The sequence below is a fragment of the Uloborus diversus genome, chromosome 1 (genome assembly GCF_026930045.1).
Source record: "Uloborus diversus isolate 005 chromosome 1, Udiv.v.3.1, whole genome shotgun sequence".
Taxonomy (NCBI): domain Eukaryota; kingdom Metazoa; phylum Arthropoda; class Arachnida; order Araneae; family Uloboridae; genus Uloborus; species Uloborus diversus.
In genome coordinates this window covers 181232193-181369116 of record NC_072731.1, presented here as the reverse complement: position 1 = coordinate 181369116, position 136924 = coordinate 181232193, and the positions used below count along the sequence as shown (strand labels likewise).

The 136924-nt window shown below is 33.1% G+C and overlaps 2 protein-coding genes across 5 annotated transcripts; one reads left to right on the top strand and one right to left on the bottom strand.

Moving 5' to 3' along the window:
- Positions 1-41915: 41915 nt before the first annotated feature.
- Positions 41916-85015, bottom strand: LOC129217474 (uncharacterized). The gene is made up of 6 exons (XM_054851783.1): positions 84838-85015; positions 78078-78574; positions 74135-74338; positions 66119-66219; positions 59161-59328; positions 41916-42185 (listed from the first exon to the last, which is right to left on the bottom strand). Exons 2-6 carry the CDS (start codon positions 78556-78558, stop codon positions 41916-41918), a joined length of 1224 nt encoding a protein of 407 aa, XP_054707758.1. The 5' UTR covers positions 78559-78574; positions 84838-85015.
- Positions 85016-85458: 443 nt separating this feature from the next.
- On the top strand, positions 85459-110369 carry LOC129223428 (ragulator complex protein LAMTOR1-like). Of its 4 annotated transcripts, none has more exons than XM_054858063.1 (6): positions 85459-85705; positions 88856-88924; positions 95046-95119; positions 96558-96638; positions 102803-102998; positions 107976-110369. In XM_054858063.1, the coding sequence occupies exons 2-6, from the start codon at positions 88856-88858 to the stop codon at positions 108066-108068; spliced, it is 513 nt and encodes a 170-aa protein (XP_054714038.1). In that variant the 5' UTR covers positions 85459-85705; the 3' UTR covers positions 108069-110369. The 4 variants fall into 4 exon arrangements, with proteins under 4 accessions (XP_054714038.1, XP_054714012.1, XP_054714022.1 ...); XM_054858037.1 differs by having other exon boundaries at positions 85478-85705; positions 95043-95119; XM_054858047.1 differs by having other exon boundaries at positions 85482-85544; positions 95043-95119.
- The last annotated feature ends 26555 nt before the right edge of the window (positions 110370-136924 follow it).

Sequence of the window (136924 nt, the reverse complement as noted above, 5' to 3'; positions counted from 1 at the left end):
TCTAAAGTTCTTTTATTGTACCACAAAAGAAAAACAGGTCCCAGTGAAATGTCATTTTCAAAACTAAGACCCAATATCATACTTTGTGTCCTAGCAAGGTAGCTAGATAGCATAGCTGTATCAGTAGAAATATCTTCAGGAATACTTTGTAAAGAAATAAAATTATTTGTTAATGCAATCTGAAACATACTAAATAAACCAGTTGCTTCCACCTTCGAAGAATTTATGACAAAACCATACTTTTTTTCACAACTAGGCACCACTTTTATGTCCAAATAAGGTGGACTCTCATATTCTGCTTCAGAAGAAAGAGCAATTAATGTTAATGAAATTATGAGAAAACCAACAAAAGCGAAATAATAGTTTCTAAGTCGCCAAGTCAACTTCCTTTTTTTCGTAAACAATCCTGTTAGATGGCATTTGTAAAGTGATAATGACTTTGATGCCTTGATGATACCATTTTTCTTAGGGAAAAAATCTATAAAAAAAAGAGAAAATATTTAAAGATTAACATTAATATGGATTTTGCATTAAAAAATTCTTAAAATAAAAGCTCATAAAATGAAATGGTATAAAACAGCTAAAGCCTCAGTGTGAGAAAAATTAATAACATACAAATGCAATATAAAAGTGATTCCTTTTTTGCAGAGAGTTTAATATATATATATATATATATATATATATATATATATATATATATATATATATATATATATATATATATATATATATATATATATATATTCTGTTTTATTATTATTATTTTTTTTAATTTAAATAAGGTTTTTGCTACTTAAATTGAATTGTGCATCTTCCTTTAAAAAGTCTTTAGAAATTTAAGCTATTAATAAGTTATATTTACCAAAAAAAAAAAAAAAAAACTTGAAATTTGTGCTTTTAAAAATTAGAAACTCAATATATTTCATGTATTGTTTCAACAAAAAAAAAATTAATAACCGTTGAAGTAAAACGGTTTAAATACAAAAGTATATCACCCAAATCAAATTTGATACAAATGGCATAGAGGTATGCTATAAATACAGAAAAATACCAGAAAATAATTGAATTGGGTAGCATTAAAAGAGATAAAAATTAAATGAGTTAAAAGAAGGGAAAACCAATTTTACTTTATGTTATTTTCTCCGATTAAATTTTTTTTTAATAAAAAAATACATATCAGATTTTTAAACAAATAGGTTTTTCTACTTTTTATGAATAAAGATGGTACCTTAAAATCAGATAGCTACCCATTCTTATTTGCCTTCTTTTAAGCATAAGTATATGGGCAATTCCATGTCAGATCAATCACCTTCTTGACCTCACCATTTTCGATTTTAACAAAATTTGGTGTGAGGGACACATATGAGAAGATAAATAATACTGTCAAATTTTAGAACTCTACTTGAAAAATTTTATGAAACACAGGGCTGTTAAAAAACTGGAAAAGTACGAAAAAAAAACGAAAAGTTGGGACATACAAATGATAATAACTTCTCTCCTAATAATAGTAGAATAAAAATTAAAAAAGCATTGTGAAGCTAAAGAATAGAGCTTTCTATTGATATAAAACATGATTCATTTAAGGCAGATTTAAGTTTCAAAGTCATTCACCTTGACTTTTGACCTTGATTATCTCTAAACATGCCCCCTTAGAATTTCTTCAAAAAAAAAAAAAAAAAAAAAAAATATATATATATATATATATATATATATATATATATATATATATATATATATATATATATATATATATATATATATATATATATTATAGCTCTGGCATTATTCATTCACTACGCCAAAACTTAAGAGTTGGATCTCAATGGCAAGGTACTGAAAAAAAATCAGGAAAGTTCACATGTTTTACATTTTGGAATTCCATATGTCAGGTTTGTGACCTCCTCACCATTTCCGATTTTAATGAAATTTCTTATGAAAGACACACATGACAATAATACTGCCAATTTTTATAATTCTACTTCAAAAACTTTACAAAAGACAGGGCTGTTAAAAACTTAAAGAGTGCGAAATAAATGGAAAGTTGTGACACGCAAATGACTGTAACTTCTATCCTAATGATAGTATAACAAAAATTTAAAAACCATTGTAAAGAAAAAGAATAGATATTAATACAAAATATTTTTTTTGATCAATCAATGTTTTATATCAATAGAAAGCTCTATTTTTTAGCTTTGCAATGGTTTTTGAATTTTTATCCTACTATCATTAGGATAGAAGTTAGTCATTTACATGTCACAACTTTCCGTTTATTTCTCATTTTTTAAGTTGTTAACAGCCCTGTATTTCGTGAAATTTTTGGAGTAGAATTCTGAAAATGGGCAGGATTACATATCCTGTTAAATGCGTCCTTCACACAAAATTTCATAAAAATCAGATATGGTGAGGAAGTCACTGACCTGATATATAGAATTCCAAAATGTAAAACATGTGAACATTCCTGATTTTTTTTCAATACCTTGCCATTGCGATCCCACTCTAAGTTTTGATGTAGTGAAAGAATAATGTCAAAGCTGTAAAATATATTTTTTTTTTTTTTTTTTGAAGAAATTCTAAGGGGGCATGTTTTGAGATATTCAAGGTCAAAAGTCACAGTGAATGACCTTGAAACTTAAATCTGTCTTAAATAAGTCATGTTTTATATAGTAGAAAGCTCTATTCTTTAGCTTTACAATGGTTTTTGAATTTTTATTCTACTAGAATTGGGAGAGATATTAGGGTCATTTGTATGTCACAACTTTTCGTTTTTTTCGTACTTTTTCAGTTTTAAAACAGCCCTGTATTTTGTAAAAAGTTTCAAGTAGAATTCTAAAAATTGGCAGGATTACTTACCTAGTCATATGTGCCTCTCACACCAATTTTCGTTAAAATCGAAAATTGTGAAGTCAAAAACTTTTTTTTTTTTTTTTGATTGATTTGAAGTGGAATTGCCCACACATAAAAATAACATGTAAACTATATTTACATGTCATTTTTATCATTAAAACAAATCTCGCAAATTAACTAAGCACAACATCTTGATTTTTAGAGTGTCCTTGATGGAGACCGTTGTATTCCAAGACTACAGAAAGAAGTAGTGTTTGGACGATTTTTTTTCCATCCTTGCTGATTAGAATTGTAGAGATGTTATGGCAAGTCTTTCCAAATAGCAGCAGTTAGGACCAGCTCTGTAGCAAGAGCATGCTCCCATACATCCTTTCTTGCACTAACATGAGAGATCTGAAAAGGACTGATGAGGCTGGCTCGTTTAATGTTGTGATTTGTGACAAACCAATCACAAAATGTATGTTGGTGTTCGACCAACTTCACTCTGAGACATTCTTCTCCAATGCCAACCATTTGTTTCCTTGGTGGTACCTGCAATACAAATTGAAGGAAGCAATTCTTTTGTTTGGAGGCTAACAAACACCATTCACATTTGCATTCCATGTTGATTTGACAAACAAGTGGAGTAGAAGACAGTTGCAACATATTAGTGGATGACTCCTTTCCATACAGAGCAACCAGTTCAATCTCTCCAGCTTCAACTAGGGCTTCGTGACTCATCTCTGAAAGGAAAGCTATGGCAGCCAAGTCAACCCAACACCGGTTGGTATAAGAAACACAGTACAGCTTTGTTTTTTGTAGCTAGACATAAGAAGATGTGGTATCACACTCAATAACTGCATAAAGAAAGGGTTTGAATTCAAGGGCTATTCCATTTTCTTTTTTTTCTTTTTTATGAATTAAGTAGCAGAAAACTGAATACAAATTAATCGGACTTTGCGCTTTTCTGGAAAATAATATTTTGAATGTTTGAGTCCAAAGCAGCAGAAAAGAAAAAGTAGGTCCACATTCTCTCTATCAAGAATCAGGAACGTTGAAATGTTCTTTTTGCGATGGTGGTTCGTATAATGTTTCAATTTCAATGTGCTTGTTTTTTTTTTTTTTTTTCCAATACTCTTCAGTCCAAAGGCAGAGCACAGCTCCTGAGTGAGGTGTTTATTACACGCTTAGAATAACCTTTTCTTCTGGGGCACTCTGATGTTAAGGAGTCTAATACGACCATATTGCTCTAATGCACAGTCGTTCTGGTGTACCCACTGACAACACAAATGTCCCAGAATCATTCCAGTTCTTCAATAAAGCTTAACATGAAAACAATATGTTAAGCCCACTGAGAAAGCACACTGCTCAATATGCTACAACCATGGATTAGTTCTTCCACGCTCTCCATTAGTTTTATTAGAACCTGCTCATTGCACAAGTATGTTCACAATCTAGGTGAAACTTTAAAACAAAAAAAAAAAAAATTTGGTAAAAAACAAACATATTAATATTTTTGTGACTTTTTTTCCGATCAACTAACAAATAATTAATTTAGTATTCCTTCATAACTGATAACAATGTTTGAATAAATAGCAAAAAACAAATAAAATTTATTTAGAAGTAATTTATACTTTTTTTGATACAACAGGGGTTTCAAATACATTACACAAGAGCTACATTTGGGAAGTCAGAAAGCTGTCTAGGCATACCAAGTTCTTTTTTTAACATACCTTTAAATGCAGCATTAAGACTTTCAGGTTCACCAGACATCAAGTTCTTCCTTTTTAAGTAAGTAATAAACCTCTCACTGGAATGCAGAAAGAAAAAAGAAATACAAAAGTGAACATTTTATGAAGAAGCAAGAAAAACAGTTATACTAAAAATGAAGACCAACACATACTTTGTAAAAATGGTTTCGCTCATAAAGCCAGAAATTGTGCATGACTCTATGCCTAACTCAAATTTGCTGTCATTTAAATCCTTTAATAAAGAAGAAGCACAGAGATCAAAATCATTACAATTCAAGAAAATAGAAGCATTTCGTTCGGTTTCCGATTGCAAAATTGCACCCTTGAAATATTTTTTAATTATTTCTATAGAATCTAATATATTGCAAGTTTTTCCCTTTGTAATATTAAGAATACATCCAGTACCTGCAAAATGAAAACCATTTTTTTAAGACTACAAATACATTGCACAAGATATAACTTTTAAGTTGAATACATTAACTGAATCAATAAATTTTACTAAAATAATTAACATGTGCATTGCAGAGTAAAAATCAAACACTTTCTCAGGAGCTGCTCCTGCCTGAACTCAGGTCAGGCATTATAAAACAACTTGCATTTGCATTGTCCGAACTGAGTTTGGGTGTCACAAACAAAAGGTAATCAACAAGGTAATTTTTGCAGGAGGGGTGATAGTGGACTCAAGTAAAATTTTCTGAAGACAGTGAAATTTTCCAAAACTATGAGGAAGATCGAGAAAATCCAAGACCATCAAGCTGGTTGAATTGACTGGTGTTTGAATCCCTGGTTGAATTGACATGAATTTCGTAGTACACATTTTTTACAACAGATGGTAGCATTGCCTACAGAAACTCTGAACCTATGGTAAGTATCGACACACATAATCTAAAAGAACTCATTGCGACATAAAACTTAAACAAAATCAACTACTTTTACTGCACGAAACGTTTTACTTTTAAAACAGTTTTATTCTTTGACTTTTCTAAAGATCTTTGCATTTTCTTCTTCACATAAGACATTTTACTTTGAATATCAGTCATTTTCTTTCCTACACTGGATTTTTTTTTTTTGAAAACAGAAGTAACCAAGAGAATTTTTATTAGTTAGTGACCTTACGCTTCTTTTTGCATTGTGGATTTTCAGAGCTAAATCTCCCATGTTTGCAATGTCAACATTCTTCATGACATCTATGGATATCAACACTTTTTAGAGGTTGGTATCCTTACTAACCCATTTGCCAAAATTAGGATTTTGTAACCATAAATGGTTGTATATGAATTTCCCCAAAAGTGCAATCAATTATTACCTATTACCATAAAACTTGGTATTTAATTCAAGAATGTAAACCAACACTGCATCCAAAATGTTAAACTTTTTTGGCCTAGCAGTTAAAGAGTTAGATTACCAACAAAAAGATCACAAGATTAAAAATTGCTGTGATCTTCTTCTTTCCCACTATCGCACACAAGGGCCATTCCATGGAAAACAGTAATTTTGTCCCGCATGTGATGCTTCATACATTTCATAAAAATAATAATTTAAAAGGACGATGAACAAAATTGAATGAAATCACAAACGCATGTGTGACTTCTTAAGCAAAAACTTTCTTCAAAAATTATTTCTTCATAATGACATATAGGAACCATCCCATGCGAGACAGAATGACCACTTTCAATGGAATGGACATATACATATTTTTTTTTCAATGTTTTAAATAATTATTTCTAAACTAATGAGATATGGTTTCCTTTACGTTGGAACAATAGTCTTCAAAATCTATAATTTGTTTCGTCATTGCTGTATTAATAGAGCAAAAATATTAGCTTATTCATAAGAAAGTTACCAGAGGTTAACTTTGGATGTCCCGCACATGATGCATGTAAATAAGTTTTATATTAAATAACAAAATTGTTTAATAAAAAGATAATTGCGTCAGGAGTATCTTTGTATCAAATATAAAGATTTAAAAAATTGCTTACCCCTGTTTCATTAAAATATTAGAAGATATGACGAAATGTTAATGAATTTTAAGTGTATTTTTGTCCTGCACATGACGGTAGAATGGCCCACATAACCATTTACAATGTGTACCACAAATTCTTAACGATCTTAATTCATAACAAAATACAAATATAAAAAATCTAGAGTCCTTTTGACCAGTTTTAACCACTGGCCAGGTCAAAGTTTTTTTTTTTTTTTTTTTTAAGTGGAAACCCTGGAATTTACTAAACTAAAGTAAATAGTAGTGGCTGGTGCTTCAGTAGTGGCCACTTCAAGGTTTATATTTGAAAAAATAGGATTCTAGGTTTCCCAATGGATTTGAAAGTGCATCCAACATGCAAGAGGTATTACTTTCTGCTGGTGTGCCTACCTTACCCAAAAATCAGTTACATCATCATGAAGCAGAAAAAACAATTTTTTTTTTTTAAAGTTAAGTAATAGCCAAAATGCATGAAAAATAAAGCTTTACTATACCAAGAGTTTCTTTAAGAAAACGAATTGATCCATAACACTCTAACTTTCCTCTTGAAAGGATTGCTACTGCATCACCCAATTCTTCAATTTCTTCAAGATTACAGGAGGTCATGAGTATCGCTCGATCTTTTTTCAGGGAATGCAATAATTTCCACATCATACGTTTGTCTTGCGGACTCAAATTTTCTGTAGGACGATCTAAACATAAAATCTATAAAAGAAACACAAGTCATTAAATAAAAGGAAAAGTTAATGCAATATACACTTGCTTTAATGGTACATTTTTCTTACAAAATAATATCAAGAAAAGTATCAAAATTTTAGTACAAAAATAAATATTTAATTGTCTTTTAACACAAAAACTATGTGGATGTTCACAATAGAAATGAATGCCCCCCTCCACACACACCTTTTTGTACAGAATATATATTCACATTTTTGTCCCTGTCAATAGCAACAACAACAGTTGACACTAACAAGACACAAGCTATTATACAGCTTGAGGATTTTGTATTTTCCAGGGAGGAGGTTTTATTTCATTTGAAAAAGATTAAAGCAACTAAAGCTCCGGGACCAGATAATATTTATCCAAAAATTTTAGTTGAATGTGCAGAGGAATTAGTGGATGTTATTTTGAATATTTTCAATGCTTCTTATAACTCGGGGACGGTGCCAGAGGACTGGAAGCTGGCTAACATAATGCCACTCTTCAAGAAGGGGTCTAAAGGTATTGCTGGGAATTATAGACCTGTAAGTTTGACTTCGGTGATTTGTAAGATTTTCGAAACTTTGATCAAAATTAAGATCATGATGTTCTTAGAGACTAATAGTCTGTTGACTAGTTTGCAGTATGGTTTCAGGAAAGGTAAATCCTGTACTACTAATTTATTGCATTTCTACGACAAGGTTACCTCAGCTTTAGATAACAAAAAATGTGTGGATGTTGTTTATATTGATTTTCAAAAAGCTTTTGACAAGGTACCGCATGTTGCTCTTCTCAGCAAGTTAGCTGACATTGGAATAGGAGGAAAAACTTTACTTTGGGTTAGAAATTGGCTTACTGGTAGGAAGCAAAGAGTAGTTGTGAGAGGAAATCATTCTAATTGGAGTGATGTTTTAAGTGGGGTTCCTCAGGGATCAGTTTTAGGGCCTCTTTTGTTTATTATATTTATGAATGAAATCAATGAAAATATTTCTGGAAGCATGAATTGTTTTGCTGACGATGTAAAAGTTATGGGGATTGTCGAAAATGAAGAACAAGTAAAACAGCTGCAAGAGGATTTAGATCATATTACTAAGTGGGCAGATAAATGGGGTATGGCAGTTAATGTAGGGAAATGTCAAATGCTACACTTAGGTCATGGAAATAAGCGTATGAGATATCGTTTACAGGGTTCAGTCATAAATCAGGCAGAAAATGTTATGGATCTGGGTGTCTTTATAAATCAGGACTTCAAGTTTAGTCAACAGTGCAGTATTGCTAGTAACAAAGCCAACAAAATGCTTGGGTTCATCAATAGATCTATTTCAAACAAATCTAAGAAAGTTCTTCTGCCTTTATATAGGAGTTTAGTAAGACCTCATTTGGAGTATGCTGTTCAGTTTTGGTCGCCTTATCTGAAGAAAGATATTTTTGTATTGGAAAGGGTTCAAAGAAGGGTAACTAAATTAGTAAGGGGACTCTCAGATTTAGATTATGATACCAGACTTAATAGGCTTAACATGTATAGCCTGGAGCAAAGGAGAGTCAGAGGGGACATGATTCAGTTATTTAAATTTATCAAAATGAAAGATGTAAATGGATTAAATTTTTGCGGGGAAAGCAGGACAAGGGGTCATTGTTTTAAGCTATTTAAATCTCAGGCTAACTTGGAAATCAGGAAAAACTACTACTTTAGCAGGGTCGTGGGCACTTGGAATAGCTTACCGGAAGAGGTGGTAATGAGCAAGGGAGTGGATAGCTTTAAGAGGGCCATTGATCTTCATTGGGGACTAATAAATTGACTAGGACCAGCCTAGCTGGGCCCAGTGCCTGTTGCTGGTCGTCACATTTGTATTTGTATTTGTATAATAAACTGAAGTTCTGTTTTTCAAGATCTCATAACTACTTGTATCGCTCTGATATTTACAAAACTAATATCGGCAATATTTTCAACAAAATGAGTTCTTGAAACTTTGCACGAAATAACGTAAAAATTGCATGCAGATACAATAATTGAATTCAGTATTGTTCAGCATTATTAGAATTCAAGCCCCACATTTAACTTTAATGCATGTAAAACCAGGTAGAATCAAATAAAATAAAAAAGGGGGAGTAAGCATACCTAAAAGTGCCTTAGTACTTCCATGCCAAATGATAAAAATCTGCTCTAAAAATATAAATTGGTGGAAAGAACGTACACATACATCAAGGTTTGTACACAATTTCAGAAATAAAGTGAAGGAGTTTTGAAGGAGTAAAATGAGATTTTGAAGGAATACTTTTGTGCTCTCCTTAAATGTTCTCACACTTCGTTTTCGACAGATTTGACCCCCTTCCAGCTTCGTCATACTTTACCTTACTCCTTCCCTTGTCACATGTCATTTCTTTTTTCATAAACATATTGTTATAATAACTGTGTGATGTCACTTTTTGGCAATCTCTCTTCCCCTTATCACAATTTCATGAGACCGTCTCCTCTTTAAGGCATGACATCACTTGTGGATGACTCTTTTTACAATGTCAAAACTGCAATTTACTAAACAATTGCTTTTTTAATACAATCACTTAATATAGCATATCTACTTATGTATTTTTAAACATTTAAATATTAATTTGACAAAATTTTTGCTACTGTGAGTGTGGTGGAGAAAAGAAAAACAATTATAAAACTTGAAAAAATAGCCAAGCACCACTTAAGCATGATTTACTACACTTATGAAATGTCTTTGTCATTTAATAATATTTTCACATTCAATTTTTATGACTTCCTATAACCAATTTGTAAATCATATCTTTTTGGGGAAATATATCAAATTATTACATTAAAACCACTCTTATACCTTCGCCCTTGTGACGAAGTCAAGTTATTAATTAAAATATTTTAAATTACTGTCATAGAAGACGATTATGGAGTCTAGATCTAAAAAAGGAGGAGTTTTGAAGGAGTTCAAGCCAAAATGAAGGAGTTTGAAGGGTCCTTCAAAAAAGTGTCCTAAATGAAGGAGTATAGGAGGAGTTTCGAAAGAGCGTACGAACCCTGATACATTCATTCATTCAGGGCGAGGTGAAAATACTAGCTTTGTTAAACTTGATTTTTCAGTTTGGTGATTTTTATTCCCAGTACAACCCTAGTGGGTCCTCTCATAATAGCGAAGATTTGGAAATGAAAAGCAGCTCTTCTGAAGAAATTTTCACAGATAAAATACAAGACAGTTATGATGACCTAGAAGGAATTGACAGTTCAGCTACAAAAAAAGCAAACACTGGAAACTATGTATTTGTGAAATTTGCATCAAAAAACGAATAAATAACATAAAATAAAAAGAAAACAAAGTATTATGCAGTTTAAACTTTGGGAATAGGTGATGCAAATGAAAAAACTACTGCTAAATTTGCAAGAAAGGATAGAAATAGTTACTTTTTATTGGTCTAATGCAGATAATGTTGGAATTATTACTGAGGAAGAAGTGATAATGATTCTCCCTCAGCCAAATTTTAACAGATGTTATTATTTAGTGCTTTCAATTTCTTTTTCAACTTATAATGTTTGCTTATTTACCAAAATTGATCTGAAGCAATTGTCATTCATTCATGCCATAAAAATTTTAATTATACTAGCAGCGTCGCACGGCTTTGCATGGTCCACCTCGAAAATAAAAGTTATGTCAATCGACGTGTGTTTAACCATCAGGCTTGAACATAATAATAATAATAATTAGTAAAATTTTGCGGAAGATTGTGGAAAAATAACCAAAAAGGAAACATTTAAATCCTCTAATTACAGGAAAAGCCTCAAACAAAATAGATTGATAGGTGCATACGCTCAGTTTTTAGTTATGTAAGATATCCTTGCCTCAGAAGAGTAGGATCTCTTACTGTTATTTCTAGGCTCAGATATCTTGCTGCTGCTCTGAGTCGATGGTATACATAAGAAAAAAGAACTTCTGCAGATGTCAAGCAAATGAGTCTAAGGATGCTCACTTTTTAGACAATCTTGAAGAAACAATAGTTTTTTCAACTCTTCATATCACCTTCAATTACTTTTAGAGATAATTTGTGATGAGAAGAAGAAATCTTCTCTCTACCAATAAAAATGCCTTGTATTGAAAGTCAAGTTTGTCATTGGGTGTTAAACAAACCAGATATAGTCTTTACTAATAATAAAGCTGAAAGTCTCTCTGTTCGGAGGATGTCTGGATGTCTGTGACGCGCATAGCGCCTAGACCGTTCGGCCGATTTTCATGATATTTGGCACAAAGTTAGTATGTAGCATGGGGGTGTGCACCTCGAAGCAATTTTTCGAAAATTCGTAGTGGTTCTTTTTCTATTCCAATTTTCAGAAAAAAAAATATCATAAGATGGACGAGTAAATTACGAAATTATCATAATGTGGAACCGTAACATGGGCAGAAACCAATTGGCGAGATACGAAATTATCATAACGTGGAACCGTAAGATGGGTGCAAGCCAACTGGCGAGAAAATTCACCATACATTATTTGTAAATATACAGGCGAACCAAAAGACCTTTTGATTTTTCTATTACAGGCAAAGCCGTGCGGGTATCACTAGTTAGGAATAAAGCTGAAAGTCTGGATCTCTGTGACGTGTATAGCGCCTAAACCGTTCGGGCGATTTTCATGAAATTTGGCACAAAGTTAGTTTGTAGCATAGGGTTGTGCACCTCGAAGCGATTGTTCGAAAATTCGATTTTGTTCTTTTTCTGTTCCAATTTTAAGAACATTTTCTTGAGTAAAACTATCATAAGATGACGAGTAAATTACCAAGTTATCACAACGTGGAAGCGTAACATAGGCAAGCCAATTGGCGAGAAATTCACCATACATTATTTGTAAATATACAGGCGAACCAAAAGACCTTTTAGTTTTCTACTACGGGCAAAGCCGCACGGGTACTACTAGTTACAAATACAAATACAAAAAATACCTTTGGATTGTTTAAAAGTGCAATAGAAACACTCAGTTTTCGCTTAGATGCAGCAGAAAGATCTTTAACAATGATATTTTTTTCTTCTTTTATTAATAAAAGTTTCGCTATTTTTTCAGCTTCCTTATCCAAACTTTGCCGAGGTATTCCTTTAACCTGCATGAATTTTCAAAAATGAATAAAATTAGCTCATACTGAACAATAAATAATTTACTGTTGCAATGAAAGATAAATTTCTGGAGCTCTTAAAATAAAGTTTTCAATTGGTTTTTGATTTTGAATTTAATTTTATATTTTGTATTTTTTCATTTTTTGTTAAAAGAAAGGATTTAACCAAAACAATACAGCAGAAACTTTAATTTTCAAATTAGCCGAGATTGAAATCTGTAGGATGTACATCACAGGTTTTTTCACTCAGCTGTTAGATCACTTATCACAAAGAGAATAAAAAATTGCTCCATTATAATATTATTTTCAGTAATTATAGAATACTAATAACTAATCAAATTAAAAATACTGGAAATCTGGCTCACAGTTTGCTCTTTGCAAAAACTAGATCATCAAGGAAACAAAGGCAAAAGAACATGAAAACTATCTATCATCAAACGCATGCAGAGAGTTTAAAAAAAAAGAAAAAAAAAGAGGTTAAAAAAAACACGGCTTTCCCCTTTTCTTACTGTACTTATAAGAGTGACAGTTGACTGAAGACAGTCAGAACTAACAGACAGTCTCCCATTTGTGGAATTAAAGCTTTACATTTCTCAGTTGATTTGCCTGTGAGATATTGGATAGCAAAAAAAAAAAAAAAAAAAAACATTGTGATGCAAAAGTCAACTGAAACATTGAATAATTTAATGCAAATAAGAATTGACAGAGTACAATCTGGAAACTTTGATCCTTCAACAATGCTTGAACATTGGTTGTTTTCAAAAAAAAAAAAAAAAAAAATACTGTATGTGAGTAGGAAGTGCACAAAGAATACATGAAAAGTGTGTTAAATGATATTTTTAAGATAAAAGTATATTGACTACATCCTTTATAGTGGGTATTTTAACTGTCTTCTCATTAATTTACATAAAAGTTTAATTAACGATTAATGTATTATGTTATAAAAGTGGATTATTTATCAATACATCAGTAGTGGATTTGTGTATGTTAATATGCTTTGATTAATAAACAATTTTATAATGTTTGAACATGTAAAATTGCATTTTATAGCAACCTAACTCACACAAACTTTAAGAATAAAGTTATACAATAACATACACCACCAAATATTTTTAAATTCTCATAAACAGTTAGCTGTTCATACAGTACTTCATTTTCACAACAAAAACCAAGATCTTTTCTACAATTATCAACACTTGAAACAATATTCCATCCATTAACATAAATTTCCCCTTCAAAGGGCTCATATAGTCCTAAAAGGAGAAGAAAAGGAGAAAGTCAAGACAGGAAGTAATAGCAAGTTTTTGAAAAAAAATGTTCAGTGCAGAGCAGACTAAAACATCTTACATTTTTCGAATTCTCAAAAATCCAGCTATTTTGCTTACCCGCATTTGAAAGTTTTTTACGTGTGCTTCAAAAAAGCATACTTCTTCACAGTAGTTATGTACTATTTTCTCATGAGAGGCATCAGAGATCTTGGATTTGTTATGTACTTAACTAACATTTTCATTGATTCAATGCAACATTTTCCCCCCACTCGTTTACTGTATTTGGTTGTCTTAAAAATATGAGCAGACATCAAACATTACTCTCTGTCATCAAAGTAATCCTTTGGTCATTAACCAATTTACTGCTTGATAAAGGGAATGAAAATTTAAATTGATAACACTGTACAAGATAATTGGAGACATTTGGTGTAATTACCTCAAACAATTTGTAAACTTTTTTTTTTTGCATTGCAGTACAAAAGTTTTTTTTTTTAATGTCAAAAAAATTCTATTTGACTTTTTCAAAGTAATTTCTGCTAACTTTATTCTTTTTTACTGTCTTTAATATTTCCCGACTAGTTATAACCACTCTGCTATGGCTTTGTCTTATAAAGCTCAAAAAAAGTGAAAATAATAATACAGTGAAACCTCCCTTAACGGACACTCCCGAATAACGGACACCTCTAATTAACGGACATTTTTGCAAGTCCCAGTCCCTCAATATAGGCCATTCCATGTAATTCACTCTGAATAACGGACACTCCGAATAACGGACAGTTATTTCGCAAAAAATTTCCCTTGCGATCGTAGCACTTCTGTTTTTTTTTCTTCTTTTCACAGAATATCTTAGTAATTGCTTGCCTTACAAAACTTTTCATCCTCCACAACTGATATTCCCCCCCCCCATTTCCTTATCACTGTTTCTTGGAATTAAAAGGGTGGTAATTGGCAGAGGCAGCAATTGGGGCTTAAAAGTTGGGGGCAGAAAAAAAACGAACTAAAAGGCATGGTACTTTTTGCGGGCAGCAAAAAAAGAAAAAGAAAAAAAAAATCATAATTTTGTAACGGCTAGTTTTGAGAGTATTGAAGCAGATAAGTGAAAACTGATGTCAGTCTAACAATTAACGTTCGTTTTTCTTAAGATTTTAATGAATATTATACACAATAACTATTCAAAAGTTAAGATAAAAAAAAGGAAACTGGGCGGTTTTTCTAACTAGGGCTCTCGGGAGATGCAATTGAGCCGACCGGCGCCGGTAGTAGTCGGTTTTATGGCGCCGTGGTTTCGTTGGGTTGTTTAATTTTTAGACATGAAAAAGATTTGCCCATATTCAAGGTCATATTGTCAACTGTCAATCATGCAATAGTGATACTTGAGATAAAATAAATAAATTAACCATAAAAAGTGTGGAGGGAGAGGGGGATTGCTCCGCCGAATCGCCGCCGTTGGTAATGCAAAAAAGAGATGTAAAACTGTTTTAACTGATTACTTTAATTGATTAAATGCTTTTTAAGACAAGTGTGTGCTGTCAGTATACCTTTATTAAGAAAAAACAGATTAATTACACTTCACGTAAAATGTAGTAAACCTTTCGCAATTGTTTCGATTGTGTTCTACAAAGGGAACAACAGCCCATTTTGAAAAAGGTAAATTAAGTAGTTCCTCCTAATAGCAGACACCTCCCAATAACTGACAAAACTTCTAACCCCTTGACTGTCCGCTATTCGGAGGTTTCACTGTAATAGCTAATTATCTGCACTTCAAATTTAATTTTTAGCATTCAAAAACTCATTGGTAAACAATATCAGAAGCTTGTGTTTATAGTTAAGCTAACTTTCCAATGGAACAAAAAAAATGCAAAAAACAGCAGCAACCGAATCACAATCCCCCCTCCCTTCATTTTTTTAAATCTATGCAATGACAGATTTACCATGTTGCAACTATCAGAATTGAAAGGAGCTCCCACGACCATAGAGGCCCTGGAGGGGATTCAAAAGTGCCAATGATAAATGTTCTACATAATTCTGTGATAGACAAATGGGCCCCCAAAAATGCAATGTGACGGACCCTCAAACTTCATAATCCGGAACTATTCTTTGCATAGGATACAATTTTGTCAGTCATTCCCCTCTTTTCCCATCTATATTTTACATTCCTAACTGAGGGAGGAGCTAAATATTCATTGATAAACTGCTTTCACACCAAAAAATTGTTTGGAAAAATAAATACAGTAAGTGCAGCTACTTTTCATGTGAAAAAAAAAAAAAAATTAAACAGGGCTCCCAACACATTTTAGCCATAGAAAAGGGTAAAAGAGGACCACTTTGAATCAAAAAGGGGAACAAAGAGGACCAGATAGGATTAAAAAGAGGACCTTGGGAGGACCATTCATAATTAAACAGGGAAGCACCAAAAGGCAAATTAGCTGCCTGGCACTAAATACGTGAAGATAATTCGTTAATTAACCATAATAATGATTTTTAATGATAAATCCTTATCACCTTTTGTACAACTGAACTTTTCATCCATTGAATTACATTAATTACACAAACATTTGGATGGGGGGAGGGGTGACAAGCAAGCATGTAACTGACCATCTTACAGAGTAACTTTAATTGTAAAATAAATTTTCTACTAATTAACAGGTAAAAACTGGCTAATCAAAAATAATCACCTAAGTGACCGAAGAATCAGTGCATACCTGATAAAGACCTTTTAGATACAGTTATTACAGTAAACACCTTAGCACATAGTAGTTTACAAAATTTTTCACATAACCAGTTTAAATAACAGTTTTTTTTAATTAATTTTTTTAAATGTCCGATTTTTCAAACAAGGTGTGGCCTTTATGACGTCACAAATGATGTACTTTGGCTCATCTTTCTACCGCGTTTCCACGTTATGATAATCAAGCAGCGAATTAAAACTGCGCTCTACGTTTGCTATCAACCATATCGATGCCAATGAACATGAGTAAAGATGCGAATTAAATGTAAACAATGAAAGCGCACCGATTTAAGTAATTTTTTAAAAATATTAAACATAAAAAAATTATTTAAAAATGGTCAGATCCTATGTTTTTAAGCATGCTCTTTCAGAAAAAAAAAATACTTTTAAAATTTTGGAAACGACCCCATTCATTTTGATATAAGGTACAGCAAGACAAGAAGATATAGTTTAGAGCTTAGGAGGTCCCCCTCCACAGCCCTTGGTTTTTACACATATTTCCAGCCTAAATATGGTAAGTTTATATACGTATGAGAGTTTATGACCAAACACCAACGCAGGAGGTAATTTCTGGCTACGCTACTGACTGACTAAGTTCAAAAATATTAGACAGACATGTGACCCAAACAGGATGAAAAATACTGAAATTGCTTGGATGTGTTAACTAACACAACACTGTTAGTATATTTTACTACAAATGAAAGCTCTCCCATATATTTTTGTACCTATATACATAGCAGACCATTTTAATTGGAAGAATGAAATTACACATGCTGAATTTAAAATCCAATGCTCCCTTTTTTTTTTTTCTGCATAGATCATTTTGCTTTCTCAAAAAATACTGAATTCAGTAAAAATACTGAAAAATCACATGTCTGATTAGAGGTTTGCCAAATCATTTATTAGTATGCTAAGTATCCAAATCATTTCTTCATATGTATGTATTAGTTGTTCGTGCACCAAAAAATGTTGTATCTGTCTTCAAGTATGTATAAAAATTAGTGAAAAAGAAAATAATTTATTAAAGTCACCACACCCAAAAATATACAAATGCTGCTTAAGCGATAAATATACTAAATCTAAATTTGAGCTTGCTTTTACTAGATAACTTAATGTAATAAATAAATGTATAAGTTCAGATTCATAGAGTAATATTTTTAAATTGAAAATACTCATTATGAGTATTTAAAAAAAAATAAGAATACAAAGTTTTAGTTTTTAAAAATAAAATAAAATATTATAATTTGAGGTAGCACATGTCAAAACAGCTCCCAATTTTCAAAAATATTAAAATAATTACAAGATGCAAAAGGATTGAAATCTTGACCACGAGAATCAAATTTTCACAAAGTATGTTCACTGTCGGCATAATTTCAAAAAAAAAACAAAACAAATATTCTCTAAAACTAAACATGACTAAAATTGAACATAAAATATGTTAGTCTAGGATAGCATATGTGAAAATAACATTCGATTGGGCAAAATATCAAAATATGTACAAGATGCAAAAAGATTGAAATCTCAAACACAAGAAGCGATTCTTCGCAAAGTTTGAGTTCGTGCAATGCTGCTATGGTTTCAAAAATAAGAAAGTTTATTAGTTATTAAAATTAAACAAAAAATAAGCTAATCTATGGTGGCGTATGTCAAAATAATTTCCGATTGCCAAAAATATCAAAATATTAACAAGACACAAGAAGACTGAACTCTCAAACACGACAAGCAATTTTCCGCGAAGTGCGAGTAAGTTCAACGTTGCCATGGTTTAGAAAAAAAACGTAGTTCATTACCTATTAAAATCAAACAAAAAATAAGCTAATCTATGGTGGAGTGTGTCAAAATAACTTCTGATTGCCAAAAATATCAAAATATGTATAAGATGCAGAAAGATTTAAATCTCAAACACAAGGAGCGATACTTCGCGATGTTCGAGTTCGTACAATGCTCATATGGTTCCAAAAACAAGAAAGTTTATTATCTATTAAAATTAAACAAAAAATAAACTAATCTATGGTGGCGTATGTCAAAATAACTTCCGATTGCCAAAAATATCAAAATATTAACAAGACGCAAAAAGATTGAAATTTCAAACACGACAAGCAATTTTCCGCGAAATGCGAATAAGTTCAATGTTAAATAAAATATGACAATGTATATGAAGTACAAATTGAGACTGGAAAAAGGTTAAAAAACCAGCAAACAGCTGTTTCAGCACTCTAAAATACAAGTGCCATCATCAGTGCATTAAAAACGAAGACAGGTTCACCCGACTAAAACACAGTCGAGGCAAACAATGGAATGAGAGACTAGTTGTAAAAGATATGAGAGCAGTACCGGAAACAATGACGTCAAGGTTACGTCAGAACTCCAGAGGACATTTGCACTCAAGGGGAAAAACGTCATGGACAAAAAATAAATCAAATCACAGACTTCCAAACATTAGGAAAAGGGGGAGTGCTAGACAAATCATTGACGATTAAATTAGCATTTTTCCATATGTAATATGACTCCCAAAAATCTAAATCATGAATGGACGAACACTCGTGAATAACTTTGGGGGAAGAAAAAATAAATTCTGGATAAAAGAACACGAAAATTACGTCAAAAAACAGGATCTCAAACGCTCCTCTATTGCTCAACATTGTTGTTCCTGCGGTCATAATTTTATTATATCCATGCTATGGTTCCAAAAATAAAAAAGTTAATTGTCTATTAAAATTAACCAAAAAATAAGCTAATCTAAGGAGGTGTTTTGTCAAAATTACTTCCGATTGCCAAAAATATAAAAATATTTTCAAGATGCAAAGAGATTGAAATCTCAAAACCCAGCAAGCAATTTTTGGTGAAGTCCAAAAAAGTTTGATGTTACCATGGTTCCTAAAAAAAAGTAGTTTATTATCTATTGTAATTAAACATAAAATAAGCTAATCTAAGTTAATGAATGTTAAAATAACTTCTGATTGTCAATAATATCAAAATATTAACAAGATGCAAAGAGATTGAACTCGCATACACAGGAAGTAATTTTTCGCGATGCTACATATCGAACACAAGTTCAGAAAATTGCACTGAAGCATTCTTGATTTTTTTCAAGGTTTTTCAAGGGCGTATTAACCTGTGAGAAATATCGGTAGCAAAATGCTTTGATTTGACGTCATAACTCCTCCCCCAAATCTCTCCATTTGCTAGATTTCCATGTTACAGCGGTTGAAGGAGTAGTAATGACGTCAATCTGAGGCGAAATAATACCAGAAAGTCAGGTTCAATAGAAAACCGGCGCCGCGGTCGCATGTTCGGGCGTAACAAACGTCAGCACACAGTATCTTTTAATGTAATGAAAATTTTTAAAATCTTATTTTTGAGTAAAAAACAATATAAAAGCGGACTAAACGGACCAAAATGTTAAAAAGCGGTCTAAAGCGGACTTTACCCTAAAAAACGGACTTTGGCGGGAAAAGCGGACCATTTGGGAGCCCTGATTAAATCGAAAATTTATGCATTTTGGAGCAAAAACCACATTTGGAGCAGAATTTTCAAAAATTTGCAGTTTTGTTGTAGGATGCTGCAGATTTTTTTTTTTTGAGCAATCACGATTACTTATTGTTCTCACTTGACTGTTTTGATGTCCTATGATTTTATATTCCCCCCCCCCCTCCCACCTCCTTCTGCAGCACCACCTTCAACCGGCCGCCTCATGATGCTGCTCCTCTAGCGAAAACAGTCTCCAGGTAGCGTCTCTATCCTACATGCACACGCATACATACACATAACTACACACACATACACGCACACTAACAAACACACACACCTGTGCCTACACACATAAACATACTGCCCCCCTCCCCACAAACACACAACTACCCACACACACACATGCCTACACACAAACAAACATACCCCCCCCCCACACACACAAACACGCACCCCTACATACACACACACTCTTGATTGCGAAAAACATAATTTGAATTCAAGATGTCAAAGTTCAAATGATAATTTTTTTTTTTTTTTTGGCAATTTGGAGCAACAGGCCCAGCCATGAAAGCACTAGATTTTTCTTGGCTGAGGCTCACATTAAATACGCCATAAGTTTCTTCAAATTTTTATTTAAAAAAAAACATATTTTGTTTAACCAACTACATAAACCAACTTCAGTATAAATGACATCCTCATTTATCACTTAGAATCGTAATAATTCTAACTTTATCATCTCTGACTGAAAAAAAAAATTTTTTTTAAATCAAGCAATAGATAAATTATCAGCAACTGAGGACATTACAAACATATAAATAGACTGAAATTATTACCATTTAGAAGATTCATCAGCGATTTTTTTCCAACAAGGTCATAGTCAACTAAAACTGTGATTTTATCAAAATAAACATTTAGAGATATGCTTTCCAGTAAAACATCTTGAGTCCAAAGATCATCATCATGCTGAAAACACAAAATATTCAAAATAAAATAAGTTTAAATCTGTACATTAGAATGGTCTTGAAAAGGCATGAATTTTAATTTTTGGGGTTTTTTTCCCTTTCTCCCCCCTCCCCCTCCCAAGTCTGAGCTTCTGAAATAGCTACTTTTATGTAGAAAAAAAAATAAGAGAAGTTACAGCAAAATATATTAAAATTTAAAAGTAGCTCAATCAGCTTGATATTGCAGTATAACTAGCATAAAAACAAAACAAATTTTACCTTAAGTTGTCATTAAAGATATAGCATATAAATAAAGGAAAAAGGTTAAATTAATATGTAAATGGTTTAAATGCAATCAAATTTAAGAAAATTATTGTTACATCATAAATAAACCTGAGCTTCACAATGTCTATTTGGGACAATATGCATACTCTCGTCCGTGCCACTCAACTGCCTGCATTAGGCATTGAGACTCATCTTTTGTTCCTGAAAAACTCTGAAGTCTCTGGACTTTTGAGTAAGTGCAATACCACCTTGAGCATAATCATTATTTGTGACTTCCATAGATTCTCCTCGCTGTAAATCTGTCTAAAATCTATCTTTCTAAGTAAGTGGATTGACTTCAAGGACCTATGCGGAATTTATATTTGCTTAAACAATGCTTTTGAGATCTTTTTGTCTCAAATTCCTAAAACTTTTCCTTTTTCCACTAAAAGATTTGTTCAAGGGACATAGCAGCATGTTTAGAAGGATTATTTAAACTTATCACATCTTTCATAGTTTTTAGGACTAATCCTCTGCTCACAGAAAGAAGCACGTTGCTGTAAAATAAAGCTCATACTGCCAAATGTATCAGATGCTCCCGAGCAAATGTTCATTTGCAGCAGGCAGCAAGATAGTAAGGTGGAGGAAGATGGAGGAGGGGAAGGCTTTCCGCCTAGACGCTTGTACATATTTTCCAGTCAAGGAATTTTGTGCAAAGGTCGCTTTTGTGATGTAATTTTTAGTGAATGGGGGTGCTAAGTGGAATCAATTTGAGGTTGGATCGATCTGACACATAAACCTTTTCTAAAACACGTGGGAATGCTGTTAAAAATAATTTGATAGTGATTTTAAAATATTCTAGAAGTCGACTCAGCTCTTGTACCCTCTAAGGTCTACCTGTTGATTAATTTTTGTTGGATTCTGTGCATTACTTCTTGAGATGTAGCAGCCACGAATAATGAGAAAAAACGTTCGATTGCTTTCAACTCCATTTTGAGCTACTGCCACCAAAATTAAATCAGCATCTGTCCCATTATGGTCAACATATGGACCGAATTCTTTTTGATTCTGCTGGTTACTTCCTGAGATATAGCGGGCACGCTGAATGGAGCAAATGTTCAATTGCTCTGCCTCCCTCCCCTCCTTGGAGGAATTGGCACCAAAAACTAAAGTGCACTAATTCACATGGAGACAAATATGTGTTTCAAATTTTGTTCAGTTTCATGCAAAAGTTTTTCTTCAGAGAGACCAAAAAAACTGGTCACATACACAGACACACAGACATTTTCTAAATATGATCAAAATAGACTCAGCACTCCTCAAAACCTGTCCTTTTTTATATACATATTGCATAAAGTAAAAACAAAAATTTACTGTCAGAATAACGGTAACAGTTCTTAAAAACTCCCCTTAAAATTTGTACTTTATTCCCTAAAAATTTCCATGCAAATGAGAAAATTTCATTCATTTCATTTCATATTCATCTCTCTTAAAAATCAAAATACAATAAACTCCTGATTATCTGCGAGTCAATCAATAATCAAGAACATGCATTTTGGCAGCAAAAAGCAAATACCAATGTTTTTTTTTTTTCTTTTGAAAAATTGTAAATTTAAACTCAGTTGTTTTTGTTTTATTTATTTACTTGCTTACACATTTATTAATTTATTTAGTTATTTATTGTGCTTTCTTCATCGTAGATACACTTGTTTTGATGTCAAGTTCTGAAAAAACTGTACTATTTTCAGTTTACAAAAAGTATTATGCATCAATAAAGCCAAATTTTTGAAGCAGGACAAGTTTTACCTCATTTATCCTGCATTTAAGCCATTTTGCGGTTTATCTGCAATTTTTATTATCCCCGGTACTTGTGCCACCCAGTTCTACGGAAAATCAGGAGTTTACTGAACCTAAATGAATAAGGCAGGGCTATTACTGATTCAAAAAGGCATGCTTTATGACAGCCCAACAGTTAATTTAAATTATGACAAACTGACATTAAATTTTAATTTATTGCTGAAAATGAAAGTAACAATAAAATATTCCTTATTATTATACAATACTACCTCCAGTAAATTGCTTATTGATATTCCTGGACAAGTACCAATTGATGCTTTTTCAAAGTATTGATCATTTATTACAGCTTCTTCAAAACACTGCTTTGGCCGTGAAGGGGGAAACCAGTATTGAACCTAAAAAGTAAAACAATTTCACCAATATACAGACCTAGATAAAACTCATGCAAAAAGAAAAAAAAAATTGTTAAACAAACATGCATCAACTAACATGAACAGCTAGCTACCTATACCAAGCTTGTGTTATTTGTGTTAGACATCAAATAGTTACAAAAATACTAGGCACATATTTTTATTAATATAAAAAATATTTCAGCTGGGAATTGCAACCTTCATACTGATTTTAAGAAATAATGTTCAATAACTAACTACTGCTCAATCAGTCTATCACATACTGGCCTAAGAGTTAACCACCTTGTTTCAACATGTCGTAAAAAGACATGATCAACCAAAGTTTTTTCAAACAATTCAACTTGCAAGGAATGAAAATCTTCCCTCCTGGTTGGTGATAATTTAAACCATTGATGAATGTGTAAATGAAAAATTATCTATGTTGAGCAAAAGTTTTTCAACTCCCTAGTGCATAGCATTATGCACAATTTGCAAACAATAAGTTTCTATGATAACCAGATTAGGGAGCAACATCTCAGTTAACATGGTTTACATATTTTTCAATTATTTTTAAAGGGGAGAAATATGGTGCAAAGTCTATTTTTAATTTCTTCATTATTTTAATTTAATATCTTTTTTTGCAGAAGAGGAATGATAACAAGAATTATAAAGTATAGATAAAATGAATAGCTTTATATTGAGTATTTGTTGTGATTAAATGCATCCCCCCCCCTCTTCTACAGAAAAAAGGCAGCAGCAGCATAGGTTTTTCTTTCTTTCATTTTTTAGAGAAAATTTCTTAGGGTCTAGCAATTTCATTTTATCCTACAATATAGGCATATCATCATGAAAAGTTTAATTTTTGGTTGAATTTTTTTTTTCTGCGCAAATATGGAATAAAATAATGAAAATTTTAAGAATTTTAGGAATATTAAGAAAACTCCTACTCCTGTATATATCATAGAAAGCTATAATTATAAGGAAACTGATTTACAAGATTTTATTCTTGGTTATTTATATTTACGTTTTAACTTTCACGGTAAATTATTTCTTTGATCATTCATTTGTGCCAAGGTCTATTTACTAAATTTATGGAACTTTTTTTTAGAAAAAGATTTTAAAACAATATTTTTCCTATAGAAAGTGCTACTTATGAGGAAACGAATTTATGAAATTTTACTTTTAATTATGTAATTAATCGTCAAGTAATTAAGTACAAAGGCAAATATTAAGCATTCATTAACAATTAAATCATTAAATATTCATGAATTTCTAAAAATAAAATTGATCCTGGTACAAATAGCGACTAAAACCAAATGAACCTGGTTTAAACAAAAAAAAAAAAAAAAAACAATTTTTTTTTTTTTGGTGTAAAAAAAAGTTTTTTTCCCAACCCTTTCTGGATTTAACTGCATTGAATGTTATGCGCCTTGATTTAACGATATCCTTTATTTAATGATAACTTTTCCCAGTTGATTGACAATGGTTAAATAGGAGTTATACTCAAGGCCGGATTTAGACATAACGGGCCTTTAAGCTGTTTCAGGTATGGGGCCCCCCTTTTGCAGTTTGAACAATGTTTCTCTCGGCGGTGTAAGAGGCAATTTTTTATTGTTTTTCTCCTTTACTATGTTTGTCTATTTCTTCTGATACATACAGCAATACTTTTATTTTTTTTATTATTTTTTCCTTGATGTCCTTTTTTGATTGGCCTTAAGAGGGGAAATGGTATCAAGAGAGTGCCCCAGGACTCTCATTTAAGTGGAGTACAGAATATCCTCAGTTGCAGTTGGTCCGGGGGTTTCTCCCCCGGAGGAAAGTTTGAAAAATATACATAAAACTCTGCATTTTGAAGCCTTATGAGATGGAACTAAAAAAATATCATTACAGAAAAAGGCAAACAAAACTTTTTTGAAGTTATATACTCTTTCGCAAATTAAGATAATGCACAGTAAAAATTGTTTCTGATTTGACAAATCATTGACAGCAGTTGACAAAGAGAAAGAGTGCGAGACGAGAAAAGACTGCATTGTTACTTGCTCCTATTGGCTTTTGGTACAATTAGTTTTTAATCACCCCTCCATTCAACCCACAAATACAACAATGAATTAAATATAAAATGATCAATTGTAAAAAATACTTTAAAAGAAATAGTGTACACATTTGGAAAATAGGTAACGAGAGAGTAACATATTGCTCATTTGAACAATTCATAATTTATACACCTTAATCCAGGGGTCTGGCCAGAGGATATTTGGGTCCGTTAACGGACCCTTCACAAAAATCCGATCAACCAAAACGGACCTTTCACAAAATCCCGATCAAACAAAACGGACCTTTCACAAAATCCCGATCAAACAAAACGGACCCTTCACAAAATTCTGATAAACAAGATCGGATCTGTCAAATTTTTTATTGAAAGAGCAAATCTGAAAGCAAAATAACGCATATTTCTGTATATAAACCGATAATTTTTGGAACCTTTTTTAAAGTCAAATTAGAGGGATCAGCTAATACAAAATCGGCTAATTTTGAAAAAAAAAACAAATCGGCACTCTTGGGATGCTCCTGCAAGCGATAAATAATTGCTACTGCCAAATAAATATAATGGTTGTTTGTTTTATCACAGCTAATTAACAGCAGTGTTTTTGTAAACTTTTCTGAAAAGACATTGGTAAGCACTTTCTCCGCTCATGATTTATAAAACAATAATAATATATATCTGCGAAATGAACTTAGAACTACAAAGGGATAGTAAGGGTGAGGAAAAAATATGATCGCTTCAGATAGTGCTACCAACTTCAAAATTATCACCACTTAGCGTCTGGCGTTGAACCTTTATAATGACTTGATTAGAAAATATTCTCATCATTTTGCCAGCTTGTCAATATTTGCTTTTTTACGGTGCGGTGCGGTGCGATGTTTAATTGTTATTTTGGGAGAAAATTATATGGGTTTTGATTTTTCGATGCTGACAAGGATGATTAACTTTAAATAAACTCTTTTAATTACAGTTTTTTTTTTCTTCAAATAAATGAAAAGTCTCTTTATTTCTGTTAGAACTCTCATTTCAAGTTTTCAAAGCAAAATTCCATTTTCTGTTATGAGTCAAAAATTAAAATGCTAAATAGATGGTTTATTTTATTTTATTTTTTGGGTCAACTGTGTCCACAGATATTAATGATATGTTTATCATAGGACTCTAAAATGCAATTTTAAAATAATTTTATCAAAAATATTTCTTTTACAAGCCGTTTTTATACCTTTGATGCCTTCACTTTGAGAATTGCGATCTCTTTGCATCCGCTATGGGAATCCGATTTTTCGAATTTTTAATGATTATTACGCTTTGTTAAGAGGTAAACAATTGAAATATCTTTTTATTTTTGTTAAAATCACGGAATTTATAAGTTTTAAACGAAATTCTGTGCTTTTTAAGAGTATCTTGGGTCAAAAAGTTGAATGCTGAACCCTATTCTGAATTTTATTTTATTTATTTATATTTTTGTTACAATTATTTTAAGTACTGTACAGAAATATATCTAGTATAATTTAACATAATGTAGAATGGTAGATAAATATTGATACTTGAAAGAGCGATGCCCCCCCCCCCCCGCCAAATATCAGAAAAAAATCCAGAATGATTTTCTCGACGTAGAAGAGGAAAACACTCAACTTTAAGTTTAATTGATGCAGTTTGTGCCATCTCTAAATTCTAAAATTCGTTTTAACAAAAAAAAAAAAAATTTTTTTTTTTTTGCAAAATTTTTTGATTTTTCACAAAATTAATTCATTTTTCACAAAATTATTTGATTTTTCACAAAAAACGGACCCTGTGAAAAATCCTGGACAGACCCCTGTAATCAGAAATAAAATTGGAGCCCGACTTTGCTTCAGATTTTCAAAGACTTATCAAATTATTTTCAAGAACTCTAGAACAAATAAAATTATTTAACTCACTTCCTTTGTACTTTCGAGCCTCTGATATTTAAGTACTTGATTGTAAATTTTTACACTACACCTATTCTAACTTAGTAAAAAACAGTGATTTTAAATTTGAAAGAAAAAAAATTATAGATTTTTCATGACAACAACTTTGCTTCATTTGCAAGTGGGACAGAAAACAAAAAGAAATAGAAGTAGTGTATTTTTTTCCATGCTAAACAGATTGACAGTATGCAGAAGTAAGATAAAAGCAAGCAAAAAAGGAATTTTCAAAATAGTGCATTCGGAATTATGATAGCAAGATATGAAACACGTGGGTCACAAAAATTTGTAATATGTTTCAGAAACTTAAGAACCATGGTTTTTACATTTTAGATGCAGGATAAAGCAAGGAGCTGAATTTGACATATATATTTGCACTCTTTCTCCCTACCCCCTCCCATTTGCGGTTTGTAGCCACTTTTCCAAATTTTCAAGGTTTTCACGCACTAGAAAATGAAATTTATTATTTCAAGTACTTTTCTTTCTTTTTTGGGGGGAGTTGGGGGGGAACAAATCATACTAATTTCGGGGAGTTGGGGGCCCCTTAGCAAAGCGGGGGCCCTAAGCTATAGCTTGCTTAACTTGTTCGTAAATCCAGGCCTTGTTATACTGTATGTAAAAACCAGCCTTTTATTCTCATATTTTCCTTATTTTTAAATCTGTCTCTTTTATACTAAGCATACAACGTGCAAGCACATTTAAAATTTTACTTTTGGATTAAAAAGGCACATTATATGTCAGAATATTCAATACTTAATTTATAAGGTCAGGAACTTTTTTATTAAGTTTGCTAATGCTGATCTAAATTTTTTCCAAACAGTAGCAAACACTGTTAGCATTTATTAATCATACAACTAATACTACAAAGTAAGCTTACCATAAAAGGAAAAACATATGGTTTTGCTCTTCCATGTTGAAAAGGCCATACAGCATCGAAATACCAAACAGCTAAAACTAGATTTGAAAATGCAGTTAAATTTGCAAGAAAAAGAAGTATTAAATTTTTATCAAAGCCGAAGTCATCCCAAATGGTCGCCCAACAACCAAGTGGTTTTGCTGGAAAAGGGAAATAAACAGTCACTTTTTACACTTGCAAAATTTTTAGAATAGTTAGAAAACTAAACTTTGTGTACAAACTTAGGGTTGATACCAATGCATGTTAAATATCTTATTTAAAAAAAAATCAATTATCATATTGGATGCAAGGAGATTGCAGTTTTCAAAATGAAAATACAAAAATCAAGGCATCAAAAGTACAAAAATAGCAAATAAAAGAATTTTAAACTGAATTAAATTTTGGAAGGCATTTTAATAGGTCTGCATGATGAATATCTGTGACAATTATTAGTATAATCACCAAAAATTTCAGATAAGAAAAAAAAATTGGAAGTGAGTAGACATAAAAGCATAATGAATAAGGATATATATAATAATATATATAATATATATTTATATAATAATATATATAATATAATAAAAGCATAATAATAAGGGTGTTCCGGGATCTACACAAAAAAACCCCCAAGAAATACAATGTATAACATGAACACAATAAATCCTGCAATAATCTGAGTTAATTAATGAAAATCCTGGACATGAATCCTATGTTATAATAATGCACCCTTCCATCTTCTATTAATTTTACATTTTCACAATGCCTTCAATTAAGAATGTTTAAATACATTATTTTTTGACTGTTTGCATATTGCAACAGACAAGTGTTGTTGACAATTTAGTTTAGCATCAAAAGTTAAAAACTAAAATTATTCCCCCAAACTAATGTCAAAATATTCATCATATAAGCAACAATATTACCAAGCTGAGAGAAAGTTTAGAATATTTTCCAATTAAGTTGCTAAATGGCAATAAAAGCTGGAAACCCTATCTCAAGCAAAGAATTTTTCTAGCTACCCATTTGCAGTTTGAAGTTGAAATCCCTGATTTGTGCTTGTATTAGTTAATTTTTTTTTGTTCAAATCATGAGTGTCAAATTCTTATGCAGCATTTTCAAGGTGCCGGTGATTACATTTTCAGAGAAATCTGAATCAAAATAGCTGAGCCATTTCATTTCCCATTTGTTTGGAATAAAACAAACAAGCAAAATTATAAACAGAACGATGAGTTTGATTTAATGTTAATTTCTTTTCAAAGAAACAAACTACATAAGTAAGCAGTGCTTTATTTGGCAGCATTTAGTGACTTATTGTTTGCGCAAGCATCATAGAAGCGCCAACATTTTTTTGTTGCAGAATTGGTAGATCAGATCCGCGCATAAGGTGATCCCCCTAATTTAACTTTAGAAGTTATTAGGCTATACATGGAAAAATTAATTATTTTAACTTTAGATTTTCCCTTTCAAGAAATAATTTGCGAAATGAACGTTTTGATTGATTATATTTTTGGGAAGATTTCGTTAATAGACACAAATTTCCTCTGGCCAGACCAATGACAAGCCATGATGAACTCGATAAAAATTCTGAAAGCTTTTATTCAGATGGATTCTTTCTGTGAAAACGAATTTAGATATTTGCTTCAAATAGAGAAGTTAGCTGATAAATGTCAGCATGATAGATAAATAAAATGTCAATTTTAATTTCTGCCAAAAGTGTAATTCATACATTTTAAAATTAAAGTTTACTTTTTGCTGCATATTTTCTGCTTCATTTTATATTTAAGGCAAGTCTTGATTGCATTTAAATATGGTTCATTATAAGTTGCACAGTATAACACATTTTTTGTGGATTTGAACTATTTATGAGAACCTTTTTGAATTAGCAAGCGTCCACTGTAATTTATTTTTTTGGCTATATTGGCCTCTTAGGATAACAGGAGTGCTGATATGAGAAAGAATGCTTCTTGTCTGCAGCTACTCCTGTTGATAGCTGGATTTCAAATTTGAAAAAAAAAAACTGCATAGCAGGATATTCAGATGTTTGGAGAACCTTTTTTTTTTCGATAAACATGGGAAAGACCCCACATTTCGACAGCAAATGTAGAAAAATTAAAAAAATTTGGAATCAAGAGGTTTTTGAGGTAAGCAGGTTGAAGATAAATGTCAGAATGCACTCTTTTTGATTTAATTTTTCAATGTTACCTGAATGTTAAAATAAAAAAAGAATGAAATCAACAAAAAATTTCAACACATCTAGATATTAATGAGTGTTTTTGCTTAAATGCCTAACTTTTTTGTAGCTGTTCCTTGAATGTAAAACAATTACAGTAATGAGTAAAATGCAAGTACAGTGGCCGCCGCTTATATGAATCACGCTACTTCTGAACAATTTTGATTCCATTAAGCGGCTGATTCAATAAAGCGGCTATTTCAGTAAAGCTGGATTTTGTTCTGTGTTTGACAATTTGATTCATTAAAGTGGTTGATTCAATTGACCAGCATCCATTGTAATAGAAAAAATACTTAAATACATAAAAATACTTGATGCTCACCGGTTGGTAATGAGAACAAAGTATCAAATTCATAAAATATAGATGTTGTTGGCAGTAGACACATAAGAAATTTTGAAGTAAAGCCATAGGATGGAATAGCAATTTGTTCCTTAAAACAGCAGAGGTACCCCATAAAACCAAAAGTTAAAACATAGAACAGGAATAATCCAACTATGGCAGGAAAAGCTGAAACAAAAAGAAAATATTATTTCCAAAACACCAACATTCCAAAGAAAATTAGAAACATGTTTATTTTAGTGCATTTGAATATTTCTTTATGATAACAAAAAAATGATACAAAATAAAATATAGACAAAGATTTAAAACAGTATAATTACAGTGCATTGACGTACATTGACGGTAAGAGCAAGCATGGATCCAGGGGAGTGAGTTAGGTGGAACATAATCCTACTAAAGCACCCAATTATAAATTAACACTGTTTTGGGGATTTCTAGATCAAGAAATTATTGGAGGAGCCCAGACCTCCATTTGTGTCTGAATATTACAAACATTTATGATCCCCCCCCCCCTTCTAAATTATGTGATCATATTTTGACACAGCCCCTTCGAACCCAGAAGCTAGATTCTAACTTGGTAAGAGAATATAATGTTGAGAGACAGAGGAAAATAAACAGTCCTCATTTGAGAAGTTTCTAAAGTGTCCCTAAAAAACATTTTGAGATTGATATGAAATTCATAAAGCATTGAAATTAGTATTTATTATCCAGGAACTAATTAATTTCAAATTAAATTTCAAAAGAATAATTAAGTTACAATATACTTTCAAAAGTTTTGCTCTCCGGATGAATCCTAATAGGATCTCTTGTTTAACTAAACTTTGCAAAGTTGAAAAATGTGTGAGTTCAAAAGGTTTTCTGAAGTAAAAAAAAAAAAGTTTTGATAACTTTTGATGAAATTTATTTTGTCTCTCCAAATGTGTGAAAATTTGACCCACTGTTTTGAGGGGTGTAGCATATTTGAAGCGGGTTTCCTCTTATTATTTCCTAAATAAGTTTCTAACAAAGAGTAAGTATAATTTTTTTCAGATTTTTTAAAGTTTCTTCTTTTTAAAAAAATGACAATTCAAAAATGTCAGATCTTTGGAGAATACCCTTCTACAGTAGAACTAAAACTATACAAAAGCTTATTTTAACATGTTTTAGTCACCCAATAAATCATGCTCAAAAGGTTCAGCTAGTTGATTTAACATCTTCTTCATGCATATATATATATATATATATATATATATATATATATATATATATATATATATATATATATACATATATATCATCAAAAACAACCCTGTTGTAAAAATTTCCCCGCCAAGAAAACTTTAACTTTTCCACACAAAAAGAAGGCCTTCACACATCTTAAAACCAAAAACCTTCAGCCTTAAAAAGTTATAATATCCTGTTTGGGGGGAAGCTTTTTGCTCACCAAGCAACCACTTCACTTTGAAAAGCTTCCCTCCAGCAGGAATAACATTCATATATGCGTCTAGTTCCATAATATGTTACGCAAAATATTCCGAAAGTTTAACACCAGTTTTGAGACGACACATTTAAAATATCTTCCCTCTTAAATGTATCAAAACTGAAAAACAGGGGGACGGAAATTTTGTATCGGCAAAACTTGGGAGGGGGGGGGGCAGCATTCTAATTTCATTCATTAAATTGTTTCTCTGCTTAAATATAAACAAACAACCAGGGGCGGATACAGAAAAATCTGTTGGAGGGAACAGAAAATTGAATAGCCCCGCCTTTGATATTTCATAACAAAGCTTTAATGACTTTATTTTTAAATGTGCGTGTTTTTAAATTTTTTTCTTTTTTAGGATTCTTTCAGGTCAATGAATCTACTTCTAAGTACATGAATATTATGCACTAACCCATTCCATGACCAGCCCGAAAACCCTTAATGTGCATGCCGCAGATAACGAACGGAGTTGCTTTTTGCTACGTTGTAATAGCACTTTTCTCCCCATTTTGCTATCGGGATTTTAATGTTGTTTTTGCTGTTCAGCTTGCATTTGAAAATCGCTTTGCTTTATTAGTTTTTAGGCACTGAATTAAATAGAGCAATAAAATACAAGGTTGCTAATATGTGCTGAAATATTCATACATTTACACAGTACATAACAGAAAAATAATAAACAATTGAGGATAGGACGAAAAGCAATTATTTTCATAACACTAATTATTTTATTGATTTATATTTCCTTCTGCTTTTATCTCAGTATATCATTTTTTTTTTCTTTTACTGTTAAATGTAAGATGATCTATCTTTCAAAAAGCCTCAACAAAACATTTTTCAAACAATTGACTGATCGATCCAATCTGTGAGCAAGGGAATTGAATGGACAAAAATGCTTGGGAAATTATGTGGGAATGATTTTCTAAGAGGATAAAAAGTATTCTTCAGTGCCTTTTGATATATTGTGACACTTCAAAATGACCAATAAACACAGAGACATCCCATTGTTGGTCGCTTCTTTTATTGTAACACGGATGACTTTTAAATCCCTTCTGAGTGCCCAGATATCAGTTGCTCAAGCATGGGAAGTATTTTAAAGATAAATGATTACAAAAGATCAAAACTTGTGGCTAATCCCCTATTTCCCTAAAGGATACTTTTGTGCATGCAACTAAACGACCCCAACTGAGAGAGGAATAACAGAGCGGGCCTGGGAGCATTGTGAGAGAGGTCGATTCCCTAAGGAGGTGTCCCCCTTGGTGTCTTGTGTTCAACCCTTCCAGGTTATTTTCTTACAGCAAAACAGTTTAGATCAGAAAGGAATTTCAAAGCAAGCTTTTATGCTTATATGAAGGGACATGTCTTAAGAAGCAAAAAAAAAGGAAATCTTGCTTGAAATCGAGTTGGATTTTTTTATCTTTTTTTAAAACATAATTGAATAAATTTTAGTTAGTTTCATAGAATTATTTACTGATTATGGCAATTCGATTATTGAAAAGAAACCAAATATTTAGTTTCTATTTTTAAAATCTCATAAAAGAAGGTGCAATTAAAACATTGGAGCTTTTTTAAGACAATAAATAAAATCTGAAAAAGAATGGGAGAAAAGGAATGTTTCATTTCGTATGAGTAAAGCGTACAACAAAAGAACTCAAGATATTATCATTTCATTTGTACTGTCGTATCTATTTCATGTTTTGCATGGTCAACTTTTACTTATAGTCAATGCGGTCGTCATAATTTTTAATTGTGAAATTAAAAATATTCAAAATCGTATCACTAAAAATCCATCAAAGGGTGCCGCAAATATAAAAAGTTATAATTTACGTTTGAAAATATCCTGATTTAAAAATAAATTAATAATAATAGTATACAAATAAATAAAAAGCGTAGTAAACACATTATAATAAATAAAAAAAAAAAAAATACTAGTACAAAATTAAGATATGTATTATAAAATTTGAGGATTATGAACAATTTAGTGAAGGATGCTTGTGTAAGAAGGGGGATTTTTGATAACATATATATATATATATATATATATATATATATATATATATATATATATATATACCCAACCACCAAAGACCTGACAGACGTTGTTCTGTTCAAACTTTGTAAATTGAAAAGTTGAAAAATTTCAATAAACTATCAACAGAGTTCCCACTCTTCCAACAGATTAAAAAATAGGGCCTTTATATGGCCTTTTTACAGCACAATTTTAAAATAATTAGGGCAAATACAAGCCAATGTCGCACACCAATTTTCTTTGAGGTCTTCAATTTATTTTTATGTTTTTTTTTTAATCTATAATTCATAATTGATGAATAATTTTGAAATTCATTTCAAAGCACTTTTTTTTTACTCGACAGCAGAGCTTTAAAACGTTGTAACTAAAGTTCTATGGGAGCACTAGAGTTGTATGAAAGCTCATTTTAAGGAAAACTACATGTGCATTAATTTATTATGTTTATGTACCTTGAATAATTTGAGAATTTTTTTATTTTTTATAAAATGTAAAGTTGAAAATTTTTAAAGATAATCTTTGAAAATTGTTGGAAAAAACACATGATTTTTATTGTAGTTTAATGAATACAGAGAATTTCAGAGTGGGACCAAGAAAGGACAGCAAATAATGTAGGACACATTACTCTAATTTTTGCTAAAACATTTTAGTAACTGCTGAACCCTTTCATGGCTCCGCTGAAAATTTTTGGACATTTTTATAAATATGCATTAAAAAATCAAATAGTATTTTTTAAAAAAATAAAGGACACCATCATAAAAAATTTTGAATTTTTACATTTTTAAATTTTGTAGCAAACATTTTTTCTCAAAAATTATTCAAGTTACAAACTAAAGTGAATGTAATTATCTTTAAAATGAGCGATTATAAAACTCTGTCGCTTTCATAAAACATGAGTTTTAACATTTAACAGTGAAATTTTGAAAAAATTGCAAAAATATTTCTCACACTATTTGCTATTACTACTGAGGCACTCATAGTCCCACTCTGAAACATGTTGGATGTATTCATTAAAATATATTTAAGATTTTTTTCAAAAATTTTAAAGGACATTTTAAATTCATAATTTTGTGAAAAAGTTTTTCTTGAAAATAAACCATTCACTAAACCAGGGCAAAATTAAGGCATGGGCACATGGAGCACAGGCCAGGGCATTAACATTTTTGGGGGGGGGGCACCAAATTTGTAGCTAAAGTTTTTTTTTAATGAAACAAATTCAAATTGCACCACAGCAAAAGCAAACATTAAGTCTAGGGAAAAAATAAAATCTATTTAAAATTACAAGCTTTTTCAGAAATTTCAAAGTCATTCCAAGCTTAATATTAAATTTTATTGCATTTTAAATGCTACATAAGAGATATCTTTGAAATTTATGTCCTATTGCTGCCAATCAAAAGTTTACCAACATGACATATTATAATGTTTTCACAATTTAATGCAATATTAGACATTATCTCATTCAGCGTGGATACAGTAAATACTTAATAATCAAAATATTTTACAACTATAGTAAAAGCTAGGGAAGAGGGGGTAGGGGCAAATGAAGTTCGTACCCAGTATCCTCATAAAGTCTTAGTTGGGCCCTGCACTAAACTCCCGATTATCCACAGGGTGGATTACCCACCGCCTTTCACACATTCAACAAAACATTTTTTTGCCAATGGTTAACTGAATGTATAGATAAATGTACACATTTCAATTTAGTAAAAAACTGTTTCTAGTCATCCCTATTTTTTTCTTCCCTTTTCAATAGCATCAAACCTTTCATGGTCCCTGAAACCTAACTGCTTGAATCCTGATTTATAGATTTACACTACTTACTGGTTACTGCTTTAAATCTGCACTATATTTATTGACTTTTAGATCGATACGACTTACGAGCATAATTGATCTTGTTCAAAAAAAACTTCCTTCCTTTCCCCCTATGCATAAATATCTTGGTGTAACCTAGCTTGTTATGTTTCAAATTAATCTGTTTGCACCATTTGCTCGCATATGTGTAAAATCCATTTGCTAGAAGAAGCGATCCTTTTCTAGCTTCTACATGTTTTTTATAAAATGTTATCATTTTATTTAAATTTCTATTACATTATTGATCTATCTAAAGCTATTGCATAGACGAATATTGTCTTCTACTTACTTTGTGGATTATCCGCGATTTCGGTTATCCGCGGTTACCGTATATAAAATTAAAGTGCAAGTAAGTAACTTCAAAATGAGTTAGTATACAACTCTGTTGCTCTCATAGAACCTTTGAATTAAACACTTCAAAACACTGCTGGCAAGTTAAAAAAAAAGCTGTTAAACAAATTGCAAAAATTAATTGCACATAACTTATGAATAGGCTTGCCAGACGTCCCGGTTTTCAGACAAAATCCCGGTGTCCCGGTCGGTTTACTTCATGTCCCGGAAAAAGATAACTGATTACAAATGACCAAAAAGGCCTTAAAGGATTATTTAGGACAATTATTACTGTTACTTATATCAACATTTTCTTGTAAAATTAATACCGGATTAGCTTGAAAGAATTTTTACAGCAAAATTAAAACCAAAAAAGACTAAAATATTCCCGTAAAATGAAAAGTGTGTCTAAATATTGTTCATTTTTTTATTCATCATTCAATGTGTTTCTAACTAAAATAAATTGTAAAATAATTTGTCGAAATGTTCAAATTTTACCTGCTTACGTCATATTTTCGGTTCATAATTAGTAACCTTATATTCAGAGCATTTAAAATAAACTGCCCAACAAAAAAATCCAAAAATCTTGATCTACAACTTGATTTATCTAGTGCCCACTGATCAGTTGTTTTATCAACTATTTTTTTCTCGCATACTTGAAAGATCTTCATAGATTGTATGGTTTGTTCCTTCAGACATACTCAAAGGATAAAAAAAATCCTCAGATATTAAGCATAAAAAACTAACTACCCATCTAGAAAAAATGGAAATCCCGTTGCAACGTCCCCCCGTATGAAAAAGAATAAAACAATCTAATGGATATCGTTAAAAAAATGATAAATGTAAAAACAGTTCCCTGAATAAGCGAAAATCACCCCTCCCCCCTTAAGATGTAAAATAAACACGTTCTTCAACTAAAATGACGAAACACTCTTTAAAAACCGAAAAACAATTCTTTTCAATTTAAAATATTTCACCAAATGAACAAAAAGTACAATAAATTACATTAACAGTAGTAAAAAAATAATCACGCAACTGTATTGTTATGGTTCAATGTCGCCAAGCCACCACATTCCTGTAATCTAGCCGATCAGTGAGCGAAGCGAACTCTGACCAATGAGCGGTCCCATCTTTTGAACGAAAACTTCATATATTTGCCTAATTTTATTCTTTCCACCAAAGATAAAAATCTTCCACTGCACTGGTCTTGTGTGTACAGAATTTCCCTCTTGTAATTTACCTGGACGAAAATAAAATTTGTTTCGTCTTCAAATTCGATCATCTTTTCCTTTAATAATGTACTGATTAGTTTAATAATCCTTAAAGTATTCTTGACATTGGTGCCAAAACTCAGATAGATTTGAACCGAGAAACAAATGTTGTTATGTACGGTACTTTCCCGTACTATTGTAAGATTTCGAATCATTTGGTTAGGAAAACCTAAAGCACCGATCCGGTCACAAGGTTTAATTACGACGAAAAACATGCTTTTTGTGTGAACGTAGTGAAAGAAACCCGATTTCTTCCAGTACTTTACTTTGAAATATATCACTGGACCTAAAATCGTTGCTTTCAAGAAATGAAGGCTTCACTCTCTCTCATTATCACAGTAGGAAATTTCATTACAAAAAACAGAGCTGGCTTTCTTATTGTCCTTTGGCAATGGGTTAAATATTTATTTCAGTTCTCGCTCAACGTGTTAAATATTTATTTCAGTTCTCGCTCAACAATAGGTTAAAATAAATATTAATCATTTGGGAGATATAACCATCCAATGTTTAAATTAATTAATTAATTAACAAAAACGTTTCCGATTCGATCCATTGCGATCGAAAATATGCTCACCGCAACTTAATTACACAAAAAAAATTTGATCAAAATCGGTCCAGCCATTTAAACGCCTTATAGTGACAAACATCCGCACAGAAGATTTCTATATATATATATATATATATATATATATATATATATATATATATATTTCTGTTTATTTGCTTTATTCAGGCATAGAAATATTGGTAAATGTGGAAGGAAATATTTTCACAATTGTTCATCAGGATTTCAAATGCCAGAACGCTAAAAAACAAAGCTTCCACGAAAAGATAAAAAAATAATGCCTGATTATTTGAAGCATTATACGTGTCCCATCCAAGAGTACTTGAAAGGTTAATATCTCAGTAAAATAAAATAAATTACAACAAGTTTCGTGAAATACTATAAGTTACATCCCCTTTGTCTAAAGAAAAGAGCTTGATTACCACTCCCCTAAAAGCACCAAAACCCAATAGAGAAGCACAATAAGAGGGTTCTGCTCCTGGAAGGATCGCCGACACATATTCGGTAGAAGCAAAAACTACTAGAAACGCTGTGATGACACAGGATTGTCGAAGGCAGTTAGGAACCAATTTCTTGCGACGAGCCTGAATCGGTCGGGGCAGTTTTAACACAAACTGTGCAGCCGATCCTGTATCGGCCCATTCCTTGCCCCGATCCTGCATCGGCCGGGGCAAGGAATGGGCTAATATAATTTGAATGATGACGGAAAACATCTTTTTAACATTTCAAGCCAACCCAATATAATGTCACCGAGATGCTAGACAATGAGCGGCTTTACTCAGGAACATTGTCATAATGATTATAACACGAGGGCAAGATTATTACATAAACCCATACCTCACTTGAGTTTTTTTTTTTTTAAATACATAATTTATGAAGAAAATCATAGCTTCATAACATATAAGTTAACCATTTCTGTGTGAATTTCAAAACAGTTGCTGATTTGTTCTTAAAGTCATGATACAGTTGAGATAACATATTGATACTACATGCCGTTTCCATTGAAAATCATGGTTTTCCCAAGAAACTACCATATTTCTTTCATTTTGCATTCTTTATAAGCTGAAAAACGAATCTATTATTTCGCTACTATGTTCCTGGATCAAAATGACTCTTTTAGGTGGGCCATCACATTTTTTTAAAAAAATATTAATTATTGATTTCATCAAAGAAGAATTAGTGAACGAATCGTGATAATACAGTCCCTTGAATTCGAAACCAGTGAGTTGAATGTTTTCTGCAACTCTGGGCCTCTGACTCCAGTAATACTTCTTTAGCAAACAAAAATGCTTTTATTCAAAATGTGCTGTGTGTTTTGTGCTCTTTTTAACAAGTGACGTGAAAAAAAAAATGAAAAGAAAGGTCAATTAAAAAGTAATAAATTAAATAGCAAAATTAATTCATTCTTATGGAGGGGGGGGGGCAAGGGCCCGCTTTTTCTCCCCCTAAAATCTGTTACTACAAACAACATGGAATCTTAAAACAGAAAGCTCAATGAGCAAGGCCGCGTGCATGCGTAGTTGCTGCGGCAAATTTGTGATATTCGCGATTTAGTCAAGTTGCAACTGTTTTAGTCTTGATTGAATTTCATTTCCTATGACACCTTTAAATAACTGTTAGATCTGCTCTAATCTTGCAATTTCAGTCAGAGATTAACAAAACCTATGAGCTGAGAGTAAGTACATAAGAATTAAGGGGAAATTAGTGATTTTCAAACTTTAATTGCTCCGGTCCAGGATGTTTCTGGGTGTTGAATTTTTGTGTATGTACTCAATGGCCCCAAAGAATATGCATACAAAAAATTATTACCAAAGCCCCCTGGGGGGCTGTGATAGAACCCAGGGAAGGTGCACTTTGGGGGATAAAAAGAAGGGGAGGGGGTCAAATGGCACATGAGTAGTTCACAAGGAATGTGTGTGCGAAATTTCAGCTTGATTCCTCTGCGCTGTAAGCCTGTTAGAGAAAGCAAAAACTTTTTTGAACAGCAATTTTCTTACTTAAATTCCTCCATCCCCTGATGGTCCAGGGGATTGTATTTTGGTTTACGTCGTTACGGGCCACTAGAGATTGAGTATACCAAAAATCAGCTCCGGGGGTCTTTATAAGACAGATAAAGAGGGGTGAAAAACCCAGAAAACCATAACTTGTTCTGTCGTGTAAACTGTACTTAGTCGCGTTTATTTTCTTTCGTTTTTCTTGGCAATGGATTTGCTTTTGTTGGCTGCTGACGTTTGGTTTCCTTGGCAGTAGGCATTTGGTTTTCTTGGCGGTCGGGATGCTCCCGGGTCCCGTGATACATATAGTAACAAATAAATTTTTGAAATAATTGATTCAGATATTTTTGAATCTGTAAAATTTATACCTTGAAGCTGTGCATATTTGTACTGTAATGGTTCTTAGTATTTATATTTTAATTTTTTTCAAGTTATTTCACTAATAAATTGCATTTGCTTATTTCTATTATTTATGTACACTGAAGTGACAAAAGTCATGGGATACGTCTTAATATCGTGTAGGTCCTCCTTTCGCCCGGCGAAGTGCAGCAACTCGACGTGGCATGGACTCGACAAGTTGTTGGAAGTCTTCTGCAGGAATATTGAGCCATGCTGTCTCTATAGACGTCCATAATTGAGAAAGTGTTGATGGTGCAGGATTTTGGGCACGAACAGACCTCTCGATGATGTCCCATAAATGCTCGATGGGATTCATGTCGGGCGATCTAGGTGGCCAGATCATTCGCTGGAATTGTCCAGAATGTTCTTCAAACCAATCGCGAACAGTTGTGGACCGGTGACATGGTGCATTGTCATCCATAAAAATCCCATCGTTGTTGGGGTACATGAAGTCCATGAATGGCTGCAAGTGATCTCGAAGTAGCTGAACATAAGCATTTCCAGTCACTGTTTGGTTCAGTCCCACCAGAGGACCAAGTGCATGCCATGTAAAAACAGCCCACACCATTATGCTGCCACCACCAGTTTGAACAGTGCCTTGTTGACAATTTGGGTTCATGGCTTTGTGGGGTCTGCGCCACACTCGAACCCTACCATCAGCTCTTAGCAACTAAAATCGTGACTCATAGGACCAGGCCACGGTTTTCCATTCATCTAGGGACCAATCGATATGCTCATGTGACCACGAGAGTCGCTGAAAGCGATGTCGTGCTGTCAGTAAAGGCACTCGAGTCGGTCTTCTGCTGGCATAGCCCAAGGAAGACAAATTTCGCCGCACAGTCCTACCGGACACGTCCCTCGTATGTCCCACATTGATTTCTGCGGTTATTTGACGCAGTGTTGCTTGTCTGTTAGCATTCACAACTCTACGCAGACGTCGCCGGTCTCGGTCGTTAAGTGCACGCGGTTGACCACTGCGCTGTCCATGGTGGGATGTTATGCCTGAAATTCGATGCTCTCGGCACACTCTTGACACAGTGGACCTGGGAATGTTGAATTCCCTAACGATATCCAAAATGGCATGACCCATGCGTCTAGCTCCAATTAACATTCCGCGTTCAAAATCTGTTAATTCCCGTCGTGCGGTCATAATCACGTCAAAATATCTTCACATGAACAACTTGAACACAAATGAAAGCTCTGCGAAAGCACTGCGCATTTATACCTGTTCTACGCGATGCTATTGCCATCTGTATATTTGCATATTGCTATCCCATGAATTTTGTCACTTCAGTGTATATAATAAAATATTTAATATTTATAATTTCAAGAATTTTTATTGTACTTAGATAAATATATGAACATAGCAAGACTTACTATTTCTGAAAAATATTGAGAACACCATGCAAAACAAGAGCAATTTTATAAAGAAACATATGAGAAGATAATAAATGATGCCCAAGTTAGCATTTTCAAACAAAGGTACATCTATTGGAACCAAAAACTTATAACAGCAACTTAAAAGAAATACAATCAAAGCGCCATTTAATAAGTTCCTGATAAAGAAGCTCAGCCAGTATGGGGTTCTTTTCATTCTCATTATTACCAGCATTGTCTAAAAGAAATAAAAATGAAATGCAAATAAGCAGGGAAAATATCTATTTAATTTGCTACATGAAGTTCACTCTAATATTAAGATTAATTCTCTTATTTACTGAAAACTTTCATTTATTACACAGAGTCACACGTACAGTGCCGGACAAAAAAAAAATGCATCACTCGCAAAAATTTTCATTTCCAAGAACCTCTGGAGAAAGAAGAAAACAATTGTTCTGTAACTTTTGTCACATACAGGGATAAAAGCAGCCCAAAGTCAAAAAAGAGGAAAAATTGCGCAACTTAAAACTTGGATTTTTTTTCCTCAATATTATGTGAAACTATACATATATATTGATATTATGCTGTCTTTTAAATATTAATAGAAAAAAATTGTTTTATTCTTTTTTTACTTGTAAAAATGGCTAGCATATGTAAAAAAAAAGGTTGCATTTATTTAAGATTTTAACAGATATTTCAATTCTTTTTATCATTTTTAATTTAACATAGCCCATAAACTAGACAGATTTAAAACTTTATAATGTGACATCAAATGCTATAAAACTTCCATATAATTAAACACTCAATACAAGCTGAATCATTAGACACCATAATTACAAAATGACATTATCAGTAGTACCAACCTTGGAGAAACAATTTGAGGAGCACCTGTGGTAATTTTGAGAAGCATTTTGAAGTTTTGTAGAGCAACTGGGTATATTGTATAAAAATCAATTAAAAAAAAAAAAAAAAAAAACTAAAACCAATCTAAAACTGTTTCTGAGCTTTGATGGTCATTTTAAACATTAGCATAAAAATAATTACTATCAACACTATATTATGCTTGGGGAGAGTATACGCATCTTTAATTTCCTATATTTACATGCATATCATAATAAAATAACATAATATAATTAAAATAAATTAGAATTCAGTAAAATTTTCAAGAACTATATTTTTGGTAAGCATTAAAACTAAATCTGAGAAATGAAGTTGGCTTGAATGGGCATGCCAGTCTTCAGGAAGAAAAAAAAAATATATATATATATATATATATATAAGAAGGGTTGAAAATAAGTCTACAAAAAGGTATTTATGTTTAAGCAGTAGAATGGCATAGCAGACAAAAATGAGACAGTGTTAAAGAAGCAGATGCAATCGGATTTTAAAAGCTACATCTAACAATTGCACCGTCACTCTTCAGCATTTCCCCACCAACAGCAAGTTACTTCCTCCTTTCTACCCAAGAAAGAAAGATTGCCTCAGCAAAAATCCTGATAGGAAGGTCGGGGAAGAAGGGAGGTGAGGGGACATTGGCGCGATCGCTTGTAAGTGACTGTAAATGTTGGCATAAATATTATTTTATTTTTATTCTCGGTCCACAGCCGATAATTTAAAATAATTTAAAGTTAAGTGTACCTACTTTAAGCCCAGTCTGGTAAAAGTAGAACTTGTCAACTAGTTGGTGCTGACACTTCAATCGACAATTCCCCCACGCCATAATTAATGGCGACTGTTTACTGAAACCATCGAAGATTGCATGTCCCGATGTGTCGATTCAGAAAGAGTTGAGTTGTCACCTGATTGATTCGAATTAATTCCACTTGTTGACCGCACGTGCTATGGAGAGGAGTACAAATATTCGCGGCAGTGGAATAAACAAATGAGTGATGGTCGAAGTAGAAGTTAGTGTGCTGACGTCATCGAGGCATGGAATCTCATTGGTTGATAAAACATATATATTGTGGCGAGTGGCAGGCAGCACTCGCTCTTCTCTCAACGATCCCCAGTTGTTGTTTTGATCGTGAAGCCTAGTCCGGCTCACGTGTGGGGGGGGGTTTTCCCCGCGATGCTAGCGGGGTTTTTTTGTGGTATGTGAAACTAAATCTTCCAAGTCCTGGAATTAGTATGAGTCCAGGTGAAGAAACACTTGTGTTGTGTCCGGCCAATTAATATTGCCGGGGAAGTGAGTTCCTATGTGTCTACCTGAGATGTTCACCGATCTACGAACTGTCTAATGTTGCCTTTCCATTACGGACATTCCTGAAGTGTGATCCGGGCGACCTTTTGTGAGTCTTCAAGTTGATCCTTCGGACCGGCCGCGACTACATCGACATATTGGTGACATTTTTCCTTTATTTACTGGAACCACTTTTGTTATGATATTTTGGGGATGTTATTTTATGGGGATGTTATAAAAATTCTAGTCATATTTAATAAATGTATTTTTCTGAAACATGTTTTTTTGCTTGTCTCCAACTTGACATTACACGGCCAGTTAATGTTGGCTTAGTTTAAATATCTTAATTTTTGGATTTTAAACTTAACTTTAATTATGCCAACAGAGTGGTAGCAGAGCTCGGTCGAATGTCTTTTTAGTTGGAGACAAATTTGCAAAAGTTTTCAGAATAATGGAACGGGACTATCGAAACATTAAGAAACTTAACTCCTGCAATTGGGCAACATGGTCGAAAAATATGAAAATGGTATTGATAGAAAGAGATTTATGAGAATTAACCCAAACAAAATTAGAAGAAGGTATTTCGGCAGAAATAAAGAAACGGAGGGGCCAAGCAGTGGCGATTATTTACCTCAACATAGAGGATGAGCTAAAACAACTGATAGATGATTTAGACGATCCATATGCGGTATGGACGTCATTGAAATTGAATTTTGAACCTCCGTCTTTAGCCCGTGTTGCCGGATTGTGGGAGGAGTTTTTTTCTAGTAGAATTAATGAAAAAGAAACTATTGGAATGTTCGCGGCTCGATTGAAGTGTTTGCTCCGACAGTTGGAGGAGAATGGCTATAAAATGGATGAGAAATTAAAGGGATTTCAACTAATACGTAGTTTAGATCAAAATTTAGGGGAATAGTACAAAATATTTATAGATGGGATGAAAGTAAATTTAACTTTTCAAATGTTTTGAATGAACTTTTGGCAGAAGAGGGGAGATTAAAATTTTTAGGAAATGAAAATTTTGGAAATAGTAGTTCAGGTGTTAATGCTTTTTCTGTTCAAAATAAACACCAGACAGGGCGGAAAGTTGAAAATGTAAATAAATTTGAAACGAGAGTTTGCTTCACATGTGGCAAAAAGGGGCAGATTTCGACTTGGTGTTGGAGCAGAAAACCAACTAATCAAAATAAAGGTAATCGTAATTTTGTCAAACAAGGTAATACCCCTAAGGCTGGAATGTTTTGCACCATCAGTAAAGTATCAGGAGTACAGGCCAACAACACAAATGTGAAGGAGGAAATACCAGTATTTTTACTGGATACAGGTGCCACGGCACATTTCTGTAAAGATAGGGACCTATTTTGTGAATTGAGGCCTGTTAAAAATACAAAAATGGAGGTAGCTGTGGGCAATGTAAATAGTCAAGTCGAGGGGGTAGGGAAAATTGTTTTCGAAATTAAAACAGATGGTAAGCTAGTAACCATCACATTGAATGAGGTCTATTATGCTCCAACACTTAGACGAAATTTGCTTTCCGGATCCAGGATAGACAGTCTTGGTTTTTCTTTAAGGTGGTATCCTGGTAAAATATGTATTTTTAACAATGATGGTATCAAACTTTTTTCTGCATTTTTAATTGATAAATTGTATTTTGCAAAACCCACCTCATTTTTAAGTAATCAAAGTAGTGACTCACCACCAAATGTAAATGTAACCGAGGTCAAAGGATTAGACCTGGAGTTGTGGCATGAACGGTTTTGCCATATTAATTATGACAGTATCTTGGAAACTGAAAAGAAGAACTGTGTCAAAGGACTTAATATAAAAGGTAGAAACCGGCCAGATTGTGAGCCTTGTATTATTGCAAAGAAAAGAAGGTGTTCATTTAAGCCCACTCCAGGGATAAGGTCGAGAAGACAACTTGAGCTTCTTTTCATGGATCTAGCAGGGCCATTTCCGGTGGAGTCACTAGGGGGGAAAAGATATATTTTTTCCATAATTGATGATTTCTCAAGGAAGTCCACTATTTACTTTCTAAAGTCAAAAGATGAAGCTTTTGGATATTTCCTTAGATACCAGAGGCATGTAGAGAGAGCCCTCAACAAGAAAATTTTGGCCATAAGGTCTGATAATGGGGGGGAATTTACAAATTCTAATTTTGAGACCCACTTAATTAAAGAAGGCATCAGCATAGAAAGAACCAACCCTTATACTCCCGAACAGAACGGGTTAGTAGAAAGATACAATTTGACCTTGATGAATGGGGTTAGGGCGATGCTGAAAGACTCTGGACTAAAGGAAGAATTTTGGGCGGAAGCCGCCTTATGCTTTAATTATGTCAGGAATAGAACAGTCCTAAAAGAAAGGGGGAAAACCCCATTTGAGCTGTTCTGGGGAAACAAGCCTTCAGTAAGGCATTTTCGGAGGTTTGGATGTATTGCCTACAGAGGCATGCCAAAACAAAATCTAAAGAAATTTGACTCAAGGAGTAAGAAGGGCATAATGGTGGGCTACGCAACCCAAGCAAAAGGGTACAGAATTTGGGACCCAGAGCTAAAGAAAATTTTTGAAACTATCAATGTGGACTTCAGGGAAAATTTAATTTGGGAGAAATCAAACTTGAATGGGAATGTAGACAATGATGATGATTATTCTTTTATTAAACCTATTAGTAAAGTTCTCTTAGATAAAGAGATAGATGAAAGAAAGGCTCCCACCCCTTGTGAGGAAATTGAATGGGTAAGGGATGCAGTAAAAAGAAAGAAAGGGGACCGTACTGATATCTACTACTATGAAAAGGGAAATAAAACAAGGTTGAGGTCACCCAATGATGTAGAAAAATATTGTAAGAAGAATAACATTGTTTACAATCCTGAGCTATTTGATTTCAAAAGCAAAAATGTACCTTATAATCCTTTGTTTGATTTTTTAATTCCCCTAATGAACAAATGGAACCCAAAACCAGAGGCAAATTTGTCAGAAGTGCTAATTCCCCAAAACTATAATCAATGCTTGAAAACCCCAGAAGTAAAACATTGGCAAGAAGCCATGTCGGAAGAAATGAAAGTGATTCAAGAAAGGGGGGTGTGGCAGTTAGTTCCCCAGCCAGTTGGTAAACCAGTACTTGGTAATAAGTGGGTCTATGACTTGAAGAGGAATGCTAAAGGGGAAATTGCCAGGTTTAAAAGCAGATTGGTTGCAATGGGAAATAGACAGGTGGCAGGAGAATCGTATTCTCAGGTTTTCTCCCCAGTTATCAATTTCTCCCTGATCAGAATGTTTTTCTCAATTCTGGTGATATTCCTGGGTTGGAGCCATTTTCAATTAGACGTAAAAAACGCATATCTTTATGCTGATTTGCATGAAGAAATCTATATGCGACAACCACAGGGTTTTGTAATCCAGGGAAAAGAAGACTGGGTATGCCGTCTAAAGAAATCGCTATATGGTCTCCATCAATCGGGGAGAAATTGGTACCTGGAAATTGACAGGGTTCTCCAAGGTCTAAATTTTATGAAATTTAAATGTAGTAACTGTGTTTATACAAGAAACAGAAATGTGTTTTTATTGATGTATGTAGATGATATAATAATTTTTGGAAAAAATGAAATCATAATTCAGGAAACAATTCAGGATTTATCAAAACATTACGATATTAAAGAATTAGGGAGAACTAAAAAATTATTGGGGGTAGAATTTGAAGAAATCAATGGGGGAATTTTTATACACCAAAATTCTTACATTAAGACAGTTTGTGAAAATTTTGAAAAGTATCAATACCCATACTTGACCCTCCCAATAGCGAAAGGTACAATTTTGTCTTTAGGTGATTGTCCAAAAACGGACCAAGAAATAAAAGAAATGGAGAAAGTACCTTATCGCAATTTATTGGGATGTTTGTCCTATATAGCAGGGAAAACTAGACCGGATATTGCCTATACAGTTAATCTATTATCTCAATTTCAGGCAAATCCGGGTAAAAAACATTGGCAGTGTTTATTAAGACTTTTAGGTTATTTAAAATATACAAATTATTATAAATTAAGTCTATCTGCAATAAATGAAATAAAAATCAATAGTTTTTCTGACTCAGACTATGCTGCAAATAGGGACGATAGGATTTCGATGGGGGGAATTATTATTTACATTGACAAAGTACCTATTATCTGGCGAACATTTAAACAAAAGTGTGTTTCATTGTCCACCATGGAAGCTGAGTATATCTCTTTGACAGAAGCTGCAAAAGAGGTGGTGTGGTTAAAAAGAATTTTAGAAGAAACCCCATTTTGAAATAGCTGGATATAAATTTAACGGGTCTGTAATTAATTGTGACAATATAGCTGCAATAGAATCTTCAAATTCCCCTATAGAAAATTTCAGAACAAAAGCATATTGATGTCAGGTATCATTTTTTGAGAAACTTAGTAGATGAGAATACATTTGAATTAAAATATGTGAAAAGCGCAGAAAATCCTGCGGATACGTTTACCAAGCCTCTGACTCGGGGTACATTGAAAAAAATGTGCAAACTCATTTTTGGTAATTATGAAAATGTAAAAGTTTAATATTCAAATGTGTAAATTTTTCAATGTTTCTCAAAAGTGTTTTAAAATTTTTTTTAAATTGTTGTTTGAAATATGTCAGTTTTCATGTCGTTTTGAAGTGTATCGTGCTGTGTGACCGAGAAGGGGGGAATTTGTTGGCATAAATATTATTTTATTTTTATTCTCGGTCCACAGCCGATAATTTAAAATAATTTAAAGTTAAGTGTACCTACTTTAAGCCCAGTCTGGTAAAAGTAGAACTTGTCAACTAGTTGGTGCTGACACTTCAATCGACAATTCCCCCACGCCATAATTAATGGCGACTGTTTACTGAAACCATCGAAGATTGCATGTCCCGATGTGTCGATTCAGAAAGAGTTGAGTTGTCACCTGATTGATTCGAATTAATTCCACTTGTTGACCGCACGTGCTATGGAGAGGAGTACAAATATTCGCGGCAGTGGAATAAACAAATGAGTGATGGTCGAAGTAGAAGTTAGTGTGCTGACGTCATCGAGGCATGGAATCTCATTGGTTGATAAAACATATATATTGTGGCGAGTGGCAGGCAGCACTCGCTCTTCTCTCAACGATCCCCAGTTGTTGTTTTGATCGTGAAGCCTAGTCCGGCTCACGTGTGGGGGGGGGGTTTTCCCCGCGATGCTAGCGGGGTTTTTTTGTGGTATGTGAAACTAAATCTTCCAAGTCCTGGAATTAGTATGAGTCCAGGTGAAGAAACACTTGTGTTGTGTCCGGCCAATTAATATTGCCGGGGAAGTGAGTTCCTATGTGTCTACCTGAGATGTTCACCGATCTACGAACTGTCTAATGATGCCTTTCCATTACGGACATTCCTGAAGTGTGATCCGGGCGACCTTTTGTGAGTCTTCAAGTTGATCCTTCGGACCGGCCGCGACTACATCGACATATTGGTGACATTTTTCCTTTATTTACTGGAACCACTTTTGTTATGATATTTTGGGGATGTTATTTTATGGGGATGTTATAAAAATTCTAGTCATATTTAATAAATGTATTTTTCTGAAACATGTTTTTTTTGCTTGTCTCCAACTTGACATTACACGGCCAGTTAATGTTGGCTTAGTTTAAATATCTTAATTTTTGGATTTTAAACTTAACTTTAATTATGCCAACAGTAAAATGGGTGTGGCAAAACAATAAGCGTACAAGTCTTCAGCAAAAAACAAAATACAAGAAGGGGTTGAAAATAAGTCTACAAAAGTTGTAAAGGTCTGAGTGGTAGGATGGCATAGTGGATAGAAATGAGCGAGTGTTATGGAAGTGGATGCAATCGGTTTTTGAAAACGCGTAAACGCTGACGATTGCTACGTCATTCTCCAAGTCTTTCCCTCCTCCCCACTCAGGAAACGAAGTTCCTCCCTTCTTTCTACCTCAGAAAGAACATGTGAGTCAACAAAAATCATGGCAGGGGATGGGGGAGATTGATTGCTTGAAAACCCTCGGCCAGAAAATGGAAAAATACAAAAAAAGGGAAAATCGCGAATCCCCCCCCCCCCGCAGAAGATTTTCATCCCTGGTACCGATGATGTAAACAATACTGTGGCATTATTGTTTAACACTGATATTTTCCTATATTGATTTCGTGACATTGTGGCGATATCATATGTACATACGCGGCATTAAGACGATTCCCGGTTTTTGTATCGTAAACGATATCGTTTAACCAAGAGTTCTGATATCTCCCTATATCGTTTCACATCGTCTCACTGAGGATGTGACTGATATATGTCGTCTTTGAAAATTGCGCGGAAATAAAAGAAAAAATACAAAAAGCAAAAAATCCCTTATCCGCGGAAGATTTTCATCCCTGCACAAAAGGGGCTCTTCTTTTGGCCTTTTCAAATAGAGATTAAAATTACCCACACATGGTCTAGCAACAAATTGAAGAAAACAAAAAACATTTTTGAACATCTTTCATTGTAAACAACTGGGAATAAGCTGTAAATTTCAGAAATTTGTTTACTTACTATGCACAATATAGATTATAGATTTTTGTGAAAATGTAATGTATATTTGTCATTGAATTAAAGGGAATGTTAACTGAATGCTCCAATATACTTCTGTGTCAGCACCTCAAGCCAATTTTGAAACAGGCAGGAACCTTATTCAAACCGGTAAATGTTAAACAGTCTTATGGTAAACGTTCCAGCAAAAGCATAACGTTTACCATTCTAGAAATATACAAACTAATGATATTTTCATCAAATAAAAAAGGTTAAATAATGACAGTAAGTGAAGATTTTTTCAAGCACAGGTCTGCCTAACATTATTTTATTTTTTACACTTGATTTTATTCATTATCCTATAATTAGTATCTATTATTTTGTCAACTTAATTTTTTATTGTTCCTTACACTTTAAAAATTGACTTTTATTTTCATATTACAAAATGATTTTGATCTCTGCTAAAGACATCCCTCCCTTTTTTAAGTCTGCTAAAAGATTGGTGAGTAAATATTTAATGTAATATTTTTTAGAATCAGGAGTAATTGAAGAATTTAGAAGCGATCCGTAACACGATGAAACAATTTTGACTTTTGTGTTAGGCAGTATAACTTTATGTTTTTATTTGCTAAAACCATGGCCTCTTACTGTATTAGGAATACACGATGGAATATTACATTTTAAACTACTTTTAAACTTATATTTATAACTAGCCGCCTGCGGCGAACAGCTGGTTCGCCGTTTTACGTCAGGATTGCCGCCTTCGGCGGCTGCTTAGACAATTTAGCGACGGTAATAATCGATGTTTTTCTCTATGTATCAATATTATCATTCGCTTTTTTAATGCCAATGTTACCACCTTGGGCGGCTGCTTAAATAAATTTCGTGGGTCAATCTTTTTCCGTATCTTTATTATTTTAAATAAAATATTTTCTAGATCTTTCTCTAGTAATGTCGTTTGGAATATTTTTAAAGGAGGGGGGGGGGTGAGACACAAACGGCTTGCTCTTCATGCAAATTTTGTCGAAAAATAACAAAAAACACTTCCATTTTTACGTGAAAGCATTGTTTTTTCAAAGTCATGGTGTGGGGGGGGGGGGGGGCATTGACACCCCGTTGAAGTTCCTTAAATGACGGCATGTCTCTTTCTTGCTGTCCATCTACTATATCAACCTCTACATTTGTCTATCTACCTATCTATACAATCTATGCGTATCTACCTCTGACAGTAATGAACAATCTTTTTTTATTTATATACAAGCAGCTGCCTACGGCGGTTGTTTGGCTTATTTGTCATTCACCATTTTACGCCAAGAAGTCGGAAAATTACAAAAATCGTGTCTATTTTTGTGTGAAAACATTGTTTTCAAATCGTAGCAGCGGGGGGGGGGGGGGCTATGACCTCCCTGTTGTTGTTCTTTAAATAACGGGTCTGTCTATCTCTCACTGTACACCGACCTGTAGATTTATCTTTCTCTAGACACATGCAAATTTACCTCTGATAGTAATTAACAATCTTTTTTTCAAAGAAAAAAGTATTAATTCGCAAGAAAAACCATTTTTTGTGCACTCAATGTCTATCTATCTACCTATTCTATCTATCTCTAAATTTTCTCATCTATCTCTATTTATTTTGATCTAACCTCCAATCGTGTTCCCTAACAAAAAGAAAATCATGCAAAAAAAAGCGCGCTTACTTAATTATTAAAATATCACAAAAAATTGGTGTCTCTGTGGTACCCAGAGTTTGCAAAAGTATAAAAATCATCGCGTTTATTGAAATAAAAAAAAAGTGACTAGGACCAAAACGATCCCGTCCCGATGTGGTCCGTCTTATTAACCAAAATCGAATGTTTAGCAAAACGTCCGGGGGGGGGGGGGGGGAGAGAAAAACGGGAGAAACAATTGAAATACCTGGAAATAAAAAATGCGAATGAATCCTTCGAAAGGAAGAAAAGAAAAAAGCAAGTTACTTCAGTTAGATCACGTGGGTGCGTTACGTCATATTTGAAGCGGTCAGCGAACAGCAGATCTTCGGTGAAGCGACAGCTCATATCTTCGTTCTGTCTTTAAAAAATTGCTAAAAAAAAACTTTTGAATATTTTTGAAAACTTTTTTTTTCTGTAGAGGACGAAACTACATAGTAAAATTGTGGAAAAGAGGCTATTATATTTTTCACGGGATGCGTTTAGAAAAAAATTAAACCCAGAAAAAAGTGCAAAATAAAGGTTTTTTCAAAAATTCATAAAAAAATACGAAAATTGCTCTATTTTCAAAATTATTTTTATCTACAAAAAATATTTCTCTGGCGTGATTGGTTCGGGGTCTGTGAGGTTAAAAGTACTAAAAAGTGCTAAAAATCACATGAAACATTAAATAACTTCTTTTCTAACTAAAATATCAAAAATCGAAGCCCGAGGTACACATCTTCAGCAAAAACTGCACCTGTATACCAAATTTCATCTTTCTAGGCCTTACCGTTTTCCCGGAATGCGCGCCACACCCACACACAAACATCTTATTTTATTATATGTATAGATAGCTGGCTAACAAAAAAAAAAAAAACTAGCATGTTGTGGCCATCCCGAAACTTTCTTCTATATTTTTCTTTTTTTTTCCTGATCCCTCCCCATGCTTGACGAGGAAGCAATATTCCCAACAAAAACAAAATTACACATGCAAAAACTTGACGACCATCCCAATGCCTGAGTTATTGCAAAAGCAAAGCAAAGAGCGAAAATTGAAAGTTATTTTAAGAGCCTTGCTTGAATTAATTACAAATATTTTATTTGTGAACAAACATAAGATGGCAACAGTTTAAAATTTTAAATCATTGAAATAATATTTCCGATCATTTCCATACAATTAAAATCACGAGAAATACGCAGACCACAATCCATTACGATTTATCTTTCTTATTGTTGCATTAATAAAGCTATTTTTATTCGCAAAAAAAAAAATAAATAAATAAATCAACACCTCTTGGAGCGATTGGCGTCAAAATTGAACCAAAGCCTGTTTACATATGGATTCACATATATTACAAATTTCAACCAGAACGCAGCATTACTTCTTGAGATACGGCACTCACAATGGAAAAAAAGAACGGGCGATTGCGCTACCCCCTTTTTAGCTGTTGACACCAAAATAAAATCAGCTCTTATACCCACTAAGGGCTACTTGTCAAAAAATTTTTGTTTGATTCCGTTCGTTATTTCTTGAGATACAGCAGTCACAATTGACGACAAAAAATGTTCTATAACTCAACCCCCGTTTGAGTTATTGACACCAAAAGTGAATCAGCACCTGTTCCTGTTAATGGCAACATATGGACCAAATTTTGTTTGATTCCACCAGTTACTTCCTGAGGAATATCAAGCACGCGTTACTCAAAAAGCGTCCCATTGCTCCACCCCCCTTGGAGGAATTCGCGCCAAAAACCAATGGGCACAAGTTCACATAGGGGCACATATGTGTACCAAATTTCGTTCGATTTCATGCGGTAGTTTTTGCTGTAGAGCGGTCACAAAAAACTGGTCACACACAGACGTGACACACACCCACACACACACACACACATACACACACACAGACAGACAGACATTTTCCAAAAATAGTCGAAATGGACTCAACACACCTCAAAACGTTCGAATCCGTCAAAATTCGAAATTCGAAAATTTGCACGAATCCAATACTTTCTTCTATATATTAGATATAGAAGAAAGTAAAAAACAAAAAATAATTTCACTGTTTGCTGAAACAATACCTTGTTTAAAAATAACATTTGTAAAGCCTAACAGAAAAAAAACCTTATATCTCTATTACATAAACGTTTCCTCAATTGGAAAAAAAATTAATTTTAGTACTCTATAAAATATAGGATTTTTTCATACGCAGATGATAGAATTACGATTCCTTCAAATAGTGGCAGTCACTCATGTAGATTAACAAAGGGAAAGTTCGATGTTAATTGGTCATTGGCATTCGATATTTTCTAATTTTCGAATAAATTGCATTTTTTCCTGTATAGAAAAAGCTTTTCCTGCAAGTTATTGCTAAGTTCACAGAATTATCAATATTAAGATTAAAAATCAGCAGAAAACACATGACCTCGTCATTCCAGAAAACCCAAGCAGACCTAAAACCAGATGAAAATTGAGGAAGCTCCACACTTCCAAATCCGGCCCTGTTTACACATGCCAAAGGGGGGGGGGGGGAGCTCATAATATTTATTTAAAACAATATAGAGATTTAGCCAAGGAGATTCTCAAACCTATTTTTAGCTTTTTCTGTGATAGAGGTATTCTAGAATCACGTTTTAGGGGTTCAATTTGGTGAAACTTCTGGAGGAATGTCTTGAAACTCCTCCCCCCCCCCCCCGCCCCCGCTCCTTTAACACCATTGAAAAGTGGTCTAATATTGCGATTTTAGGAAGTTTAGGTACCAAAAATTACTGGAAGAAAGTCACTGAACCCATTCCTTTCCCTAGCACTCACTACCTGAGGTGTCTACAATCAGGTTTTTAAGACTGACAGTTTGAAAAATTCCCGGAGGAAGGCCTCCAAATTCCTTCTTCTAACAAACACCAAAGATTGTCTTTTTGGAATGTTTTTGATTCCAAAAAGTTTCCGGGAGGGAGATTAAAAAGAACCTGATTCCTTTCCTTAATGTCCTAGCAAAGATGGCCTGCACTTTTGTTTCCAGGGCCGGACTAATACTCCATCAGTCCGTACCCAGGCACGGAGTAAAACATTTGAGGGGCGCAAAATTGCCAAATCAAAATTGAGAAAAATATTGCGATCAAGCGTCTGAAAAAAAAAAGTTCTCCGGGAAAAAAAATTCTGGCACCATCTACAAATGAAGAAGGCGCACCACGATATCCCCTGTTCTATTCTATTATTGTAGTCTGCAAAAGTTGCAAGTGAAAGGTTTTTTTTAGTTATTGCATATCTTTAACTAATTACAGAGACTTTAAAATAATTTTAAACGAAGGAGAATCATCAGTAGGATCATCACCAACAGGAGCGCCCGGAACTTAAATTTTTGGGAGATGAGAAGTTCTCAAATTCCCGAACGGAGCTCCAAATTTTGCCAAATGTTAAAATACGCGTAAACACACAGACGTACTTACATCTAGTAAATAGTTACATTTAGGCATTTAAATATTTCCATTATGTCTCCGAATTTGCGGAATCGTCAGGCAAAATTTGCCAAATTGTGAATTTTGTGAGAGATCTCAGTGACCTCCCACGGCGTGTTCCAAGTCACCAGGAGGGGGTGGGCAAAGGGGTAAGCATTGATTTTAGTAAATCGCCAATTTGATTTTAATAATGTAACGAAAGGAACACAGCGTTAAAGATTAAAAAAAAATAATGTAAATGAAATTTTTATTCTGCAAAAATTGAGAAGAAAATGCGTATTAAACAAAATAGTTAGAAAAAAAATCAGAAATCATCTGTATTATTAAGATAAACCAACTAAGAGCCGCTGAGATGAATGTTTCGACATTTTTAAACAGAAACAAAAAGCTATTTACAGTAGCTTTTCACGATTACGTTAATTTTCGCGAAAATGAAGATAACGGTGATTTTACGAGCTGAAAATGTCGAGAATTTTATGTAAACAGAACCGAAAGTTGAAAAATTCGACTCAAAAAGATATTTCATGAGTTTTAAGTTTTTTCGCGATTACGAGGGGTTTTGCGAAAATCGCGAAAATTAAAGCCTTGCGAAAATAAGTGCTTTTACAGTACTTAGTGCATTATAGAAACTCATGGCAAGCTTTAAACTAAAAAATGTATAAATTTATAAATAAACAAGATAATTTCTGGGGAGCTGATGTTTTTCTGTTTGTTTTTCTTATTTTTTTTTTCCTTAACATGAAAATTTCACACCTAAATGGTGAAAAATGTATGAGCCTCCGAAATATGGTTCAAACAGATGAAAAGTCAAAATAGAGAGAGAGAGATTTAAACGATTGTAATCGTCGCACGAGAAGTTGTTAAACGGTTGAAGGGAAAAAACGAAGGTTAAAACAAGAATTCTGCTGGAGATTCAGTCTAAAACAATGAAATGTTTGACTGGGGCTGTAGGCTCTTGAATTTCAAGCAGATTAAAATCTAAGGCAACGGTGAATATTAAAAATTTAGATATTTGTGTTTTTAGGACTCTAATTTCAAAAGAGTTCATAGGAAAAGCCCTAAAAACCTGATCCCTATAATATCATCGAAAATTGCCCACAAAAAAGTTTTCAAAACTTTTATTTGAAAAATTTCCGAGGAATGATTCTTGAATCTCACCCCTTCCCATAACGTCATCAAAGATTGCTAATAATTGCGTAGTTATGATTTCAGTTTTGAGAAGTTTCTGCAATAGTGCTTCCGAACCTTCCCTCCCCATCATTAAAGGTCAACTTTTGTTTAAACAATTTCAATTTCGAAAAATTCCAAGGGGAGGACAGCCATTTAACCTTCCTCATCCTCACATTCCGAAGATCGTCTAAAACTGCGATTTTGGAAATTAAATTTCTGACAATATTTTTTATGACAATTATTTTTTAAACCGACCATTTTCATCATTGATGACTCTCATCAATCTTTCGTTGACAACAAATGTTTGTTTACGAGCTGCCGGCGATTCCTTGCGGGGAGGGGCAGGGTTTTAAATCTGAGAACTCGGAATTCACTCGCTGCTCGCTGCTGGGCGATTTTCTTGCGAGGTAGGAGACAAAGATAATGTCTCCTTTTCGGCAGTTCTGCGACGCGAACAAAGACGCGGACCACGGGTTGAAGACTTATGTCCCCCCCTCCCCCAATTACCACCAATCCAAGAGGTTCTATTGTTCTGAACTAAACTGAACGTGAGAAAGTTGTCGATTAATAAAAATATTTAGAACAAAAAATTTTTTCCAAAAAATATTTTTTTTGTTGGAAAATTCTGTTTATGTTAGTGCAGGAGGACAGTGACCTATCAGGAAGGGGGGGTCCGGACCCCATGGACCCCCCCCCCCCCCTTGGCTACGTCCCTGTTGTTGGTTTGGATTTTTTTTATGTAATAATGAATCATGCGGTTCATTTAAATATTTTGAAAACGAATTTTAAACTCTTAGCCGAAAATTTGATCATCAGAAACAACTTTTTTTTATCAAGATAACGATAAGAAGCACACGGTTTTCAACGTTTGTGTCTAGTGCCTCAAAAATTGTCCTAAAGTTTAGAAAATACCCCTTCAATCTCCAGATTTGAACTTAAGGTAAGGTTTAAGAGATATCTGGAGGCTAGCATACGAAAACACAGCTTTGAAACGAAAATAGAGCTAGAAACAACTTGGAGTGTGGTTAAACACTTACTCAGAAATTATGCAAAAAAAAGGAAAGAAAAAAAGAATGAAATCTATTCCCAGATGTTTAAAAGGTGTTGTTCATACTGCATGATATTCTACTAAATAACAACTTAATAAAAGGTTAGATTATTCAATAATATATAGAGATTTTTTAAAGTGTAGGAATACTTTTGTGAGATAAAATTTCCGGGACTTTTTGGCTTTTGATTTTTAAAAAATTAAGTTTTAATATATTTTTTAAAAAAATCATGTAGTTTTGTTGAAAACTGATCATAGATCTTATAATTAAATAACTTTTCCGAAATATTAATTCTAACCAATGGATAGGGTCCTATTTCATTGAAAGTCGTAGGTGTACGAACACTTTTGGGAGCCACTGTATGTATGTTACCGGATCAATCCATACAGATTTATTGGACGGCTGCAGCTGACCGTTTTTACTTTTTTGAAACTCATATCCCTAAAAGCTACGTTTGAAAGATGTTTAAAACCATTTTTAATTTTTCTCTAACCAGCCCTTTGACCTTTGATTATTAGAGGTTATCATAAGTCGTATTTGTAGTCAAAAATGGGGTTTTCAGACCTTCAAATTTTGGCCTAAACCTGATTGAATTACGTTTACGGCAGTTAGTTTTACATTTTGATGTTAAAGTACATAAGATAATAGTCTCACATGCTGAGTTACTCAATAATTAAAATAATAGCAACAGGCCGAAGTTTAAGGTCAAACGTAAAATTTTTACTAATTTCAAAGAATGATAACTTGCTTAGAGGGCGAAAACGCAAAATCAAATATGGCAAAAATTAATCACTAGAATTACGCTAATAATAAAATCTAACTGTAATTGAGAGTTTCTTTACCCTTTATAGTTTACAGTGCCTCAAAAATAGGAAAAATGAAATTTTTCGACCCTGTAAACAAAAAGGGGATAGAGTTAAAAATAAAATTTCTTGGCCAGTTGAATATTCTGTCAAGTACTATGCATGTTGTGTGCATTGTTTTGTGCATTTGGTTTGTAAATTCAGTGACGACAAAATCACAGCTTAACACCAATTTAACTATAAACTTTGCAATTAAATAACTACAATTGTGTTCCTCAAGATCGTCAAACAACAATAACCTTAACTTGACATTGTTTTAATTCAAATTATTATGTAATATTACCTTTATTTCATATTCTTTTTCCATTGTAAGTTGAGCAACAACACAGCAAGCAAATATGAAAAAGGCAAAACCGAATGCAAATGGCCAAACCTGTTTCAAAAACATCCTTTTTGGGTGTAAAGTTTTTTCAGCTTTTGGAAATGGATTCAGATAAATAGAATTCAATGCCTGTAAAAATAATAATAATAATAATAATAATTAAAAAATAGACAAACTATTCATGTAATGCAAAATAAAATTACTGGATAACTTTTATAATCAGAGTTTGTTTTGTTTTAATTTTAAAGAATTAAATATTTTTTTTAACTTAAATTAGATTTTGTATTGGAGTTTTGATTTTATAAATCAGGTTTCCTTTTTTAACTGACAAAGGATGTTAGACATTAATTGTTTTGCATTTATAAGCATACATGATATTTTCAAAATTAATAGAAACATACTCACTAAGCTGTTTTTAAGGCAGTAATCATACTTTAATGGTAAACAAAGATAAAGCAATTTCAATGTAGATGAGTAGTTCAAAACTCATTTAACATGCCACGAATAATAACATAATTTTTAGTGGACAAAAAAATAGCAATTTTAAATTAGAATTTTCTTTATGTTTGAAACCACAAATAAGTCAAACAATTGTTTTATGTTATATATGAACACATACTTTTGTACACTGAGTACACAACAATGTCAATTCCAGCCAAGGACTGCAGTTTCATGCTTATTAGCACTCATCAGCCCGGCATAAGAGTGACTGAGCTGGAGGTGGAAAACCTCTTAAGGAAGCCTAGAGTGCCAAACAAACTGGTAGTTAATACAAAATTAGCACTGACCGGACGAGTGACCGAAACAATGGTTCGGTTTAACTCGAATATTGAAGGCAAGGCAGGTATATTCAGTAAGTTACCGCCCTATTGCCAGGGCTAAGGCAAAAATACATGAAATACACTGCCAGCTCAGTCAATTCCAGCCGAGGACTGCAGTTTCGTGCTTATTAGCACTCATCAGCCCGGCATAGGAGTGACTGAGCTGGAGGTGCAAAACCTCTTACAGAAGCCTAGAGTGCTAATGCCTAAATGCACTCTCGACTTCCTTAAGAGGTTTTCCACCTCCAGCTCAGTCACTCCTATGCCGGGCTGATGAGTGCTAATAAGCACGAAACTGCAGTCCTCGGCTGGAATTGACAAATTGTATAAATGTTATATTGTATAAAAATTAAAAACAAAGAAAAAGTTACTAACTCCAAGCCTCATTCAAAATTAAACTTCTTCTAAAAGAATTTCTAAATTCCATCTTATTATTAGTTACTAATTCCAATTTAATATTATCGAGGATCATGTCGAAAAAGATTCCATGATCTGCATTCCTTGATACTAACATCAATTCAAGATATTCAACGAATACTAAATTCGGATAATGCTTGATGATTCAATCACAGCATATCTATCGATGATCAAAAACCATTTCAATTAATACATCCTAAAAAATATGAACGGGGAACTCGATGGCTTGATAATGCCAGAGAGTCAAAAAGCCCTACTGCAATCTAACAGCAGGCAAACTAAAACCAAACAGGAGAAAGAGAGAGAGAGATTCAACAGCTGAAGTCTCTACAAATCAGGGTTGGCAAGGTTTTGGACACTACGGTAAAAACAGGGTAAAAATCCTGGTTTTTACCGTCTTGTCCAAAACCCTTGTGTCCAAAACTGTCCGAAAATGCCCGAAACTACATTTTTTTAGAAAAATTGCATTATGTGAGGAAGCATCAAAAACAGAATAAAATGTATTTTTATATTGAACATTTATTCAATGGAGAACATTCAACTAATTTATGCAGCTGATTTGAATCTAGTTACATAAAAGTTGAAATCTTGATCAAATTTTCAATTTCTTCACATTAGTTTTTTTTTTTTTTTTTGATAATAGCAACCAAATTTCCCTATGTTTATGCATGTGTGCAAATTAAAGCAGGGCTGGCAAGTTTTTTATCATCCTGTTCAAAGCCCTTGTGTCCGAAAGTGTCCAAAACTATTTCTTGAAAAACTATATTTTGTGAAAAAATATTGAAAACAACAAAAATTTTTTTTTTGACTATTTAATATATTTATTCAATGTGAACATTCAAGCATTCAAGTATAAATATATATGTAGTTTATTTATGCAGCTTATTTTAATCTAATTATGTAGAAATTAAATTCTTCATTAAAAATTTCAATTTGTATGCAGGAGTTTTTTTTTTTTTTTTTTTTTTCAAAAACCAAATTTTTGGACATTTATGCACGTGTGCAAAAGAAAGTGTTCAAAATACAATGCAATAATTGACTTAAATGCAATAAGTTACAATTTTTTGTTGTTTCAGAATTTATTAAAAACATATGATCTAAAAAAAAAAGAATAACACAAGTTTTACAATATAAGTGTTTAATCATCAATTTCTTGTTCTTTAATCTATGATTTAAAAAATAATTTTCGTTAAAACATCATGTAAAACTTATTTGCAAAAATCATTAAAAAAATAAAGCTTTTTTTTTCACCTAAATATTGCACACATTTAATAACATTCCTTTCAATTATAAATGGAACTGAAATTGGTTGTCTTGGTAGTGTTGTGAATTTCCTTTCATAACTCTACTAACTGTTACATAAGGAAGTTTTTATGCAGTAGTTTTATTGCCATTTTTTTCAAGTAAAATATTTTTTAAATGACATTTTAGAAAAAAATATTATATAAACTCATTAATTAAACCTTGGTTATGTCTATATTTATTCATTATGAATATTGCAGTCAATACGACTTGATTAGATTACACCCCTTTAACTTTATCATAGTTTTGGACAGTTTAAGACAGTTTCGGACACTTTTAGACAGTTTTGGACGGTAAAAACCACCTGTCCTGTCCTAAACTAGTTTTGAACAGTCAAAACCCAACCCTGCTACAAATACTGCGTACCTGATTATCATAACTGTGTCGTCACATGTTCGCCACGTGCGGGAAGAGACATGTGCAGAGTTGCTAAAATGTGTTTCTAGAACAAGGAATCAATGAACACTTACTAGCTAAACATTAAGTTATAATATGAGCATAAAAATTTATGTAAAATGACATGGAGTTAATGCATAAAAATTGCGCATTCTCAACGCTGTGTGGGCTTATCATACAAGATGCACCATCATAACACAGAGAACTTACATTAAAGATGTAAGAGTGCAAACTGCAGAGGAGAAAGAAGAAAAAAAAATGGATCAAAGGTTTTTGAGTAGCATTTAACATCCTACAAAAAAAATATAGGAGTTAGTGGGAAAATATAGGAAACTAGCATTCCCGTACCAGGTATTGCTCGGGTAATGGAATTAGCAGGGTTAACAGTGCTTGGCGCACCTAGTTTTGAAAATCCCATATAATAATCACTTATTACCTATAATTGTTTCTAATTTTGGGAGGGTCTCGGGGCCTCTGGACTCCTTTTATATATGCCCTTGTCCTTAACCGATCTTTAACTGTTATTAACGATCCTTTTAAAGTTTTGATTATCTCTGCAAACACAGGCCATCCACATTTTATTGTTATACCTATGTTTAAGCAAGATCTTCTTTGTAAACATATTTAGTTTTTTTTTCTGGTGCTAAAATTATTAAGCTGCTTGATGAACTGACTTTCGAGCAAGCTACATAAAATTGGTCGTGTTGAAAAAATGTCCTCTCTTAAATCAATCCCTGCTACTTTTATGTCTGTCCTTCTGACTTATTAACGATTATTGCAAAGCAAACTTTTAGAGGAAACTGCACTCTTATAAATTCAAAAGGATAGTCTACCAGTGATGATGTTCTTAAAAACTTCGTTTCTAATTTTGAAAAAAATGAAAGCAAAAGACAGAAACATTATTATTTGACTTGAGAAAAGCCTTGAGAATCACGTGAGAAACAAAATATCAAATTTAAAATTCGCTATCGAGCAAAAGATGAGAAGAAGTACTGAATAATGATTTGAATGGAGGAAAGCCTCCAAAAATAAGGGATTTAAATTTCAATGACAGGTTTTAATTTCACAGAAATTAAGGGGTTTTAATTAATTTCTCCTGAACTAATTGATATTTCGAAAAATCCTTTCTTAGTGGATACTTTCGTAATCATGTGGACATGCCAGCCAAATTTCAAGTCTGAGGCTTCAGCGGTATTGGCTGTGCGTTGATATATATATATATATATATATATATATATATATATATATATATATATATATATATATATATATGTTATCTCAGGACATTGATTTTTATATATTAAGAGCCATTGTCTGTAAGAATCAGGCAATTTAAAGCATTTGTGATTGTTGATATTTTTAATTTTTTTTATTTTCACATATGTTGTTCCTTATCATAAATGTAATGTAAATCCGAAATTTGAGCTTTGTCTGACTCACCATTTTTGAGAAAACAATTTTTTTTGTTTAGGGGGCGTGGCACATTTTTGCCGTTTTTTCAAATTTGCAGATTTTAATGTGCTTGTTGCTTGAAGCGCCCTTATAATGACATGGATTTTTTAATTACATATTACTATATGGTCTTGTTAGATACTGTTACAGCTGTCAAATCGGTGACACTACGAGGGCGACGCCCACAAACTCCGTTTAAAAATGACCGAAAATGAATTTTTTTCTATATTCAACGCCAATTTTCTCAAAGCGCCTTCATGATGACACCAACATTTTTAGATCATTTTCTAGCCACACTTACATACATCAAAAATATGTATCAAAATCGGTGTCACTATAAGGGCGCCAGCAGATATTGGAACTTTTATTCAATAAATTTCACAAAAACACAAATATTTAGAATCTAATTACAACTGTCGCCCTCATAGCAGATATCTGATACTACATTAGGTTGATAACCAACATGTTTGTCTAACATTTGCACAAAAAAAATCGGTGTCACTCCTATTATTTTTGGAAATATAATCGTTCCAAGTTAGTACGTTATGGGGTTTTTTTTATATTTATTTATTTAATATTTTCACACCCAGATTTTTTTTTTTTTTTGTACATATTTATTTTTAATTTAATACAAAGAAGTGTAACCCATAACATAAACAGCTTAGGGCAGCAAGATAGTCTTTTTCTTGAATAGAAAATGCCCGTTTTGATATAGGTACCAGGTGGATCTATTGTGCATAACATGTCTAGACTATTATACCAATACTCGTCTTGTTTTTTCCGGCCAAACAAATTTATTTATTCCAATTTTTCTTGACATGCATTTGACATAAACTTGCAAATTGTCAACTTCTACTCTTTTTCTGGGATTGGGATACCATGTTTTCCCATGCTTTAGTGCTACAAAATTAGCAGTTTTCAATAAGAGATGACCGTTTTTCTGAAATTGGTTTGACTTGATTCTTAATGTTTTCTTCGTTTTGGTCTACGTTATCCTCAAATTCAGTTTCAGATTCTGAATGTTCGCTTTCTTCAATATTCTCATTTGATGTATTGAGAATGCATTCGTTTTTTTTGTTTCTTCCATCGAAAAAAAAGGACAGGATTTGTTTCATAGTACAATACTATGAAGCAACGAACAGTTTTTTCCCCGTTACGAACTGCATTTCTCATCTAGTGTGCAACTTGACAGGGATGTTGTTTTTTCCCAATATTTTCACCAATCGTAAATTGTTCTTATAAATACTCCTTCTGCTTTGAAGTGAACTTGAACTGAGCTCGTAAAGATAGGGACCATCCAATTTCATTAAATTGAACTTTTAGCAATGCAGGGGTATTTATTAGTTGAAAATTTGAAGCATTTATATAAGATGTTTGTACGAGCTTCTCTCTATACATCTTTCGTATAAAATCCATTTTTAAGTTGAGGTCAAATGTATGTCAAAAACAATTGGAGTATATAGATTTGTTTGGCCAAAAAAAAACAAGATGAGTATTGGTATGATAATCTAGACATATTATGCACAATACATCTGCCTGTACCTATATCAAAACGGGCATTTTCTATTCAAGAAAAAGACACTCTTACTGCCCAAAGCTATTTATGTTAAAAGATACACATTTTTGTATTAAATTAAAAATAAATATGTTCAAAAAAACTATCTGGGGGTGAAAAGATTAAATAAATAAATATAAAAAAACGCCACAACGTACTAACTTCGAACGATTATATTTCCAAAAATAATAGGAGTGACACCGATTTTTTTTGTACAAATGTTAGACAAACATGTTGGTTATCAACCTAATTTAGTATCAGATCTCTGCTGTGAGGGCGACAGTTGTAGTTAGATTTTAAATATTTGTGTTTTTGTGAAATTTATCGAATAAAAGTTCCAATACCTTCTGGCACCTTTATAGTGACACCGATTTTGATACACATTTTTGATGTATGTAAGTGTGGCTAGAAAATGATCTAAAAATGTTGGTGTCATCATGAAGGCGCTTTGAGAAAATTGGCCTTGAATATAGAAAAAAAATCATTTTCAGTCATTTTTAAACGGAGTTCGTGGCCGTCGCCCTCGTAGTGACACCGATTTGACAGCTGTAATAGTATCTAAGAAGACCATATAATAATATAGAATTTAAAAATCCATGTCATTATAGGGGCGCTTAAAGCAACAAGAACTTTAAAATCTGCAAATTTGAAAAACACGCAAAAATGTGCCACGCCCCCTAAATTAAAAAAATTAATTTCCCAAAAACGGTAAGGCAGACAAAGCTCATATTTTGCACAAACATTACATTCATGATAAGGAACAACATTTGCAAAAATAAAGCAAATTAAAAATGTCAACAATCACAACCTGCCTGATCCTTACAGACAATGGCTCTTAAGATATAGGAGAATGTCTGACAAATTGTGAAAATATAGGAAATATAGGAGATATAGGAGGACTATGAGCCCTGTTTATCCCTATATCCATACAAATAGCACTTATGTTACAAAATTAAGTTCTGAAAGGCATACATACATTTTGAACAGCAACTTTAGAATGATTTGACTCAACAGTCATGCTAATAAATGTCTGCTCTAGTGCTGTTTGCCATCCAAGAAAACACGTTTCAACATAAACTGAAATTTATTTTTGCAATATTAAGAAACAAGTACAAGGAGTCATATTTTCAATTAAAAAACTTACAAAGTCAATTCTTGATAACTCAAAGTCCATTAGGACTAGCTAAAAACCTTCAAATTATGAAAAGTTTAAACAAACTTCTCCAGAGTTTAACCCAATGAAAACTTAGAGCTAAAGGAGTATTCAAGCTGTAAGGCTTTGAGTTGTTGTGAGTTGACTGCATTAAAAAATCATTCACTAAAATGAAAAAGTTAAACAAAAAGCGTTCATAAAAATATTAACTTTTAACTTAAACTTTTAAGAATTAACAATGTTATTATTGAGCTACAAACGTTAGCAATTTACAAAACCATATTGATGCATAAAAAAGAATTGACTTTCACAGCATTGTATCAGTTTTAACTCTAGTCAAGCACTTTCCGAAATTTCCTTTCTTTCTTTATTTAGTCGGACCCCGATTTAATGAATTCATCGGGACCGAATCTTTTAAACGTTAAATCATTGTTATTCGTAATATCGGGGTGCCAAAAAAAAAAATTACACTCACTTTATCTGGAAGCCCTAATAAGCAACTGCACAAATGTATCGTCGCCTCGTAGCAACCGTAAGACATCTAATCCCAGAAACAAGAGTGAGGTATCCTACTGTTGCTCTGAGGCGACGATATACATAATTAAAAAGTGTGCACTTTTTATTATGCATTCCGCAACTTATTACACACTAATTGGTTTGAAATTTTATTGCACTGAGTAATAGGTTTTGACAATTTTCTTGATACTACTTAACTCGAAATAGTTCTCTTTTGACTTTATAGCGAGAAAAAGACACTGTGTCATTTACAGCCTCCTGCATGAAATATGTTTTTAGTTTATATTCCATGTAAAGTATTAGAAAAAGTAAGTTTTAATGAGAGTTTCATTATCGCTTTCTGTATCAGAATTGCTTTTCCTCGGTTGCCCACTCGTCCGTCAAACACTGCTGATTTCAAGAAAAGCCTTTTTCTGCTTTGGACAAGACGGATATATCAATTTCGATCTGTTAAAATGATTTGTTAATTCGGGGTTTATTATTCGGTGAATCGGGGGTTTAATTTTCATTTTAGTCCAGGGTTGGCTTTCTGCCGGCAGAAACTAGTTTTTGCCGTGCCAGTGGCAAAAACTGGTTATAACCGATTAAAACCGGCAGAAGCTGCAAAAAACTTAAAATTGTCTTGAAAAACTAAAGTAATTACTAAATGATATTTGTTTAAGTAAACTAAAAAATTAAACTTCATTTCATCATTGTAAAAAATAAAATGTTATGCTAGTACCCTTGATTTAGTTCAGAAAGGGAACTTTTCAATTGCTGACGCTCGTAATATTTGAATTAATTTAACAAAGGACGAAAATCATATGGGTTCTTAGGATAGAGGAGTGACATACAGACTTAAACTGGCATTACTGTTTGTAATTTGGTCGCAAATAAGCTTCATCTAAATTGCTTGTGATTGAAATTATCATGTGTTTCAAGAAGAAAGTGTCAAATTTTACTTGCCAATATTAATCTAGATTTTGTACCTAATATCGCAGCTTTGCAAAACAAATTGGTCCCACTTCTCAAAACTCATTTTTCCAGTCGAATTTTTACCACTATCCTAGATGATGAACCAGTTGAAAAAATATACAACTTAAAAGTCATGCATATTGCTTGTTCCTCGATGCATTGCTTGCTAGCTCTTCTGTTGCAAGAATATTCTAAAGTTTCTCATTCGTGCATATTAAATTGAGAAACTATTTATATTTTTGGAACCACCTTTTCCAAGAAGCAACTGCAGGGTCTAAACAATGTAACATTTGATTCTGAATTGTGATAATATTGTAAATTAAACTGTGCTTTGGTTAACAATTAATTATTTTTTCCATGCATATTCTACTGTCTGTCAATATTTTTTTTTTTTTTTTTTTTGTCATTTTGAGAGTTTTTGCCAGTTTCTGCCGAAAATGTGGCATAAAGTGGTTTTTGCCATGCCGGTTTTAACCGGTTTCTACCAGTGGTTTTAACTGCCCCGGCAGAAACTTTCCAGCCCTGTTTTAGTCGGGGAAAAAGAAAAATTCGCTAAATCACGAAATTCGTTAAACAGAGGTTCGTTAAATCGAGGTCCGATTCTACTTAATTTTTTCTACTTAAAAGATACCATCCATTTGTGTTCAAATAAAACATCAAATGCAAAGCATTTCTCAAAATGCTTGAATCTAGCTAAATCGTGATTTTGATTACACAACTAATAATATGACATTATAAATAACTCCGAGCAAGCTCCTTGGTAGAACGGTACTGGGAGGCAAGAAGCCGAATGAGACAATGACCCCCCTCCCCTGTTCTTCATTTTAGTTCTGTTTGTAGTTTTCCAATTTGTCAAGTTCTCTGCCTTTTGAGATAAATAAATAAATAAACATTATTTTTTAAAAAACTTTTTTGCAATAAAAACTTATTATGAATGCAATGGCAAGTTCAGGAAAATGTAAAAAGGTGTAAAAATATTGTTTCTTTTTAAATTTTAATTTCATCGTAATTCTGGGGAATGTTTCAATCTGGGGAATGTTGTGCTTCTTTGGAACTTCAGTTTCAAAAAAATTAGAAGAAGAAAGTCTCTGAATCCATTTTCCCCCCTAACACTATCAGAAATGTCTATAATCACATAATTAAGCTTTAAACTTTGCAAAATACCTGGAGAAAGGCCTCCAAAATCCATCTCCTAACATCATCAAAGATTGTCAAAATTGCCTTTTCGAAACTTCACTTCTGAAAAGTTTCTAAGAGGGAGATTTGAACTCCACTCTTTTCCTTAACCCCTTGAGGACCAGCGCATGGAAAACGAAGCGCAGCTACGGGACCGAACGTTCCGAAATGGAACGCCGCCATCGGCCCGAGCATTTACAGCAGTTAAGCCTAACTGAACAAAAATATTCATATAAAATCAGCATCTCAAAATAATGACTTGAAATTTTAAATTTGCTGTAACAATGTACTACTGATTACTAATTATTAATATAAAGACTATTACATTATTAGAAGGGAGTGAAATAAGTAGAATACTAAAACTGTAACTATGTGCACAAAGTTAAATAATATGTGCACAAAAACAAAGTTAGAGTTAGACATCTGAGTGTGCAATCAAAGAAAAAGAAATGTAGCAAAAAAATATGTTCCTTATGCAAATTTAATTAAAACAACTTAGGTCAACGAATTTAAACTAGTTCAATTCCCACGCAACAAGTCTCAAAATTGCTTCATAATTCTCTCGAAAACATTCCCTTTCACTCACTTCGCTAACCATTTTTATTGCAATGTTCCAGTCTCCAAATGAAAAAGAATAAATAAAGAAGAACAATATCAGAAAGGATTCAAAAATAATCATAAACTTCAGTGCCGCTTGAAATCATTAATGTACTCTCATCGAACGGGGAATCCCAAAAGTCTGGAACACATACGCAAAAATATTTCTTCCTTCCCTCCCCCATAATTTATTCAGCTAGATGTATATCTCTTTCAATTACTCGTAACAAAAAAAGAGAAGCAAAGATATAAACAAGAGCAATCGAGACCTCATAAATCATATGCGCAGAGCAGTGATTCACTGATGTTTACATAAAAAAAAAATCTATCCCATTGAGAGGCCCAAATAAAAAACTAAAGCCTGTACATGAAGGTCAAATACCATGTGACTCGAATAAGATCAAAATTATAGCCATTTAGCGCCATCTATTATCGTTTAAATATTCATTTAATTCGTTCCGTTTCGAGAAAGCGTATATGTGACGCTGGGACGTCAGTGTCGATCAGAGCGCGTAGCGGTTATGTGCCGCTGGGCTGATAAGAGAGGAATTGTTGCGTAGCGTCCGCGTGACGCTGGGTGCGAACGGGTTAATGCCATCAAAGATGGCCTATGCTTGCGTTTCAAAACTTCAATTTCGAAAATTTGCTAATGCAGGGTCTTAAGGGAGGGGCGGTCAACCCTATCCTCATTGTGGAGAAATCATGAAAAAATTATAATCTTGAGCAAAGATTCCTGTGGTAAACTTTGAAAAGGTGGAAGTAACTATGCCTGAGGTTGCTTTTAATGAACTTAGTACAGATCAATGGTATCTGTATGAAATATGCAGTGGAATTTGAAACAGAAAAAAATCACTCAGCTTATTGTCACAAAAAGATCCATAAAAAATGAGTCATTCCAAATGCTTTAACGCAAATAAAATTTTGTGATTGTATGTTTTAACAAAAAACCCATTTGAAGAACAGAAATGTTTCGACATAGTACGTTATTTGAGCATATGCATAGGCATAGGTTGATTTACGGGGGTGCCAGGGGGTGCGCCGCAACCCCTGGCACCCAATTTTTGGTTGCGTTTTGAAAAAAATTAATTTAGTATATTTCACCCAGAAACGCAGAGGGGGGGAGGGGGAATTTCATAGCTGCTATACTAGTAAATTTACTTGAAATAAATCCATTGTATCACCACACGTCGCTAGTGCGAAAAAAATATAGCTATGCTCATATTAAGAATTGAAGTAATTTCATCCATTTGAAAAGAAAAAACGTAAAAAAAATGTCCTGCAAATAAAGAAATTTCTCAAACAATTTATTGTTCAGTGCTGTGTCATTGTATACAATAATTGTATGTTCTGTAATTCGGCATTTATTTGCTTATCAATACAATTTCTTCTATTTTGAACCAACTATGGCTAATCAAGTGAAAAAAAAAACATGACTCTTGCAACAAACTTTATCAATAAAATCTACTCCGAAATCAACTAAAAACCAACATTTTTAATGTAAATTTTCAAAAGTTTTTGAAGGAGGATTCCCTGACTTCTTGCTGCAGTGGTGCATTCAGGGGGGGAGGGGGCACAATACTGGTGACCATCCACACAAAATGCCGAGTTGATGTTTTTAAAAAAATGTTCTTTATTATTGAAGGGAAGAAAACATCTCATTTTGGGAAAACGCAATTATTTTAAGAATAAAAAAATAAATAATGTTGGGGAAAAAAACATAATTTGCTTTCAAAAAGAAATATTGACAGTTACATATTTCAACAGCTTCAGATTATTGGCGGCGAATTGTGTGCCTCCCCCCCCCCTCCTTGCACAATTCTCTTTCTTTCATATCCGCCCTCCCCCTTGTTTTTCATTTTTTCTATTTCCTTTTCATTTTTTCGATTTCTCTTCAAAATTTTTCTTCTCTGAAGCCATCTCTCCAGCCAAAGTTATTACAGAGTATCTCAAATTTCGTTTCTTGGGCTTCACTTTTGCCAAATTTCCAAGATCCTCTAATTGCCTAATTACATCGAAAATCGTTTAAAATTGTGTTTTTGGAGATTCAGTTTTGAAAAACTGCAGTGTCTCTAACCTTACCAAATATAGTCTTACACTCATGTATTTAAGACTTTAATTTTGGAAAATATTCGAACAAGGGCCTCCAACCCCCTTTCTCTAATATCATCAAAGATTGTTAATATTTTGGTTTTGAAAACTATTATTTCGTAATATTTAAGTGTAGGGAATCTTTTGGGACAGCAGCCTTTGAAATTCTCTTTATAATACCATTGAGTATTGCATAAGAACTTCATTTTTAGGAATTCAATTTCAAAAATTTTCCAGGAGAGAGCTTCAGAACACCCCGTCCGGTAACAGTATCACAAAATGTCCACCATAGCGTTTTTGGAACTTCAATTATGAAAGATTAGAGGTAGTGTGGGAGGGGGTACATATTTCTATCCGTTTTTCAAAAAATCGATTAGGGACAGTCCATGATTCTCATTCCTAACCAAACTATAAATATGGACTATTATCACATTTATAAGACTTAAATTTCAAAAAATAGCCTTGGAGCGACACCGCCCCCCCCCCATACCTTTCTTTCCCCTAAAATATCACCAAGAACAACTGTAAAACTGTGTTTTCAAAACTACTACTGCAAATTTTTTCTGGGGCATGAATCCCCTTCCAAACCAGAAGGTTTATTCACCCTTTGCTTCTAACAACATCGACTTTCGTTTAAGATTTTTTCTGCAGTTTGAAATATTAAGAATTGCCGATCCCCTAATGTTACTAAGTATGGTTTCTAGGAACATGGTTTGAAGAAACATTTTTTGAGGCACTTCCTGAATGGTTTTTGATAAGCAAAGAGCTACATCCAGTAACTCATTTTCAGGCGTAATGCTCACCTTTACAATATTATTTTCTTCACCAGTTTCTTCTGTTAAGACTAACTTCTGTTAACTAACTCTTTTTACTAAGCACAGTTTACAAGAATGCATTTTCGTTCTTTTAAAAAATTGCTTTTGACCTATATAGTAGAAATATGCTTTCGGGGGTAATGCTGCCATCCCCGGAGAGGTGGCATCATAACTCCGATCCGACAAGATGGAAGAAATGTAGATTAAAGATATCAAAACAAATGGAAGCGATAAATATTGTTGATTAAAGTGTAGGTTAAAATATCCAGTTAAAGGTTGTTCACAGCAAATGATATTGCATAGAAATGCTATTCAGCTCTCAAGTTGACATCCGTTTCGTGATTACATAAATCAAGAAAGTTCTTTCTATTTTTGTTGTGCATTTGAGTAAAGTATTTCAGTACACCAAATGCTGTGTCACCACCAGAAATATAGTACTACTGTGTGAGTTCATTTTCTTAAAAGTACACTGAAGCAAGAAATGAAAAACGCACTTTTTTTTCCTTTCAACTATGTAGATAATGCTTTTGCACGTGTTTAGGCAAGTTACATAGGTTAATGTACAGAGCGTATGTTTGTATGTATTTAAATTTCTGTGTTTAGATAGTCTATAAATTAACTATTTAAGCTGTCAATCATGTATGAACTACTCATTTATATCCAAATATTTCTAAGTTATCAAATTAAAATAATTATTTTTATACTAAGAAATATCTTTTTCTAGTATAATATATTACACAGAGCACACTATACATAATTTAAAAAAGTGCAGTGAAGTTTTCACTTTTTATTTCTGTTTTAGAGTGTGAGTTAACAAGCAAAATTGCTCAATTTCAAAGACCTGTATCTTTTTTAAAAACCAAATACACAAAACAATATATATAACATGTATAGTACTTGAATGGAATATTCAATTGGCCAAGAAATTTTATTTTTAATTCCATCCTCTTTTGGTTTACAGGGGTCTAAAAATGTCATTTTTCTCAATTTTCTGATCTTTGAGGGGCTGTAATTTATAAAGGGTAAACAAACACACAATTACAGCTATATTTTCTTATTAGTGTGACTCCAGTGATTAGTTTTTGCCATATTTCACTTTGTGTTTTTATCCCCTAAGCGAGTTATGACCCTTTAAAATGAGTAAAAATTTTACATTTGACTTTGGCCTGCTGCCATTATTTTAATTATTAAGTTACAGCTACATAACTCAGTGTGTGAGACTATTATCTAATGTACTTTAACATCAAAATGTAAAATGTTCTGCCATAATTGTTATTCAATTAGATTTGGGCCAAAATGCAAAGGTCTAAAAGTCCCATTTTTGACTACGAAAATGACTTTTGATGTCCTCTAAAAAATCAAGGGTTAAGGTTAGAGAAAAAATAAAAGTGGTTTTAAACATCATTCATATGCATCTTTTTGGGATATGAGTTTCAAAAAAATTAAAAATGGTCGAGCGCACTCATCCGTTGAATCTGTATGGAATGACCCTAATGCTAGCAATATCTATTTTCTTCAATTAATTTTATTCATAAAATTTTGAGCAATGTAAAATTGGAAATATTCCCCAGTATCTTTATTATGCTAAAAGTTTTAAAGGACATTATACATAACACATTTTTACGTTTCAATAATTGATAAAATTCTGATATTAATGACAAAAAATTAAGAACTACAAGGAATAAATACTTACAATCATCAATCCATGCATATCTTCCTGAATTACTATGTTCGCAAGTATAAAACTCATCCTTAGCACCCACACGGATTTTATATTCCAAAGAATCAGGCAGATAATCATGTATGTTTTGGAACACTGTTCCAATTAAGTATGTCATATTAGGCACACCAAATACAACAGCCTCTAATTCAAACTCATTCTCAAAAGCTAAAACACCTAAATACATAAAGAACAAGGAATAAATTTAAAAGCATTAAACATTTATATTTATAAAACCAAAATCAAACGACAAATGAGACATTAAAAAAATTATTGCAATCATCAAAATATCATTCATTTAGATCAATCAACAGAATTCAAACATTCTTACAATTTATTACTAGAAATATTAACTTTAACATCAATATTGAATGTAATACCAGAACCTACCTCGAAATCTTAAAACACAAAGTGGCTTTGTCCAGAGAGTTCTTGCCTGCAAAGGTACCCATCATCTCTCTAATACTGTTGATAAGGTTTTGAAACCATGTAACCCCTTAGTAATTTACAAAATAAGAGCCAGATTAAACCTTTAAACTTCAGTTCTTAAAAACAAAACAGCCCCTGAAATTCTCCGCCTTCTTGCTCTGGAGACTTTAAATAATCTATACCCTGAACGAGACTGGCTACGAGTATATACCAATGGCTCCTTTTCTAAAGACCTACCTAACGCGGTGCAGGAATCTTTTGTGATTTGTTCAGTTTTTACTCTCCAATAGGAAATTTCCGTACAGCCTTCAATGGAGAGGGCTCGGCCATACGTATAGCGTTGAAACAATTAACCATCCACTGCAACAAGTTTCAAAATGCCGTTTCCTCTCCAACCCCAGATCTGCTATTCAGAACATCTGCTCAACTTGCAACCCATTCTCCTGAGACATATTCGATATCCAGCTCACCATCAAAAAGTTGGAACTAAATAATAAGATTATAGTTCTCCAGTGGATCCCAGGCCACTGTGGCTTAAGTGGCAACGATCAAGCCGACACACTAGCAAAGAAGGGTTCAGCAGTCTCGCAAATATCCCGCAGCAGCGTCTCATTCGCACCATGAAAAGACTCATCCATAACTCGTTTTCCTCTTAACATCAGGAACTGAAGTCAGAAACCAGCTCCAAACATTGGAAAGTACTGGAAAGATCAATCATATGAGCAATAATTTGCAAGTATTGGGAAAAATCGCCAATACGGCGATCCTTGCACTTTTTTGCGTAGTCGGCCATTTAATGTAATGATTTATTCTTTACTTCACAGTCAGACCATTTAAAATCATAGCAGAATATTTAAGTATTTATTTCCTTAGTATCTGCTTAAAAGGGATGGACTAAAATCGTGAATATGTTAATGTTTTTGACTTTTTTTTTTTTAAAGAAAACTAGGGGGCCCCACTTAATGCTAGCTGATGCTCACCAAGCCCGGCAGAATGCTTCACAATCTTATTTGATTCTCAAAGATTTGAATTGTCAATTAGAAAGAAACAGATTTAAAATGCATTATGAGATCCCTTTGGAACAAAAAGTATCCTTTCCCCGGGATTTCAAGATAACTTGTACCAACCTGCAGAGCCGTAAAGGCTAAGGGGCTCTCGAGCATTGCAAAACTGCAGTTTTGTACATTTGAAAAGTCGCTTTCATATTCCTGGTCTCTAGTAATATATTTTGCTCTTTAGCTTGGGGTTTGAACTGAGTTGAGCCTAAGATTTTCCGTTAAAATTGAAATCCTTAAAAAATTTGTGTGTGAATAAGAAAGAAGAAACAAACAATCTAAAATACATAACTATGGCAACGCCAACTAAAACATCAATAATTTGAATGGAGATGAGATTTTTTGAACTTGATTAAAACGGCTTATAACTATTTCCTTTGGAGATAGAAGCTTAGTTTCTCAACCATAGATCGAGTTAGATCTGGAGGAAAAAAAGTCGCTCTTTACAGTGTTGTCGAAAAGAAAACTGTGGGACAATTTCTTCACTTTTTACTGATATATTCAATGAAGAAAGTAATGCCTAAATTTCAGCTAAGCCTGAAAAAATTCCAGCTCTAAAAATGCAAATAACTCCCGCCGTAATTAAGTTAGAGCATTGAAACAAATTGCGTAGAATTCCACTTTTTCCAACGATATATAATATTAATTTATGCAAGTAATTTTTACCATTTTAACAGCCAATTTATGCAAAATTTGAGCTTAAAAATATAGTTACAAATAAAAACTAATTCGAAATTTAAAAAACAAAACCCCAGGTGCAAAACACTGGGGCTCGATGTAATTTTGTACAAAATTCAAGGCTGTAAGTGCTATAGGGTCTCCTGGATGCAGGCTCGCCCCAGACCTCCTTTCAGAATTTCTTTGACCTTACTTTTTTTTAACATAAAGAGAAAATCAGGGGAAATTTTAGGAAATTCTGCCTTGCATATAAGTCGACCCCCTAACTTTAAACATCATTTTTTGTAATAAATTTCTCCACTTATACGTATTTTGAGTATATACCATAGTTATATTTATATTTTAAAATTTAAAATATGAAGATGATTATGCTGTGCAATAAGATTGTTATCCGCCTTCTTCTGACATCGCATGCAATTTAGGAAACTCGACAGAAGAAGAGGAAGAACAAGAAAGAGTGATGAATTAATCTTCTGCTTTCTGCCAAAACTCTTCTGCTAAAAATTTTCGCATTGTAAGCGAAGAACTCGAATTAGCTGTAAAATTTGTTACTCTTGAAAAACTTGTATTTTAGCCATTTCGCATAATTCGAATCCTGTTGTAGCGGGAGTCGACTATATTAATATTAGTTTTAACTAATAAATATTTGATGACAGTTTTTTCTGAAATGTTCGTAAAAACTATTTTATGTTAAAAAAGGTAATAAATTTATAACAAAAAACTTCTTTATGTTAAGAGTTGGTAGTGTTATGAAAATCATTTCACGACTCCACCAAAGAAAGAAACTAAGTTCAGTTCCATGTATAACTCAAAGGAATGCCATTAAATGTGTAACATTTGAAACAAAAAACAAATATTTTAATGGTATCTGCATTAAAAGTTTTACAAGATGCTTTAACAAAAATCCTTTCATTAGAACATAGATTGAAAAATAATAAATTTTAAAACCAGTGCAATATCTATTTTCATATTTACTATACAGTAAAATTTCGATTCAACGAAACCTGGTTTAACGATTTTCTCAATTTATTGAAACATCTCACTAATCCAGATTTGGCTGTAGTAAATGTCTATGTTCCTCGATTTAACAAAATCCTTGATTTAACAATAACTTTTTCCAGTTCCTTGACAATCGTTAAATCAAGGTTATACTGTAATACATTCTAACTGTAATTGACAAAAAATATAATTGATTGATAATTTTTAGAAAACATTTATCAGCATTTTCCTACAGTAGATTGGCGATAGTTTAATTTCAGGTTATTAAATGGCAATAGTCATTTCATCAAAATATTGTCAAGAGAGAAAAAAGTACACCAAAGCTGTAATAGAGTCTCAAAGATATATTTTTTTTCTACAGTTGAAAAATTGTCATTTATTGTATCAAACCCAACTATAGATTTATGTCTGTTTTTGATATTTTCTCACAAAATAGAATTTTACCAAAAATATAGTTTTGGACAGTTTCAGACACTTTTGGACCCTAAGGTTTTGGACAGAATGGTAATAACCATTTACCATAGTGTCCAAAACCCTGCCAACCGTGATATGAAATTGGCAAGAACCGCCCAATTCAGCGAGGAGTGTCATTTCCAAAAAGTAGGACATTATGGGGGAAACTGTAATCATATTTGGGTTCAGTGATCAATTTACATTAGAATTAGCAAGAACAGTAATTTTGAATGGTGATTTTGAAATAGGTGTTTTTTGGCCGGGCAGCATCACTAATGTTTATATAATAAAATTTTACTTACTGACACCAGTGGATATATTCATCTTCTTAACCCAGAGAGTAACAGATTGTTGCATCAGATCAAAAGTAACACTGTTGTCTGGAGAATAAATAAACTTATAATCCTTCTCATTAAGTAATTTAGGCCTTCTGAAAGCATTATGCATCTCATTTACTTTCACGCTGAATAGATCCATATTATTCTGTTTGATGTCATTTGATAATACAAAAGGTTTGGCATTTGTTAATATCTCATATTCCTTTTGAATGTTCGTTGCATTTCTGCCAGTAAATTTTCCTCCAAAGATGAAGTCTTGATAAAAATTCACTACAACTGGATTTAAGTCATCAAGAGTCCATGTAAGAAGCACAGGTATGCATGCAATAAATGTTGGAATCAGGAAAAAAAAAGCTGTCCATACATACCTCCTTTTCATTAATAGAAAGTCTTTGTACATTAAAACAAGTACTTGCTGATAGTGAAAGTAAAGATCACAAAGCATCTTTTTACATTACCATCTGAAAAATCCAAAAGTTTGCATAACCTATGATTTTCATGTAAAAGCAAAAATTAAATGAATGATCATCTCACTTTATATAGGGACCAAACCCTAAATTGTACTTAAAAAAGCCGTTAAACAAGAAGTCTGTCTAACTGCTCTTAAACAAAGATAGCCTAAAAATGCCTTTTGGGGATACATTAGTACCTGCCGCTTGATAAAGAAAGATTTTACTTTGAAAAACAGTAGCATTTTTACATAAAAGAGAGAGAGAGAGAGAGAGAAAACAGTAAGGCCTTACAATGAAAATATTTTAAGACTAAGCATTTTTTAGTAAAGACCACAGCCGGGTATCTATGTTTAGTCTACCCTTGTGGCTTTTTCGATGGACACTTGGGGATAATTTTGGTGTCGAATGAAAATAATTTAGCCAAATTTTCAGTTCTTTATCTCAAACAACCTTCGAGTTTTTTTAAAAAAAAAACCTGTTTTTTTCAATCATAATATTTTTTTTCATAGTAAAACTCAAAATTAATGAATGATGCTTTTCCCCCCTTATTCTTAGGAATAAAATACATGAAAGCTTATTATAGTCATAATTTTTGAACAAAAAGCCTATTTTTGACGATGGAAAAATAATTAAAACTTTTTTTTAAATACTTTTCTGAAAAGTGTTACTCACCAAATTTTGTCAGAAAATGTCTTTCATACTCCTCTATACTCAGGAATTTTTTTAATTTTTTTAAGCGGTGGAACAATGCGAAAAAAATTTAAAAAAGATTTTTTTTTCATAATTTTGTGTTTAAACAATTTAAATATTTTTTATTGCCAACAAATTCATTTGAACTAAGTCAGTAAAAAATCGTCTGCTAAGAAAAAAGAAAATTTAAAAAAAAAACTTATTTTAAAAATACTACCCGAAGGAAAAAAATAAAGAAAACCATAAAAAAAGACATATCCTTCATGAAGTTATTAGGAATGTAAAAAAAAAACCGATTAAAGAGTTTTGAAATAAATATTCAATACTAAATTGTACATAAAGATGATTACATAATTTGTCCATGCTATTGGGAATAATTTTTCAGTCTTGACCAATGAAGACAAAAATTTCAAATATCAAAGTAACCTTATTATAATTTAGACACCGTTTAACATAATTATTTTTAAAAACTGACAGTCAATAAAATAATTTTCATCAATTTATGACAATTTTTTTAAGTAAGGTTAGTCTTTATCAGTCTTCATTCACAATGACATTGACTTTTTCATCAATGAACAGGGGACTCAATGTTTTGGCAGGCTTTACTATTTATGCCAAATATCGCCAGGAGGACGCATAATTGCACTATTGGAGGGGCATAAAATTTATGCCCCTCCAGTAGTGCAGCAGTAGCGGAAATATTCTCTCATTTTTAATTTTTTCATTCAAAATCTCAGAACTGATTAGGATTAGAAAGGTTTTCAGAACTTGCTTTTTTCTTACACTATGTTGAAAAAACAAAAAATATGTTCGAAAATAGAAATTTAATTGAATGTGAACAAATTAAATTATTTTAAGTCATTTCATTAATGGTCATTATTCAGCTACTTATCTTCATATTACTTATGGTGTTGTAAATATTCATCCCTTTTTTATGTGTTTTTTTAATACAAAATTTATAGTTGAATGTGATTTTCTCTTTGTTTTAAATATATATTTATATTATACTAATTGCACATCTCTTGAATTTCCCATTGTTCTAAGGGAATGCCAAAGTTGGTATTACTTCTGTTAAAAATAAACTGAAAGATAAGGTTTAACTGTTTAACAGTTACAGTTGTTCTTCAGTATTTTCAATTTTATAACCAAAGCCTTTGAGCTATTCTCCCTCTTTCTTATGATATATATTTAATATTTTAAATTTAAAAAGCATTTTATTAAATCAATACTAGCTGGATAGAATTTACATTTAGATTAATGTTTCAATGATGCATAAAAAGAAACAGTAAAGCAATGTATTATTACTGCCAAAAGCAAAAGTTAAACTTGGTAAAAGTAAAAATAGCTTTATTCCTCCGAAAATAAAGATTTTCCATTTTTACAGCTTTGGCAAAAAGTGGCTAAAAGGTATTTTTGCCGGGAGGGTTTATTCCACCTATGGCAAAAATATGCTAACCTTATTTCGAACAAAAAAAAAAGTTTTTCAAAATTGGTCCATCCATCAATGCGTTAGAGTGCCACAGACAGGTACACAGATTAGATACATATAAGTCTGACAGACACGTCAAACTGAGAGGTGAAGCACATTGGTCCACTTTTTTTACTTTTAATTTTTCATCCATTAAAAAATTTAATGAGCAGTTCGATTTTCTACAATAAGTTTCACTATACTTTTCTCAACACGACAGATTTTTTTTGGAAGTGTTGAATTGATAAAAAATTTTTACATTAATTTTTCAACGGAACCATGTAAAGTGGACCAACGTGCTCCAAGGGTTGGGTACGTTGGTCCGCATAACTCCAACAACATGTTACAATTTTAGTGATTAATACTATCAAACTTTGTAGATACCTTATTCTCTGTTATGTGTAGAGTGAAAAATATAAAGTTTCAAGATCAATTATAACATATTAAATTGATTTTAATTGATAAATCATCTTTATTTAAAAACAGCAATAAGCATTCACCAATAGTACACATAATATTTTTTAAAAAATCAACAGAAAAATCAATTATTGAATATTCACGAGATAATTGATGCAGATTAAAGTTAACTAAAGATGCGTTAGGGGAGGGTGGGCCACAATGAAACATTGTAAATTCAAAAATAAATAAAATTCTGACAGCTACCACCACCTAGGAGGTGTAAAGAAAACCAAAATGCTTCCCAGAATTCCTAGTTTCATGCTGTTCTATGCTTTTGTTTTGTAGAAGAAAAAAAATAGTTACTGTTTGGACACACTGAAAGTTATTTGGATAATTTCATGCACCTATCATAATCTTGAAAAACTTCAACAGTTAAGATAAGTGTTGTAGTTTATATTGTTACTGACACTTTAATCTTCTATTATTCAGCTATATTATTTTTAACTCATGGTTTATTTTATAATGAAATGAAGCAAAAATCTGTTGTTAGGGCCATAATGAGACAACCTTTTTGGGCCACAATGAGATGTCTCATTATGGTCCAAGCAGCAATAAGCAAGTGTAGAATACTTATCTACTTCTAGTTTTAGTTTACAAAAAAAAAAGAAATTTAACAATAAAAAATAGGCTTGATTTTAAAGTATTTATATTTGAACTAATTATTACAAGTGAACTTTTTATTTTACTACGCAGCTTTATACAAAACAAAACTAGAAACCGGTTAGTTGTTGATAAGGTTTTCAAATATGGTACTTATTTCAAAGCACACTTTATAATTATAATTAATATTTGTATAAAATAATTATATAAGTTAATTATCAATTAATATTTGGCATTTGTTATTTTATTCTTTTTCTGTTTTTCAAATCCTAATGATAATTTATTTTTTGTTTACTGTAGTTAGAATTGTTTCGTATGTAAGAAGAAAAGTTTTAAACATTTAAAATACGCTTTGAGGGGACACAGGACCTTGAACCCATCAAATTTATGGAAAAAAATCATTCTGTATCACGTAGTGCTGTAATTTTCTAATAGCTCTGTCAGAGCTAGATAATGTAGACGCACGCGTGCACGCCGTGCGTGGATACATCCGCTGAGGTGCGGATACCTTCGCCGCGGATTCGCAATTTATAAACTTTTTTCTACGTACGTACGGGCGTAAGTGCCGCGATGCTTACGTCCGAAAATACGGTATAGTTTTGGAATCCATGTGTGCATGTGTATTAAGGGACTAAAGTCAGATGGGGGACTTGCTCCGAGTAGTATCTCTCATCTTCATAAATAACACTTTTACTACTAGATTTATTGCACTTGTTTTTGTCCCCTCCCTCAACAGAGCATTTTCAAGAAGCAGCGAATTGCTAGTTTTTTCTTCATTCTCAGAAATTTAGGTATCCTATTGATTTCTTGACTTGACAGCTTAAGAAAAGAAAGGTCCAACCAATGTATGATCCACAGTGGAGATATAATTCCCAAAAGTATGTGAGCTTACAAATGCTGAGATATCTGCTAGAAGATTAGTTTTAAATTTTTAAAATTTAGCTTAGGTCTTTGCATCTATACGCTCACTTAATTGACATGAAAATTAGTTCCTTGTAACCTCAAAGCATATTCCTGCAAGTATTTATTTCTAATGATTAAGCATGTTTTTTTTTTTTTTGGAATCCGGACAAAAAGTTTTCTTTTTTTTTTTAAATTTTTTTTACGTGATAGACAATGATTAGCTTGCAGATACTTTTGAGTTGCGTGCGCAGAAACTTTATATTTTTATCTGATTCTGAGCTCTGTACTGAATTCAGTTTCTTTGATAAACTAGCTAAAGGGGCATTCCACGGTATTTTTGACATTATGTAGAGTCTGTAACGTGACCTTTTTTGCCATAACTTTTTAATTTACTGTTTGATTTGCAAGTTATTTTAATTTGAGCTGGTGTGTTGGTAGGAACAGATCAAAATAAAATAATATGCTAATCAAACAGTAAATTAAAAAGTTATGGAAAAAAAGGTCACGTTACGGACTCTACATAAATGTCAAAAATACCGTGGAATGCCACTAAAGGTACTTATTTTGCAAACTTTAGGTAAAAATACAGAGATTATACAGCTGTCCCATTGTGGCCCTACTTAATGTCTCATTGTGGCCCAGTGATGGGCCACAATCAGACACTTTTCATCGAATTTATAAAGCCTCATAACTTTTTTTCTTCTAAATGAGCTAAATTTGGTGCAATATATACTATAATATGATACCTTTGATATAATCAAGTATGTTTCTATGCTTTAAAACTCACCAATATACAAAAAATGAAAAATATGTGTTTTTTGTCTCATTGTGGTCCACCCTCCCCTAAATGAAATCTGGGGATATAAAAGTGCTACTTCTTGAGCTTTGGAAGCACTTTTATTGGACTGGGTTTTGGAAGGATAAATGCAAAGTTACATCAATATTTGTTAGAGGGGAAAAGCTATTTTTTTCTTCATTGCGTTGCATGAAACAACTTCAAAAAAGAAAAGAATCCTGTTACACTAATGCAATACAATTTAAAGAAAAAGTGCAATAAAATTGACAGCTTTAAGTTAGCATATTGTGTTCTAAAATCAAAATAAGATAATCTTAAGTAAAAGTATATTCTTGTATTCCTGTAATCAATCATTTGTTTTATTTCGGTTCTATGCAGAATGCTTGTTCAGCAAAAAAAAAAAATAATGATAATAATAATAATACAGGAACTTTATTATAGCATGTACTGCATTTTTAGTAAAATTAATTTAGCATAATTTTTGTTAAATAATTATAATTTTTTTTTTTTTTTTTTTTTTGCCCTAAGTTTTTATTATTATTATTTTGAAATGTGTGTAACAGGAAATGAAATGAATGTATAATATACAAATGCTTAGAATATTGTTTATAATTATTGAGATTTAAGAGAAAAAAAGTTTTAAATTATGTGGGGTAGGTTGGTCCGGTCTAACGTGCCCCACAAAGAGTGACCAACCTACCCCACGTTCTTGGCCTGAAAAATTGGTCATATTTTTTTTCTTTTTGACAAATTATGAGAAAATTTCCAACTATTATGAACTAAAGGACCTTACTTTAAGAAAGGAGTTCAATTTTTTTTTACCTGCAATCTTGATGAAAACCATTAAAAAAAATAAAGTTAGTTTTCTGAAAATTACTCAGGACTACTGAATTAACACTTTCTGGAATAAAATTTGCTAAATATAATTGTACCATGTGATTTCATTATAGGATTTGTAGGACCATAGGTGCTATTTGTTGGTAATAAAATAAAATAAAAAATATCAATAGTACTAAAATAATTGAGACCGTTCCAACGTACCCCATCTCCCCCTAAGCCCCTTCCTTTGTGTCAGGGGATAAAAATCAGATTTGGAGAAATTTTTTTAATTTTTAATACTTCATCTCTTGAAGGCTTGTAAAAGTTTTCAAAAATAATTTTTGCTTTATTATTTCCAAAATAGAAAAAATATATTAAGGGAGAAATCGGCAGTTAGCTTCGAAAATTTCAACAAAAAACACAATGTTTCAGTTATAAATGTTCAACTTTTGAGAGACATTTCTATGTTAATAAGTTTTTAATCGGTCATAACCTCTGAAGAGTAGAGAAATCTGAAATTTAATCACTTGTTCTTACCTCTACTGCGAATTGGAACGAACTTGAAACTGAAGCCATGAAATGAACATTAAAGTTAGGTAAAATAAATAGATGTCATTAAAAACTAGTTTTCGGAAAATATAGAACAGAAAAAAAATTTGAATTGTTCAAAACATCCAACTAAGGCTAAAATATGAAGTAAAATCAAACTTCGTACTCCGCGCGTTCAAAAAATAATAGCAACAATCAGTAATAGTAGTAGTTGCTTGTGGTAATCAAACAACTGGGGTGCGTTCGACGAACCTCACCGGTTAACCAGTAAGTAACTGGTTACTTACCGCAGCGTTCTATGATCAACCGGTTACCTCACTGGTTACCATTCTAAGCAGTTGATTGGTTGATTGGAGCACGTGATCATTAGTTGTCACGTGATTAACTAACCGGTCGCTCTCGGTCGTGCTAATCGAACGCAACCCTGTTTTTATTACTATTATTATTACTATCATTCTTTTAGAGACTTGCATCTTTTTCTTCATTTAGTTGAAAAAAAAATATTCGCACTTTTCAAGCTACAATTAAACTAGGGGATCACACTCATAGAAAATAACCCTTGACAAAATTATTACTATTTTAGAAGGAAATTCAGTTCCTATAACTGTCACTGTTGGAAACGGAAACATTTCTGTTTTTGATCGAAAATTTCCGTGGTGTTTTGCGATCGTTTAATAAGCATCCGTACAGTTAGTGTATGTGTTTATTGTAGATAAAATCGTTAGATTTTTTTTCTTTCTATTCATTAAACTGATTAGAAGTCGTTTTGAAACGGAGTAAACAATTTCAATGTTGCATAATATGTATTCATTATAGATTTCTCGTGGTTTTTATTATTAATTTTTGTGAATAGTTGGTAAGTAAATGTATTGACATTTAATGTTTGCTTAAACTCTCCCCACAACTAATGAGTCATTATTCTGATTTCATCATCAAAAGCTTAGCTATTATTCCATCGGATGTTGCTTTTAATTCCTATTTCTTTGTAAAAATCGACAATTAATCTGTCGATTTAAAAGTCCGAGCAACTTTAATCATTTGAGTGAAGTTGCTTTGGTTGTTAATTATGTGAAGGATGCTTTCCTAGACCCCTCGAGAAAGTCAAACATTCACATTGGGGAAAAGGGTACCTATGTATACAAATAATATTTTATATACATACATAATTATTTTAAGACATTTGTAACCCCCCCCCCCAACTGTTTTTTAACCAATGTTTTCCCATGTACAGTAACCCCTCTTAACGAACACCCCTCTTATGCGGACAATTTTTAATTCCTTCAATTCCAAGGCAAATAACCTTAGCAAACCCCTGTCCAGCTGACCCCCTCTATTGCGGACAAAAATAAATTGTCCCCTTAGTGCCCGCATTGGAGGGTTTTTACTATATTATACCTATACTTGTGGAAAGAAAACTAAATTTTACTGTACTTTAAAAGAATCTGTTTTTCAACATAAAATACTGTTATGATACAGAAAAATTATTAATGGGAGAGAGAGAGAGGCACTTTATGTTGTGCAATCAGATCGTTCTACTAATATATTCCCAAGTACCAGGCACCTGCGGTGGTCCAAGCAAGTGACCCCAAGCAGATGTGATGTCCAATTGTTTTCATATTATTACTTGATATTTTTAAAGGCTCTTAAAGGATATTTTTGCAGGCTGTCCAACTATACAAACTTAAGACACTACAATGAATTTTTCATGCTGAAGAGTGATTTATGGTTTCAAAAGAATGTCTTTTAAAACTTCATCTTTCACTCTCCTTAAAGCTGGTGTAAACAATGAAAAATGATATAATTTGAAAATCATGAGTGTTGCTAGCTAAAACATGCAATTTTTTTTAACTAGTTAATTTAGGCAATTCCAGCTTCGATGCTTTGTGAAAATCTGAGTTTGGGATATTTTTTTTACAGGATTTTCAACCTTACCAAACTCAAGAAGAGAGAATAATTCTTAAGGTAGAAAAAGCCATTTTGAATGTAGGAATGGGTTTTTAATTACTATTTCTGTTAATTATATTTGTTTTCAAAAAATAATATTTTGATCAAGGCACTGTTTGAATGAAAAAATAACTTTTTACTTGGTTCATCTGTTCAGGAGCTACTATGCCACAGACAGACAACCTGCAGATGTCCAATACACTGCTCAACATTGAAAATGCAACACCAAGAAGAAGTGATCAGAAAGTGATGAAATTTCGAAAAAAGACAGAAACAACAAGGAACAATAAATGATCTTAATTTCAAAATAACAGGCAGAATACAGAGCGAGGACGGCTTCGGCTCAGTAGGATGTAGGACCATCGCGGACAGTGATACACGAAGAAACACGCCTAGGCATAGAGTCAATAAGGATGTGGATGGTGTCCAGAGGGATGGCTCTCCATTCCCTTTCAACCATTTGCCGCAGTTCATCTTCTGAACGAGGCAGGGACAGAGTCTGTAAAGGGTGTCCAATCACATCCCACACATGTTCAATTGGTGACAGGTCAGGAGAGTATGGTGGCCAGGGAAGCATTTGTGTGCCTTGGAGAGCATGTTCGCAGATGCGAGCACTGTGTGGTCGGCGTTATCCTTCTGAAAAAATTGCATTAGGTAGCCCTTGTAGGTAAAGGATTCCCACCGGCCGCAGCACATTATCCAAGTATCATTGGGCCGTCATAGTGTCCTGAATACGAACTAGAGGTGATATGGAATTGTACGCAATATCGCCCTAAACCATTATGCCACGTTGTCATGTAATAGGACGTTCCACAGTTACGGCCGGATTAGATCTGTCTCCACGTCGACGCTACACACATATGCGGTGACTATCACTGGATAAACAGAAGCAGGATTTATCTGAGAACACGACATTTTGCCATTCTGTCATCCACGTCGCTCTAGTCTGGCACCATCCTAAACGTTGCTGTCTATGTTGTGGGGTCAATGGCAGTCTTCTTAGCGGATGCCATGATTGCAGACCATGTGCGACCAAACAACGGGAAATGGTTCTGGTTGACACGGGAACATTCAGGGTATCTTGCACCTGCTGCAGAATCAAGGAACAAGTGAATTGTGGGTCTACTACAGCTTGTCGGTGTATGCATCGATTCACGCGTTCTGACGTCACTCTGGCTGCCCCTGCACCCCTCAATCTTGCCACATTTCGTTGTTTCAACCATCTTCGCCACAGCCTATGCACTGTGCTTGCATCCATGTGGGTATCAGTTGCTATTTGACGTACGGACCAACCTCCTCTTTTCAGTCAGATCACCATACCCCTCGTAAAATCGTCTGTCTGCTGAGAGTGCCTTCCTTGATGGCGGCCTGGCATTCTCTCGTGTAACATGTATCCTCCAATACAAAAACAAAATTTCTTCGATAATTCTCCATTCATAAATAACAACACGAATATTGCCCATTCTGCAAATTCCTTCCCTTATATCTTACTTCACGTGCGTCGGAGATCTGCGCATTTTACATCATTTACATAACTCAGTGATGTATGTCGACTGTAAAATTTGCATAAATTTCTGAACACTCCTTCTCAGTGTCACATTTTCAATGTCGAGCAGTGTATATTATCCCCTTCCTTTTTACAAATTGACTTTAGAAATGATACCTTTAATTTAAATGAGAAATAAAAGCACATTCAAATGGAATTTAAAACTATTTATATTTACCTGTGTTTGGGATTCAAATATGTATTGAAATTTAAGAATATTTAAGACCCGTCAACAACATAACGGATACGGATACAGATTTTTTATTTTCTTTCTGATGTTTGGCACTTCGCTAATTTATATCAGTGCCTTTTGAAATGAATAATGAATAAATATATGAATGTGTCTAAAGAAAACTAACAAAGCTCTATTACTGCAATTTTTTTGCAGTAATCTATATCTTTGTGCTTTAGTTACGTTGGTTTTCTCAGCACAAAGGTATTTATTTATTTCTGATATGAATGATGATTCACTGTAAGTTTCAATTTCTGTTAAATTTATTAAACTTTATTTTACAGATGGTGATAAGTATGGGAAATATGGGTTGCTGTTTTAGTTGTTTTAATACTAATGAAAATAAATCTCAGGTGTGTGATTTTTCCATTTCCTTGCTTTGCATAATTAATTCATGCATATCTTTTTAAACAATTTCAAGTTTGATTATAAATTTTGGTGATTTGTATCAGTAGGTGTGTAACATATAGATAATTTGGACTCTAAGAACTGGTAAACCAATTTTCTGAAAAGCAAAATGAGCTTAATTTATTTTCCCAAATATGAAATTTTATATTTTCAACAATAAGTTACATTTAATGAGCGAGGCAAAATTATTATGGACCAAATTGTTTGTGATAAAGAAATTTGTTGTTTTACTTTAAATTTACTGACTGTAGAATATTGTTTAATTCCTCCTGTTGAATTAACTTATAAAAATACATTATTTCTGTGTATATTTGGCAATATTTTGACAATATATCTAACTTTTTTTTATTACTTTCTTCTATATCTAATACATAGAAGAAAGTATTGGATTCGTGCAAATTTTCGAATTTTGACGGATTCGAACGTTTTAAGGTGTGCTGAGTCCATTTCGACTATTTTTGGAAAATGTCTGTCTGTCTGTGTGTGTGTGTGTGTGTGTGTATGTGTGTGTGTATGTGTGTCACGTCTGTGTGTGACCAGTTTTTTGTGGCCGCTCTACAGCAAAAACTACCGCATGAAATCGAACGAAACTTGGTACACATATGTGCCCCTATGTGAACTTGTGCCCATTGGTTTTTGGCGCGAATTCCTCCAAGGGGGGTGGAGCAATGGGACGTTTTTTGAGTTACGCGTGATTGCTATTCCTCAGGAAGTAACTGGCGGAATCAAACAAAATTTGGTCCGTATGTTGCCATTAACAGGAACAGGTGCTGATTCAATTTTGGTGTCAATAACTCAAACGGGGGTTGACCTATAGAACGTTTTTTGTAGTCAATTGTGACTGCTGTATCTCAAGAAATAATGAACGGAATGAAAGAAAAATTTATCGGCAAGTAGCCCTTAGTAGGTATAAGAGCTGATTTTATTTTGGTGTCAACAGCTAAAAGGGGGTAGCGCAATCGCCCGTTCTTTTTTTCCATTGTGAGTGCCCTATCTCAAGAAGTAATGCTACGTTCTGATTGAAATTTGGAATATATGTGAATCCATATGTAAACAGGCTTTGGTTCAATTTTGGCGCCAATCGCGCCAAGAGGTGCTGATTTATTTTTATTATCATTATTTTTTAGCGAATAAAAATAGTTTTATTAATGCAACAATAAGAAAGATAAATCGTAATAGATTGTCGTCTGCGTATTTCTCGTGATTTTAATTGTATGGAAATGATCGGAAATATTATCTCAATGATTTAAAATTTTTAACTGTTGCCATCTTATGTTTGTTAACAAATAAAATATTTGTAATTAATTCAAGCAAGGCTTTTAAAATAACTTTCAATTTTCGCTCTTTGCTTTGCTTTTGCAATAATTCAGACATTGGGATAGTGGTCAAGTTTTTGCATGTGTAATTTCGTTTTTGTTGGGAATATTGCTTCCTCGTCAAGCATGGGGAGGGATCAGAAAAAAAAAAGAAAAATATAGAAGAAAGTTTCGTGATGGCCACAACATACTAGTTATTAATATAATTTAAAACCTAGTTTAAAAGAATTAGTTTTTGAATGAAAATTTAAGTTGCATTTTTTTTTCAACAAAAGTAAATGGTATGCATAACTTTTTTTCACAAAAATAAGGTAAATACATTTTTTTTTTTTTTTTTTTGCAAAACTAGAACCTCAGTACAGATTGTTCTCACAAATTGGAAGAAAGATACAAATCCTGAATTTGTCCCCTTCTCCAAAAGAGCCAAATAAGCTAACTGTTAGTGGGGTAGCCCTAGAAAAAAAGATGGAGAAGGAATTAGTGAAATTCAGATAGTCTTACACAGTGCTTCAAATAATCTAATTTATCAAAAGGTAACATATCCATTTTTAAAAAATGTTCAGGAGGTGCAAAAAAGGAATTAAGACTAACTGCAAAATCATTTTATCCTATTTCCTGGGTGTATAATTGAGTACAAGAATTTTCAAATAAAAAAATCAAGGAGATATTGCCATTTTAATTTTTTGTCTGTGTCTTTTTGTTTGAAAAACTAGGTGATGAATAAAGGCCTGATTATTGATAGTGACAATTTCACCAAAATCCCAACATATAAGCACCTAATTAAATTCTCATATCAAAGTTCTTGAACCTAAAATTAGTGAATCAAGTCTCCATGAGCCTTACTGAACATTTAATCAAAACAACTTCGTGAACTCCATTCTTAGTATCAGAAAGTAACAATTTTCCCTAGATTTATACTTTGCAGGTGTTCATGGCCGGACTTTTTCATAAAATGCAGGGGATATGGTAGATTGGAATGAAGGTAAAAGGTAATAAAAACAAGACTAGCCCTGAGCACTGTGCCCAAAATATTTTATTTTGGAAAATTCGAAGATAAAATGAAAAAAAAAAAATGTTTTTTAAATGGTGAAACTCTCAATTCTGGAAAAATTATAAGGGTATTAAAAGGTAGACGACTTTTGTTGAGTTCAAAGTGCTAAAAATCAGCTTGTGATCAAACTAGACATGCTTGTCAATAAGATAAATAAATACCTTTGTGCTGAACAGTAAAGTAAGAAAAAACGTCAGAAAAGCACAAATTCGCAGATTTTGCATATCTGCAAATTTGTGCTTTTCTGACGTTTTTTTCTTACTTTAATGCTTGTCAATGTCTTCTTCATCAAGACAGTTACATTCTCCATTGATTTCATAGTTTTCATGGCCGTCAGTAGCATCCATTGCCTGGCCGTCGTTGCCACGGAAGAGAGTGAGTTTTGACCAAGATAATCCAGGCAGACCTAGATAAAATTAAAAGCTTTCTGTGAACTCAAATGAGTGCTAAAAAATTTTCTGCCAAAAAATGTGTTACTCCCGAGTCTTATATCATAATGTAAGTTGATTCAAATGTAAAGTTTCAATGATTCAAATGTAAAGTTGAAAGTGAGCAGAGTACTACTGTGCAACCAGAATGTTTTTCCAATTACATTTACTGCTTTTATAATATTATTAATTGGGGTACCTCAAAGTTAGAGATCAAAATTTGTTTCTCAGAAAAAAAGTAATGTCACAGAAATTTGTTTTAAAAAGTATCAAAATTTTGTGCAAACTTTTAAAATTTTCTGCGAACAGTGTTCGTATTCTCGTCTGTATTATCTTGGTCTGAATCCAGAGTCATCAATCTAGTCATCTTCATAGTGATTCTTGAGTATGTAGAGAACATCTTTCTTCTGATCTGTAGTCACAGGACGAGTCATTTGTTGTGGGAAATAAAATCTCAGGTAGCTCATCCTCACTCTTTCCTTTTTTTAATATCGAACAGAAGACTTCAAAGTCAGATTCAAAATGATAATGAAACATGATTTGACTCTGCTGGATATTCCTACAACTCGATTGGGATTTTTAAAAATTTCAATCTTTTTCCCATTTCTTATACCGACTATTTTATTATAAAACATCAACTGTTTTATAGGACATACATTCCATTCACCACCAACGCTCTTTACTGCTCCAACCTGGTTATACGACTCCTCGTATTTATCCCGTTTTTTAATTTCTGAAGGTTTCTTTGCAAAATTTTTCCACTCTACCTAAGGCATGGTCAGCATTCAAAGGAGCATAATCTTGTGGGATTTGACACTAGGTTGAGAAACTTTCTTCAGCCAATAGGAGAGAATATGAAGCATTTTTGTTTTCCCCCTACATCATTCATAGAAAAGAGGAAGAGTGTTAACACCACCAAAATCTTGGCTTTGTAGATGGGAAAGTATGCCAGAACCAATCTCCACAGCACCTCTTCCACTTTGTGCTTCTGTCCAAGTGTAGAATGTCCTCTTGAACTAGAGAAGACGCCACAAAACATAAAAAATTCTGTTTGGATTCTATAAGAAGGGTCACCAGTTGGAGTTTTAATAATGGGTGCACTTGCTGCAAATCAAAAACGACTACCTTAGAATTTCCTTAGGATAAGACTTCTATCATCAGCTTGAGTTAATTTAAGAGTAGAGATGAAGAGATACCCAAGAAACACATGCACAAAAAGCAAGCCGAAAACATACTTGTAAATAGCCTGGCTTAATTGATAACAGGTTTGCCAAAGAAGGTTGTGAATACACTATAACAATAGCAAAATTTGTCTTTTCTATTTACCATACCACCATCATCCGGATTTTTTGTCTCTTTCCGAATTCAAAGCTGAAATACCAGGTTGCAATTTGGAGATTTTGAAAGAACTAGGTTTTAGTTCAACATATTCAATTGGGATATGTATCCTTTTGTTTGTCACGATCTGCAAAATATGTTGAGAACGAATTTGTTACCTTTTGATTGAAAAGCCCAACTTTACCCTTCAATAAATTAGGATTTGTTAGGTTTGGACTAGAGACTAGAGGGTTCGATTAAGACCACCTGAAAAATATAAAAAATGCCAAAAAACATGTTTTTTTTTTTCAAAAAGTGGATATGTTCCCTTTTGATAAATTACTCCTCAGTTGTTAGTTGTTTTTTACACCTATAAATTTTGTTTTGACAACTACAATTTCAAACCCATTCGTCATTTTGATACCTAACTTTTTGCTTCTCAACTCATTGTCCAGCTGCCAATTTCAGAAGATTGGTTTTCAAACAAAGGGGACAACAAAATTTTTGTGCACAAGTGAAAGGTCACTGTACTTGATGTTATGATAAATACTAATTCTTTACATTCAAATAGATCGCAATTAAAGTCCCAAGTTAAAAATTCTGGGAATAAAATGCAAAAATATGCTTAGATATGTCACACTTGTATAAATAGATTGAGCACTACAGTGAAATCCTGTCAGCTGTCCTAATTTGTAGACCCTCTGGAGACTATGCAGTGGTTGATTTACAGATGTAGGGCCTCACTTTTTGTTAGTCGATCCCTGACAGAATTTCACTGAAGTGCTCAATCCATTTGTACAAGTGTGACATATCTAAGCATATTTTGCATTTTATTCCCGGAATTTTTAACTTGGGACTTTAATTGTGATGTATTTGAATGTAAAGAAATAGTATTTATCATAACATCAAGTACAGTGACCTCTCACTTATACGCGAACAAAGGGGACAACAAAATTTTCTCGCATAAGTGAGATTTGTGCATAAGTGAAAAAGAATTAAATGCATTAAGTTAACACCAGTTATAGTAATACAAATAGTACACTACTAATATTAAAGAATAAATACGCACATAATTTCCATTTATGCATTGTAATTTAATAAAAATAAAATTTGAGGTTGTACGTTTTGCCATTTTTTATACACTGTACAGTACATAAGCGAATTCCCGCATAACCAAAAAAAATTCGCGTGATCAGAGCTATAGTCTCCGAGGATGCAGAAGATCCTCGATAGGCTATGTCGGTGTTTACCGCTTGACCACGACTTTTAGTGACATCAAACTTTTGTATGTAACCCGTTCTCCTCTCTCAATGTCAATCACAAGACTAATTCCACGCCCAATTGCATACTTGTGCGAAAAAGAATGCGTTCTTGAAGAATCCGAACAATGGAATAAAGGTGTGTAAATGCATTCCAAGAGACTGAACAAGAAGGGTAAAAATCTTCTGAAAAGCAAATCGTAAATACGTGATTTAACTATAACTTGAAAAATTTTTATTGCGCATAAGTGAAAGGTGCATTTTAGGTTTCGCTTATAAATGAACATTTTCCTATATCGCTGGCCGGGCCTGTGAGAAAAAAGTGCATAAATGAAAAACAGGTATAACAGAGGTCGCATATAAGTGAGAGATCACTGTACCATCTTTTTAACAAAGATTTTTGTACTTGAAAAATTGATTTGTACGTTATCAAATCATTGTTTTCTAAGTACATGAAAACTTTATAGAAAATTGATACTTAATATTATGATACATAATGGTTCCTTATATTCGAATGTATTAAAATTAAAAGCTAAAGTTTGCAATTCCGGGAATGAAATGCAAATATTATACGTAAAAGTAATTTATGCAAATGAATTGAGCATGTGATTATTTTAAAAATATTTTCTTGCCAATTGAATGAGTTTTGAACCACCCTGTTTATATATTCTAAAAATTTTATTATTTTGTAGCAGTCAGGAGAACCAAATGAACGTACCACACTCTTAGGAAATCCTGTTAGCAATAATTCAAGCAGGCCTTTATTTAGGTAAGCTATACAATTATTTTTCCTCCTTTTTTCCCTCAGTTTTATTAATTTTTTTTTACAATTTTTATCACTTTTATTCCATTTTTCGTATGCTGGGAGAACATTTGAATCGATAATTTCAGAAAGGGTGTAGGTCTTATCAAAATTAATAGATTTAACACATTTTATGAAATTATCCGTTAATCTGTAGTATTGTGATTATCATGCTGTCACTTTAAGTTATTTAAATTATGAACACATTTATGTTTCTCTGTTCCCCTTTTAGACCAAAATTGGACTTTCAGTGGTGATCTACCGGAAATATTCAGTTTTTCTTTGATGTTCGTAGTATGTGAAGTGAAAAATTAAGTTAACTGTTCCTATGTAAATTCTCCACTTGACTTTTTTAAATGATATTTTAATCATATAATATATATATTTTGAGCAAATGTGTTAATATTTGAAAATTGTGTAACCAAAGGTGCAATAAATAAATTAAAATTATTTAATTCAGGTAAGTCCAGCTTCTGTTGTTGGAAAGTGTCAGACCCCTCTCCCCTCACCCTTTTTCTTTCTGACTTTTGTTATGTGAGAAAACCACACATTGCCCTGCTCATCAGCAGAATATGCAATCACAAAGTGTGGAGGCATGGAAGTTCTCCCCAAGAAATTTTTAGGATATCAAGTACCAAAAACGTGGCTTAGGTTATCTTTGAGCAGATTAAAGAGGGATCGTGACTAGTGATGCGATAGGGACGATCGCCTCTCCCTTGAGGGACCTTGCACTGGCAATTTTCCTCAATTGAAATTCTAAAACGCAAATGTAAACCTTTTCGGTGAAAGATAAAAAAAGGAAATGGGTTCAAATCTCCCTCTCAGAAACTTCGAAATTAAAGTTACGAAATGGCAATTTTAGACTATCTTCCATGATGTTAGGGGAAAGGGGTTTTTAAGCATGCCAACAGAAATATTATGAAATTGAAGTTTCTAAAGCACAATATTAGAATACCCCTTTCTACCTAAAATTAAAGAAATAGGTTCAGTGACTTCCTCGGCTAAATCTCTATGTTTTAGTTGTTTCCGGTAAAAATGCTGTGGCAGCCTCCCCCCCTTGCCCCCCAAAAAAGGATAAGTTAAAAATTCAACTGCCCCCTCTTTAAAGCCTTTCTAGATCTGCCTTTACATACAATCTCAAACTTTTGCCTACACTGTACTGATTTTGTTTGAATCTTTTATTTGTACTTAATGTTTAATTATTTGTACTTTTAATAATGAAACACTTTTTTAAACACTAACTCTACAGTGGTATAATTTTTTACATCTTCATGCGCACATAAGCGTGTTAAATGCTCAGTAAACTTTATCATTTTATGTTACAAACCATATTCAAGGTTTTAGGTAATGTATCCTCTTTTAGTAATTACTAAGTTCATGCTAAAATGGCTGTATCTCTTTTTAGTCAAGACTTCTCAGATGTGGTTTCTGGTCAATTAGGAGATGAGCAAGCTGCCCTAAATAAAATATTGCACCAAACAGCAGTGTAAGATATGTTTGTTTATTTTAATCATTTATTTGTTTGATTAACATTAGTTTGCTAACCAACGAACCACACAAATAGTATAATAATGAGAAAATTTTAAATAGGTTAGACATATTTTTGATACAAAAGTTATTTGCCCTCAACCGTTCGTTATTGAAATATAAGGTCTTTGAAGTCTTGTAAGTTAGTAAGGCTTCATTTTTAGTATGCTGTTCAGTTTTGATCTCCTTATCTCAGGAAAGATAATTCAGTATTGCAAAGGGTTCAAAGACGAGCTATTAGACTAGTAAGGGAACTTTTAGATTTAGATTATGGTATTAGGCTTAACATGTATAGCCTGGATTAAAGGAGAGTCAGAGCGACATGATTCAGTTGTTAAAAATTATCAAAATGAAAGATGTTAACCCTAACAGGGGAGATGAAAAGTAGGATGTAACGGGACGTGAGGTTTCAGAGACCGCTCAATTTACAATTTTTTCAAAAATTGTGTAATTAAGCTACATTGCTGTAATTTCCCTTAGATGTTCTTTGAAGTTTAATTAGCATGGGGAAAAAATATTTCTGAATTTTGCATCAAAAAAAAACTTTTTCCGAGGAAATGTTGTTAGAGTCTTAAGATGTTTCGAGAAAATCATATGCTGCAGTAAAGAAGTAACTACTCGTAATAGAAATGATTCTATTATTTATTAATGATTTCATTTTAGTTCTTTAATATATACAGAATATTTTAGTACCAGAAAATTGATTGTATCAGGTTACGGGAAAATTTTGACAGCCCTTTAACTATTAGTATTTTGCATCGTATTTTGAGGAATAATTCAGCCCCCTACATTACGCAATGATGTTCCCTAGAACATCATTGCATAACGCTTGTGGGCATTTCAAACATTTCTCAACCTCATCTAGAATATTTTACAGCTCTTCCGCATAAAGCAGATAAGAAAAATGCACCTATATTCGCAGTTCTAGCATTAAGAGCCATGTCTGCTACTGCCGAAAATTGTAACACTGAAGTGCAATGCAATTTCATTGCTTCTAAAGAATGCAATGAAATTTAAACCAGATGCACTTGCCTAGAGATACTGATAAGCAAGGGTGGTGTTCAAGGTTACAAAACAATTAGCTATTGGGAAAACCATTCAATCAGAATGAAAATGAAATATTGTTGATCGGATGAAATTTTGAGTGGTCTGTGAGACCCCACCTCCTCTGTTAAGGGTTAATGAATTAAATTTTTGCTCAGAAAGCAGGACGAAAGGTCATTGTTTTAAGCTATTCAAATCTCAGGCTAATCTGGAAATTAGAAAAAATCACTACTTTAGTAGGGTCATGGGCACTTGGAATAGCTTACAGGAAAAGACTGTAATGAGCAAGAGGGTGGGTAGCTTTAGGAGGGCCATTGATCTTTATTGGGGACTGATAAACTGACTAGGACCAGCCTTACTGGTCCCAGTGCCTGTTGCTGGTTGTTGCATTTGTCTACCGAAATAAGAAAAGTGGCAAATTTAAAGACTTGTAGAACGAGCTGATGTGTGCATCACATGACTTCCTTTTACACCAATTTAATGCTATTTCCCTATTATTGCATTTTTAATGGGATTCTCTCTCTAACTCTTTAAATATCACTAGCAATGGCCACATTGAAAGCAGATTTAAAAAAAAAAAAATCGCCAAATTTTTCGCCAAGTTGGCGACAAAACTTGGCAACCAAAAGACTGGCGATATATCGCCAAGTGACCGCCAAATTATAACACCACTTGAGTTTGCATCGAAATTAACAATGATTTCCCCCCAAAAAGGTGCAAAAGACCCCTTTAGAAACACCCGAATGCAACCAAAATAGGAGGTGCACAACTAGACCCCACTACGAGTCTATGTACCAAATTTCAACTTTCTAGGACATACCATTTTTGAGTTATGCGAGATACATACGCACATACACACATACGCACATACATACAGACGTCACGAGAAAAGTCGTTGTAATTACCTCGGTGATGGTCAAAATGGATATTTCGCGTGTCTATACATTCTTAGGCACTTTTCCGCATGTGGTCGAATCGAAAAAAAACTCAACATTCATTTGGGGGTGAGCAAAATGGAAATTAAGGGCGATTTTTGAGTGAAAATTTTTTCGCGAATACAATACTTCCTTTTTTGTAAAAGGAAGTAAAAATTGATCATGCAATTTCACTGTCTACATCCATCTCCGTATGTCTTCCAATACTGAAACTCGCTTAATTTGGCGACTTTTCTTAACATTTTGACAGAAATTGAGACTTTATGTTTTGATGACAGGCACACTAGAGGAAAAAAAATATGTGTTCAGAAACATATTTTACAATGCTCTTTCCCTTGCTACTTATTAAAAAAGGTATCATTAATACACTATCATGTGATTTCCTGTTAAGTAAGGTATATCGTCGCTTTAGAGCAACACTAAGACATCTAATCCCAGAAATAACACTAAGATATCCTACTATTGCTCTGAGGCGCCAATATAGAGAAAAAATAAGTTGTCTAATTGAAAACAAAATATAGTTCTGCATTGGAAATGAATCAGCATTCTTCAGCTGATTAAATTTGAATTTATTTTATTTTTCCACCTTAGTTCAAAGCTTTGAAAAGCAGAATAGTATTTCACAGTAAAAAATTGTTCCACATTGTTTTTGAAAACGCAGCTGCAAAGCAAATCATTAAGTGCAGGAAAATGCTCTGTTATGAAGCCTATTTATTTGAATGATAGTTAAATAGTATTATTTGAATCTAAATACTCAATTTAAATGTAACTTTTTCTGATGTACAAATATATTAATTGAGCATTACTGACATTACTTTACTGAATATTACTTTATAAATTTGAAATTATCTGTATAACGCCAAAATCTTCTTAGTGCAAAACCTCTGGTCTCAAATTATGCATTAGAGTAGATGCTGGTTAATTGAATCCACCACTTTAATGAATCAAATTGTCGAAAACAGAACGAAATCCAACTTTATTACCATTACGCTTAATGGAATCAAAGTTGTTTTGAATAAACATGATTCACAAAGTGGCAGCCACTGTATAAAGGTCTTCTACTTAAGTGATAATCAGAGTAACATGTTATGTTTTATTTTGCAGTAAGTTACCACCCCAAGCCACGACTAAGGCAGAACTACATAAAATACACTGCCAGCTCAGTTATTCCATCAGAGAACTGCAGTTTCGAAACTGTAGTCCTCAGATGGAATAACTGAGCTGGCCGTGTATTTTATGCATATTATGTTTTAATTGATGAATGTTGTATTTATCTAACATACAATCACAAACCCAATTTGCCTAAAGTATCATTTGTAAATAACAATTTTTTCAAGACAAATTTAATAAATTTACATTTTATTTTACATCTGAGTGTTTTCTTTTGCATTAAAATTGCTTTGAATATGATGATAATTAAGTAACAGTTTGAACTAGCTTTGTGCTATGGTACTATGTTATAACTTTCATTTATTGTGTGAAAAAATATTATCAATTTTTATCGAGTTTTTAAATTTGTTTATTGTTTCTGTTGTTGACCAGTTTACCAAACATTAAAGTATTTGGTTAAACCGAATATTTGGTGCATGCCTAGTAGGTTGGGTCAAAAAAAGGATATTTTCAAGAAGCAACTCCTAATAGCAAAAAAAAGTTGTGTATTGCCATCCTAAACGTGAGAAAAATAATAAAAAAAATTAATATTTCTGTCTTCAAATCGTACATTGGCCACAAAGTTTGAAAAAAAGGTAAAAAATGGTCAATTTCCAAGTATTTTTAAAAAAATCCAAATGTTCTAAATTTTTGTTCTAATTCTATTTAAATGCTTCCTTTTAATAGTCTTTTAATATATCTTTGATAATATTTGCAATCCTTTCAGGTTTTTAGTTCTCGCATAAGCCGCAAAATTACATAAAATCAACCAAAAATCGACGTTTTTAGCTTATTTTGTATATTGCAGTATTTCTTCTTTTAGATCCCAATTATGTATTTTTTACAGTAAATGTGCACTATACACCTCTTTGCTGGAACTGCAATTGTATTCTGTTGCATTAACAACCCAGGGAGCTTTTTTTTTAAATTTTTTGTAACTTTACTTTCAGTTGTTTGTTGAAAGTAAGCTTTCACCCTCATCCTCATTCATTTTTGTTGTTTAATAATTGGAAAATTGTGCGGTTATAGATGTAAGATTCATTTACAAAAACAATTTTCAAACCAACTATTTTTTAATTAAAACAGGTACATAAGCATTTTGATTAAATTGATAAACCAACTTTGTGCTTTATTTACAGTTTTTTCAATTTAATCATACAGTGCTGGCAAAAAAAAAAATCTTCGCATTTAGTTGGCAATTAAAAACTTAACCTGCAAACTTCTTGTCCTGATTTTATTTGGCATGCTCCCTAGTTATTTGGTCAAATACTGAATATTCGTCCAGACTGCAGTCGAATATTTGGTATTCAGCCGATTCACAAGGGAACATGCCAAGTAAAAGCATGACAGGAAAAAGTTATGTAAAATTTTTAATTGCAAACCAAATGTAAAGAATTTTTTTTTTTTCCAGCACTGTACGAACTTTGTAGAATGTATTTTTATATTTTCGTGAAAATATCTCTTATACCCACAGAGATATAGGCATTTCTTTTAAAAATGCAAATTTTATTTTAAGGTTTTCGGCTCATAGCATGCAGAGTTTTCCGTCAATGGTTACTAAACTTCCAGAATACTTGACAGCATACAAGAGAAACATAATAATAAAATTTGAAATTAAAATACTGAATATTTGTTGAAATATGAACATTTAAAGCAGTTGAGTTTTCACTGTGTATGCGCGAAAGATATCAATTTATAACCTTCATAATCCAAAGCCCAGATAGATTCTACACCTCGCGATAAAATTCCAGCTCGATATCTTTAAAATTCAAAAAGTTATTAGCGATCTAATTGGCCGAATTTCAATAATTCCTGGATAGGCGACAAGGCGTAAAAGGTCGTTCGCAAACTGGTAACACTTGCCTGCCGTCATTCAGTGTGATTCGTGATAAAAACAGATTATTTGCAAACGATCCCTCACGAGTCGTCGCCTATCTAAGAAGTATTGAAATTCGGCTCATTAGATCGTGGATAACTTTTTTAATTTTTAAGATATCGAGCTGGAATTTTATCACGAGGTGTAGGATTTATCTAAGCTTTAGATTATGAAGGTTATAAATTGATATCTTTCGCAGATGCCCACTGAAAAATCAACTGCTTCAGACGTTCATATTTCATCAAATTTTTCATATTTTAACTTCAAATTTTATTATTACCTGTCTCTTGTATGCTGTCAAATATTCTGAAAGTTTAGTAACTGTTGACGGAAAACTCTGCGTGCTATAAGCTGAAAACCTTAAAATAAAATTTGCATTTTTGAAAGAAATGCTTATATCTCCGTGGGTATTAGAAATATTTTCTCGAAAATATAAAAATACATTCTACATAGTTTGTGCAGTGCTGGCAAAAAAATCTTTTCATTTGGTTAGCAATTAAAAATTTTGCATAACTTTTTCTTGTCTTGATCTCACTTGGCATGCTCCTTTGTGAATTGGCCGAATACCAAATATTTGGCCACAATCTGGACGAATATTTGGTATTCGACCAAATAACTAGGGAGCATGCTATATAAAATCATAAAAAGAAGTTTGCATATAAAGTTTTTAATTGCCAACCAAGTGTGAAATCTTTTTTTGCCGTCACTGTATTGTAGCACAAAGCTTATTTCATCATTTTTCATTTACAGAAGAAAAAACTGGTGTAAAAATTTTAGATGTTTTGGTGATGGACACCTTTAAAAATGACTCATAAATGAAGGTGAAAAAGCATTTTATTTTTTATACATTCAATCAGGACTTGTAAAAATCGACAAACCTATATAGATGTGTAAGTAAGAGATCGTTGTAATAAAACATCTGCCCTTTGCTAAGATTCATTACATACTCAATAGAATGATTACAAACCAGAGAAAAACATATATTTAAATTATAAAACTCAGTGTGCTCGAAATTTTTTCAATTAAGTAAATGTTTTTTGTCGTAGTGAATTCTGTTCCTTCAGAACAGTTATTTATAGTCTTTTGATCATCATTTTCATGTATATATGTTATTTTCAGTGATATCATAGATGTATCGGCTATTCCTACTCACATTGAGCAAAAAGATTTCATTGATCGCTCCAAACTTTACCAGAAGAAAATTCTTACCCTACACTTATTTCATCGGAAAAATGACAAGCATTTGCTCAAGGACCTTCCGATGCCTGAGAAAATTTTGTCAGAGCCTCCACTTCTTTTAGCAGATTTTAGAATGGTAATTAAGTTACTTATTTAATTTTTTATCATGAAATGATCAAATTTGATGGTAATTTAAAAATTAATAAACAAGAGTGCAAAAATCCTTGAAAACTATGTATGTTCAACAATTTGAAATTTTTGCAATGTAAAAATGATTTTTATTAGTTAATATATATAAACTAGCTTTATATTTCAAATATTAGGTAGCCTTCATTACCTTACTTTTGCTTAGATATTACCTCATGAAAAAAATATATGCTAAGGACACTTACCAACTATCAATTCAGATCAGCAACTTAAAGTTTCTTCTGCTGTAATTATAAACTATCTTTTATATAGCAAGTAAATTTATAAAAGTAATGAAACAACGTTAAAAAGTATAAATAAAAGATTGGAAAGTTTAAAATGCAAACATGTTTCAGAGGCAATAGCCTCCTTTCTCAGTGCAAAGCATGCAGATGGGATGGAACACAGTCACGGGAGAGTTTAAATACAAAAGGGGGGGGGGGCATTCAGATCTCAGGGAGTGCTGAGACATGAAATGATGCATCAGAATATGTAAATTTGAACCCATCGATTAAAATTGGAGAGATATTCGGAACTGCAATAACTCATTGCGAAGATTATTTAAATTTTTGTGAACATGAAGGCTTCTAGAAAATCTAATTCCCCTACATTTGTAGGTCTGTAAATAATCTTGGCCTCGAAAAATCAGTGTCCCAACAATGTTTGGCAATCAAAAATTTGTTCAGTTCCTGTTTCTTAAGGTGGTTTTAATGTTCCTTTAAACGAAACTTAAGTGATTGCCTTGTCCGTCCCACGTATACAATTTTACATTGCCAATTAATGTGATAGGTGCCCCACTGATCGAGTGGTTGGATTGGGTCTTTCAGTTTGGAAAAAGAAAGTTTATTTATAGGTCTGTAAATTACACGAAAATCTTGCGCACGACTTGCCAAGAATTCTAAAAATGCAAGAGGATATTTTTGAATAAAACAGTAAAATCACAAAATTTGTAGAAGAAAACCAAGGTTCCCCTTTTCTACTTGCCAAACAAGAGTCGAAAGGCGAAGGGGAGACTAAATAGGCTGAACTGCTGTATGTCTGAGGCCAGTTTTTGTAGTCGGCCATCCAAACAGAAAATCTCTTAAGCCCCTCTCTTTTTTTCTTTCCTTGCAAACAGGAACCGCTTTTGTCGTAGCATGATAAATAATAGTCATTTTGTCTCCTATTCTAAGACTGTGAATTTGTTATTATGTTAAGCTTGCATATACTGTAAAGAAAATGAAAATTTTTTCTGATGTGGATGATATTGCGGAAATTGAAAAAGGACTTAAAAACAAGTTCCAATAAGAATGGTTGACGGAGATAGATCAATGCAATGAAAAGATAAGTGTGTGGTGTAAAAAAATTGATGAAGCTGGTAAATATTTTTGCATTTGCTGCAACACTTCAATAAAATAGATTAGTGAAGGGCTGAAATCCTTACAAAATCATTTGGGTACAGTCAACCACAAACAAGCTTGGGAATCAGTCATCAATTTTCGACTTTTAAATGCACTTTGTCCTGTTGGTGGATGTTTTTACTTTCTTCTATATCTAATATATAGAAGAAAGTATTGGATTCGTGCAAATTTTCGAATTTCGAATTTTGACGGATTCGAACGTTTTGAGGTGTGCTGAGTCCATTTCGACTATTTTTGGAAAATGTCTGTCTGTCTGTGTGTGTGTATGTATGTGTGTGTGTATGTATGTGTGTATGTGTGTGTGTCACGTCTGTGTGTGACCAGTTTCTTGTGGCCGCTCTACAGCAAAAACTACCGCACGAAATCGAACGAAATTTGGTACACATAATGTGAACTTGTGCCCATTGGTTTTTGGCGCGAATTCTTCCAAGGGGGGTGGAGCAATGGGACGTTTTTTGAGTTACGCGTGCTTGCTATTCCTCAGGAAGTAACTGGCGGAATCAAACAAAATTTGGACCATATGTTGCCATTAACAGGAACAGGTGCTGATTCAATTTTGGTGGCAATAACTCAAACGGGGGTTGAGCTATAGAACGTTTTTTGTCGTCAATTGTGACTGCTGTATCTCAAGAAATAATGAACGGAATGAAAGAAAAATTTATCGGCAAGTAGACCTTAGTGGGTATAAGAGCTGATTTTAGTTTGGTGTCAAAAACTGAAAAGGGGGTGGCGCAATCGAATGTTCTTTTTCTTTCATTGTGAGTGCCATTTCTCAAGAAGTAATGCTACGTTCTGGATGAAATTTGGAATAAATGTGAATCTATTTGTAAATAGGCGTTGTTTCAATTTTGGCGGCAATCGCTCCATGGGGGTCTGATTTTTTTTTTTTTTTTTTTGTGTTAATAAAAATAGCTTTATAAATGCAACAATAAGAAAGATAAATTACAATATTCTCGTCTGCTTATTTCACATGATTTTAATTTTCGGGAGATAATCGGAAATGTTATCGCAATGATTTAAAATTAATAACTGTTGCCATTTTATGTTTGTTAACAAATAAAACATCTAATTAATTCAAGCAAGGCTTTTAAAATAACTTTCAAGTCGTTCTTTGCTTTGCTTTTGCGGGAATTCAGGAATTCGGACGGTCGTCAAGTTTTTTTTTTTTTTTTTTGCTGGGAATATTGCATTCTTTTCAAGCATAGGGATTGATCAGAATTCACAAGAAAGATATTTTCCATTTTGAGTGCCCTATCTCAAGAAGTAATGCTAAGTTCTGGTTGAAATTTGGAATATATGTGAATCCATATGTAAACAGGCTCTGGTTCAATTTTGACGCCGATCGCTCCAAGAGGTGTTGATTTTTTTTTATTTTTTTTTGCGAATAAAAATATTTTTATTAATGCAACAATAAGAAAGATAAATCGTAATAGATTGTCGTCTGCGTATTTCTCGTGATTTTAATTGTATGGAAATGATAGGAAATATTATCCCAATGATTTAAAATTTTTAACTGTTGCCATCTTATGTTTGTTAACACAGGGGTCGAAGTGGTCCTATATATCCTATATTTCCTATATTTTCAAAAAAGTATGAAAATCGTCCTATATTTCCTATATTTTTGGAAAATGTCCTATATTCCTGTTTTTTATCCAATTTATTTCTTTAAAACAACAGTAAACAAACTATCTGACTTCGGATTTTTCGTCGAAAGTACGTGTGCAAACGAATTTGCAAATTAAAAAACACAACTCACTAAATCCTGCAACAAGCATGTTCTCTCATTGGCCACAGCAATATGACGTCACTGTAGTGGGTGGAGTTTCGAGAACGAATTCTGAAGTTGGTTTTAGAATTTTGCGTTTGGCAACAGCAGTTTGTTTTGTTTTCCAGCGTGGTTTTTTTTTGGTTTTGTTGTGGGATAACGCAGTTTTTTTGGTTTTTTTGGTTTGGTTTAACGTTTGGTTTTTTTTTTTTGGTTTTTGCTTTCGCGGGTATATTTTTGTGTTCAGTGCATTTTCTGATCGGAATGTTATAATAGTCTTTTTGCAACTTTTCTTTTTGTTTAATTTTATAGAACAAAATATCTGTATGTTTGTGCTACAAAGCATTGGTTATTTCCTGTTAGTTCTCAACACAAAGACGGTTTTTATTTATTTATATAAGCTATGTTTGTGACACTTCTATCCCCGCAAAAATTGTGAGTTGCTGTGTTAATTATCAATAAATTTCACTGTTCTTTTTTTTTTTTTTGTCTACAAAGTACACTTTTTTCAAAAATTATTCTTTCAACTACAGGAAAGTCATTTCAGGTGTAAGTTATAATTTTGTTTGAAGGTTTTTTTTAAAACAAAATCATTGATAAGAATAAATAAATAATATGCATGTATTATTTCTTTTTTCATAGCGAAACTATTCATATAATGTGTCCTATATTTGTCCTATATTTTTTGTGGAAAATGTCCTATATGTGACAAGTCGATCACTTCTACCCCTGTTAACAAATAAAATATTTGTAATTCATTCAAGCAAGGCTTTTAAAATAACTTTCAATTTTCGCTCTTTGCTTTGCTTTTGCAATAATTCAGACATTGGGATAGTCGTCAAGTTTTTGCATGTGTCATTTTGTTTTTGTTGGGAATATTGCTTCCTCGTCAAGCATGGGGAGGGATCAGAAAAAAAAAAAAAAAAGAAAAATATAGAAGAAAGTTTCGTGATGGCCACAACATACTAGTAATTGTATGGAAATGATAGGAAATATTATCTCAATGATTTAAAATTTTTAACTGTTGCCATCTCATGTTTGTTAACAAATAAAATATTTGTAATTAATTCAAACAAGGCTTTTGAAATAACTTTCAATTTTCGCTCTTTGCTTTGCTTTTGCAATAATTCAGACTTTGGGATGGTCGTCAAGTTTTTGCATGTGTAATTTTGTTTTTGTTGGGAATATTGCTTCCTCGTCAAGCATGGGGAGGGATCAGAAAAAAAAAAGAAAAATATAGAAGAAAGTTTCGTGATGGCCACAACATACTAGTTATTTTTTCTATCATTGAATAAAAGACATACGACTAAAATTTCAATACTTAAAGTTTGTTTTCGTGTAAGAACTGAACTCCTGGTTTTCCGAAAGAATTAGGTGAATGTATATTTGTTGTTTCCTATTTGCTGTTTTTATGTTAAATTCCTTTTGTATTTACCTTGACAAGGATACGCTTCCCAAAAAAGAAAGGGTTTTTGAGGGAAGGTCGCATTCCAGGTTTTTCATGTTGAGCTACTGTCACTCCTGATAAAGAAAATGTTTAAATTGAGAACCCTCTGGGTTATCAATATTCGTTATTGGTGAATTTTAATTGAGTTTCAAAATATCTAAAATTAATTTTTCCATAGTAAACCTTGATAAAACTAAATAACTGGATTAATGATTTTTATAAGTTTATTTTTTGAAAATATAATTTAATAAACAGGATCTTTCTTATGAAAAGTACTTTAAGGATTTCTGAGTATGCAGTTTTCCTTTGTTATAGATGGAAGAAATATTTAAGGATGTTGAAGAAGCTCTAAAAGCAGTTGAAATCGAACCCCAAGGAGATCTTGTATCCAAATTTGGTTTATCTTGAAAATTCATCATTGAGAAATCTTTTTAATGTTTCTTTGTTTAATTTTAAATTTTGACTTGGCATTTTTTTTGCATTTACATTTATGATTTTGTTGAGTTTTATAAATGGTCATGTGATAAAAATGCTATTATTCTTCCATCCTCTCTCCCTAAAAGAAAAACAAAAAAAAACAAAGCTGTGTATGAATTTCAAACTTTTTTTTTATTATCATGTATGTTTCACAATGTTGTATTGTGTTACCAGCTATCTCAAAATAGTAGTAACTCTAAGAATGGATCAAGTCCTATAGGCAGAGTGAAGTTTTATATGCATGTATTTAAGTCATTGAAATTGTTTAGTTAGGTGAATTATATGTCGTTTGAACTTATATTTTTTCTCTGTTTGTTTTAAAATAGAAAAAAATATGTTACTTTTATTTTTACCATAGTTAAATACTAAAATAATTGATACATAACATAACCATAAAAAATTGCTGATATGTTACTGCACAATGCACATATAAAAATCTTTTTTGTATGTACATTAATTTATTAAGTCAATTTCCTTTTTTTAAGTATGTAAAATTGAAATTGCAGCAGAAGTGTTAGTTTTTCCATTTAAAAACCTCTTATCACTTTCTTTTAGTAATTTTCAATTATACTGATATACCTGATAACTATTGATTTGTTTATTTTTTTACAAAACGTGGTCTGTTATTAATTTTATGTGTGTTATCCATTGTTTGTGAGTTTTTCTTTTCACAATTAAAACTATAGAAAAGTTATTCTGTAAAACCTTTTTATAGTAATAACGATTTCTTTTTGTCACATTAAGAGAATCAAAATGTGTTACAGTCAAAGGATAGTTTCAGCTAAAGAAACATAAAGGTGAAAGATACTGTATCAATATAGTTCAGTGCTTGTGGGAACATCTTTATAGTTATTGCTGAAAAAATTGTAAACAAAATTGACATTGTGAGAAAGTGCTTTATCATGGTGCAAAACCTGCAAGTTTTGAGCTTCTGACAACAAGTCGCTTAACCAAAGAAGCTATCTTTGTGATTGCTGCTTAGCATTGAATGGTCAAAATATTTTCAGCATTAAAAAGCTGTATGCAATAATCATACAATTTTGTGCTATATTTGCCCCAAGTATTTGACTGCAAACTAGCGTTACAGTCATACTATACCAAGACAATGGTCACTTTAAGTGGAGATCATGAAAATTTGGACAAAATAGAATATTTTTGAATTTTGCTCCATATGGTTTGTTTTTACTCGCATATGGTTTGAAGTTTTATTTTATCTTTTCAAGGTACATATGCAAGTATTATAACAACATTTTAAACCCCCCTCCCCCAACTACCAAATATATCAATCTATAGTATTTATGACAGCTTTAAAGGAGGGTATTGGATATTAATTTAAGTAACAACATTTGTTACTGTTAAAAATTTCAAGTGATCACTGTAAATACAAGGTCTGTTAAAAAAAATTTCCGACCTTTGACTCAAGATAAGACTGGCAATCCTTGAGCGTTGTAAAACTAATCAACCTCAAAGTAGTCAGTCTCCTTTGGACTCCACATACTTCTACCAGTGGTGCTGCCATGGTTGGGCACATTCCAAGAAAGTCTGTTTCCAACTGGAATTTAGCACAGCTGTGGTTACTGCCATAGTGTCTTCTGTTGTCTGTAATCTCTTTCCTTTCAATCATCTCTTTAGTTTAGGGAACTGCCAGCAGTTCCAGGAGGACATAGCCATAGAGGCCATCAGGAAAAAAGCCTGTTGAAACACAGAAATCTGATTTTTTGCAAAAAAAACTCTGAATCAAGTGCAAGAAATGTGTCGGAAGATCCTCGCCAAAAAAGTCGTCTGCAAGTTTTGAGAGGTTCCATGTGGTTTTCACCCAGTTTCTGGCAAAATTTGATGCAGTAGCGCTGCTCCAGTTTTTAATCATTTACCTTAAAACTAAAAAGATTGACCAGAACAGTGCACTACCTCCGCCAAATGCTTTTTGCCAGAGACTGAAGCTATAAATGGACTGTAAAAATTAATGTGTGCACAAATATTTTAGGTCAGATTCAAATCCCTCATGTTCACACAAAAAAAAAAAAAATAAGGTTGGAGACTTTTCTAACAGACCTTGTATGTCTAAACTGTTAGCCTTTGTTTCCTGTAACAATCAGTTTGTTAAATATTCATTTTATCTATGTAATATATGCAAAAATGTTGTTTAGCAATCAATACTAAATACTATATGTATATACTATTAAAGTTCATAGTTTTAAAAGTGAACAATAAAAGTATTTTTATTTTCTGGGATTATTTAATTTTATAAAACTTTTTACTATTTAAAATAGTGTCTTTACTTTCCTTGCTTGTTGACATTAATTTTTTTAAATGATGGAAGTAATGTATATCAACTAGTTTACCATTATGCAGAAGTTTAGTAAGGCATTGTGCTGTCCAGTTTCATTCTCCTCATCTACATTAAAATGGGTTAAAAGGAGGTGCACAAGGTTTGTATGTATATATTTTCATATTTATATTGATTCCAGGCTTAAAGAACTTAATATGCATAGTCTGAAGCAAATAGAGTACCATGGTTATCATTTACAGAAATGATTACTTTAATGATTTCTTTACTTTGTGCTCCTGGCAAGCATTGTCTTTAAGAGTGCAGAATTCTATTCAATTGCACATAACCCGCTGCAGAATCTGGATATTTTATTCTTCATGAGGTAATTGCATAAAATTCTACTATATATTAATTTTAATCTTAAACTTTGAAAAAGCTGACTATCATTGAATTTTAATTTTTAAACAAAACATTATTTGAATCTCAAAAGAGGAATATAATGTAAAAGAGCCTGATTGAAATAGGCTTTTGCAACACTTCTAAGAATATCAATTTCCCATTAACATTTCCTTTTTAAAAAAAGGAGAGTGAACAAATAAAAGTTCATTGTACTTACGTCTGTGTAAGTATATCTGACTCACTTACAGCAAAGACTTCGACTGACTTTTTTTGACTGAATGTGGCACAAAACTGGTTTAGAATACAATCTGCTGCATTGAAGTATTTTTTTTTATTATTATTTGATGCTTTTTTTTTTATTCCAATTATCAGTAATTAAGCTCATATTGTAATTAAAGTTGTTGATATGAAGCTAATTTTTCATGCACATTTTTACTTTTATATCATTTAGAGGTGCAACGATTGGCCAATTGTCCCGATTGCCCATTAATCGGCCGATGCCAATTGATTGCGTAGTTAAGTTTAAAAATTCATCTTATCCACCTTTAGTAAATTTTACTTAAGGAAAGCTCTTTAAAGTTTTAGATTTGTTCTTATAAATGATGCACCCATTCAATTCAAAACGGATTATAAGTAATAGGAAATATGTATCGAAAGCTGATTGATGGAGCAAAACTGTCCATAATATATTCAGACTCTGAAACAAAACTTTTCTTATCCTGGTCAACTAATGAAATGCCTTTTTAAATGGCACATGACCTAGAGCACATAACCGATTACTGTGCATCTCTTGTTGTGGATTTGTTGAAGAAATTAAAGCAAACAAAATCTCTTTTGAAAACATTGTGTATTGCAAAAAATACACACATGAAAACAAAAGACTAAAGCACTATTTCATATTAGATGACTTTACCAGGGTGACCTAAAATTGGGGAAAATCCGTTGCTGTTTTCATAGAATGAGTTGCTGTTTTTGTTCCTGTTGCTAAATACTGCATACAATTAAAGGAAGAGAGGAGGGTTCGGTGAAATTGTTAGTTTGTGACAAGGGGAGGGTCATCATTCCCCTAAACCGCCGACATTAATATCCGTCCACATAATTCTGTTCAAACAATTTGAATAAATGTAAGCGATTTCAGTAGTCTTTTCAGCAAATTATTTTTGAAAGTAAATATTTATAATACTAAACCTCATGTGATATGCTTCTCTTTGTGATTAAGCATTTCAGACATTTTTAGGAAAACTTTCAATACAGTAAATCTTTTATCAAAATGTCTCTTGTAGTAAAAGCAGTTTGTTTTCCTATACTTTTTATATTACTTTCTGTTATTTATATGTTAGCATTAAATGAAATCTGCATGTAATATTTATAGTACGAATTTAAGGTAGTACCTTGAACAATATTTTTTTACTCTTGAAAAGTGCTTAAATTTTTTTCTTCCTAAATGGTATGAACCCTGTGATAAGAGATTAAATCTTAAATTCAAATATAAAATAATTTTACTATAAACTCAGTTGTAGCTTTGTTTAAAATCAAAACAATATTTTTTAGGTTTCAGTGTGAGTCATGAAGAACTGCAAATTTCTCTTCAAATAGTTAGATGGGAACAAAATTAGAGACTGGGGAAAACAACAAGAGAATAATGTTTTTTTTTTTTTTTTTTTTTTTTTTGTTTGGTGTATGATAACGCTATTGAGAAGCATTACAAGACAGAAAAACATAAAAGTAATTTTAAGCAAAAAAAAAATGAAGCACAGCTTCATCCACCCTTCAGTGAGACTACCAGCGTCCCTGGTTCAAGTCAAAATGTATCATTATGCCTATTTAGTTCTAAAGAGGCTGCCTTAAGTGCTGAATTAAGTGTACCCCCCCCCCCCAATCCAATCCAAATATTTGTGTAAATAATATTATTCAATGGATAAAAAGATCAGTTTCACAGGTGATAAAAGAATTGTATCTCTCATTATTATAGTTAATTAACGAATTATCTTCACGAATTTAGCAGCTGGCAACTAAATTGCCTTTAGGAGCTTCCCTTTGTTTAATTATGAGTGGTCCTCCCAAGGTCCTCTTTTTAATTCTAACTGGTCCTCTTTGGTCCCCTTTTTGATAAAAAAATGGTCCTCTTTTACCCTTTTCTGGAGCTAAAATGTGTTGGAAGCCCTGTTTCTGCAATAGCTAAGCTACCAATTGTCCCCTAGTTTGTTTCTTTAATAATTTTCTTTAACTAATAGCAACTGTTACAAACTGCTTTGTTGCATGACATTTTCTAAGTAATCACTTTCAAATAAACATAGTAATGTATTTTTTACTTCGATCTCAGTTATTAAATAGTTAAAGCAGGGTTCGTACGCCCTTGAAAAAACTTGAAAAGTGCTTGAAAAAAAAAGTTCATTTTCAAGTGCTTGAAAACCTTGAAAAAGTTTTAAAACCTTGAAAAAGTTTCTTAGTGCTTAAATTCTCTCAAAAATCAACGAATTGTGCTCAAAAGTTTTAAAAAAGTATTTCACCAATGCAATTTTCTGAACATGTGCTCAGTATGCGAAATCGCGAAAAATTGCTTCCGTGTTTGGGATTTCAATCCTTTTGCATCTTGTAAATATTTTGATGTTTTTTATAACCGAAAGATATTTTGACATATGGTACCTTAGATTAGTTTATTTTTTGTTTAATTTCATTAATTAACAAAGAAATTAATTTGGAAACCATGACAACATTGAACTTACTCGGGTTTCGCAGAAAATTACTCTTGTGTTTGAAATTTCAATCTTTTTGCATCCTGCAAATATTTAAATATTTTGGCTTATCAAATGTTATTTTTGCATATGCTACCTTAGATTAGTATATTTTTGTTTAATTTTAATAAAAAACAAATAAATTTATTTCATGGGAAACATGCCACGTCGAACAAACTCAGACTTCGCGAAAAATTGCTTCTCGTGTTTGAAATTTTAATCTTTTAGCATCTTGCAAATATTTAAATATATTCACTAATCGGATGTTATTTTCATATTTGCTACCTTAGATTAGCATATTTTATGTTTAATTTTAGTAAAATATAAGTTTATTTTATGGGAAACATGACAACATTAAACTTAATTCGCGAAAATTTGCTTCCCTTGTTTGAGATTTCAATCCTTTTGCATTTTGTAAATATTTTTATATTTTTGGCAATTAGTAGTTATTTTGACACTGCTACATCAGATTAGCTTTTTTTATTTTTTATTTTAATAACTAAAGAGTTAAAGAATTTATTACCTTGGTCTTGTTTAATTATTTGCTTATTTATTTTTGCAATTTCGAATTTGATTATCTTTACCTAATTTTTGGTCATAACAGATTTTTTGAAAAAAATTCAAATTTCTGTAGTTGAGCACCTAACAAATTAACTTCAAGTTTGTATTTTAAATATAAAGTTGATTTATATAATTTTATTGAGTTGAATTTTATTTATAAGTACATAATTTTTTTATGTATGCTAAAATAATTAAGGTGTATAACAGGGTTGGTTGTGTTATGATTATTCACTTGAAATCCAGTAGTGTTCGTTTTTATGCTTTTACCTCCCTATATCTCCAATTTTCCCCGTTTCCTCAAATGTTCAAAATTACTACTTTATTAAGGTTGTGGGTACTTGGAGCAGCTTACTGAAAGAGGCTTTAATCAGCAAAGGGGTAGATAGCTTAAGGAGGGTCATTGATCCTAATTTGGATCTAATAAATTGACCAGGACCAGCCTAGCTAGGCCCAGTGCCTGTTGCTGGTTATCAACAGGCACTGGGCATGGTATTTCTATGCAGACTATTTTGACTTAATAAACTATTTTATGAATTGTATGCATAGCAAAAGTTATTGTTGTAAGTATGTATATTCAATTAATAGGGAACTTAGTTTTAAAAATTATCCCCCCCCCCCCCTCGCCCCATTTTCCTCTTTGAAACTTTCAGGTAATTTTTTATGAACTCACCCTTCACAATCACACCTGAATATTATTGTCTTTCTAAATTTAAATTCTAATTTCAACAATAATCCATTTGTTCCCAAAATAAAACTACTTTTGTCATAATATATGTCAACTTCTTGTAAATCTTTTCAATTTCGAAATATGGCTCTATAAATCTGAACTTGCACATTTATTGACTATTGCAAGTTAATCAATGAAAGCTGAATAGGCTCAAGTTTGCATTCAGAGTATTTATCACTACTTAAGCTGCTTTTGTATTTTTTGAGGTGTAGAGACTGGACTGTGGACTTTCATAAACTTTTCTTACTTCCTAATTTTTAAATTTTTCGAGGACAGTTGAAATGCCTTACTGGCTGAACAACTAATACATACTACATACGAATAATTGATTTGCATACTTATAAATGATTTGCAAACCTAATATTTTTAGAACTTAATAGTGCAAACTGAAATAACTTTCTGGGTAGTGTTTGTCCTAACCGCCCTCATATTGTAATAAACCACTGTATAACTACTGGAAATAAATGTTTGAAACCAAGGGGGGGGGGGGACTTCAAAAACTCCTCTCTGGCAATGCCATTGAACTTGGGTATTTTAGTTTCTTCCCATAAAAGTTAAAAGCACTTATGAAAGTTTTTTTTTTTTTTTTTTTTAAGTATTAATTTGCTGATTCTAGAAAATATACAAACCTCTGACTGCTGCAGCCTTTGAAAAACCTCAAAATTGAACCTTTGGGTATCTGCTTCTCTTTATGATCGAACTTTTCAAACATTTTCAGAATAACTTTCAACGCAGTAGATCTTTCATCAAAGCGTCTCTCGTTGTAGAAAAAGCAATTTTGTTTTCCTATACTTTTTGTATTATTGCCTTATTTCTATGTGTTTGTAGTAAATGAAATCTGCATACAATATTTTTAGTACAAATTTATGATATTGCCTTGAAAACAAAATTTTTTACCTTGAGAAGTACTTGAAAAGTGCTTGAATTTTTTCCTGCCTAAAGAGTATGAACCCTGTAAAGGAATGTATTCCATGAGCAAGTCGACTCGGGTGGAAACCAGACGTATATGTACCCGGCCTCTTCCCCCGTGCAATATAGTGCCCTATTTTCACTGAAATTTTATGGATGAAACATAATTTAAAATTTATTCGGGAAAATTTTCAGAGAGTAAGTATATATATATATATATATTTTATAAACTCTAACATTAACTTCGGGTGTAACCCGGGGTTTACCGCTACCGCCTCCTCAAAAGAAATGTTTTTTGACTTAGCAAGAAAGCATTTTTTTCTCTCTTCAAAAATTGAAAGCACATGATTTGATTAGTGTATGTTTGTTAAACATTAAAAGGAGAGCAAATTAATCCTTTTCAGTGTTTAAAAAAGTGGAATTTTTAAGTGATCTCACTTTCAAAATCGCAAATATTAGAAAATTTGATTTTGAAATTGAATTTCTAACTTTATATGCATCTTAGATTTACAATAAAATACAAACGAAAATTTCATAAAAAGGCATTAATATTTCAATCTTTGATTAGGGGTTCCCCCCCCCCCTTCTTTCATGAGGGGGAAAATTAAAATAAATAAAAAGGCACTGGTCGGAAGTTTCAAAATGTTCGAGTCTGCCATTTTCCTTCTGACTCCCTGGTTTATAGTTGCTAGTGGCGGATCTAGCCGATCGTTTAGGGATGGGCCATTTGATTTTTTTAACAAACTTGCTTGGGATTTTTGTCCTAAGGGTACTTCTCAAACAGTGCCTGGTCATAGATTTTTCCGAAAAACCACCGCCTGTGTCTGTACCCATCTTCAAGTTTTTGTCACAAGTTTGAAATAATAAAAGAAATTGGGTGAATTTATAAAATTTAATATAAGGTTCGTACCGAAAAATTCTTTGTGAGTAATTTATTGCTTTGAAGAAAAAGAAGTCCAAAGTTAAAAATTCTTTTAAACTCAATTTTTAGCTGTCTTCGGTTACGTCAGCACTAAGGACGAAGGTGCGGGAAATTAATATTAAAAATTTTTCGAAATGCAAGTCTTAAATGCAGTTTTAGATTTTTGATAGCAAAGAAAAGAGGCAGAGGGTAGGAGATTAGATTAAAGTGAAAAACTGCAATTTTTGGCCTTTTTTTTTTGGGGGGGGGGGGGGTTACGGGGAAAGAAGATTGGGGTTCCGGCCTGATTTTTTTCCAAAATGAAGTTTGTTGTAATGATTAAAATGTTTTTACTATACAGTAGACCAGGGTTGCCAGATTTAAGAACAGTAAATATGGGACAGGTTTCTAGGAGTTAAAAAGGGGAGGGGGGATATTTTTGAAGTTGAGGACAGTTACTGGATGTGGTGTATTTTTAAGGGGTGCTTTCCGACGTAGAATGTCTCTTCATGATAAATCTAAAAAAATCAATCGTAACAAAGCATTAAACCTTACAAAATGTTGTCGATCAAAGTATAAAAATCCTGTTCGTTGTGATTGACAACGCATGCGCTGATATACAGTCGAGCCTCTATATATCGAACTTCCACACATCGAAATTTTCTATATATTGAAATCCCAGCAAATTTCTATGTTCATTACATAGAAAAACTGTTTCTATGTATCGAAAAAATCTCTATATATCGAAAAAAATTTCGCGACTTTCGTAGATTTTTTTTTCCCACTTCAGAGTGGTGTCTCATGAAAAATGAAAATTAAGGGAGAAAATTATGTTTACTAAAGGTTGCTACGAAGCTCATAAGGAATCTGGGGTTGAGGGGTGTGTAGATAGGTCGTTGTTCCGTTCTGGAGTTCTTAAATTCCCTTAAGTTTATTTCAAATCTAAGTTGTAACCAGTAACACTGTAAAATCAGTTTCAAGTTATCCCTTTTGTCTGTTGATTATATTTTTAAGCCTTTTTAGCTTCAGTAAAAATCATTCAAGTTAAGTAGATTGAGTTTTTACTTTTCTCTCGATTTCACTGTCAAAACGAAACCCCCGTAATGTTGCGAATCAAGTTAATTGCCGAAGAATGACGATGTATGACGGCGCAAAAATGTAATTTCTGTTATTTTTTTATTTTTCAACTTTCATTTAATCCAATGCTCGTATCAATTAGAAACTGGGTTTCATGCACAAAAATTAACTTTTATTTTAATGTTTTAGGATATTTTTATGATAAAATAAGATCGTTTCCATATATCGAAATTTCTATATATCGAATTTTTTCCCGGCAATTTGCTACTTCGATATATGGAGGTCCGACTGTATATTTTTACTATTTACATTAAGTGCGCCAAGAGGAAGCAATCATTCGGCTTCTCATAGTCTGCTGCCAAAACAAAAGCCAAATTAAAACGAAAATAATTTTTGCGTTTGCTGCCACGTGATTGTCTTATTGCACTTTATTTCACATTTTTTATTTTACTTAACTTTTTTCCCTTAAAATAATGTCTCGTTTTGTAAAATATTGTTATCAGCTAGAATACGGGATTTTAGCCGTCCCGTATGGAAGTTCCCCGGGACGCGGGACAATTTTTCAAAATACGGGACTGTCCCTTGAAATCCGGGACGTCTGGCAACCCTGCAGTAGACCCTCATTTCACGCGGATTTGATTGTACGCGGTTTAAGATTTTATACCTTTATTTTTGTTTTACGCGGATGAGTTTTGATTTTACGCGGATGCGGCCATTCAAACAAATGAAATTTTCTCCTCTTTCAAAATCGAAACTCCTTGAGATCGCAGGTAACACGTAATAAACTGCATTTTGGCATGCTAATTAGCGAACTTGAGCCACTGGAGACATTTTTTTCCGATTTGTTCCAGAGCTCTTTCCAGAAGCAAAATTATTGAACTCGCGCAATTCAGAGCTCAGTTTGAAGAGTTTTTAGAGGTGACGAAGGAGAACAAAACCAACAAGACTGCCGACATCGATCACGTTCAACCAAAAACTATCACATTGAAAATTTGAGCCATTCCTTAATAGTACAGTAAAATTAGGCCAAAAAATGGCCAAACCCAAACATCCAAAAAAAAAGCTGAAACCTGTTGCAAATTACTTCTTACCCTTCCAGCAAGAAGGGGTAAAAAGTCCCAGCACTTTGCGTGTCGGGTTTTGGGGGGAAGGGGGGGGGGGGGAACGAAAGAATCCTCTATTTAAATAAAAATAATTTCTATTACTTAAAAAAAATTCTCAAACCTCGCAGAAACCACTCTATAATAGTAAAATAATAAACTCTCACAGAAAAAATTCTAATTAACAGGGGTGCACAGGCGGGGAGGGGGGGGAATGGGGGGGGGGTTCATGGAGCAGCTTTGCGTCATTGGAATTTTTAAGGCATTTTTTTCAAGGAGTATTTCTTTCTTTTTTGAGGGCTTTTATTCTGGATGGATACTTCGTCACACTTAAGGGGTGCGCCATCGCTTTTTTTGGGGGGGGGGGGACCCTGAACTTACATTCTAAAATTAACTATTGCAGTGAAGTTCGCGAAAAAAGTTCCCCGATTTAAACTTTTCCGAAGTACAAAATGCCACACAATGATATAGTAATGTCAGAATGATAATTCTAAAAGATCTAAGCGAGCTCAGTAACCAAATTATTTGTGACTGGAGTTATTCAACTGTTTAGAGCGCTGGAAAGCAATATTCCTGTGCAGCATAAAAAAAAGTCCAAATTGACCAAAGTTTCCCTACTTCTTCTTGATTAACAAACTTTAACTATTCTACAATCTTTTGCCATCACCGTACGGGGACAAACCGAAATTGCCAATAGTGAGACGGGCAATGCTGCAATTCTGCACCCTCAAAGTCGGTGGGGGTTCTCATTTGCAAACACCGAGCTACCTCTCTTTTACGCAGCTGGTTATGTGAATTATGTTAAATATGCGGACATATACTTTCAACACTATCTCAAACTTTTGAGTACATTGCGCGATAAAAAAAATTTGATCACATCAAACATCAGCTAAAACATCAGCTATTCAACGATCTAACTCAGTGACAAATTCAGGTGGTCTAGAACCTGTAGTGATTCAACGATAGAACAAGTCTTGATGAGAGAAATGAGCAACACAACAATAGAATGCTAAATTTTTACTTTTTTGTCTCTCAGTTTGGAAATCACAATCCGTTTCTAAAGCCCCAAGAAGTTTCTTCCCTCTTAAGTCGGTAGTGGTATTGCTCGCTGATGATAAGGTGAGTTGCGATGAGACCTTTAACGTTCGGGTAGTAACTCAAAGGATATTGAAGGCAAACAATTTTGTGGCATTTCTTTGTAAAGGAGGTAAACAGTTATGTCTTTGCTTCTGTTACGAAAGTAGTTACTATCTGTAAAGATGGGTAAGCCCAAACCATCTTTTACACCGAATGGTATGAACAGTAAAAATGGAATAACAAATTGCTAAAAACTTCTGGTACGAGTTATGCGCTGATCCTCCATCAGTATTCGATGAATCTGGTTTCAGAAGGAAAGAAATCTTGTATCGTTAAAGTGCTATTATCTGAAGCAAAAGTTTCATCCACCATCAGAGAACGAACAGCTGTCGTCATATATAAGGCAGTGAGAAGCAAAGGGATGTAAGTGGACATTTTCAAGTTTTGAATAAAACGCGTTTAAAGATAAGATCCTAGGTAGGCTTTCATTGATTTTCTTTTCTAAATCATGCTGTATAGAAGCAACTACCAGGTCTACTAGTACCATCTCTTGCCTCAAGATAGAGGAGAGGTACACCAACCATTTGTACTGGTTATCTCCAAATTTTTAATTTTGCCACTTGCATCCCTTTGCTTCTCACTGCCTCATATGTAATAGTTGGAAGATATCTGCTTGATCATATTTTTGGTAATGATCTGTAAGCTTCAAGGAAATATGCCAGAAATGCAGTGTATAGGTAATTTGTAAGTATAAGAAAGCTAGCGTCATTTTTGATGGGTGCAAAGAAAGCACCACAGAAATATAATCTGCGTCCTATTACAACAGTCAAGTCTTCTGTTCTAGAAGACTTTCTGCGTCTCAAATCTTGTGCTTGCTCTGAGGAGTTCATTGGATATAGTGAATGTTTGAAAAGTCTGAAAGTGGACTGAAGTGCTCAATTATATGCACAAACTGTTAGACATAGCTGCAACAATAACGATTTTGCTGAGGATCTAGATTCCAAAAAACATCTTGATAACGAAGACTTTTTGTTACAAGCTTAGGAGAAATCATTTGAAAGCAAAAAACAGTTCTGCGTAATTTTTCTGGCCATTTAATCAAATATGCACCATTAGAGGGGGTGGGGGGGAGGATAATATTTTAGTATATAATTTCGTTTTGGGAGGTGAGCTACTGTTCTTATGGGGTGGACAATCCTGATTTAATGCATTTTTGATTTGCATGAAATAATACTTCTACTTGAAATAAAGGGGGGGGGGTGAGGTTTTCATTTATTCGGCGGAGGGGGGGGGTGCTGTAGTTTTGAGAGGAGGTGCATCATCGATCTTGGAAAATGGACACACTCGATTTCTAACTTTAACTTAGCATAAAATAATGTTTCCATATGAAATGTATGGAGAGGGGTTCGGGGGTACTGCTTCGTTTTACGGGGATAGGGGGGCTTTGTAGCATTGGTGGGTTATGTCATCCCTCTTGGGGGTCAAACACCTTTAATTTCATGCTTTTAAATTTAGTAAAACATAATATTCTCACTTGAAATTTACTCTAAAAATTCTTGAAAAATACCCAAAACAGCAATTTTTAGATGCCCCCCATTCCAAAACCCGACGCACAATGGGGTGGGACTTTTTACCTGTTCTTATTGGGAGGGTAAGAAACAATTTGCACCAGGTTTAGCTTTTTTTTTTTTTGGATGTTTGGGTCCGACCCCTATTTTTACTGTACTATAACAGACAATGGCAAGTCATCTTTCTGCTTCCGTCTTTTCTGCTACTGTCATGGAAATGACGCGATTGATCATTAATGCGTTAATGCCCCACAAAGAACTAGGAAGAAGAATGATTAAAAACTGCCAAAAGAATATCATAACCTGCTCTTTTTTAAAAAACGAAGTTAATTTACGTTTTTTTTTTTTTTTATGCACGTTGTGCGTATTTACCGGAATAAGTACATATTAAACTTCCAATATTTATTTATCTGTCACTAGAATGAAGTATTTTTTTCATCTATGGAACCTAACCCCTATTTTTTTTAACACTACTATTAGATCTTTATTTACGCGGTTCTGGTTTACGCGGCATTTCCGTGGCACGTAACCACCGCGTAAAACGAGAATCTACTGTATTTAAAGCGGTGACTCTTTTCCGAGGATTTTCGACTCAGAAATTTTAAAAATGTTATCTTAGACAAAGCCTGCTCTGCAGCCACGGACGTAGTTTACAATAGAAGGGAAGGGGGGTTACATCTTTTTTTTTTTTTTCGTTTTCCTTTTTGTTTTTTATATGAAACTGAAGTTAATTTTAGACATCTTTAGAGAAAAGGAAGATTTGGTGGTTCTCCCGCGAAAATTTCAAAAAGCAAAATTTTAAGCTAACTTATAGGAATTTGGGGAAATTCAAAGACCCTTTCCAGAGATTTTTCATTTCAACATTAAAGTCTAGAAAACGAGATTGTTGACTATCTTTGATGTCATTAGGGGACGTCCCTAAAAGTGAAATTTGACAGCTGTAATTCAGATATATATATATATATATATATATATATATATATATATATATATATATATATATATATATATATATATATATATATATATATATATATATATATATATATATATATATATATATATATATAAAAACAGGTTATTTTGGAAAAGAAAGGTTCGGGGGCTCTTCTCCGGAACTTTTTGAAACTGGAGTTTTAATAACTCAGTTTTAGTCTATCTTTGAAGACTTTAGGTGAAGGAGGGAGTCTTAAAAATACATTTTAGGCTATTTTTGAGGACGTTAGAAGAAAGATCATTAGTGTTCTGATGCTGACCCCACATTTCTTTCTTTCTTTTTGAAAATGAAGTTTTAAAACCGAAATACTCAGCAGTTATACGTTGAGAAATGGGGAGATGGGTTAAGTGCTCTTCTAGTTCTGCTGTGTAGCCTAAAATGCATCTTTAGGGCATATTTTCTGATATTAAAGGGAGCGTGAGAGCGCGGGGAATCTCCCCTTCCTGAAAATGTTTTGCTATTGAGTCTCATCAAACAATTTTAAGTTATTTTTTGACTTGTTTGAGAAAAGGATAAAAGATTCGTGAGATCATCTTCTGTTGAGCTCAGTTGGAGCTTTCCCTCCTTATTTTAAAGTTGTCATCACGATGTTGGCCGGGGGAGGGGGGGGGGGCTTCTTCCGAAAATCTTTTGTAATTGAAGCCTTAAAAAGGCCAGAGTAAGCCTGTTTTATGCAGGTTTTTGGACGAAGGCTTTTCCACGCAAATTTGGGCGCTCTTAGGTCTTATGAGCAATAGGTGTTTTCAGAGGAACAGCATCATTTACAGATCGTCCAAGTGAGTAAAGTAGGCATAAAGAAACTATGTAAAAGATGTAGCAAAATTTTACAAATAAGGGAGGTATATAATTTCTCTTCCAACTTCAACCTAAATTTCTTTTCAAGTAAAACATACAGTGGCTCCCAAAAGTGTTCGTACACCTACGACTTTCAATGAAATAGGCCATGATCCATTGGTTAGAATTAATATTTCAGAATAGGTATTTTATTATGAGATCTATGATCTATTTTTAACGAAACTACATGAAAATTTTTAATGAAACATTAAAATATAATTTTAAAAAAATCAAAAACCAAAAATTGCCGGAAATTTTATGTCACAAAAGTCTTCGTACACTTTGTAAAAATGTCAAAAAATTAGTAAATAATCTAACTTTTTACAAAGTTATTATTTAGTAGAATATCATGCAGTACCAACAACAGCTTTTAAACGTCTGGGAATAGATTTCCTTGTTTTTTCTTTCTTTTTTTTTTGTGCAATTTCTGAGTAAGTGTTCAGCCGCTCTTCGAGTCTTACTGTTTCTATTTTGCTTTTCGTTTCAATGGTGTATTTTCGTAATTTAGCTACCAGATATCTCCAAATATGGTCCATTAAGTCTAAATTTGGCGATTGAGGAGATATTTCTAAGCTTAAGGACAATTTTTGAGGCACCAAACGCAAACGTGTGCTTCTTATCGTTATCTTGATAAAAAAAAAAAAAAAACAAAGTTGTTTCTGATTACCAAATTTTGGGCTAATAGTTTAAAATTGTTTTTTAAAATATTTATATGAACAGCATGATTCGTTATTTCATCAAAAATTTCCAAGTCCTGATACTGTAATGCACCCTCACGCTAGAACACCTTCACCGTCCTGATTAACTGATCCAACTAAGTTCTTAAGATTAAATTCCTCATTTTTTCTTCTATTTACAATTATACAACAATTTAACCCAAAATGTTGAATTTATTTTTATCTATAAGTAAGACGTTGTTCCAAAACGTTTTGAGCTTATTTATCATTGATATTACGACGGAAAGCGTAAGCTTATTGTTTTTCGCACGAAAAAAAAAATTTCTGCGGGAAGAGGTCCCATTTAATCCATCTAATCAGAGAACTTGGCGAACAATTTTAGGTGAAAATTAAACGTAAAATGTTTCATTGAATTCTTCAGAAACTTTTTTAGCACTCAAATGTGTATTTTTCATAATTTTTTTTAACTAAACCTCCGATCACGCTTTGTTAACTTTGCCAGTTGATCTTTTCTTACCTTGAGTTCGATCCGATTCTTGTCTATAAAGCATTGTATCAAGCACTTCACTATAGAATGGTATAAATTACCTAATTTAGAGACATTTGAAACCAATTTATGGGTACTGTGAGGAAAAAATTCAAATTTCGAATAGTTTTTATTGTTTCTTACGAATACCAGCCATTTTAAAGTAATAAGCACACTATTAAGGAATAAATGAACAAAAAATTAAAGCTAAATGACTTTTAAGGGTCACCACAATGCAAAAATAATAAAAAAACGACATATGATAATTTTAATCATGAATTTATTCGAAAATATTTCAGTGTACGATTACTTTTGTGGCATAATTTTTCTCTTTCTCTTCGTTTTTTGACAGATTTCAAAAATAAAATCTGGCAATATTTTGAAAAAAAAAAAAAAAAAAAAACTACTGGGTTTTATTCAGAATAGCATAGGAATGGTGTGGAAAAAAAATTAGACTTCATATTCGAATTCAGTTTTGCGTTATTTTGGTTTTACTACAAAATTACAATGTGCACGAACACTTTTGGGAGCCACTGTATATGTTTTTTTTTTCTCAAATTATTTTCTTCCTTTTTTTTTCTTCATAACAAAAAATTCCTACATTCAAAAGGCTTTGGGTTTTGGGGCCATGGTTCCCATGGCCCCTTCTAGATCCGTCCCTGATAGTTGCTCTCCCACCCTGCTACGGTTCTCGGAAATTGCTTGAAATTATTGCCCTCCTCTCCCCCTAAAAACATTTACTTTATGCTATATTTGGTCAGTTGAGTGCAGAAAAAGCGGTTATGTGGCTCTCCGCCCCAGTTATTTTTTGAAATTGAAGTTCTAATTCTGCAATTTGAAATTATTTTCGTATTACTTGGGAAGAGCGGGGAGTCTGAGGTTCTTATCTAGGGAATAGTCCAGTAGCGTGCATGGAATATGCGATAATTTTCGACTTCAGAATATTGTTAGGGGTAGTTAGTAAGTAAACATACTAAAAGTCCCCGCCCCTAGGGGTGAGCTAAATGTGGGAGGGAGGGGGGAGACAATTTTGGGTTTTTCGAGAAAATGTCGGAAACGGTGGACAAAATGCGTTTAAAATAAAAATTCAAGTTAAATAAACTTCCTACGAAACTGTTTCTACACATATTTGTCAAATTTCCAATAAATTTCCGGGAAAATGTTATGAAAAATCGATGATTTTCGGAAAAATTCTCTTGTTTTGTGAAACATTTGCTCTTAGTGCCTCCTAGGATCAGTGTTCATGAAAATTGTCAATGACAAAGTTGTAGACCTTTAAATTTCCTTCAATTTGATATGCTATTTTGTTACATTTTATTCCACCAATCAAAAGTTACAGAATTTCAAACACGCACTTTCAAGGCAAAAAATGGAACACTTGCCATTCACAAATTTCAAACTGTCTCGAAAGGATCGCGCACTTCCTCTTTCCTCATTTAATTCGACAATCCTCATGGACAAAAAAAGGATTTGTGGAATCTTCCAACACAATTGATGTTTAAGGCTTCGTGAAATTGTGACATCAAGTATTTTTTAATACGAATATGTTTATGAAAATTAGTTTATGAAAAGTACTTTGTGACAAATGGGACGTGGGTCAAAAACGTTGAAAAATAAGTGTAACATCATTTAAGGACAGCCCCTTACCAAGAAATTTTACGGAGATTGGCAGAACTACTTATATGCAGTATGAATTGCTCCCTACCCATGGCATTGTTTAACAAAAGTGAACTGAGGAAGAGCAGAATGCCAGGACTTCCTCAATAAGAAATTTGCTAGAAGTAATTAATAAGTAAACATACTAAAAGCCCCTGACTCTAGGGGGGAGAGAAGTTAAAGGTGGGAACGAGGAACCAAATTTTTGTCGGCCATTTTCCTTCCGACTCCCTGGTTTATAGTTGCTAGTGGCGGACCTAGCCGATCGTTTTGGTAGGGGTCATTTGAATTTGAAGGGGGAACCAAATTTTGTGGTTTTCGATTATATCTCGGAAACGACAGGAAAAATGTGTTCCGAATAAAATGAAAGTTAACTAAATTTATTGTGAAATTGTTTCCATACATATTTGTCACACTTCCAGTGGTTTTTTACTTATGCGTTCTTGAAAACCAATACTTAAAAAAAAAAAAAATCTCGTTCTTTTTGTCTTAGAGTGTTTGTGCCAAGCAGGTACTCAAGAGATTTTGTGCAGCAATCATGTGACAAGACCCTGACGGTTTTCTATGTCTTGAAAATCCACCGGCTGAACACCGGAACTCCATATTCAAAGCTTATACCAAAGAAATACAAAGCCTATGCCCAATCACCTGACCCCCTATTTAGCTGACAAGCAATAGAAAACTGAAGTTCTAGCATGTACTAAACTTCGTTATTCTTATTGAAACGAATATGTGTCATTATAGCATGATAATGAAAATTTGTGTAATAGAAATAAGGTACATGTAGCTGACTGGCGGTACCTTTTTGTAATTTTAGTTTTCATTACATTATTACTAATCATATTTTGAAAGTGTTTATGGACTATAGACTGACAGTGATTAGAAAATGAAACTATCATCTTTAATGTGACATCTTGGTTTTATTCTGTGGTGGAAGGGTCATGTCACCAGCAGTGGAAATGTTGTTCTAAGACATTGATGTATTGATGTCATCGTTATCCCCTTCATACTGGATAAATATTTTGATTCCATTGTTGCAACTGCCCTTGCAATGCAAGCTTGCGACAGAATCAGTAGAAAAGCAATCGGTCAAAACCATCTTCAAGATTCCGCCAGGAGCAACATCCGATTCCGAGAGTTTCGGCACGAGTTGGTCATTTCTCCTTTCCCAAATCCCCAATCCGATACTTCACCATTAAGTTCCTAGCTACAGGTGTACTTGGTGGTACGGCAGAGTTAGAGATCAGTCTTGATGTTTGCAGGATCTGTAAGGGAACTCGTTGAGGGACTTTTCTGTGGCTAGAGCACCATGCCATGAGAGATACATATGACCCCAGGGGCCTTACAATGATTGTCTCTAGAACGGAGTCGTTAACGAGAAACCGGTCAGAAAACGAGTTTGTCGTCGTGCGTGACGTCACTTTCCGTGACGCACCATGGGCCTTACAATGATTGTCTCTAGAACGGAGTCGTTAACGAGAAACCGGTCAGAAATCGAGTTTGTCGTCGTGCGTGACGTCACTTTCCGTGACGCACCATTTCTCCCTACCATGAAGCTATCCTAAACGTCTTGCTGCCGACTTTAGCTGCCGAGAAGGACCATTCTCGTTTTCACCCGGGTGGGATGGTGAGATGGCTTTCTCGGGAGGTGAGAAGTGCTTCCTAGTCAAGATGGCGGTGGTCAGAGAAGCGGTGGCTGTTAGCACTTGCGTAGTGATGGAAATTTTGCAATTGTGGGATTTCTAATGCTCGTAATCTTGCAAGAGGAGGAGTTTAGGAAATAATGCAGCCAAGTTACTTTTAATAATAGTAATCCTATTATAGGAACATGGTTTTCATTAAACACTGACGCATTGTTTAAATCGGTTAATAATTTAAATGAAATATCTTCGGTTTCAAAATATTATGAATATGTTTTTCGTTATAAAGTGGTACGAACATATTTTTCTTAGGCTCATTCCCCGAATATGGATGTTTTTAAATGAACATCAATTATAATGAGGGCAAATAGATAAACTTTTTAACAATTTCGATCGCGAGAAATGACTCTTATCTTGGTTTACATATTGGTGTTTCTGCCTTTAAATTACATGTTTTGATAGTTTTAACATGCATGTTTCTGGATTCAATTTTGCGACGTTAAGCAACGTTGCTCTATAGATAGACGTTTTCTAATAACTGAGAATATTTTTACAGTCCCCCCCCCCCCCCTTTATTTTTGTACATATAATTTTGTCTTCATAAATAGTAGGGTATGATATTTGGTCATTTTAATAGAACCACTAGATCCTTAGAAATTTTTCACCAACCAAATATCTTTTAATTTTACATTTCATAAAATATCAAGCTTTATTTTTCGAATCAAATTGCATTTAGTTTTTTTTTTTTTTTTTTCGCAGTATGTTTACACATTGTTTTGTTGTAACCTCAGTACAAAATCAACGCGAAACACTTTCCATGTAATTAATTAAAAGAAATAAAGTTTAAAACCCACAGCACTTTTCATGTTAAGTTATAAGATATACACTATTCTAGCAAAATTGATTTGCTGGACCACTGTTTTTTCATTAGAAGTAATGAGAAAGGGCATTGTAGTCAATACAAAACGATCGTTTTTGAATTCCACAGCTTTATTATTTATCCATTATTCTTCAAATTTGCTTTAAATAAAAAAAAGTTTTTTTTTTTTTTTTTTTTTTTTTTTTTTTTTTAAATGTATTTCACTCTGTTTATTTGAAAATCCCTGATTGAGTAGATGGGAGTAAAGGCTACAACAGTAGCCTGAATAGCTCCCACCACTCAGAAAAGAACTTAATTTAGAGCCAGTTTATAACATAAGATAGAATTAAAAGAAAATAAATGCATAATCATACAAAGAACACATAAACACAACACAAGCAATGCAATAAAGTACGTCTAATTTCATAACGGAACCCAGGTATACTATTACAAATATGCTACTTTATCCTAAATTGACTGTAGTAGAATTGAGTGTAAAATTTTTTAGCCTTTTCTTAAACAAATTTAGATTATTAATGGCTTTTAAAAAATTGAGTAAGTTGTCCACAATCTTGGTCCGTAAAAGTTAATGCCATTGAACAATAGATTTGTTTTTGTGTTAATAGGTATAATATTTTCAGTTTCTACTGGGGTAATTATGAACCAAAACAATTCTGTCAAATGGTTCTTAAAAGCCCTTTGTTTTGCTTTTCAAAGATAATCAAGAGCGAGTCCATCGATTATTTTTTCAAAAATATAACAATTGCTTATTATTATTATTTTTTATTATTAAACAGATTCCACCTAAATATGTGGCGCATGAAAGTTCATACCAAAAGAGAATTCTTTGGTGTAAACGAAGATTAACAGTCACTAGTTTCAAACTAAAGCAACCGTGCTTCGCAAATCTGCATTTCTAATTTTACGAAACATAACAAAAATGCACTTTGCATTTTAAAGTAGTCTTTCGAAAGAATATTTTTAAAAGAAAAAAATAAGCCAAAAATAAAATTAATAAAATGCGTAAACACAAAAGAAAAGAAAAAGTTGGTTATGGCATATCAAGAAATGTATCTGCTAATTTGTTTGGCCATGAGATAACTCCTCGGATCCCGAAACGCCGTGGAATTAGAAGTTGCGGATCCCCGTTGCTGTGGACGGAAAAACTCAATAAGTACGGGAAACCGCAAATGCCGTGGGAAACGGAGTTCCAAGCCTCTTTTGCCGTAGGAAAAAAGAACTCCGAATCTCTCAGTCCGACTGAAGAGATTCCTCTCCCGCGTCAGGAGTAGTTCTCGGAACGCTGGAAAAAGAGACAAAATACTCACTCGATACAATGGCGGTAAGAGCAAATGGGAGGAACCGACTATTTTCTCGGTTGTTCTCGCTTTTCGTGAGGGAGAAAACGTCGTCACCAGAATGGAACGTTACTTACGTTGTAGGGCCCCAGTAGCCTAATTGGACTCAGGTCAGAACTGTTGATACATACCTTAGATACATGTTGTATTACAGTAGAAGACCGTTTTAATGCACACCTTGGGACCAGAGCTTTTGCGTTATACAGGTTTTTGCGTTATATAGATCATTTCACAAATTTTGAAACTAATATTCAGAATTAGCACTTCAGAATGAGTTTTATCTGCAATGAGTATTAAAGCACCAATATAACAATTAGTTATTCACAAATAAATATGTTTCACAATCAAAAGAAAGTGCATTATCCTGCACTTCTGCTAGCTTCATGGTTTGCATTACAGCTGCATTTTCAAGAGCCATCTGGTATTTTCTATTTACTGTTCCTTTAAAAGCTTTGAATTAAGATGGAAAAATGAAAAACTGTTTCAAAATTTAATTTGCCTTACAATTTTTATGCTTGCAAAGCAAAACAGAGGGATTTTTTAAACTTCAAAACATATTATTTACTTCTGAAAACTTGTGCGTTTTATAGAGAATTGCGCTATATAGGTCGGCGTTATAACGGTCTTCTACTGTATTTTAGAGTTCTGGTACATTTTGACAGCCGAATGTGGTGATCAGTTGGGGATTTGACAATCAAGAGAACAACCAGGAGGGCTTCCTCTCAAATGATGGTTTCTGAAGAATTTTGCCATCTGCTGATAGCCGTCTTCGCAATATCAACGTCAATATTACCTAAAACTCGGAGCGTATTTGTCTCGTTTTTCAACAGCTTCGTCATTAGCAGATTTGTCAGCTGACTGTTATTATGAAATTGGGGCAGAAACCTTCTTGTTTGACCTTCGTTTCCATTTTCTAACTGACATTGATGTGCATATCGTTTATACAGTCGTCTGTTTTTGCCTAACAGTTTTGTAGACTAAGTATCCTCAGTAACAACATATTGAAATTAAATAAAATCAATGTCGTTATCAATTTCCTTAAACGGTATGTATAGTGCTGACTTTCTGCACGTCATCAGTCGACCAATTCATACTGCATAAACGTAATTTTGCAAATCTCCGTCCGATACCTTGAAAAAGGGCTGTGTCCATAAATAATAACACACTTTTTTTCAACATTTCTAACCCCACCCCCTTCTTTGTCACAAAGTTCGTTTTACAAGCTACTTTTCATAAACGTATTCACATATTCGTATTAAACTAGTATGTTGTGGCCATCACGAAACTTTCTTCTATATTTTTCTTTTTTTTTTCTGATCCCTCCCCATGCTTGACGAGGAAGCAATATTCCCAACAAAAACGAAATTACACATGCAAAAACTTGACCACCATCCCAATATCTGAATTATTGCAAAAGCAAAGCAAAGAGCGAAAATTGAAAGTTATTTTAAAAGCCTTGCTTGAATTAATTACAAATATTTTATTTGTTAACAAACATAAGATGGCAACAGTTAAAAATTTTAAATCATTGAGATAATATTTCCGATCATGTCCTGAACAGAGTTGAAACTATACATAACCAAGCACTCCGCCTAATAACAGGAGCCGTGAAATCAACACCACTGGATGCATTGTTTTTATTTACTAACTTCAGATCAATGAAATCATACATAGAGGAGAAAACTCTACTTTTATTTGAAAAAATGCAAAGAATACCATTTAGAAACGAATGGAAACCGGAGTTGCACCCGAGATCTCTCAAAACGCAAAAGGGGTTTGTGCAGTTTGCGCTTGATACAAAACGAATGTATGACATCAATTCTAACCTACAGTCGCTCCCTTTACCAACAAACCCATGCGAATACGAACCAGTGAATTATGATTTAAATTTGATACAGCCTGTTTTAAAGAGTGAGACTGACCAAGTAGTTCTTAGGGCCATTGCTCTGGAGACGATTTACACCAAATACCCCGAAAGTGAATGGATACATATATATACCGATGGGTCAAGAGTAGCAGACCATATAAATGCAGGTGCAGGCGTCTACAGTGAGCACTTTTCTTTTTCTATTCCTGTTGGAAAATATGCCTCTGCATTCGATGGAGAGGTAAAAGCTATACACCTGGCTTTAGATCAGTTGAAATACCGTGATTTTAAACTTAAGGGATGCGTTGTCCTATCGGATTCTCAAGCGGCTATTGAGGCGATAGCATCGATAAAGAGCTGCAAATCGCAGGAAATTTCTGAATGTCGCAGTTTCATTAACGATCTGGTGCAGCAGAATATAAAAGTGGTGTTGCAGTGGATCCCTGCACACTGTGGGATTAGAGGAAATGAGCTTGCTGATGCTCTGGCCAAGAGGGGGTCTGCTATTATTCAACTACCAAATGAGCCAGTCTCATTCAATGCAATAAAGTTATATATGAGGAAAAAATCAAGAGTTTTTTTTTGGCAAGACCTAAAAGCTAGAAGCAACCACAAAGCTTGGTTTATAAACCGTGATTTTGTCCCTTCAGCACCAAGAGCAGAGTCAGTGGCTTTGTTTCGACTTTTAACTGGCCATGACTGTTTACCAAAACATCTTTACCGCTTAAGGATTGTGAAGAGTCCCAATTGTCCCCTTTGCAATTCAAACGAAGAAATGGACATTCGTCACCTGCACACTTGCACCCAGCTTTCCAGACGTAGCCTGTGTGACCGTTATTGGGAAGCAAGAGAGCGTATCGGCAGCTAAATATTTCACCCTATTGTTTCTGTATTTTTCCTTGTTCTGTGTATTGTGTTTGTTTTTGCTATTTTGTTCTTTGTAACCTTTTCTTCCTGCCAGCCATTGGAAATAAAAAAAATATTTCCGATCATTTCCATTCAATTAAAATCACGAGAAATACGCAGACGACAATCTATTACGATTTATCTTTCTTATTGTTGCATTAATAAAGCTATTTTTATTCAAAAAAAAAATCAACACCTCTTGGAGCGATTGGCGTCAAAATTGAACCAAAGCCTGTTTACATATGGATTCACATATGTTCCAAATTTCAACCAGAACGTAGCATTACTTCTTGAGATAGGGCACTCACAATGGAAAAAAAGAACGGGCGATTGCGCTACCCCCTTTTTAGCTGTTGACACCAAAATAAAATCAGCTCTTATACCCACTAAGGACTACTTGCCGATAAATTTTTCTTTCATTCTGTTCATTATTTCTTGAGATACAGCAGTCACAATTGACGACAAAAAACGTTCTATAGCTCAACCCCCGTTTGAGTTATTGACACCAAAATTGAATCAGCACCTGTTCCTGTTAATGGCAACATATGGACCAAATTTTGTCTGATTCCGCCAGTTACTTCCTGAGGAATAGCAAGCACGCGTAACTCAAAAAACGTCCCATTGCTCCACCCCCCTTGGAGGAATTCGCGCCAAAAACCAATGGGCACAAGTTCACATAGGGGCACATATGTGTACCAAATTTCGTTCGATTTCATGCGGTAGTTTTTGCTGTAGAGCGGCCACAAAAAACTGGTCACACACAGACGTGACACACACACATACACACACACATACATACACACACACATACATACACACACACATACACACACACAGACAGACAGACATTTTCCAAAAATAGTCGAAATGGACTCAGCACACCTCAAAACGTTCGAATCCGTCAAAATTCGAAATTCGAAAATTTGCACGAATCCAATACTTTTTTCTATATATTAGATATAGAAGAAAGTAAAAATACTTGATGTCTCATTTCTTACTCTTTCCTTCGCCCTTGTCACAATTTCACGAAGCCTTAAACATCAATTGTGTTGGAAGATTCCACAAATCCTTTTTTTGTCCATGAGTATTGTCGAATTAATTGAGGAAAGAGGAAGTGCGCAATCGTTTCGAGACAGTTCGAAATTTGTTAATGGCAAGTGTTCCATTTTTTGCCATGAAAGTTCGTATTTGAAATTCTGTAACTTTTGATTGGTTGAATAAAATGTAACAAAATAGCATATCAAATTGAAGGAAATTTAAAGGTCTACAACTTTGTCATTGACAATTTTCATGAACACTGATCCTAGGAGGCAAGAGCAAATGTTTCACAAAAAGAGAGAATTTTTCCGAAAATAATCGATTTTTCATAACATTTTCCCGGATAATTATTCGAAATTTGACAAATATGTGTAGAAACGTTTCGTAGGAAATTTATTTAGGTTGAATTTTTATTTTAAACGCATTTTTTACACCGTTTCCGACATTTTATCGAAAAACCCAAAATTGTCAACCCCCTCCCTCCCACATTTAGCTCACCCCTAGGGGCGGGGACTTTTAGTATGTTTACTTACTAACTACCCCTAACAATATTCTGAAGTCGAAAATTATCGCATATTTCATGCACGCTACAATGTGTTCATTGACTGGACTAGAGGAGTAGTTTCCCCCTTCCAACTCCTCTCTGGTATGGGAGAGAGGGGCATGAGAATTTTTTTATGAGAAAATGTGAGCATGAAAAAGCATGCCATGGCCATGTGACGAGAGGAGGGGGGAAAGGTGAAGTGTGACACTTTGTGATAAAGGAGGGAGGGGTCAAACAATGTATATTTTTTTAAGTGACATTTCTGTACAGCCCCTTGTATCGTTCGAATGGATTTGGCCCAAAATCTTTCATGGCAACCCTCGTGTTATGACGTAATGTACCGAGTGGGATGTTGCTACGATTAAAGAAAACAAAAAGCCTAAGTCTACAAACAAACCTCACGAGAAGACGACCGGCTCTATTTCTGGACCGATCTCTTGGCACACTTCCTTTGTGAAACATGTGGCTGTCTGTGGAGGCTGCAAAACTTTACCAATACAAATTTAGCCTTTAGAAATAAAAATGCTTCCACACTTTGAGATCCGCACGCTAGAAGAGGAAGAAATGGAGAATCCGGGTCGGCACTTTTTTTTTTTTTTCCATCTCTTTTAATTACTTGGTGATAAATCAGATTGATGCAGCGTTGAGTACTTCTTGGCAAAAGCAATATTTTGAATCCTCAGACGTTAGACCAGTAGTTTCCACACTATACACCGCAGCTCCCCGGTGTCGCCGTGAAGTCTTCATTAGGGCGCCACAAAATTTTGTATTAACTTGTAAACAATTGGAGTCTGATTAATACGTAACATTTTTGCAAAAAATAACTGCTCCCCTGCAGTGTAAATAAGAGTGATATGTAAGGCGCCATATGGCTCAAAAAAGATTGGGAACCAATGCTTTAGTTATACGTTACGGGTTACGCGTAGGACTCTACATAGGTGAGTCATTTATGGGGGGGGGAGGCAATTGCTGCTTTCAAAAATTATTCTCTTTACATTTAACATTATATAGTCAAATCCCATTTTAGAGAAACTTTTAGAAATCCCCAAACATCTTGAATTAAAAAAAAATAATAATAATAAGCTGAGGATTAAATTTGCTCTTTTTCGTACAAAATATCTGGAAAGGAAAATATTGATCTTTTTGACGTGGTAGATTGTAAAACATCTCTTACGCCCAGAAAGAAAAAATCAAAACCAAAAACATGGAGATTCTTCCTCTTCTTTTCCTTTTACGATGTATGGATGTTTGGTGAGAATCTCCATCAGTTGGCATGTTTGGCCACAACTTTTTCTGTGCTTTAACTTAAGGTTTTGCTAATGTTTGCATTTACCAAAAACCCTTTTTTGATGCGAAAATAACAAAGGTTATTTAAAACTGCAGCTCTGAAAATAGGGGAAAATTAAATAGTTTTAAGTTATTTTTTACATTTTTCAAATTAACAAATTGGAAATTTTTAAAAATTACAGTAGACATAAAGAAAGAACAATGTATTTTATGATAAAACTTGCATTGCAACATTATTTTTTAGTCCTACCATCAATTTTTCTGCTTTGTATTTTCGTTTTTTAAACCGAGTTCCTTGATAAACGTAAAATCGGGGTTTCACTGTAATAATAAAAAAAAAAAAGCCAGCGAACATCGAAATAAAAAACTTAAACGAAACTGATTGTTCAGAGTTCAGACTAAGAATCACAACGTTAAAAAGAAACAAATAAAAGTTCAGGAGTTTTCTCATCATGCCTTGTTTGAATCTTAAGAAGTATTTCATCACTCATTGCCAATTTAATGCCTTTTCAAATTTGCTTTTTTTTTTTTTTAAATTTTTAGTGTCAGTGTTTTAAATTCTCCCAAATTCCAATTTAAAAATGACAATAATTTTACAAAAAAAATGTGCTTCTGTTTTTGAAAATTACACCAATGATCTCAGACAAGTATTTCCCTTCAAATACTTATCAGTTTATTTTGCAAAGGCGAGGGGGGAGGCGTTAAAAAGAGATTTTTATTGATTTGTTTACTTATTTTAGTTGAAGAATAATTGGATAAAATTGCTTCATAACCTTACTTCAAATAAAATTAGACATTTGCATTTTCAAAAGTATTGATGTTCATTAGCACAAACGTATGGTTTTTTCAATGGTGAAAGGGGGAGAAGGTGATGGGCTCAAAATGGCTGGGAACCAGTGGTTTAGAATTACGTCATTGCGTAAAATCTTTCCGAGTGATGGCAGCTGGTTACATTATGTACTAAGACACGATACTTGACAAAAATAAATAAATAAATAAATAAATAAATAAAATGCATATCTGCCAAACTCTCCCGATTTTGATGCCTTCTCCCAAATTCCCTAAGGAAGAAAATATCTCTCGAATTATCCCTAAAACAACGTAATTCCCGGAAAAAAGGATTTTCAGTGATTAGGTTTAGGAAAAAATTCCTGGAGTGAAACGATTCTGATGGCAAAAACGAAACCTTTTCATACACGAGTATGGAAGTTGTGTATGTTAGACCCTTTTTTTGTAAAGGAGTCGGGAGCAGAAGGTTTTTATGTTCCAAGAGTC

What these genes read in the sequence shown, in the direction of transcription:
- LOC129217474 (XM_054851783.1), bottom strand. Translation starts at nt 78,558, where the DNA reads ATGCTTTGTGATCTTTACTTTCACTATCAGCAAGTACTTGTTTTAATG. An exon ending in ATATGCATGGATTGATGATT is followed by an intron (nt 66,220 to 74,134) that starts GTAAGTATTTAT and finishes AATAAATTTCAG; the next exon opens with TTTATGTTGAAACGTGTTTT. An exon ending in AAAAAGAATATGAAATAAAG is followed by an intron (nt 42,186 to 59,160) that starts GTAATATTACAT and finishes TATTTCTTTTAG; the next exon opens with ACAATGCTGGTAATAATGAG.
- LOC129223428 (XM_054858037.1), top strand. Translation starts at nt 88,856, where the DNA reads ATGGTGATAAGTATGGGAAATATGGGTTGCTGTTTTAGTTGTTTTAAT. An exon ending in CTAATGAAAATAAATCTCAG is followed by an intron (nt 88,925 to 95,042) that starts GTGTGTGATTTT and finishes ATTATTTTGTAG; the next exon opens with CAGTCAGGAGAACCAAATGA. An exon ending in ATATTGCACCAAACAGCAGT is followed by an intron (nt 96,639 to 102,802) that starts GTAAGATATGTT and finishes TGTTATTTTCAG; the next exon opens with TGATATCATAGATGTATCGG.